Source organism: Bactrocera oleae, chromosome 4, assembly GCF_042242935.1.
Source record: "Bactrocera oleae isolate idBacOlea1 chromosome 4, idBacOlea1, whole genome shotgun sequence".
NCBI classification, from domain to species: Eukaryota; Metazoa; Arthropoda; class Insecta; order Diptera; family Tephritidae; genus Bactrocera; species Bactrocera oleae.
This window is the reverse complement of record NC_091538.1, coordinates 38,975,106-39,119,284: the sequence shown is the minus strand read 5'-3', so window position 1 is coordinate 39,119,284 and position 144,179 is coordinate 38,975,106. Positions and strand designations below refer to the sequence as shown.

Here is a 144,179-nt window from a genome sequence, read left to right as displayed (position 1 = left end):
ATTCCTTGAAAATTATGTGGTTTACCACTGAATATGACAGGAATTGGTCTATGCCTTGGTCTAAACTTCATATCCCTATTACAAAAGAGTTTCGATTCTCTGATTGACGTTTTCCACATCAATTCCATATAATAAATTTAGCCTCTCCGGTTAAGTTTATATCACATAGTATTTCTCATTTAAGGATGATTTTAATACAATTTTCATTGACGCGATTAAAATATATTCATAAAAATAAGTGAGTAATGATCTTCAACATAAATCAATAAATGTTTAAATCAGTAAAAACTACTCCACAACATAACACATTACACCTGTACAACACCCCACTTAACAAAGGAACAAAAGGAAAGGATTAAACAGGATCGCTATTATATATTTCGCTTAAACACACTCGATTACTCAACATTCAACACCACACCGATTCCGTGCGTTGCGGACATACGATTACTGAAATCGAAATCACTCCGCAACCTTATTCGATTCAGTAGCGCGACACGGTTCACAAACGTAATTTTTCGATCCTCACGTCACCTCGCATGATCTAGACACTGACTCGTCCGTTCGGCGTTGAACTCACACATAGCGAGTTCTTCTTCATTTTCCTCTCATACTTATTTTGTTGTAAAATAAGAAAAATAACCTGAACATCTGAAGGTATTTCCCCGGCATTGATCCTTGCAAGTTCCAAGAGTATGAAATGTTCGGTTACACCCGAACGTACTCCTTCCTTACTTGTTATAACTGTTCAATAAAAACAAATCAATTTCGAAATAGAAGTGATTTTATCATTACATAAAGTGAATTTTTGCAAAGTATCGAAATTTGTAATCGATTTCTTCACTTATAAAATCTTGTATCAATTTATAGAATATTATTTTTTTGTTCTAATACAAACTAATTTCACTTAATCAAAACTATAATGTCTTAGAGTTGCACTTATATTTTACCCACTATTTTTGCTGCGATAAATATACATATAAATGTAAGTACTATGTGAAGACTGTTGACAGACAACCTTTTGGAATAGCTGTTTTGCAAACTTCTGCTTGAACACAAAGAATATAAATTTTATTAATGCTCTCAATGTGAAATTGTTGTCAAACATTAATTTTGCGGGCACAAGGAGTTATCGAGGAATCTACATATAATGCCAGTGGTGTCCTCACTCGCTCAATTCAACTCTGTATAATGGTCAGGCAGACAAACGAGTTCGAACATAAACGTTTACGCCGACAATTAACTTGCTTGCTCATCAATTCAGGCAGCAATAATTATACCAGCAGAGTCCTGTTGGCAGGATTGAATTGAACACAATATACTCACATCCTTCTTAGCAGGAGTGGCGGCGGTGGTGCGATTCGATAATAATCCTTCTTTTGTCATCATTTTATTACATACTTTCAGGCGCACAAACACTCCATACTCATATCTAATTTATGCACACATACATAAACACCGCTTCGCTTATACCCACCAATACAGGTACGTGAGATTTTATTGCGAAATCTGAAAAAGGCAAATAAGAGATTTGACACTTGAATTACTTAAGCACTTTGCCAGCTACCCAGCCAACGGAGAACACTCGAAAACAAAAACAGAACAATGAAGCAAACAATGAACATCATACGTATTTGAAGTTGGTCGACAAGAAAAAAATAATATACCATAAATACATTAAGAAAAGGAATGAAAACACGATGGTACTTCTCGCAGCCAGTATATTCGGTAACAACGGTGAATTGCGAAAATAACAACAACATGAACTACATAGTACCATACAAGCAAAAATTTATGGGCGGAAAGTTAAGCAATACCCTCAATAAGGGTGGTGTCAACACGCCAAAGAGCGAAATCAATTCAATACAAACAGTTCGAGTATCCTTATATCGGCCGTTTTCTATTTTTGTATCATTTGTTCCTGCGTCTCACTGAGCATGCTTGTTCATATGCACATATTTATAAATACCGCACTTAGTTTTTTTCTGTTGATTCTGTGATGTACTTTAGTAGGGTGAACCAACAACAAAGGATTTGTACCAGAACTACGCTGAAACTTTGGTTAATCCGAAAATTAAGCCTACAATTATTTTTGGTTATGCATTGTAATTTCCCTATATTTCTTTCTCTTCTTCCGTCCAGACGCACTATACCAGACGTTTTTTGTAACTCGACAGATGGAGCCGAATCCCTTTAGACTTTAGTTTCTTTTATGTTTTAAGTTCAGTCAATTGTGGACTCAACGGTAAGAGTGAATTTACTTTATCTCTCAAGGTTAAAATTAATTTCCGTGTTGATTCTGGTTCGGAGATAGACAAAATTGCATACAATTTGGATGTTATAACCTTGGATCCAAATTGTAATTTCCTTCATCTCTCAATGTTAATTTATTTCGGAATGCTATCATTCTACCATATTTTATATTTAAATGGGAGTATTTCACCTTGCTCATTTCTTATTCACATAGCTCCAGATAGATACAAATTTATTCTAGTAATTCTTCTGACAATCGACGTATTGTGATATAAATTTTCATATCATAATGAATATATTAAAATAACTACTTCATGGAAATCGGTTCTTTTAGTACTCTCTAATTTGCGATTTCGTTAGTAGGTGACGTAATACATCATCATTTATTTAAACTACCCTTATATGCGGATGTACACGTACATACATATGTGTTCTTATAAGAGTACCCCACAATAAAATAAACTAGTTATATAGAAAATTACTTTCCTACTAGTATAAACCACAAGTTCAACTATTGAGTCGACCTCTTACCTCCTTTTATACCCTGAACAGCGTATATTAAGTTTGCACAAATGTAACACTCAGAGGGAACGTCCGAGACCCTATATAAAATATATACATTATCAGCAGGATGAGCTGAGTCGATTTTGTCACGTTTGCCGGTCTGTCCGTCAGTCTGTATACACGCGAACTTATCCCTCAATTTTTAAGACATCGGTCTGAAATTTTGCACACATCTGGTTCATTTTTGAACCAAAACCAAAAATCGAAGTATTTGTTACTGGTAGACCTGGTTTTTCTCAGAAATTCTTATTTTGAACTAGTATATTTCTAACTAGTTTGTTTTCGAGCGTAGTTGTAGTATTCTTCTTAGGAAATAAATAGCGTGTATGCGTGCGTGGAAAGTGGTATTCCTACATCAATATACTACATATGAAATATATGAATTGTATTTTATTTGAGTTTCGTGATAGAGTACGTAAATAAAAATAAATGACTGCTCTCTTTCTCTTAATAAGGCAAATAAGTACTTGTAATATTGGCCACTTGTTAAGCTGTTGTACTCAATCAGAACCGTAAAATATTCGCTAGCATTTTATTCATATATACGTATTTATAAAAAAAAGGATTTTAATTATGGTAATACATGAGCAATAGACAAAACGTAGATAGTGTTTTAAAGTAAAATTTCATGTGAAGACATTCCTAGGTACATACATACATATTGCATATTAATTATAAGAATGTCACAACTCAAAAGTTTTCAAAATCGATTTTTTTCCATATATCAATTCGTAATACACTTAATTCCTACCCAAGAAGTTTCATTGTCATCACTATCTTACTTAACTGGAAAATCACCGTTAGGTATACTTTTGTGTTAATTGTGTTGTTGATAAAAATCCGGGTCCGTACCGGTTACGTAGACCCGCCTGTCGTGGGAGCCTGGTGTTAATTTCTTCATCAACTAAAGAGTACTATTAGAGTAGTAATAAATTGTAAATTTTCTGCTGTTTTCTGCGAAGTTGTGTCTCTCAAAGAAGTGGCATTCATCATCTGTATCATTTCAAATGTTTCATTTTCGATAAAATTATTGTCATTATCACACAGCCATTCTATGTCTTAATTCAAAAATTCTCTGTTAAACTAGAAATCAATAATATTTAAGCAAGACGCTTTTTATACTATTGCAACATGTTGCTACAGAGTACCAACCTAACGGTTGTTTGTATCACCCATAACTAATTGATTGATTGCATTAATTTTTGACATTGGTCAGGTATACATACTTGAGAACTTATTTTCAAGCAATTTTATAAATATACTAGTTGACCCGGCAAACGTTGTTTTGACATATGAAAATGTTTTTTAAAGAAATATTTTTTTAGGATTTTTTTTTTTTTAAGAATTAAGAGTTTGGGGAATGTAATTATAATTGATAGCTATCTATACATCGAAAATAGTTAATTTTTCTACAACTAATTATAACAAATAAAAATAAACAAAGGTTAATCTCTCAACACAATGGAATGTCCAATATTTTTTGTTTGTACGTCTTTAGCGAATACAAACAAATTGGATGGTTTGCCCACTCGAGAACGTTGTCCGTGTCCGTGGGAAAAGTATGGTGTACTCAAATCTAAGCCACAAACAGATAACGTTTGGCCATGTGACTTATTGATTGTCATTACGAATGCCAATATATTTGAAAATTTAGATCATTTGAATTCAATTGGCATTAAGATATTACCATTAAAAATTTTGGCTACGATGACTAATCTTTGAATGACTAATCTCGTGCAATCGCAAAGCCGTAGTGGGTTGAAATTATGAATCAGAATAAACGGAGATTCAACCCATTCCCAACATATCCAATGAATTCAAATTCAATTGGATAATTCACACATTATCGACAACAACTGTTGCATCATTGAATTTAATCCATTGGCGTCCATGTTTTTTCCTGCCAGAATCGCTCTTTGTGCCAGCCATTCAAGATTTTTTTTTGTCTGTACACTGGGAAATATATTGTCGATGAGTATTTTCATATAGAACAACTTTTCTTTAGGCATATATCTAACATTTGTTGGGAGAAAGTTCCGACAGATGGAACTGAAGCATATGAACGCGAATGGTCACTGTCAGTTGTACTTTTCCAACATTACGCCACATTCGCGTTGATTTTAAGCAGGCGTTGATATTATCACCATACATTGAAAGTGTTTGAAAAGAGTAACAGAGTACCAGCAAATAAGTTGTCGGGGTTTTAATATCTTTGAATGATCCTATCCAATGCTCCAAGCGAATGTTTGTTTGTCATAGTGCCATTTTGGAGTAAATATAAATGATAATTTTATACTGTTTCACACTTCAAAGAATATTTTTTCAGTTCCACCTTGTGCGTCCGAAACTGCCAGCATTATGCGGTCGCTTTTAGTAAATGAAAATGCCAATGATTAGGTGGCTTTAACCGAAAACCGTCGCAGATAAAATCACTCAGTCTGCCTTGGATTGACTGTATGTATATACATGACCCAATTATTATAGCACAATCTGGTTCGTGAAAAAGACGCATTGGCCGTTTTCGAGATAAACAACTAAATGGATAACTGCTGGATCCTGTTTATGAATTTGGAAACGATATTGAAAGATACGCCAGGCATTTGATCGTGTAAGTGTGAAAATTTAGAATTGCATGTATTTTTCAAAAAAATAGATGTTGGCCGATTCCTACACCTACGAGATAAACACATATAATTTAATCAAAATCTCTCCAGCCGTTTCGGAGGAGTTTGGCAACAAACACCGTGATCCGAAAATTTTATATATTAGATAAATATAAACATACCATATACCATGTATGGAGTAAAGTCAGCTGGACGTTTCAAAATCGTGAATATCAGTTATATATGGGGGCCAAGGCAAATTTTCGCCAGATTTTATCCATTTAAGGCACAGAGATACACTGTTATTTAAAAAACACGCTTTGTTAATTTCATTAAAATAACTAGCACATTGGCCGATATATGTGGTATAAAGTCAACTGAAAGTTCGAAAATCTTTATATTAGATGCAATATATGGGGGCTATGGAAAGTATCGATCCGATTCAATCCATTTTTGACACAATATAGATATGTAATTTCACCTAAATGTGGGCGGCGCCATTGTCAAATTTTGACACCTGCAACTATGAAGCCCTTTTGTGTCATCTTGGATGTAAATGATCAGGATGACAAGACGAGTTGAAATCCGAGTGACTGTATGTCCGTCTGTCTATACAAGCTGTAAGTTGGGTAAAAATTGAGATACCCATATGAACCATGGTACATGTACTCCAAAGTGAGATTTATAGGAGCCACTTTCAAAAATGGATGGATAAGACAATATATTCGGATAAAACTTTACACAAATAGTGCTTTTGAAGTATACCTCAAACCCCCTGGGTTTAAGACTCGTCAAAATCGGACCATTACTGCTCAAGCTACCACATACCGAATATGTCGACACAATGCGTATGGCTGACTTTAATCGAAAATGTTGGTCAATCTATGAGATATATTTCTGGAATGGGTTGGAACGGTTCAATACTTCTCTTAGCCCCCATATACCTAATATAAAGATTTTCGAACTTCCAGTTAACTTTATAACACATATAATATATAGGGCAATGTGGAAGTTACATTAATAAAGTTGGGAGTGTATTTTTCTAGTATCAGTGTATTGTTGTGCCTAAAATGGATAAAATCAGGAGAACAAACTTGCCTTAGCTAACATATAACTGATATTCATTTTATTTTAATCTTGCCAATACCTGAAGGTATTTCCCGGGTTTTGATCTTTGCAAGTTTTAGGAATATAAAATGTTTGTTTATACCCGATTAGCCATTCCCTACTTGTTATGAATAAGTTCGTAATCTGGATACTTGAAAACACCAAAATTTGCTAAGATATCCGGAGCAACAGAAAAAAAAGTTTTTTTTTGTAGTGTTGTGTAATCTATACCAAATATCGTTAAGATACAGTGTCAAATGAAAAGTATTCCATACACGGACTTCAGTTCAATCGATCAGCTTGTAGTGATAACAGCTATATTCTATAGTGATTCGATCTCAACAATTTCTTCAGAGATTGCACCGTTGCTTTGAATAATAGATCATGCTAAGAGATTTCCATTGAAATATCGACCTGAAATTTTGTGCACGTTTATTTCTTACCAAGAAGCTGCTCATTTGTCGGAACCGCTACTATCGGACGACTATAGCATATAGCTGCCATCCCAACTGAATGATCCAAATCAAGCTCTTGTTTTTTAAGTGCTATGGTATACCTTAATATTACTGTGTATGCAAAATACATACAAGTATATATAAACATTTCAGCAGTTTATCGTCGCAGATCATTCGTGGATTTTAAACATCCGCTTACAGATATTTTGTTATAATAGAGTAAATATTTTTATATTGTATATATGTATGTATGTATGTATATTGAATAGTATGAGCATGTTATTGAGATACACATATAGGATGTTGGGCGTATGTATGCACCATATATACGCGTGGATTATTAAGACGCTTGTTGGTTCATTGAGGGTAAAATTTGTAATATTTAACGCTCGATTTGTGCGCATCAGGACTTCGATGAAACAGCAAGTGGCTCATCTTCTACACACCTCCCTGCTTGACTCCAATAGTACAGTGGCTTTGGTTTTCAGCTTCATTTACTCTCTTGTTTCTCCGTGACTTGATATCGCTAGGTCTCAACGTTCTTCGGTCGTTTGTTCACTTAAGCCTTTTGTTTGGCAGCAATAAAAATCGAACCAGAAGGAATTATACTTACACCACACTAAGCCTACCCATAATGTCAATCTCAATTTACAATTCACAATTCAGAATTCACAACAGCCCCTTGAATGTGTCAGCACAAGTGTGGAAATTAAAGCAACAAAGCGCTGAAGGGAAGTGCCCATTTGTGGCGATAGAAGTGAGCGAGAGGTTTATGATATGTTGTGATGCTGTTTTTGTGTTGTTGTATTGTTGTGATGTTGATGTTTAATGTTGGTGGTGGGGATTTTTAGCATCTAAAGTGGGTATAAACGCCCTCGGTACTTTTATTATTGTTTATTTGTTTGCGCTAGATGTATAAATTTCACCTAAACCACATTCAGGCCACAAATAAGCCGAGGGATTTCGTATTTGAAGACGAAATCGGCAGAATGCAGTCATACAAGTGCCGTTTTAGCATGATTTATTATGTAGCGTGGAATTCAATTAAGTACGATGATTGTCACTTGGCCGTATGGTTAAAAATTATTTTACGTTTTTAATCGCTTATGATTAAACATGTGGGGTTTTCATGCGCATACTTATACATTTATGCATATAGTTGTTCCATATAAGTATGCAACGATTTGTTCGGTTTTCAAATTCATGAGTATCGATTTTTACATGAACCAGTACCATATATACACATTCACATATTTTACGGTGATTGCTATTCTGAAGTTGACTATGAAATATCTAATCTTTATAAGAGCACATGCATAATATATTGGTATCAAACCCGTCCCAAAAATAATTATTATACTTAATTATGCCCTAAGTTCTGTTACAAGTTCAGGTTGTTATACAAATTAAACTATAATGTATTTTTTTTTTATAAAGTTAACTTTATTTAATAATGCATATGTTAAATAAGCGATGTACAAAATTTCATTCGAAATGGTCATCTTTTGCCTTCACATATTACACGATACGGCAATTGATCAACAGCAGCGCACACAGTTTCTATTGGTATTGACGACGCTGTTCTAACCGGTTTTTGCGTGGGGTATTTGATAGGGAATGTTCTCCAACTTTGACCACAAGCTGTAGCCCAATGCTTTATTACGACTTCTAAAACATCCCGCCGGTACATTTTTGTCCTAGTTTTAACCCCTTTTTCACAGAAGTGAGGAGTTGCTTACTTACTTACTTAAAGCGCATTGTTAGAAGATGACTTGTTGAACGACGCTATGCTTTCATGTGGAGATCATCTTTAATAAAACTTGACACTGATCTGATCTATATATCCCTTTCCCTTGACATCATTTTCTTTTTTCTAAGGGGATTTCTACGAATGCGGTCGCAAACTATTTTAATGACTGAATAGGCTCGAATTACATTAACAGTAGAGGTTGGAAAAACGGTCAATAGTGCGGAAAAGAAACATTCTTGAAATATTAAGTTTGACTTACACTTTTTCCACACCTATGTAAAGCAACCACCGCAACACGATTTTCTTAAGCTCCCCACTTCATTTTTGAGCGCAAACACACTGAGCTGATTATTATAATATATATGAGTTTACACTACATACAAAACAAGAAAAAACGTTTACTTCGGCTGCACCGAAGCTATAATACCTTTCACAAACAATAAAGTTTTCATACAAAACTTAATATTGATCAGTCATTTTGTAACAGTTATATGCTATAACAATCGGATCCGAACAATTTCTTCGGAGATTGTACCGTTGCCTTGGGTGGATGGCTTATTGCAAAATTTCTTGAAGATATCTCGTCGAATAAAAGCGTTTTCCACACAAAGGCTTGATTTTAATCAATCAGTTTTTATGGCTTATATCGACGATTCCCACAAATGTACAGCTTCTTTGGGAAAAAAGAACGTGTGTAAAGTTTCAGATCGATATCTCAAAAACTAGTTCGCATATATACAGACAGACGGACAGGTTCGACGTTTCCCTCTGGGTGTTACAAACTTCGTGGCAAACTTAATATACTCTGTTCAGTGTATAATAACGACAGCATTTTTATAACACTTTGAATAATCATTTAAATGTGGATACACACTTAAATCTTTGAAGTACAGAGTTTCTTAGTTTTGATCACGTAACGTAGACATATTACTCATTCTATTCATGGAACAAAAATATGCGAAATAAATTACCAATCATGCCCGCTTTCAATCTAATGCCATTTTGAATGCTGACTTTACTGGTTTGAACTAACTACAGAAAAGGTATCAAATAAATCCTACAGTTACAAGGGTACCTACAGACTTTTAACTAAATTAGTTGTGAATTACAATTAATTTAGTGCGACTAGTTACCAAAAGTAGTTAACTCGGCATCATATTCTCTTCTAACACCCAATAGCCAATGAAATGTTTTCCATTGCTCTCTTTGACTTTCCTCAGCTCAATTCTATATTGAAACAAAGTAAAACAGATAAGAAGGGTTAAGTGCGTAACCGAACATTTTTTATACTCTCAAAATTTGCAAACCTCAAAGTCGGAGAATAAATAATGCTTGCACTACAAACATATTTTTCCAGAATTTCAATACTAAACCTCAAGGATTGACCATAGGTTCGGTAAATAATTATGCACTGGAGTCCACATATTTGGTGTCTGGATACTTGAAAAGTTATAGTCCGATTTCGACAATTTTGGGCGTAAGATAAAATAATGAAAGTTTTATTCTGATAACTTTATTGATGTTTGATTTGGCAGGGAACATACAGGTTGGTTGAAAAGTTGCTTGGTCTCACCAAGAAATAGCACTACTAGCTCCAAATTTGCTTTTTCAAGTTGGTACATCTGTCATGGGAACACCACAAAGTTACAAGTCATTCTGTTAATTATTTCTATGTTTCAAAAATTTAATTTCGCGCAGTAATAAGATTCTTTGTTTTGAAAGGTTTAAAAGCAAAGGAAACTCATGAACAATTGTAAGAAGTGTATAAGGAGTCCTCACCTTCAAAACGCACCGTTGCATTTTGGGCTGCTGAATTTAAGCGTGGTCGTACTAAGCTTGAAGACGATCCACGCGAAGGACGACCAAAAACCGCAACCCCACCGGAAATCATTGGGCAAGTTCATAATATTGTTAGTGAAGATCCAAGTTTTACTAAGCGTGAAATTGCGAATGCTAAATTAGTTTATAATGCACTTAACCGATATTAATAAAATTAAAATGCACTTATTAATTTATAATGTATATAAATTTTATATGTATTATAAATTAATTGGCGCCCGAGCAAGGACATCTGGACATCAAGGACCTACCACTGGAGAAAATATAAATTTTTAATTTTAAGTTAATTCATTTAAATTTTTATTTTAATATATTGTAAAGTGACAAATTTTAATAAAATAGCAAACAAAAGACTTTAAAATAGAATTAGAGCAATTGAAGCTGCAATTGAGAAATTGACAAGTATACATAATGTTATGGAATTCGAAAAACAAACAATCAATGAAACAATTCAATGTAGTGAGAGTTTAAATATTATAAAATCCTTACCGGAATTTAGTGGAAAGAGTAATGTTACCTGGAGGGAAGCATTCATTATACATTAAAGGAAGTAGGAAATATTTCAGTGCACTAACTATTCTTCGGAATAAAATTACACAAGAAGCCAATGATATCCTAACCAGTCATGGCACGGTTTTAAATTTTGACGCAATTATTAGTCGTCTGGACTTTGCTTATGCAGACAAGCGTTCTCTGCATATATTGGACCAGGAATTAAATATAATTAAACAAAATAATCTCAACTTAGTAGAATACTATAAAAAAGTAAACTCACAGTTAACTCTTATAATTAATAAAACTATAATGACCTATGGAAATAGTTCAGAAATGACTAAGGAATATGACAAAAGACATTGTGCAGATGCACTTAGGATTTTTGTAACAGGATTGAATTATCCTTTAAATGATATTTTAATGGCTATGGGACCAAAAGATTTATCCAACGCCTTGGCTAAAGACAAAGAAATAGAATCTAATCAAATCAGACTCCAATTCTCTAGTGAAATCAGTCAAACAAGAAATCAAGTGAGTAGGTATATAAATGCTTACAATGACATTAGGAATATTTCTAAACAAAATAACTATAATCAACACTCGAATAGGCTACGCTTTGACCACCGTTCGTCCAAGAGAACAGCAGTTATAGAAACTTTGGATGGCAAGCCCAACCTGAACCAGAACCAATGCAGGTAGATATTTCAGGCCAATATAGGCCACAAACCAACGTTCAAACGAGGCAAACTACTTACATACCTAACTTCCAAAATAGGTATAATACACTTGAACGAAATCCGGAAAGAACTTTTGGTTCAGGCAATAGCAAGAAATAGAAAAATTGTTAAAACAAAATATTATAAGGGAAAGCAAGAGTCTTTATAATTCCCATATATGGGTGGTTCCAAAGAAATGAACCAAAGAAAACGGTACTCTCAAAATGAGAATGGTAATCGATTACAAGAAGTTAAATGAAAAAACGATAGCGGACAAATATCCCATACCAGATTGTAATGTTATACTGTCAAACTTGTGGAAAGCAAAAGTTTTCTCCACAATCGACTTGGAGTCTGGATTCCATTTAAGATTGATGAAACCAGAAGATATTGAAAAGACAGCGTTTTCCGTAAACAATGGCAAATACGAATATATTCGGATGCCTTTTCGTTTCTTTCACGCTCCTTCGATATTTCTACGAGCTATAGATAATATCCTTCGCCAATACGTTGAAAATTTTGTCACGTCTATATAGACGATATCATAGTTTACCCTAGCAACGCTGAAGAGCACTATGACCATCTAATTAAAATAATAATACATTACAGCAAGCCCATATGAAAATATCATTTGAGACATCAAAATTTTTCAAGTCAAATGTAGAATTTTCGGGATACAAAATAGCTTATGTTATTAAAACGGATGAAAAGAAAATCGAGACAATAAAAAATTATCTTGTACCAAGGACACGAAGGCAACCAAGAAGATTTTTAGGAATGACAGGTTATTATAGGAAGTTTGTTTACAAGTATGCACACATAACAAAGCCATTAACAAAGTACTTAGCAGGAGAAAACGGAAGGGTTTCTCAAAATCAGTCGAAAAAAGTTGTAATCAAATTACATGAAGAAGCAATAAACGCCGTAAGCAAACTTTTCATAAGAATGAATTAATTCAACAAGTGGAATTGTCCCAACCAGATTTTAATAAGAAATTTATACTAACGACAGACGCGTCAAATGAGCCGATCGGAGCCGTCCTTTCGCAGAATAATAAACCAATTACGTTTATTTCAAAAACTCTTAATGCTACTGAACGCAATTAAGCGACCAATGAAAAGGACTTATACGCAATGGTTTGGGCCTTAAAGTGTCTACGAACTTACTTGTACGGAGTAGCTGACTTAGAAATGCATACGGACCATCAGCCTCTAACTTTCGCGATATCGGCGAGAAATCCGAACTCCAAAACGAAAAGGTTGATAGAGGAATATGCACCCAAGAATATATATAAACCAGGAAACACCAATCATGTAGCAGACGCCCTCTCTAGACAATTTTTGAACAATAATAACTTAGAACAAGTAAGGAGGGCTAGGTTCGGATGTAACTGAACATTTTATACTCTCGCAAAGTCAAATGGTATACTCGTTTTAGATTTCTTTGTGGATCTTGCCGCCTTGTTCTATGTTGACCGATATTTTCGGTAACAAGTCAACTATAGGCACTGGTGTCCATATATTCAGTACCTAGGGGTTTGAACAGTTTTGGTTTAAATTAGATAATTTTTGGTCACAAAGTGGCATACTTTAAACGTATTATTCACGCAAAGTTTTACGCCGATATAATCATTCTTGCTTGATTTGCATACTGGAAATTGAAAAAAATCAGATGGAATTTAAAATTATGTTATATGGGAAATAGGCTTGGTTGTAATCCGATTTTGCCCATTTTCGCACTATAAAATAGAAATATGACAAGAATATTATGCACCAAATTTGGTTGAAATCAGTTAAGCAGATCCAAAGATATGGGCTTTCACCTAAAAGTGGGCGGTGCCACGCCCACTATCTAATTTTGAACGTGGTTCCTATAAAATCAGCTTATACCATCCCAGAGATAAAATTTAATGTATCTGGCTTGTTTAGTGCTTGATTTATCGCTCTTTTAGTAGTTTTAACAGTACCGTTATATGGGGAGTGGGCAGGGTTGTCACCCGATTTCACCCATTTTCACAACGTCAATAGAGGTGCTAAAAACATTTGCTTCCAATGAATTTTGTTAATATAGAATTAGCGGCTTAGGAGATATGCACATTAAACTTATTAGGGGCGGGACCACGCCCACTTAAAAAAAAATTTTAACTGCAGATGCCCCTCCCTGATGTGATCCTTTGTACCAAATAACAGTCTTGTGTCTTGTTGCGGAGCTTAGTTATGGCAATTTATTTGTTTTTTATTAATTGCGTTTTGTGCGCGTGGCAGTGGTCCGATTACGTCCATCTGCAATACCAACCGTTTCACGGTACCAAGAAACATGTCTACCAAGTTTCATAAAGATATCTCAATTTTTACTCAAGTTAGAGCTTGCACGGACGGACGGACGGACAGACAGTCACCCAGATTTCAACTCGTCTCGTCATCCCAATCATTTATATATATACAAGTAACCCTATATCTATCCCGATTTTACAAACAACCGTTAGTTGAACAAAACTATTATACTCTGTAGCAAGATGTTGCAAGAGTATGAAAATTAATGTTTGCCTGTATGTCGTTTATAGAATCGTAGGCTATGCATTTGATCATGTGATGATCTTTAGCACAGTTGTATAAGCCAAAGAAGGTTTTTTAGTTGGTTCCCTCTGGGTGTTACAAACTTCGTGGCAAACTTAATATACTCTGTTCAGTGTATAATAACGACAGCATTTTTATAACACTTTGAATAATCATTTAAATGTGGATACACACTTAAATCTTTGAAGTACAGAGTTTCTTAGTTTTGATCACGTAACGTAGACATATTACTCATTCTATTCATGGAACAAAAATATGCGAAATAAATTACCAATCATGCCCGCTTTCAATCTAATGCCATTTTGAATGCTGACTTTACTGGTTTGAACTAACTACAGAAAAGGTATCAAATAAATCCTACAGTTACAAGGGTACCTACAGACTTTTAACTAAATTAGTTGTGAATTACAATTAATTTAGTGCGACTAGTTACCAAAAGTAGTTAACTCGGCATCATATTCTCTTCTAACACCCAATAGCCAATGAAATGTTTTCCATTGCTCTCTTTGACTTTCCTCAGCTCAATTCTATATTGAAACAAAGTAAAACAGATAAGAAGGGTTAAGTGCGTAACCGAACATTTTTTATACTCTCAAAATTTGCAAACCTCAAAGTCGGAGAATAAATAATGCTTGCACTACAAACATATTTTTCCAGAATTTCAATACTAAACCTCAAGGATTGACCATAGGTTCGGTAAATAATTATGCACTGGAGTCCACATATTTGGTGTCTGGATACTTGAAAAGTTATAGTCCGATTTCGACAATTTTGGGCGTAAGATAAAATAATGAAAGTTTTATTCTGATAACTTTATTGATGTTTGATTTGGCAGGGAACATACAGGTTGGTTGAAAAGTTGCTTGGTCTCACCAAGAAATAGCACTACTAGCTCCAAATTTGCTTTTTCAAGTTGGTACATCTGTCATGGGAACACCACAAAGTTACAAGTCATTCTGTTAATTATTTCTATGTTTCAAAAATTTAATTTCGCGCAGTAATAAGATTCTTTGTTTTGAAAGGTTTAAAAGCAAAGGAAACTCATGAACAATTGTAAGAAGTGTATAAGGAGTCCTCACCTTCAAAACGCACCGTTGCATTTTGGGCTGCTGAATTTAAGCGTGGTCGTACTAAGCTTGAAGACGATCCACGCGAAGGACGACCAAAAACCGCAACCCCACCGGAAATCATTGGGCAAGTTCATAATATTGTTAGTGAAGATCCAAGTTTTACTAAGCGTGAAATTGCGAATGCTAAATTAGTTTATAATGCACTTAACCGATATTAATAAAATTAAAATGCACTTATTAATTTATAATGTATATAAATTTTATATGTATTATAAATTAATTGGCGCCCGAGCAAGGACATCTGGACATCAAGGACCTACCACTGGAGAAAATATAAATTTTTAATTTTAAGTTAATTCATTTAAATTTTTATTTTAATATATTGTAAAGTGACAAATTTTAATAAAATAGCAAACAAAAGACTTTAAAATAGAATTAGAGCAATTGAAGCTGCAATTGAGAAATTGACAAGTATACATAATGTTATGGAATTCGAAAAACAAACAATCAATGAAACAATTCAATGTAGTGAGAGTTTAAATATTATAAAATCCTTACCGGAATTTAGTGGAAAGAGTAATGTTACCTGGAGGGAAGCATTCATTATACATTAAAGGAAGTAGGAAATATTTCAGTGCACTAACTATTCTTCGGAATAAAATTACACAAGAAGCCAATGATATCCTAACCAGTCATGGCACGGTTTTAAATTTTGACGCAATTATTAGTCGTCTGGACTTTGCTTATGCAGACAAGCGTTCTCTGCATATATTGGACCATTAATTAAATATAATTAAACAAAATAATCTCAACTTAGTAGAATACTATAAAAAAGTAAACTCACAGTTAACTCTTATAATTAATAAAACTATAATGACCTATGGAAATAGTTCAGAAATGACTAAGGAATATGACAAAAGACATTGTGCAGATGCACTTAGGATTTTTGTAACAGGATTGAATTATCCTTTAAATGATATTTTAATGGCTATGGGACCAAAAGATTTATCCAACGCCTTGGCTAAAGACCAAGAAATAGAATCTAATCAAATCAGACTCCAATTCTCTAGTGAAATCAGTCAAACAAGAAATCAAGTGAGTAGGTATATAAATGCTTACAATGACATTAGGAATATTTCTAAACAAAATAACTATAATCAACACTCGAATAGGCTACGCTTTGACCACCGTTCGTCCAAGAGAACAGCAGTTATAGAAACTTTGGATGGCAAGCCCAACCTGAACCAGAACCAATGCAGGTAGATATTTCAGGCCAATATAGGCCACAAACCAACGTTCAAACGAGGCAAACTACTTACATACCTAACTTCCAAAATAGGTATAATACACTTGAACGAAATCCGGAAAGAACTTTTGGTTCAGGCAATAGCAAGAAATAGAAAAATTGTTAAAACAAAATATTATAAGGGAAAGCAAGAGTCTTTATAATTCCCATATATGGGTGGTTCCAAAGAAATGAACCAAAGAAAACGGTACTCTCAAAATGAGAATGGTAATCGATTACAAGAAGTTAAATGAAAAAACGATAGCGGACAAATATCCCATACCAGATTGTAATGTTATACTGTCAAACTTGTGGAAAGCAAAAGTTTTCTCCACAATCGACTTGGAGTCTGGATTCCATTTAAGATTGATGAAACCAGAAGATATTGAAAAGACAGCGTTTTCCGTAAACAATGGCAAATACGAATATATTCGGATGCCTTTTCGTTTCTTTCACGCTCCTTCGATATTTCTACGAGCTATAGATAATATCCTTCGCCAATACGTTGAAAATTTTGTCACGTCTATATAGACGATATCATAGTTTACCCTAGCAACGCTGAAGAGCACTATGACCATCTAATTAAAATAATAATACATTACAGCAAGCCCATATGAAAATATCATTTGAGACATCAAAATTTTTCAAGTCAAATGTAGAATTTTCGGGATACAAAATAGCTTATGTTATTAAAACGGATGAAAAGAAAATCGAGACAATAAAAAATTATCTTGTACCAAGGACACGAAGGCAACCAAGAAGATTTTTAGGAATGACAGGTTATTATAGGAAGTTTGTTTACAAGTATGCACACATAACAAAGCCATTAACAAAGTACTTAGCAGGAGAAAACGGAAGGGTTTCTCAAAATCAGTCGAAAAAAGTTGTAATCAAATTACATGAAGAAGCAATAAACGCCGTAAGCAAACTTTTCATAAGAATGAATTAATTCAACAAGTGGAATTGTCCCAACCAGATTTTAATAAGAAATTTATACTAACGACAGACGCGTCAAATGAGCCGATCGGAGCCGTCCTTTCGCAGAATAATAAACCAATTACGTTTATTTCAAAAACTCTTAATGCTACTGAACGCAATTAAGCGACCAATGAAAAGGACTTATACGCAATGGTTTGGGCCTTAAAGTGTCTACGAACTTACTTGTACGGAGTAGCTGACTTAGAAATGCATACGGACCATCAGCCTCTAACTTTCGCGATATCGGCGAGAAATCCGAACTCCAAAACGAAAAGGTTGATAGAGGAATATGCACCCAAGAATATATATAAACCAGGAAACACCAATCATGTAGCAGACGCCCTCTCTAGACAATTTTTGAACAATAATAACTTAGAACAAGTAAGGAGGGCTAGGTTCGGATGTAACTGAACATTTTATACTCTCGCAAAGTCAAATGGTATACTCGTTTTAGATTTCTTTGTGGATCTTGCCGCCTTGTTCTATGTTGACCGATATTTTCGGTAACAAGTCAACTATAGGCACTGGTGTCCATATATTCAGTACCTAGGGGTTTGAACAGTTTTGGTTTAAATTAGATAATTTTTGGTCACAAAGTGGCATACTTTAAACGTATTATTCACGCAAAGTTTTACGCCGATATAATCATTCTTGCTTGATTTGCATACTGGAAATTGAAAAAAATCAGATGGAATTTAAAATTATGTTATATGGGAAATAGGCTTGGTTGTAATCCGATTTTGCCCATTTTCGCACTATAAAATAGAAATATGACAAGAATATTATGCACCAAATTTGGTTGAAATCAGTTAAGCAGATCCAAAGATATGGGCTTTCACCTAAAAGTGGGCGGTGCCACGCCCACTATCTAATTTTGAACGTGGTTCCTATAAAATCAGCTTATACCATCCCAGAGATAAAATTTAATGTATCTGGCTTGTTTAGTGCTTGATTTATCGCTCTTTTAGTAGTTTTAACAGTACCGTTATATGGGGAGTGGGCAGGGTTGTCACCCGATTTCACCCATTTTCACAACGTCAATAGAGGTGCTAAAAACATTTGCTTCCAATGAATTTTGTTAATATAGAATTAGCGGCTTAGGAGATATGCACATTAAACTTATTAGGGGCGGGACCACGCCCACTTAAAAAAAAATTTTAACTGCAGATGCCCCTCCCTGATGTGATCCTTTGTACCAAATAACAGTCTTGTGTCTTGTTGCGGAGCTTAGTTATGGCAATTTATTTGTTTTTTATTAATTGCGTTTTGTGCGCGTGGCAGTGGTCCGATTACGTCCATCTGCAATACCAACCGTTTCACGGTACCAAGAAACATGTCTACCAAGTTTCATAAAGATATCTCAATTTTTACTCAAGTTAGAGCTTGCACGGACGGACGGACGGACAGACAGTCACCCAGATTTCAACTCGTCTCGTCATCCCAATCATTTATATATATACAAGTAACCCTATATCTATCCCGATTTTACAAACAACCGTTAGTTGAACAAAACTATTATACTCTGTAGCAAGATGTTGCAAGAGTATGAAAATTAATGTTTGCCTGTATGTCGTTTATAGAATCGTAGGCTATGCATTTGATCATGTGATGATCTTTAGCACAGTTGTATAAGCCAAAGAAGGTTTTTTAGTTGGTACGACCAATTTTCGACAGGTGAATGATTCAAAATGAATTGAATATTTGTGTAATGTCTTCAAATTTATTTTAGTTGGTGGGCGCACAGAGTACTGTTAGTTATGATATATTGTATAAATATCATTTGACGTTGATTTTAATATATATATCGCTTACATGAAATAAAATATGCCAATAAAACTAAGTGAGTATTTGATCTATGAGACCAAATGTTATTGTAATCTATTCCCGGATGTGTAGAATAATTCAATATTCACTTACGAAATATGTTTAGTATAAAACTTTGCCAACACCTGAAGTCTCCAGCTTTGATCTTTCAAATTGCGAAAGTATAAAACTTAGCCCTTCTTTACTTGTGTGGATTGGGTTCTATGCCGCTTGGAGTCATGATATGACTAAAGAATTTACGTTCGAAAATTGAATTAAAGGAATTCACATGTTTCTACAATGAGGTTGAAAATATTATTATACCATATAAATAAACCTGACACATTTAGTTGATATAGTCACCTAAAATATTATTCATTAGTGTGTGGAATGTCTCAGGGATTGTCTTCGAACCAAACGGCATTCGCAGAAATTCATTATATCCACCTTCTACTCAAAAGTTATAAATGTTTAATGTCGTACACACTCTTGGACGATCCGAATCGGAGCGGAATTGGGAGAATGGGTTGTTAATATAATGTTCTTCTGTAACATTTACTGTATTTGCCGCTACATCTCTTTTAAAATGTATCTTCTTAATAGTTCATGCTTCTATTCAATGTTTTAATTTGATATTTGATAGTATTTTTAAAAGTCCTCTTTTATAAAAAATGTTTCCAAATACTATATATATCCACTGATATCATTCAAAGATGTAGGGAACCTTTCTCTCTTTAAAATTGATGTAGTTGGATAATAAGACGCCTCATACAACAGTTATTTCTAACAAGTAAGGAAGGGCTAAGTTCGGATGAAACCGAACATTTTATACTCTCGCAAAGTCAAATGGTATATTCGTTTGAGATTTATTTGTGGATTGATTGATATTTTCGGTAGAAGGTCAACTATAGGCACTGGGGTCCACATATTTAGTACTTAGGGGCTTGAACAGTTTTGGTTCAATTTAGACAATTTTTGATCACAAGGTGGCATACCTTAAATGTATTATTCACGCAAAGTTTTACCCTGATATAATTATTGTTGCTTGATATGCATAGTGGAAAGTGAAAGAATCAGATGGAATTGAAAATGGTGTTATATGGGAAATAGGCGTGGTTGTAGTCCGATTTCGCCCATTTTCGCACTATGACATAGAAATATGAAAAGATTTGTTATGCACCGAATTTGATTGAAATCGGTTAAGCAGATCCCAAGATATGGGTTTTCAACTAAAAGTGGGCGGTGCCACGCCCACTGACTAATTTTGAACGCGGTTCCTATAAAATCAGCTTATACCATCCCAGAGATAAAATTTAATGTCTCTGGCTTGTTTAGTGCTTGATTTATCGCTCTTTTAGTAGTTTTTAACAGTACCGTTATATGGGGAGTGGGCAGGGTTGTCACCCGATTTCACCCATTTTCACACCGTCAATAGAGGTGCTAAAAACATTTGCTTCTAATGAATTTTGTTATTATAGAATTAGCGGTTTAGGAGATATGCACATTAAACTTACTAGGGGCGGGACCACGCCCACTTAAAAAAATTTAACTGCAGATGCCCCTCTTTAATGTGATCCTTTGTACCAAATAACAGTCTTGTATCTTATTGCAGAGCTTAGTTATGGCAATTTATTTGTTTTTGATTAATGGCGGTTTGTGGGCGTAGCAGTGGTCCAATTGCAATACCAACCGTCTTACGGTACCAAGAAACATGTCTACCAAGTTTCATGAAGATATCTCAATTTTTACTCAAGTTACAGCTTGCACGGCCGGACGGACAGACAGTCACCCGGATTTCAACTCGTTTCTTCATCCTGATCATTTATATATATTATATATAACCCTATATCTAACTCGATTAGTTTTAGGTGATACAAACAACCGTTAGGTGAACAAAACTATTATACTCTGTAGCAACAAGTTGCGAGAGTATAAAAATACTAAAAGTGATTTCTGGGGGCCGGCCAAGTAATGATTTTTGTTATTTTTCTGGTGAATTGTATACATATGTGATATTTTTTGAAATTGAGGGGGAAAGCGGACTATTACAACGCCCACAAAATGCCATTAATCGAAAACATTGTAATTGCTATTAATAAAATTAAAATACAGATTTCTATAGTACGGAGGATCGCGGGATGGGAATATGATGTTTACAAAACATGAAAAGTGGGTGTGAATCTACCACCTAATGGGTTTTATGTACATATCTTACAAACTACTAAAGCTATACCAATCAACCTCGTTGAGAATAAGTTTTTCAAGCACCTATTTATGCAGTGTGAAAATGGATGAAATGAGATGATAATCATGCCAAACCCTCATATAACGATTTTTTGAAAACTTCTTAAAACACCTTAACAGACTTGGACCATAATTTTTCAAGCCTCCAGATAACGAATGTGTGTACCATGTGTGTATATTGCTGCCTTTTTACTGAACACATTGGTCAATAATGATATATATTATATTATTAAAATACAAAGACAAGACCTTTTTCTGACAATAATATGTCCTTGTGTCAAATCAGTTGTTTAACCTGGTCAATACTTCCCATGCACCCGCCCTTTTTTCACAAAGAAGCTGCTCATTTGTCGGAACGGCCGATATCGGACCACTATATGATATAGCTGCCATACAAACTGAAAGATCGGAATCAAGTGCTGGTTGAAAAAGTTTTTCATTTGACAAGGTTTCTTCACGATATTTTGGATAGATTGTTGTCTAAGACAATGATGCCGTTACAGTAATTTTCGACTTGTTGGTTGACTTTATACCGTTTGTAAAGGTCAATTAAGTGATCAATGATCATGCTTCTTAACCAAATGTAATTAGTCTGGCTCCTACTCCATGCTTTGCCCGTAACGGAAAATTTGTATATCCCAGTCTTTGAACCTCGAAAGTGGCTTAGACCACAACTTAACCCTTCCATATCTGTTTATAACAATAGTTCGACTACACCCATTTACGAAAACAGTTTTTCTTTTAGTGATTTTAAAATGTGTACAATCACCGTGCTTCATCAAAATACCACCGTATAGATAGACGGACGGAGTTAACCTATTCTATTTGTATCTTCAGATAGTGTTCTTTAATATTCCACGGGAACATACATACATATGTACAATACATAATCAATACATGAAAGATTTTAAAAAATTCATGAGAGTGATCCTACTGAACATGAAATCAAGCGAAATGTGGTAGATTGAGCTGTTGGCAGTTGAAAATGTAAAAACGCAATCCAATTGAGTCGTGACTTTTGAAAATGGGGTAAATAAAAGTTATGTTCCAGGTATTTATAAGCATTGTAAACTCAAGTAATGTGTAAATAGTTAATAGAAATAGTTCTTAACTATGTAGGACAATATGGCGCCGTCATCTACCCTGAATAAATATTCTGTTAACACAGGCATGTCTTTTAGAAGATTCCGTAAGCAAACGGATTTAAGATATGCTGTATATAATTCGCCTCCCAAAAGGATTCTCACAAAGCCTTCCTAGATTACTTTTACTTCCATTTCTTATCCTAAGAGATTATCTAGCGAATTATCTAAAAAAATTGGGTATTTGAAAGATTAGTTGAAACCACAGATACAATAGATAGTACCGTAGTTAGTTGATCTGTTTTACTCGGCATGAGAGAGACGCTGGAACACCTCCTAGCCTTCTCTCTAGAATTCGTCTAAGAGATCTAGGAGTTTCGCAGTTCAAGGGACTAGATAAAGTTCACAAAAAGCTCAGACGTCCTGTATGACAAGTATAACCTAACCTAACCTGATCTGTTTCACATACATATATACTTATTATTTATTTTTCATCTAATGCAATATTTTCTATAAAATTTTTGTATGATGTTTGCCATACTCGAATTGCAAGATTAATTCACTATGTTGCCACGTCGAAATAAATAATTTATCACCGTTTTCCAATTATTAATACCCGAAAGTTTGAGGTGTCATAATACACATCACACGCGCTTACACTCAAAGCAGATACGTAGATATATGTACTTGTATATCTTTGTACGTTTATAAATGCGAGGTATATTTTATTTAGTATATAATTGACATAGACTACTATACTCCTTATGTATGTATACATACATACATATTTATATATAACGGCATGTACGTACTTGATGTGTTCGACATAATGAAAAATTATTAAGTGAAAAACACGTCAATCTTCAAAGGTATTCGCGTACTGTACACCAATTTTGTTTATTGTGTTTGCTTACTTATACCGTTATATGTATGTATGTATATAGATGCATAGCCAGGCTGAGTGTCTATAAAATCATCATGCCAACGAGCCAAACAACAAAACTAATCTCTCTTCCCATTTGGCGAATCTCATCAGATCACCCCAATATTGTAACAACATACAATGAAGAAACATAACAAATTTCTCATTCTCATAGTCGTACAAATACCAATGCGGATATCTACTTTTGGTGTGCCACCATTTTCTAATGTTTAGCTATTGTTGCACACAAGCATACGTGAAGAACAATGTACATACGAGTACACACAAAGCCATTTGCTTCGTTTAGCTCTATGTAGCTCGTCATTGCCCTTTTCCTTGTTTGCGGCGTTTATTCTCCACTGAGCTTATACTACCAAGCACAGCTTCAAAATATTTGTTTACATCCCAATCTCAGCCTTCATCCCTTCTGCCATTCAGTTCTTGCGGCGCATATGCATGGTTGTGTATGTAAACCATATCGTGTAAATGATAACGAACGCCACATCCTATTCGAGTGATCTCTTTATTCACCCCGTCGCCCCGACACATAGAAACTGTCGCTTACGACTTGTCTGACGTGCACGCGCATACGTCCTGCACATCTCTTTGCTCTTTCATTCGCACACGATGACCATTAGCGCTCCTTCTCTACGGTACTCGTAACAATGGTAACGGCATAGGCGATGGTTCAGGGGAAGGTATGGCTAGTTGAGGATGGAGCATGGCAGACGCAGCAGTCGAAACGGAATCAGAATTATTCGAGCTGCATAAACATCGGAACGCTGTCAAAAGCTGATGGAAGCAGCAGTGGTTTTGTGATAAATAAATGTTTGGTTATGTAAAGCGTAAAGAAAAACAGCATGAAAAGCCAGAAAAAAGAGTCGAGCGAAAAAGTTTCGTTTTCGTTGTAATTCAGCCAACATTTGCTAAACGGATTCGCATAAAATCAGACAAGCGGCGGATACATTTACTTTTAATGCTAGTTAAAACACATTTTGCGGCGGAAATTGTTAACGGTTTGTCGAGACGACAATATCGAAGAAACAGTCGAACTGAATTGAACGGAAATCAAACGAATACGTCCCTCGTTGACTAACAAACTAATTTCAAATAAACATTTAATGGTCAAATAAATATAAAATATAATTAAGTGCGGGAGACATTTTAATAAATACAATATACAAGTATAAAACATTATATCATATGAAATTAGTTCCTACGAAAAACTGTAATTTAAAAGGTTCGAAAGTGAGTGATTTGCTTTTTGAGGTGTATGTATGCAAAAGCAGAAATATACGATTTTTGACGAAAAGTATAAAGCAACATACAAGTATACATACAAGTATAAAGTTAAAAATATGAATGAATAAAGAATAATGAATATAAAGAAAGTCAAAGAAAAGTGTGTAAGAAATATGAATAATAAAAACCAAATCACTTTATTTAAATCACATAAAAGACGCAACGGTTATTGATTCATCTAAAAAATAAATTGTTAATTTTAAATTTGAATTTAATTTTTCAATTTCCGTCTGAGTTCCTTGTCGTAGAAACATAGTACAGGGTATGCATACCTCAGTGGATTCTGCAATTGGTTGCAGCAACGCCCATCACCACAGTCGACCGCAACTGTCTCCGCCCCGTCAAAAGTTAAGACCTGCCTCCGGTACACACCGCTCAAATTCACCTCCGTTACCGATGACATCTGCAGCTAATTTGACGGAAGAAAAATGCGGCTCTAACAGTGGTTGCAGTAGTAGTAGCACCAACGACAATTCCACATGTGCACCGCTGGTCAAACCGCCCTATTCATACATTGCCCTCATCACTATGGCCATCCTCCAATCGCCGCATAAAAAGCTCACACTAAGTGGCATCTGTGATTTTATAATGTCAAGGTAAGAAACCACACTACTCAAATTAAATTGATTGAGACGATTACAAAGTAAATTTTCAATTAAATGTCAAATTCTATTTATGGCAACGATAATATGTAAAATACTTCAAGAACTCTTTCTGTTAACTTGTGAACCATTTGTGAACTGATAACTTTTGAATCATGCTTGAGATTCAATACTATAAGCCTATATAATTAAAGAAATTCTAACCATTATTTAAGGTCTTATGCATATAATATATATTTGTATAGTAATAGGATGTTTCTCTTCATAAAAAAATAAAACAGTATTGTTTGAAAATCGACTGGCGATACTTACTTCGCTCATAACATATACAGTATTGGCCAAAATTTTATTAATCACTTTGTGATGATTTTTGTTTATATTGGTGTACCCAATTTGTTGGGGTACCTTATATATTATATAACAATTTTGTTTCAATCACGTCCAGTTTTTTTATTTTTTTATGACAGCTACATATTAATTTCTGACACCACATACATTTCTTTTTGTAAATAACTTCTTTTATACGACTGTATACTAAGCATTCGAATAACTTACATCATATATTATTCGCTTGTTACATCGTAAACATGTCACAAATGTGTTCTAACGACCCTAAAAGTTTTTATTATGTGTGTGGAGTAACCAAGATAAATCCTGGGTTCCAAATAAATGTTGCCATTTGCCATTTGCTATACCAATCATTTGGACCGAACCAAAGGATCATGTAAGTGATTGTTATTTTTGTTTGACTCAAACAAAAGGCATTAAAACCAATCCAAACATACTACCCAAAACTTATTTTCGGCCAACAAAGCCATCTTATGTAGTGCCGAACAACCTGTGCCAAAGCCTCAAAATCGATCTCAAAATTTGGATTTTACTCCGAAAGTAGGGAGGGAATATTTGTAGGTCCACAAATACGGCAACTGATAAAGGATAAGAGCTTTGAAGAAAAACTGAATGATTAGGAAAAACTCGCCTGGAAATGTTTTGTGAACGTTGTCCAAAATTTTTTTTTAATTTTCTAATGTCTTTAAAAATACATATGTTGAACTCTCATCTGAATTTCTTTTCGACAAATTTGGGTGCTGTGAGTGACGAACAAGGCGAGAGGTTCCATCAGGATATTTTCTTAATGGAGAAGCCCTATCAAGGGAAATGGAACGCAGAAATGCCAGCAAAATCAGAAGTATTTTTTCTATAGTAAGCAATAATTTCTCTAAATGTAGCTCCTGTTTGTACTTCTTAAGAAAATATATATCTCACAAGAAAACGTGCCAATTTTGTTTATTCACATATTATTGTTCTGTTATATTTGTTAAAATTTATAAAAGCTTTGACTCTTTTCCATTGCACAAATTTGATTAAATTTGTCTACATATGTTTATCTCCCTAAATCCTCAACTATAATGAATTTTATTATAACAATTTAGTTTTCGGCAAATCAAAATACAATATTTAACATCTGTCAATAAAAAATGTATTAACAAGTTTCGGGTATAAACTCAGGTAATGCACTCCTTTTAGGCCACTTTGAAATAACTCACACCGTATCAATTAAAGTGAAAAGTTGCAAAGGATAGTGTGTGAATTTTGCAGTACAGCGAACACGGTAGTGGATATCCAATATTGATACGAATCCAAGCTCGCAGCTTGACATCCAAGTTGGTGGCATTTAAATATACAAGTATCAAGAGCATAGAAGAGATCCATAAGACTCAAGTTAAAATTTGGACAATGCGCGTGAGCCCGCCAACTTATTGGTGAAATTTTATTTCTCAGAAAATATGAGACCAGCTTGGCCCTTTCTTACTTGTTTTTATTATATATTTACCTGGAGATCAAATTTGACTCGGACAGGTCTACAGTGCAGGTTCAACAGCGAACATTTGTAAAATTTCAACGGGGAATTCACCCTGTAATACAATATATTAAATAAAATTTAAGTTTCATGAGTTGCAGAATTCGAACGTAAATGCTCGTATTGAGCCTAACTTCTTAAAGCGTACAACCTGAGCCACCGCAAAAGAGAAATCGTGGTCGCTTAGTCAATGTTTGATTGTTACCCTTTGCATATTAGATATTGTTTATGCAACGCACAAAAATGTGTTGAACAATTTATCTAACTATTAATTACCTACTTTATTGTAAATTCTGGGGTTTTAACCTATAAACCTCTTATATAATTCGAAGGATTATTTTAAATTACAACAAGTAAGGAAGTTCTAAGTTCGGGTGAAACCGAACATTTTGTACTCTCGCAACTTGCAATAATCAAAGCCCTGGAAATTACTTCAGGTGTTGTCAAAATTTTATATTAAAGTCAGTATTGATACGGTTCAACCAATTTATGACACAAAGACATACTATTATCGAGTGTTTCATTTATTTATTTTATTATATGAATTTCAATTATATATCTTGACCGATATTTTCGGTAAACCTAGTACCTAGGTGCTTGAATAGTTTTGATTCGATTTAGTCAATTTCAGAAGGTGGCATACTTTAAACGCATTATTCACCCATAGTTTTACTCCGATACAATCATTGTTGCTTGATTTGCATAGTGGAGAGTGAAAGAATCAAATGGAATTTAAAATGGTGTTATATGGGAAATAGGCGTGGTTTTGATCCGATTTCGAAGAATGTTATGTACCAAATTTGGGTGAAATCGGTTATGCAGATCCCAAGATATGGGTTTTTACTAAAAGTGGGCGGCGCCACGCCTACTGTCTAGTTTTGAACGCGTACCGTTATATGTGGAGTAAGCAGGGTTGTCATTCGATTTCACCCATTTCATATTGTCGATATAAGTGCTAAAAACATTTGTTCTCAGTGAATTTCCTTGTTACGGCTTTAGCAGTTTAGGAGATATGCACATTAAAAAATTTTTTAACTGCAGATTCCCCTCCCTAATGTGATCCTGCATACCACATAACAGTCTTGTATCTTATTGTGGAACTTAGTTATGGCAATTTATTAGGTTTTGATTAATAAATACCAACCGGATGGACAGACTGTCACTCGTCTCATCATCCTGATCATTTATATATATATAACCCTATATCTAACTCGATTAGTTTTAGGTGATACAAAGAACCGTTAGGTGAACAAAATTATTATACTCTGTAGCAACAGGTTGCAAGAGTATAAAAATTATGATTTTTTGGAATTATTCAAATGTAAATCAGCATGCGTATAATTCATGTAAGAACATTCTTTGTGTCTATTTATAGCCGGTCATTGCGTAGTATATTTCTAAAGCTTCGAAGTTGCATTTTTCGATGTTCCCTATTGTGAAAATCTCAAATTAGTACTTTTTTACATTTGTGCTTTCTCTTTTTATTAACATTCTCTGCTCGTTCCTTAAGAATCAATTTGTTGTCGTTGTAAAATAAAATACCTAGAAATATGTCGCAAGTTTGCTTGAATATTATTGGTCGATGATGGTACGTCTGCGCTTTTTCTGCCGCTTGCGCCAACGTTTGTTCATTCGAAACCAAATTGTTCATTCGAAACAAGTCAAAAATTAAAGCTGTTTGAGTTCAGCCATTAGACAATATTTTGCCTAAGTTCAAATCCTATCATAGATATTTTTAATCTCTTTTTTATTTTTATAAAACTTTTTGATTAAACGAAACTTTAATTCCATTTTTATTATTTATATCTTCTTGTCATAAGTCAATTCCTATTCTTTTTGTTATTTTAATTTTCGTTGATACGCATGTGAAAGAGCATCTCCACATAAGTATGTATGTATGTAAATTTTGCATGCTGTGAGCTTGACAAGCAACCTATCTTTAACAATAGCAACCTTCCTAAAGTACAAATATGTGTTTCAAGTTTAATCAAGATATTTCAACTAAAGTTATGGTTTGTACTGAAGGACAGACAGACTAATCTTTGAAAATAAATTATTCTCGTCAACTAGATGATTTTTATGTACATATCTACATATACTTATATCCATACTGATGTGCTTCAAATGTCTGCGCAACGTTTTGCTATGGTATAAAAATAAATAGTATATATTTTACAACAAATCATGTAATACGAAAGATTTACTGTTCAGTAATCAATTTGAACAGGAAAAATTGAAAACAAGAAAAAGTGTTTACTTCGGTTGCACTGAAGCTATGATACCCTTTACATATACAAAGGCTCTTTACAAGTACTTGATTCCGATTTTTCAGTTTGTAAGGCAGCTATACGATATAGCCGTTCGGACAAATGAGCAGCTTCTTAGTGAGAAAAGGACAGGTACAAAATTTCGGATCGATAGCTTACAAACTGAGGGACTAGTTCGTATATATACAGATAGAAGGACATGGCTAAATCAACTCAGCTCATCATTCTGATCATTTATGTATATATTTTATAGGGTCTTCGACGTTTCCTTTTACAAGCTTCGTGGCAAACTTATTGTACTCTGTTCAGGGTAAAATAGTATTCGTAAATAAAACAAGTAAGAAAAGGCTAAGAAGTGTGGGTTAAACCGAATATTTAACCGCTAAAGCAATAATAACAAAATTCACGGAAAACAAATGCACCTTTCCCGACAGTGTAAAAATAAATGAAATCGGGTGACAGCCCCGCCCACTCCCCATATAACGGTACTTTTAAAAGCTACTAAAAGCGCGATAAATCAAACACTAAACACGCCAAAAACATTAAATTGTATCTCTGGGATGGTATGAGATGACTTTATAAGAACCGTGTTTAAAATTAGACAGTGGACGTGGCACTGCCCACTTTTAGTTGAAAACCCATATCTTGGGATCTGCTTAACCGATTTCAACCAAATTTGGTACATAACATTCCTATCATATTTATATGTTAAAGTGCATAATCGGTACATGTGTACCAAGTTTCATAAAGATATCTAAACATTTACTCAAGTTACTGCTGACACAGACGGACGGGCGGACGGACGGACAGACAGTCACCCGGATTTCAACCCATCTCTTCATCCTGATCATTTATGTATACATAACCCTATATCTAACTCGATTAGTTTTTGGTGATACAAACAACCGTTAAGGTGAACAAAACTATAATACAAATAGGTAAGAGTATAAAAATGTTGAGAAAGAATTCAGCAATAGTTATTCGACAAAATCGTGAATAGATTACAATCGAATACAAATTATATTATACATTACATTGTATGTCTTAGACTCGCTTAGTTTTTATTAAAATCATCAATAATTTTATTAAAGAAACGCACATTTTGTCAGGTGGAAAGTCGGAAATTAATATACAGGCTATATTGGGGACAGAGAAAGGGATGGACTGATTGAGTTAATTTTGACATTGCTGATGTATACTTGAGAGCATAATTTCAAGAAATTTTATAAATACATGTATAGCTCACACATTGAACTATATGTTCGGCATAAGGTTAGATTATATCTAAATACATACAAGTATATTCAATATTATACGTCCAGTTAACTTTGCTAAGATTCTTACATATTAACTGATATATATGATGTAAGGGCCAACCGGAAGTTTGAAAATCATATATTAGGTATATGAGAGATAGGGGTCGAATTAAACCAATTTTATTTACTTTTGGCATTACTAAATATTATTAACAGAACAAAATTATCCCTGAGTTTCATTAAGGTACCTCCCACACCATCACCAACATACATGGAGTAAAATCAACCGGATGTTTGAAAATTCGGTGATTAGTTATATGCGGGCTAGGGCAAGTTTTCACCCGATTTTACTCATTTTAACTAAACAAATGGACCATTATAAGAAAATTACATCCATTTAATTTTATTAAGATAGCTCACATATTGGTATCGATAAGGTATATGGCGGCTAGGGTAAGTATTGACCCGATTCAATACATTTTTGACATACAGGCATACTAAATATTATCAGAAAGAGACTCTCTACGAATCGCAATACATATCTCACAGATTGGCCTTTATTTCCGTTAAGTTAGCACCCGGCTCTGGTGTCCCTATATTCAGTAACTGGGGAACATTGAGAAGGATTGTTGCGATTTTGACAATTTTTAGACTTCAATAATAATAGCCCAACGATTACCCTCCTCCCGTCAAACCGACGCGAAGGGCGCAATCCGCATACGTGCGGAATTAGCCGAGTCAGAAAAGGCAAGAAAGTTTTTTAAGTGTTAAGATCTATAACTGCTCAGCTCCAGAAAAAAAAAATTTCAATAGCTAAGATTTATAGTTACAATATGATAAATTGTTACATTTTTTATTTATTAAGAGAAAGCAATAAACTCTATTTAATTTTGAAAACAGAGTCAGATAAGTCAAAAGTGCTGGAAAGAGAATTAAAATCATGACATATACGGATGAATGGTTCCTTTAGTTCGAAATTTGATCTACAGGATTTTAATAGTAAAGGTCGAAACTGCCTCGAAAAGCGAACCGGGATATTAAATTTAATTTCAGACAGGAGAAAAGAACTGCAAACTATTCATTTCAAGATTTTCACTAAGAATATTATGCCAAGCATTTCCCTATGACTAGAAAGTGTAGGTAAATTTATAAGTTTTAAACGACTAGTGTAAGAAGGTAGACTTACCCTAGAATCCCATCGGAAATGCCCTAAGGCGAAAAATAAAAAATTGTTTTTCAACGGACTCTAACTTGTTAGAATGGATTTCGTAGCTAGGGTTCCATACAACAGAGCCATATTCCAATATAGGTCTAACCAAAGTTGTAAAAAGTATTTTAGTAATATACGGATCTCTAAATTTTTTAGACCAACGTTTAATAAAACTGAGGACAGCTTTTGCTTTCAAGACCATGGTATCAATATGAAGACTGAAATTAAGCTTAGGGTCCATATTAACTCTCAAATTAAAATAGTTAAAAACTTGCTTCAGAATATGGTGTTTTATTACATAAGAAGAGGGGTCCACAGATCTACGGGAAAAGCACATCGTCTTACATTTATTCAGATTCAATGGCAAATCATTTCTACTTGTATCACACCATGCAACCAAATTGTTTAAGTATGTTTGCAACAGACACCTATCCTCAGTTGAAGTGTATGATTAAAAAAGCTTTTGAGAATTCTATTACAGAAGAGATATTGTTAATAAGCAACAAGAACAGAATCGGGCTAAGATGACTACCTTGCGGAACACCTGAAGAGACAGTAATTGTATCTGAAAAATTATCCTCAAATATCACTCGTTGTGTTCTATTATAAAGATAAGAAGCTTCCCATTGAAGAAATCTTGGCTGAAAGCCCAGAAGATCAAGTTTATGTATGAGAATCAAGAGATTCACTTTATCGAAAGCTTTGCTAAATTCTGTGTATATAACATGTGTTTAAGAGAGGTATTAAACATTCTTGTCAAAGGCAAGTAAATGTTTAAAGACTCGAGTTTTTCTGTGTCTAACACTTTCGAAAACCACGGACTTATACTTTTACTTTTATTAGTAATTACTATTGGAACATACTTTTCAAATAATTTCGTAATATATTATTAAAATGCGAGACACTCAATTGAAATTCACCATTATAATTAGGCCATGTTATTGTAGAAAGTTCTCTATTTAACTTTTTAAAATTAGCTTTTGCAGGGTCAAACCGAGTACAGAAGTTAGAAGTTTGTTTATTACTATCCCGTACATTGACTATGATTTCGACAGATGTTTCCAAAGTAGGATAATACGAGTCCTCTGGTAGAACAAGATAATTATTCTGAATACTCTGATGGTTTGCCTCAAAGGCACTATTTGTGCAACGTTTTGTCCCCATATATTCTCTGGTGCTTGATTTATATACTGGCAAGTGTAAGAATCATACGGAATTTAAAATTGTGTTTCATGGGAAGTAGGCGGGGTTGAAGTCCGATATTGGCCACTGTAGTATGGAAATGTCAATATATTTCTGGGTACCAAATTTGGTTGAAATTGGTTTAGTAGTTCCGGAGATATGTGATTGCACCTGAATGTGGCTATGCCACGCTCATCGTCTAAGTTTGACATCGGCACGTATAAAACCTTCTGCCATCCTGGATGCAAAATTTAATGTTACCGACGCATTTAGGCATTGGTTTATCGCAATTTTAGCAGTATTTAACAGAACCGTTATATGGGAGTGGGCGGGGTTATCATCCGATTTCATCCATTTTCACACTGTCGTATATTCAAAAAGATTTATTCTGCGCAAATTTGGAAATATATAAAAAATAAATATATAAGAAATATATATATATTAAACTTATTAAGGGGCGGGGCCTCTGTGGCAACATATTGCAAGAGTATAAAAAATAAGGAAGCGCTAAGTTCGAGCACAACCGAACCAATTCGCAAGGATTTAAGCCGGAGAATACTTTCAGGTGTTGTTATCTTATTAACACATACGATTGGACATAGCCTCACTTAGTCTCATTACTACATTTTATTTGTCCGAAATATTTATATTAAAATGAACTTAATTACCCCAAATGGAATATAAAAGGTCTACCAACAAGCACAACGGGATGAAAATTAAATAAAACGCTCAAATTTGGTCAAACAGGGCTATGTTTAAAATGTATAACACATCGTGTTATAACGTTCGCTACTGATGGTAAATTGCATTTCCTGCCTCATTTCGAAGGAAATAAGACCCGATGATGCCAAACGGTCAATTTTTGGGGATGCAATTGCATTTCCTGAACCACACGAGGACTCACCCCAATAGCGACAATTTTGTTTGTCGACGAAACCATTAAACCAGAAAAGGGCCTCATCTGAAGAGATCGTGTTTTGCGCAAAGAGCTCTAGCAGTAATCACCGGGGAACGTGAATTTGTGTAATAATCTTGCACAATTTCCAAGCGTTGCACCAAAGTGATACGTGGCATGATGAAACGACAAACCCTACTGAACACACTGACAAAATTTGACACAAATCCGTAAACAAATATGGCACCTCATCACTATTGATATGCGCTGTACATATGAGGTGTAAAATCAACCAAAAATTCTAAATTTAATACATTAGATACATGAGTAAAAGTCAACGAAATAATTGGATGTCATCATATGAGGGATACGAGGTTTAGGCTAAGGTCAAGATCAATTCAACTCGAATTCAACTCTAAAGCATATTTCTTTTTAAAAAATCTAATTAATTTCATTAAAATATCACACACGCTTCAATCAGAAGTTTTAAAGTCGCATATACATGTATATGTACTTAATAAGGGGCCTAAGGTTATTACTGGCCCGATTTTATCCAAATAAAGCACAAGGACACAATGATATTAGATTTAGTTCCTTACTTAATTTCTATACGATATCTTTTTATTAGGTATATGGGGACTAGCCAAAGTATTGAATCGATGTTACTCATTTTTATATCACGGCTTATAACTTATAGATAAAATGTTGTCTGACTTTCATTAAGTACCTCACAGATTGACCGATATTTTCGGTAAAAAGGCAGGCATTAGCACTGAGGTCCACATATTTGGGGACTTGAAAAGACACGGTCCGATCTTTAGCGTGAGATCGTATATCTTAACAACGCATTTTGCGGGCATAGTTTTGGTTCGTTAACGTCATTGGCTATCGATTTGTATACTGTAACGAGAAAGAATACTACGGAATTTAAAAATTTTGATATATGCGAAATAGAAGTGGTTGTGGCCATTTTCGCAACGAAGCATGAAAAGGTCAAAATAATGTAATGCACAAAATTTAATGGTTGAAATTTAATAAGTAAATCTTGAAATGGAGGATTTTACTCCAAGGTGGGCGGTGCCACGCCCATTGTCGATTTTTACACTGGCTCCATGAATGTTTTCAGTACCATTTTGGGTGTAAAATTTATTGCCTCTGACACATTTGCTCTTTGAGTTATCATACTTTTAGTAGTATTGAACATAATCTTTATATGGGGAGTAGGCGTGGTCATCATCTGATTTAACCAATTTTGACAGTATTTAAAGAAGTTTTAGAATGACTTATTTTCAGCCAATTTGGTTGAAGTATCTTTACTGGTTTGTGAATTTAAATGACAGAGTATGAACTTCGATGACCTGTACTAAATTTCACTTTATAGGTTTTCAATTACCGACATTTGGGTGCGTGACAATAGTCCAATACTGCCTATTGCAGTACCAACCACGCTTGGGCACCAAAGAATATATTTATGTACCAAGTTTCATCAAGATGTCTCAATTTTTTCTCACGTTTTCACTTGCCCGAACAGACGGACGAGCAAAAAGTGACTCAGAATTCAAGTCATCTTGTCATACTGATCATTTATATACATATGTATGTTTGTATCTATAACTATATCTATCTCGATTCGTAATACATTAGTAATAAGTGGTACAAACAATCCTTAGGTGAACAAAACTATTATACTCTGTAGCAACATGTTGCGATAGTGTAATAAAAAAAACATATTACTTTTGAAATCAGTCCTTTTAACAATATAACTATTAGAGCTATAAAGAAGTATGAAATTTGTGGAATATGTAATATAGTATATATTTAGCTTTAACAGGGCACAGCAAAACTCATACCGAAAGCACGTCCAATTATCAATCGATACCTTTTTTATTGTGAAATACAATCAAAATAGTCCCAAATATCAACGATTAGCTCTTTATTGTCGCTAATTTTTTCCAGCGAGTATTCTCTTCAGTTCATGTAATTTTGGAATCTTGACATCGATTTCAGACACGATATCGATTGGGAACTCGGCAAATAAACTACAATATATATGTATGTCTGATACTTACTGTGAATTAGTCTTAAAAATATCAAAGAAAGATAACTTTACGAATTGGAGACGACGTACGTTATACACCCAAGAACTTCTGTTGCATAGTAATCGGTCCATACTTGAAGCAAATTTAATATCAAGATAAACAAATATTTATCTTTAAATAATTAACCTTTTACATGTCTTTTGATGGCACATTTTCTTTTTCAGGTTTGCATACTATAAGGAGAAGTTTCCTGCCTGGCAGAACTCCATTCGTCACAATCTGAGTTTAAATGATTGTTTTATTAAAGTTCCACGCGAACCTGGAAACCCAGGTAAAGGCAATTTCTGGACATTGGATCCACTAGCCGAAGATATGTTCGACAATGGGAGTTTTCTAAGAAGGCGAAAGCGATACAAACGACCGCCCGCTATGCAGAGATTCCCGTTTCCAGCTGTTTTCGGGTCGATTTCACCATTTTGGATAAGAAAACCGGTGCCGTTAGTACCAGTTCATTTTAACGTTGCAAATTTTGCCAATAATCGTGATTGCTTTGATATGTTGCATGCACCAACGGATGTTTTCGATGCAGCCCGAAGAGAAGAGAAAAAATTCAACTTTTTCGCTGGTGCGGATGCCCTCGGCTATCAGAACAATGAAAAATTCGACACGATTTGTCAAAATGTTTCATTTATGAGAAAAAATGCAAACGTCCTTAGTGTAATGGACGATATGCAAAAGCAAAACAATTTTCAGGATAAGTACACTAGATTACACACAGTCGTCGGATCGGCCGCAAGCTTTATCGACGAGCAAAATAATGATTGCAGTAATCTACTTCAATACAAAGAGTCCAATATGTTCAATGAAAGCGATGATTTGTCCTGTGATAGAATCGATGTCGAAAGTTCCAACGAACATGACTCCCACATATCAGACTCAATTGATAGCGTATGTACAAATAATAGACTAGATCCGCAGTTAGAAGGCGAAGAAGTCGGAAAAGGCAGTGCTGCCAATTTAAAAAGATCTTCTCCGTACATTTTACTATTTGAAAATTCGGAAATTTCAAATAGCTCAACAGCTGGCGCGACCTACGCAGATCAGCATAAAAGCAATAATAGTTTTGCGGGCCTTAAGGAAGCACCGGCCATTAAATATAGCGAGGAGGAATCTTACAAGCCAACTATAATACCTTTCGACTATGATAATGTTAGGTCCACAAAGCACAACAATGCGAAAGATTTTCGCATCGAAACGTTAATTGGTAATGTTGATGAAGTCAATGGTTAGAAATGTGTACGAGTATCTTGTAAATTACACAAACAATACTATTTTAGCGCAACCAATGTAAATTTTTCTAACCTACAAATGTACGAAAAGTTTGCTTCGACAAACTCCAACCTCAAATATGATTATGTATGCAGTAAATTTTAAAATAGATGTATATTTCTTGAAATTGGTATTATGTAAAAGTGAATGTCGCAAAACAGATTAATGTGTTATGTAAATTGTGCGGTAGTTTATCAGTATGAAATCAATGAAATTTACAAATAAACGAACTATCCAGTTTTAAAATTAATATTTCATTCCCAAAAAAAAACAGTTATCTTGTTGAGATTACATAACTGCTTATTATATGGCATAAGTGAAGTTCTTTTATTCAACTTTATGTCAACACCTTGCTCATTATAAAGAGTGGTTTAGAGGAACTTAATATCGGTGTCGATAATGAGTTATACAGGCACTTTCAGAAAGGAGGGTTCCGCCTGAAACTCATGTTCTGCGCGTACTTCGTAAGTCGTAGAAGCCAAGGCTTACCTCCTGTGGCAGGGGTGGAAAATGAACCTACATACCTAACTACCCCTCGGCGAAAATATTTTTGACTGGATGCCTTTTTTTATCAAACAAGACATTCGAAACAATCCCGTAATTTTTTCCACTAAATAAACCAATATTTTTTTTTATTATCTAGCTCGTTTTCCTGATCTTATTTGACTTTTGTTTTTTTTAATGTTACAGAACTTTTATGACATTACTAATATTTTATTATTTTATTATTAGAAAAACTTTAAAATTAGAACGAAGCTGTAAAGTAAGCATCATCGACAAATTGCAATATATTATATTATATTACAAATGTAAATTTTTTAGCATTTAACACCTTATAGCAGTTATCTAAAACTAGCAAAAAATTCTACTGAGTTAAATTAAGATTGATACACATATTGACCAATATTATTTATTATTATTTATTTAATATATTATATTTCTTGACATTGACTTCCCCCCATCGCATATTATGTTGCAGCCTATCCGAGTGTTGCGACAACTCGACTTTTTATACTCTTGCAACATGTTGCTACAGAGTATAATAGTTTTTTTTACCCAACGGTTGTTTGTATCCCCCAAAACTAATCGAGATAAATATAGGGTTATATATATATATATATAACTGATCAGGATGAAGAGACGAGTTGAAATCCGGGTGACTGTCTGTCCGTTGAAAATGGGTGAAATCGGGTAATAAGCCGCCCTTACTCCCCACATAACGCTTTTGATTAAAGCTACTAAAAATGCGATAACGCATTAAATAAACAAGTCAGAGACGTTGAGTTTTACACATACGGTGGTACAATTAGACTTTATAGGAGCCAAAACAAAAATTGGACAATAGGCGACACAAAAATGTATATATAGGGATAAAACTTTGATTGAATAACGCGCTTAAAGTATACCACCTTATGACCAAAAGTTGTGCAAATCGAACTATAACTGTTCGAGACCTTAATACCGTATATGTGGACCCTAGTACAAGGATCATTTCCTTATAATAGTATATCTGTATGTCAAAAATGGGTTGAATCGGGTCAATACTTCCCCTGGCCCCCATATATCTAATATAAAGATTTTTGAACTTTGACGATGACTTTACACCGCATATATCGGCCAATATGTAAGTTATCTCAATGAAAATTAGAGACCGTGTTGTAATCTTTAATCCAGTATATCTTTGCGTCTTAAATAGATAAAATTGGGTGAAAACCTTACCTAGCCCCCATATAACTAATATCAGGACTTTCGAACATCCGGTTGACTTTACTCCATATGATTGATGATAGTATGTGAGTATATATTAAATTGCTACAAAATATGTTATGTTTTCGAATATACCTGAGCAATGTCAAAATTAATGCATTCCGTTCCTTTCTTTTACGCCAATATACCCCATAAATAATATCCGTCTTTCACCTGTATTTTAACCGTTTAGGTTGGTCAAAATGTCTGATATTTTAGTGAAATTAAGTAGACATGCTTTCTTAAAAACTATGTGGTTTAGCGCTGAGTTACAATGCAATTGATTGTTCTAAACCTCTTATCCCAATATAATGAATTCCGATCCTCTGGTTGACGTTAACTCAATATATTAAATTTAGCCGCTTTGGCCAAGTTAATATCACATACTTGTACATACAAATATCTGATTTGAAGGTGTTTTCAATAGTGTTTTTTAGATGACGCGAAGTAAAATATAGTAATAAAATTAAGTCTAAGTTTATGGCCTTCAATATAAGTCAAGGAGGTACTAAATTGGATTGTAATTTATTGACGATTTCATCGAATAATGGATGTTTCACTCTTTCGCAGAATTTTTTAATATAAAGATTTGCTGGCACCTGAAGGAATTTCCCAGGCTTTAATTCTTGCCAGTTGCAAGAGTATAAAATTTTCGATTACACCCGTACTTAGTCCTTCCTTACTTGTTTTGTATTGCTCACAATCTTTTACTTCGTAATATCTTTCAAATAGAATGTGCGAAGGGAATAATTCAAAAATCTATATAAAGATATTGAATCAGTATTGAATATTAAGTAATTATTATTATTTTTTTTAATAAAAGAACACTTATTGTGACGTAACTATTTAAGACAGACATATGCTTTATTATACTCTTGCAACATGTATCATCTAAAACTAATCGAGATAGATTTGAAGTTATTTACACATAAACAAGGAAAAACGTTAACTTCGGTTGCACCAAAGCTTCTTACCAGAACTTGATTCCGACAGTTCAATTTGTGTGGCAGCTGGCGGCTATATTTGTTTACGGATTTGTGTAAAATTTTGTCAGTGTGTTCAGTAAGGTTTGTCGTTTTATCATGTCACGTATCACTTTGGTGCAACGCTTGGAAATTGTGCAAGATTATTACACAAATTCACGTTCTCCGGTGACTACTGTTAGAGCTCTTTACGCAAAACACTGTATTCTCATATAAGGCCCATTTCTGGTTTAATAGAGGCAGGAAAATCCATTACCATCAGTAGCGAGCGTTATAACACGATGTTGACCCACTTTTTTACCGGCGCGGACGATCTCTATTTCCTACAATGACGGTGCGTTGCCTCATGTTTCACGTCTAAACATGAACACATTGCGCGTACACATTTTTTCGGCTTGTTAATTTCGAGAAATGGTCCAGTCAAAAAGCCACCAAGATCATGAGATTTAAAGCTCCTGGGGTATGTTAGATCAAAGGATTACGCCAATTAACCAGCAAAGCTCGAGGAAGTGGAAGGGAATATTCAGCGTGCCATAGCCGAAATACCAGCCCAAATGCTGCACCAGGTCATCGAAAATTGGCGTAAACGGGTGGAGATATGCAAACGGAGCCGTGATTTTAAAAAAAATTCTAGAGTTTTCATTCTATTCTATGTTAAAGGAAACAAGTCCATTAATTTCCTTAAAATATCAGATATATTGACCTATTTAAACGGTTTAAATTGAGATGGAAAGTCGGAAATCACTATATCCTACCTTACATTTTCCTTAGCTTAAGTTTGACCGATATGTACGCTAGAAAGCCTAACCGGCTGTTTGAAATTCCTATTTTAGGTATATTGGGACTAGTATTGACCTGATTTTACCCATTTTTGACATAAAAGAACATTCTTATCGCGAATTTCAGTAAAATATCTCACTAATTGACCGATATTTTCGGTTAAATGTCAGTGGGACGCACTTAGGTCCAGTCATTCGGTATTTAGGAAGAAAAAATTTCGACAATTTTTAGACGTGAGATGACATATCTTAAGGACACTATTTAAACCGAACATGCTAATCGGTAATTCTTTAGTTGGCACTTCGTTAAAAAACTTTACTGTGAACATAGCTTTTGCTTTATTTTAGTAGTGTGGTAAATTTTGTTTCAAAACAGTTGTTTCAATTTTATAAATTTTTTTATTTTTGGAAAATTTGTCTAAAATTATTTTATAGCGAGCAGCAAATGTATACTTTCGCAATGAATCAAATGAACTTTTTGGTCTACGGCGCAAAACAAACAACTGATTTGATGTTACCAAGGAACGAAAAAATTATCAATCTTGTCACACTGGTACTTCGTTACTCAGTAGAACGATAATCTGTTAATTTTACAAAAACAAAATGCACGTAAGAAACTACCGAATAACAACTAACGAATTAACAAAGCTGGTGTGAATATCCCTATTACTTGTTTTATTTCGAGTTATCGGGACTTTTATTGGATTTCGAAAAAAATATGGGAGTTTTTAGGCCATATGAGGAGGTGCTAGCAAAAATTTTCTCAGAATGTGTGGTTGTTAATGCTAGAATGGTTTGTGAAATATACTAGCAAGTCATAAGCTTACGCTCCTTTGCAAAATATACATAAGTATATATGTATGTACACACACTTTAGCCAATAAAGTCTGCGTTCCCCCGACACTATTTTTTAAGTAAGGTAAAAACACAATGTAAATAGGTAATTAAGTTCAAATTTTCTACTTGTATTTCTTCTTTATATTTTTAAGTTCAAAATGCAAAAACAAAAATGTATATTCCTATTTTCATTTTTGTGATAACGGGATTTTAGTGTAAGGAGAAGTAAACATAGGCACTATTAAGTCTGCGTTCAGCTTTAAAATAAGTTAAAAAAGTATTAAAAATGTTAAAGAAAAATTAAATTCAATATTTTGTTGGATAGCCGCGTTGTTTTACAACCTCGCTCAATCGATTTGGCATTGATCTTACCAACATACATATCTGTTTCCTCAGCTATAATCTGGGACCATTCCTCTTTCATAACACTTCGCAAAGTCTCTTTACTTGTTATTGTACATATAGGTATATGTATGTATGTTTACTTATTTAAATCTTAGGAGTAATTGCTTAAATATCTGAAATTTTTTATATATGCTATTTTTCGAAGTATGCTAAGATGCTAACGGTACTAAACATGCTACATAGACAGGCGACGCCATAAATAACGGGTTTTTGTTGCTGTACCAATGACGCCGACGAATTTAGATAGAAACTCATTTGTATAATAAAAGCAATCTTAATAAAGCCTTAATTTAGGGCTTCAAAGGTAAAATATTTTATATATTATTAAATTGCATAAAAAATATCTAAATGAACCCCTAAATAGTATAGACCATTGGTAGAAATTGCATAAATGTTATATTGTTACTTATAATTTTAAACTGGTTTTTTTGAAAAAGTGTTTTCAAAGTCGGTTGTCAAGATTTCTTGGGAACCGCTCAACCGATCTTAATGAAATTTTATAAAGGTCTTCGAGATATAATTTACAAAGTCGTGAATGAAGGATTTTTTTCGTGCATTTACAACTTAAAAATAAATAAAAACCTCGAGAAATTTTCACCTAACTTTGATTACTTTTGCAAAAACTTCTGGCAAAAATACAACTTTCACTTCTTTTTTCCTTCTTCGTCCAATACCTAGTTTATTGTCTTAACTAAATCACGTATTTTTTCATTTTACTTTTGATGATCTTGTTGAAGTGAAAGTGAAAGAAGAAAAGTTGTGATGTAACCTTTTTTCCAAGGGACTGCCGGAATTAACGTAAAAGCCGAGCTTTGAATATTTTTCTTTGAAAATTTCACAAAATCTTTGTAAAATAGGTAAATAATAAAGTTTGAAAAAATATTTCATTTTTTATATGCAAACAAAATTTTTGAAAAAAGACCGATTTTTGCTCGACGAAACCCATGTAACCCCTTAACCCTACGGTAAATACCTTGAGTCTGTAAGACCCATATTGCAGAATAGCCCTTGCCACAGAGAAAAGTTTATACTTTTTTTCTATAATAAATAAGTTACAATAAATCAACATTAAGAAGTTATTTATTTACAAAAACCATTAACATTCTTTTTTACAGTTATATTAAAATACAAAAACGAAAAATTTTTTTGAATATTCAGGTTGGCTAAAAATTTTCTGCGTTCGAAATAAAAAATACTGTTTGGTACGAAATAAATTTTATTCAATATAATCTCTCCTTACTTCAATACACTTATTCCAATGATCCTCCAATAATTTTATGCCATCCCTATAATGACTTTTCAGAAGCTCTGCAAAATACCCGTCTACGGCTGTGATGACGCTTTCCACGAAGGAATTGTTTCAGGTTTCTGAAGAGGTAACAGTCGTTGGGAGCCAAATCTGGTGAATACGGTGGATGCTCAAGCTATTCGTACTTTAATTCATTGCATTTTGTCATTGTTAAAACACCTTTGTGAGCAGGTGCATTGTCTTGATGAAAAATTACTTTTTTGTGCTGCAAACCAGGTTTTCTCACGACTTTTTTCATCCAGCTGATACAAAAGACTGCAATAATATTTACAGTTTATTGTTTTACGTTTCTGCAGATAATCAATCAACAAAATGCCTTTTGCATTCAAAAAATCTGATGTAACCTTCTTTGCTGATCGTTGTGACTTCACTTGCTTTGGAGCTGAACAACCAGCTTCAGCCCACTGTAAACGTTCTTGTTTCAATTTAATCCCATTCATGCATAGTTATGAAACGACGCAAGAAATCGGTTTTATTCTGATTAAAACGCTCCAAATTATGATAAGAAATTTGTTTACCATCTAATTTCCCAATTTGGTTGAATTGTTAACGCGGCATTAACTTCCAAACAGCTTTTTCATATGTAATGTAAAATATGAAGTACTCGTTCGTCAAACTTGGATCTTCACTAACTTTATTATGAACTTGTTCAATGATTTCTGTTGTGATTGCGGATTTTGGTCGTCTTTCGCGTGGATCATTTTCAAGTCTAGTACGACCACGTTTAAATTCGTGCGCGATATTAAATTTTTTCCATATTAAAAAAATACTCGACACGTAGAATTAAAATTTCATTTTCAAAGCACAGCAAAAATGCATTTATTACAAATATATTTAGAGTGTTCGAGGCAATAATAAGATTTACATTTTTGGCAAATACATTTGGTTTTTCTGTCTTTGCAAAATTTTCAACGTCCTCTTTTGTTAGCTTCAGGCTCTAGCCTTTTCAACTAGTGGCAAACCCCAAAATTTCCTTGCATCTTCTCGAGTTTTTTGAGGCAGAAATGTATTTTCCATCGACTTGCTAACTGTTTCCATATCAGCTCAAGCCCAATTTTTTTCAAAAATTTCTTTCCTTTCATAGTATCAGCTTCTTAATTGTTAGTAAGGTGGATATCGAATGCATTGATACATTAAAAAGAGAGGTTATATTTTCAAAAAATATATGTAAATAATAAAAAAATACAGAACATACACGCAGTATTTAGTACACCATACAGAAAAACCATCGGCCACCGACGAGTATTTCTGGCTACATTACATTTGCCACATAATTGACTTGCACTATCAACTCCTCCTTTGGTAACATTATAAAATGTAATAATCTCTTTGTTTTTCACAGGACTCCTGATCCAAATTGTTATCATGGTGAAGTGTTGATAACATTAAAACAAATTGTTCTCTTTTTGGAACATATGATCCCAAAGTAACGTCTTCTGTAAATCCGAACATAGTGCTTAATAATACTTTGTTTTATGCTTGAACAATTCAGTTCAACACCAACCATTCTCCTCTACACTCGTAAGACAATTGTCCATGGTTATGATACGACTGGTTCTATGTAATAGTTCTGTCATGCGTACCATTAGATCTTTGGTACAGTTGCTAATTGCATAAAGTGTTTCTTCCTGTGTAATACGTTCTGGAATCTGTAAGTGCAAATATTTTAAGCCCATACTTGCCACGAAATGCCCACCGCATTTCATCCAGTATGGCAAATTCGCCGATTACATTACTAGCTTTGCAATTGCTCACAAAAGTATCGAAAAAAAACTCTTCCTTCTGCTAATTTGTCTTTCTTCTCCTTCTGCTAATTTGCGTTCTTCTCTTATATGAATATTTTCTAATCTAATCGAAGCTAGCAAAAAACGAAAACGGTTTATCCCTAAGTAACCAGAAATTATCTTCTATTTTATAAGTAGGTATTTCATTTCGTCGCATTTTGGCTTTGTCAGTGTTTGTCATTTTCTAAACAATCCCAACATTCTTGCGGAATTTTGACAAGCTCGCATTGTCTTTCTTCGACTATTAAGTAAATGGGTAATAATGTTGCAACTTTTGGTACACATATTTTTGGGAGGGCATGTACTTTTCCATTTCATACCATGTTTTCCTTTATAAATAATAATATTGTCCTCTAGCTCTTACTCACTATTGCTATCATGTTCACTCAACTCTTCATACTCGGAACCAGCGTCTGAATCATGTTCGTCATCTATTATGCACTCATCTGTATCATTTCTTCATACATTTTTATATGAGCATATGATATTCTTACGAAACTCGCGATGAAAATTAAATTACACTCACAATCAACTCGATTTTCGGTGTGAAACTAAACGTTGACAAGTAAGAAAGGGCTAAGTTCGGATGTAACCGAACATTTTATACTCTCGCAAAGTCAAACGGTATACTCATTTGAAATTTCTTTATATATTTTGCTTGATTTGCATAGTGGAAAGTGAAAGAATCAGAGAGACTTTAAAATGGTGGTGGTGAATTTGGTTGGAATCGGTTAAGCAGATCCCAAGATATGGGTTTTCACCTAAAAGTGGGCGGTGCCACGCCCACTGTCCAATATTGAAGTCGGTTACTATAAATTCAGCTCATACCATCACAAAGATAAAATTTAATGTCTCTGGCGTGTTTAGTGCTTGCTTTTTTAGTAGTTTTTAACAGTACCGTTATATGCGGAGTTGTCATCCATTTGCACCCTGTCGATAGAGGTGCTAAAATCGTTATTATAGCTTTAGCGGTTTAGGAGATATGCACATTAAACCTATTAGGGGCCGGGACCACGCCTACTTAAAAAAAAAATTAACTGCAGATACCCCTCCTTAATCTGGTCCTGTATACCAAATAACTGTCTTTTATCTTATTGTGGAGCTTATTTATGGCAATTTATTTGTTTTTTATCAATGCCGTTTTGTGGGCGTGGCAGTGATCCGATTACGGCCATCTGCAATACCAACCGTCTTACGGTACCAAGAAACATGTGTACCAAGTTTCATAAAGATGTCTCAATTTTTACTCAAGTTACAGCTTGCACAGACGGACGGACAGACAGTCACCCGGATTTCAACTCGTATCGTCATCCTGATTATTTATATATATATAACCTTATATTTAACTCGATTAGTTTTAAGTGATACAAACAACCGTTAGGTGAACAAAACTATTATACTCTGTAGCCACAAGGGAGAGTATAAAAATGCGGCAGCGAAACTTGTAATAATTAATGCCATGGGTCTGACAGGCTCACAGCCATTTTTCAACAGCTCTATACAAGTAATTGCTTAATTGATTCCAGGAATCTGTAATATCACTTTTGCTAAGAAGGTACATGTAACATCACTTAGGTAGGATAACTGCGTTATAAGAAATTTACGTTGTAAAGTTGATGTGAGTCTGAAAGACCCAAGGCATTTAGCGCAGGGTTAAAAGCAATATTCCTGGTTTCATAACTGAAGATGATTGGACGTCTGGAAGTCCAGATTTGCATCCATTGGACTACAGTTTGTGGACCGAATTGGAGAACATGACCTCTCGAATACCCCACAGAAATTTGGAAAGTCTCAAAAATAATTGTTTCGAGCAGCGTAGTCAATACCTATTGAAACTATCCGTCCTGCTATTGATCAACGGCCAAAACTTTTTGTATATAGCTGCTTATTTGTCGAAACCGCCGATATCAGACCTCTCTCTATTTACAATATAATTTTTGTATGCAGCTCTCTCCAACTGGCTTTTTTTTAATCTGCTTCTGCGTTTCGGATTGATTGGCAAGGAGCTTCATCCTTTCCGTCTCCACGGATGGGGTGTCACTACCGACATACATATTATACAAGAGCAAGGCTTCAAGCAAATGAGCAGTCTCCAGTGGTATATTTTCCACTTAAAGGCTTGGCCACTTGCCACAACTTGCTCTCTTCTGATTTGGATGAGCTACAACATGCTTTCCTTCAAGAGAATTAATGATTGTTATTGGGACGGTCCACAACCAGTCGCAAGATAGTTTCTGCGACTTTTTGGCAAGTTTTATTTTCCAGTTTGCCATGTAATGTTTTTTTTTATAGTAGGGGGAAGCATCGAAAGCCGAAGTGCGGAACTTTAATCCGCTAAACCTAACCTACTCCCAACCCAAATCTCTCCCACGGAACCACTGGACAAAGTATTACTTCATGGGAGAGAAGAAGACATTTAAGTCTCCTCTACGGTACAGACTGACTGACTCCTAATCTGTTATAAGTGTATCAATCTTCTCATTATCAAAGCTGACGCTTTGCTGACTGCTTTCCATTTAATAGAGGACTCACGCATAAGTGCTGTCAAATTTTCCACCGAGAAACTACCACCAAGTGTGGTTTTCAGATTTTCTCTTATACTTGAGAACCGAGGGCAATGGTAAAAAACATGTACAGAGTATTCTATACACTCTGTACACGTCGGACAGTACGGACTGTAGTTATGACGAAATTTGTAAAGGTAGCTTCTAAAGCACCCATGTCCACTTAGCATTAGGGTCAGTTGGAAATCCAGGTCCCCATGCTGTCTATCTATCCACGGTCTGATGTCTGGTATCAGTCTGTGAGTTCACCGTCCTTTGGATAAGGCTTGCCACCGTTGCTGCCACAGCGTAATGCTCTTGGTTCTTTCCTCTCTTTTTGTTGCTGTAGAGGGCTCCGCTAGCTAGTATAAGCGCGCGAATTCATTTCCTTGGATGTCAAGGGGCATCATACTGGCTAATATCTCCGCAGCGTCGCTTGCTACGGTTCGGAAAGCACTTATCACGCGTATTGCAGTGTCTAGCGCCTAGATCCATATTGGAGCCGTATACAGTATAACGGATTTCATTGCCTTAGCTATTAAAAATCGTCTACTGGAACGCACACAGCCTCTATTTGCCATCATTCTAGATAAAGAATTATAGATTTTATTTGCTTTACCCGTCGTGTTTTCCAAGTGCTCTTTAAATTTTAGCCTTGAGTCCAATATTACACCAAGATACTTTAGCTGTGGCTGTGAAGTTATCTGACATTCTCCTATGTTGAGCGATAATTTTTCTTCAATTTTCCTGGAGCTAATGAGCAAGACCTCTGTTTTCTGCTCAGCCAACTCTAGACTCATGGTTGCGAACCACCGCCGTATACCATTTATGCAATCATTGCATTTGACCCGGAGGGCATCTAGATGTTTCGCTACTGCTACCACTATGAGGTCATTGCCATGTAATGTATCCAAACCTATATGCCTATTACGATTTGCAATCCACTCACAAGAATTGAACTTACAGTAATTCAAATTTAGACAAAACAAACTCTTTTTTGGTATTACGAACTACAACTAATTTCAGTCGAAAATGTATGCCATTGATTTGACAGATAATTACACAGCTAATTTTTAAAACGAAAAATTAGAACAATTCAATTCAGTTATAGCTCGTGAATAACACTGGTAAAGACTGTTTTTATCCCACTAAGTTTGTGATGATTTTTGTTTATGTTGGTATATCCTCATTACCAATATATGTATGGTAATAATTTTGTTTCAATCAAGTGCAGTTTTTTCTGAAAACTACATATTTATTTCTGACCTCATATATGTACATGTCTTTTTTTAAATAACTTTATTTATACCACTGTAATCTATTGCATTCGACTAACTTACATCTTATATATGTTTATTACATCGTAATCATGCCACGAAGGTGTTTGAACGATGACAGTAGTTTTTGTTCGGTGTGTGAAGAATTAACTTTTAAATTTCAGCGTCTTAATTTCACGTTATTAATTGAACAGTGCTATTTAGATTTTGGATTTCCTGTAAGGAATCAAAATACATTCTGCGTTCCACATAAATGTTGTGTAACGTGTGCGAGATGGCTATTAGGTTGCGCTGAACAAGATCCCAGACATATGCCATTTACAAACACTTACATAACATACAAAGACTTAACTTGAAAACTTACAATGTCATATAAAGCTTTGGGGTGTAATATGTTCTTAAAAAAAAAAAACATATGCTGAACTCTCATCTGTATGTCTTCTCGGAAAATTTGGGTGCTATGAGGGTCGAACAAGGCGAGAGGTTCCATCAGCACATTTCCTTAATGGAGAAGCCATATCAAGAAAAATGGAGCACAAGAATGCTAGCTGATTATTGTTGGAGATGTAAAAATTACCTTCCAGAAGCCAAATATTCATGAAAATCATATATATGTAAGTATTTTTTTTATATTAATATTATATGCTATTTTCGATTTACCAACTTATTTATCAGATCGCAATTTTATTGAAATTATATGGCAAAAATATTTATGTCGGAATACGAGAATATAACTCCATTAATGCTCGGAAATCTTCCATAATTAAAGAATAAGGAAACTTGGAATAAATTTCCTTTCAAACTAATAAATTCAATAACAAATTTTATTAAATGTGTTATAGTAATTTAAAACTGTTGCATGATGTCGAAATTTCCCTTCAATTAGATATTTCAATTAATTATCAAGTTTTATCGTTCAACTCGCTTTAATAATTGCCTTGCAATAAGCCAGTCCTACTCCAATGATAGTTTTTCATAATTATAAATAACAAAAATATATTGTCCCGGAAAGGGAAGATGTGGAGGAAATCGCAATCAGATACTTATGAACAACCAAATGCAGCGCTGTTTTTTGGAAAACAATATAAAAAGCTTTATCCTACGCTAAATATATGGAACTTGTTGCGAGTATGCGCAGAACGGTGGAGTAATCTATCCGTCAAAAGCTTTTGGAAAGAAGACAACTGCAAGCAAATACAAGCAAAAAGAAAGCAACACTATTGTGTACCCACAAGTATAACAATTCCATACCCACTTACCTGCTCAAAGTTAAAAAGTCGATTTTTCACACGAAAATTTATACGAACGTGGAGTGAATGGATGGCGAAAGTGAAAATAACAGTAGAAAAAGCCAAAGGACTAGGCACAAATAAACACAAACTATATTAACGGATAGTTTGTGCAGAAGTAACAATTTATATAAAACATAAGTCGGATCCGTTGCACGAAAACAGATACTCATTTGAAAAACTCAAACTTACATACATACTCGAAAGTTAAGACGACCAACATCGATACTCGAACAATTCGAAAGCCTAATTATGTGGTGAAGAGCAACTTTAAACTTTAGGTATACGCGTATATTAGGTTAATCTTATAAGTATTTAAGTAAATCCAGTAAGCTAAACACCGCTAACACACGCGCATTGCATATATACCATACATACATAATTACATATGTACCAAGGTGTATATTTGCTAATGTGAACGATTGTCTTTATCCAGTTAGTGAATTTAAAAGCATGAAAGTTGCGAAGTAAGCAGCTCGCTTGGTCGCTCCCCCATTCCAAACGGTGCAACGAACGCGCTGCATTAGTGCACTGAATTGTACGTGGGCGACAATAATCCCTTAAATGCTGGTGCTGATGGCGAACAAATGGTCCTTGTGCATTTCCACACTTACATGGCTGACATTGCTCTCAGGTAAGTAGTGTTAAAGTTCCCTATATATAATAATATGAACTGGCATTGATAACATCGAAAATTCCTTAAGTTACCAATTCGGTTCGGATAACAAATCTAAAAGTCCCTCACACGTACACTTTGGATCGAAATACCGAGCCTGATCCCCTGGTGCTGGATTGCGAGTACGAGGTAGAGCCGCGCGAAAAAGGATTCGTGTTAAAGTGGTTATTCAACAATCACTCCATTTACCAATGGATACCATCAGTGAAAGGTTTTGCCATGGTAAGAATTTGTTAGTTGATTTACCTTGGTATTAACTTAAAGTTACACAAAATGTTACCAGAGAATATTATGTTATATATACATATGTATATAAAATAGACAAAATAGTTGTTGCTTGTAGTTTAATCTGTAGCGATATGAAATCAGACATTTCAAATTCAATCCCAAATACTTCAAGGGCATAATGAAGTCCAAAATAGACACCAAAATATTCACCATGGAAGGCAGTCCTGGTGTTATTACTATAAAGAAACCGGATTGGAATATGACTGGGGAGTACACATGCACCGTACAAACGTTCGAGTCCACAGATAAGAAAAGTGCCCGTCTTCAAATTATTGGTATGTAATTGTTTGGAAGTCATATTTTTCAGTTATATTCACAAGCTTTTTCAACAGTTCCTGAGTCCGATTTCGTGCTAGAAACGAAAATGGATGGAGAACAAAGTGGCGTAGATATAATGTGCGCGGTGCAAAATGTATTTCCCCAACCCAAACTTTCTGTAATGTAGGTGAACTCTGCACGATTACTATATCTCAGTTACTTAATTCTTCTTTTACTGTTCTGGTTTTTCGTAGGTTTGATACAAAGATAATAGACTCAATTCTGACACATACTGATCAGAACTCAAGCGGTCTGTATAGTACGACAGTCAGAACGAGAATTCCACGGGATAAATTGGAATCGCCTACACCGATCACTTGTGCATTTTTCCTACTTGGTACCAATTATACTAAGAGGAGAGAAACAATTTTCTATGGTAAGTAGAGGTAAGATTTTTTTATAACATTCAAGGATTTTTATAAAGACATATTGAAAAAAATTGTTCCCTAACCATCTCAAAACATACATATATATTTATGGTTTGAAATTCTTATATATACATATAAAGAAGTAAACTATATAACTTCCATGAATGAGACACACCATACGTCTATATTTCCTTAACAAAAATTGTGTTACATTGCATATGCATCCTGAGCTATACATGCAGAGCTAGTAAATTTATTTACGATTAATAATTTAAACAATTATTTGGTTGGATAATCCTAATAAGTCAAAGTCCATATTACAATATTTAGTATTAACAAAAATATTCGGTAGTAATCAAGAATATAATTTCAATATTTGTAGATTACTCCTAATTACTTTAATTTATATATTATATAATTTAATGAAATTTATGCAGTTGTTAGCATAGTTTATAACACTTATTTACTTTTTTTCATAGTTTTTTATGTTGTTATTGAAACAAAAAGTTTGCTTGCCTTCAAAAAAAAAAAAAAAATTAGAATACTGTGAACTACTTTTGATTTCTTCTCCTGTTGGGGAAAATTATGTACATTTTGATTACATTCGCTAGGCTTTGGTTGGTGATGATTAAGAAGTAGAAACAACGATATCAGGTGTAGTAAAAAGAAATCCATTCTTTTTCCCATAGATGGCGTTATTTATCTGTATCTCGCGTTATATAAGCCCGATCGGGCTCGGCTAAATGGCGTTAAAAAGATGACATTTTGTACTAAAAAAACTTTCCTGTCAGTTTTGTGATGTTTTGTTTGAGCCCGCATCAAAGATGGACACTAGCAAAGAGAAAATATCTATGTTTTACATTTTTTCTAAGATAAGGGCAAAAGCGCAAGCCAGGCGGCTGAAAATTTATGGTCCTGATAGTGTAACAGCTAATCATGTGCACACCACGATCTGAAAGACCAATTATCGAAAAAATCGATCAAATAATGGAAATCGTCGAGTCCAAACATCGATTACGATTGTCCAGGACCTAAACATTGCACATAAGAACGTTTGGAACCATTTTAATAAGGCTGGATACGAAAAGTAATAACTAAAGCATTCAATTTCATGCGAAATTAATGGATTTATTTTTACCGTATTATGACCGTAGATAGAATCTTAAAAGAAAATTATTCAATTATAATTAGTAAAGGTATCAAAAGGAAATCTAAATTGCTTTAGTGTTCATTATGTACTTGTTTCAAAATTAAACACGCCCTTTCCTTTTTGTTTTATAGTTTATATTACAAATACCGCAAAAAGTTAATAAAAATTAAGTTTCTCTAGTATTATTATGTTAGATATTAGACCTTTATTATATAAAATTTTCTAAGACTGCTGAATTTACTATCCTTTGACTTCTCATCACTCATTTTTGTAGTATTATTATGTTAGATATTAGACCTTTATTATATAAAATTTTCTAAGACTATTGAACTTTATATCCTTTGACTTCTCATCACTCATTTTTGTATCCTGAACAGTAAATGTACCACGAAGTTTGTTACACCCAGAGGGAAACGTCTAAAACCCTATAAAGCATATACATATATAAATTATCAGCATGACGAGCTGAGTCAATTTAGTCACATATGTCTACGTATACGAGGCAACGCTCAGTTGCTCGATAAACGAAAATGGCACAAGCCATCCCACGCTTTTCTCATTATAATACAATAATTCAGTCTTTGTTTGAAGTGCTTTAAAAGCGTTGTTTTTTTAGTTCTTCAAACTATATTTATTTATCACTTCTTAATTTAATGTGTATTTATTATTTAGCCACACGTGGTGTTTTCACTTTCTTTAAGGATGCGTTTGAGTAAATTTGATATGAATGATGGCATAGAAGTTGATACTTTTAGCTGCATAGTTTTTTGGGCACTTTTGCAGGATAGATAGTTGAAGCATTTGCTGCATAGTTTCAGGCTATTATTTTTGTGGTTGTAATTTTGCAGTGTCTATCAAACTGTTAATACTTTTTTCAATGCCATCAAAGAAAGTAAATTTAAAGATAAGGCAGAGAACGTAAATGAACGAGAAGGTGCAGGCAGAGAATGTTAATAATTATATAATAATAATTTATACCAGAGAGAATGAATATTCATTAACATTCTTGTGAAAATCTCGAATAAGTAATTTTTAACATTTGCGCCTTTTCTATTTATTAACATTCTCTGGTACGTGCTCGACAGCGAACATTTGTAAAATTTCAACCGGGGAATTCACCTCACAAGCAAGGAATTTAACTAACATATCTCGCGTTCTTAACAGCGGGGAATCTGAAAAACAAAAATTCTTCTAAGCTCTCTGCTTTGGTATTATCCAGTTCTAATGCATTTAAACATATAAACGACATTCTTTCAATTATCTCATATATGATATGTATGTATGTATATATGCATATGTGATCGTTTTCTTTTATGAAACAAATAATACAATCCCAATAAGTAGTTGATACACCATTTAGCTACGTTTACAAAAACCAAAAGATTAATTAAAAAATATTTTTTATATGTATATTGATAAAATATAATATGTTTTACATATATAGTCGTTTTCTTTTGCAGATAAAGCGACAAATATACAACGCAAGTGGACTACAGTTGCCGTAGTAATATCGATTGCATCTTTAACACTGAGCAGTTAGTTTGATAGAACATTTTTGTTCACTTAGAATATTTTTGTTTAGATTTTAATGAAAACTGAATTTCGCGGTATTTTTAAAAGTGCTTATTTTGTAAATGCATGTAAATGTCATAACAAGAAAAATTAAAAATCATATTCATATTTTTATGTATAAGTACGGACGTGTACTGAACATTAATAAATACGAAAACAAAACACATAGTTTAGATCGAAATGGACGGGTTTTTATTTATTAAATAGTATCACTTATAAACATTTACATTTGTAAACTTAATAAATTAAATTCTACGATTTTTTTTTACTTTTAATAACACACGAAAATCATGTCAATCACTTCTTATATTTGAACTCTGAATAGAGTATACAGTGGTGCACTTAAAATTAGAAACGACATGCTAAAAAAAATCAAATAACTGTATACTTAGGTAAGACGCGTACTGTATATTATGAGTACAGTTATTCATAGTGTCGGCGATGAACGGTGTTGCTAAACAAACACGTCTCTTTTGCCGACTGGTTATTATAAAAATTAAAATTATTTCCCAGTTTGAGCTTCTTAGCTGGCCACGCAATTAGAAACTTGTTAGTAGCTGGGAGAAACTTAATACGTTTTAATCATTAGATTGGGCAAAACAGAGTCATGAATTCCAAGAATGAGGGAGTTAATTGTGAGATGCTTTCAAAAAGAAAAATTGTCAATGTCAGCTATCGCACAAAGGTTCGCTAGCTCCAAAAATATGATATTTAGAGCTATTCATTTGTATAAAAAACAGAGAAGTTTGAAACCCCTACCAGGAAGCCCAAGCCTCGAAAAACCAGTCCTGCAGAAGACAGGATAATTTGTAGGATGAGCAAAAACAACCCGTTCATGACTTCGCGTGAAATAAAGGCTGAAATTGGACATCAAATTAATCAAAAAATCTGAGCAAGTACAATAAGAAGGCGCTTATAGGAGTCGGGCCTTCGGGGGTGCATTGCCAAAAAAAAAACACTCGTGTCAAAACAAAAATATTAAGAAGCGGTTACGATTTGCAAAGGAAATGCTAAAGAAAAATCCTCAATACTCTATAGAGTACTCTGAAGTGACGAATCTAAGTTCCAATCCGATGCAAAATCGTATGTAAGGCGTCCTCCAAACATAACCCTAAACCACAGGTAAACTGTGAAAAGAGTAAAACACGGTGGCGGACCTATTATGATTGGGGAGCCTTTTAATATCCTTGTGTTGACTTAATTGTGCGTATTCAAGGGATAAGGTATCAACATCAATATCCTGGAAAATGTATGGAACCATATTCGTTTGAGAATATGCCAGTCCGACAAGGACCCAAAAAATATCATAATCAATCAAAATTATCCACATCTTTGAGTTTATCTACTAAAATAAACTGAAAATAAAATAATTTTTAAATATATAATAGGGTATAGATTGCTTTAAATATAAATAACTCGTCATTCATTAGTATACAATATGGTTAAGTTCTTAAATTTGAATAACACATATAAGAATAACACTTACATATACATATCAGATGTGTGATATCAATATATATATATATATATATCCGAATTGTGAACCAAAAACTCGTATTTTTTATTTCTTGAGTCAAAACAATAATTTTAAAGATATGATTATCAGTAATATAATTTTTATTTATACCTAGCAATATTCTGATATCTCCTTATTTTTTGCTTAATATTATATTTAAAAAATCTATCTTTGGAACATATACTTGTTCTTTCCTTTGTATTAATCTTTCCATATATAAATATTTTTTTTTTGTAAATATTACCTAACTTTAATTCTTATGTATTTATGTTCAACTGAAAAATCTCACATAGCACTTTATCAACCTTATCTTCACAGACAATTCTTAAATCTTGCGAAAAGTTGAGAAATTAAGATGTTCTATAATTAAACAATTCTAATTGACAAGGACCACTAATTGTTCTAAGCCTTAGATCAAAAGTTAAATAAAAAATAATAAAATATTATCATCAAACAAAAATTGGATATAATTATTTACGAAGCAAAATAAATTCATACACATTCATACATTGACCGAACCTAACCTTAATACATATTCCTAATTGTATATGAAGAATGTGGCAACTCTATTATCTACTCCATTCATTTAATTCAGTTGAGGAATTTTAGATGTCATGCGACATGAGCAACAATCGAGGTGTTTTGCACTTCCAGCAGTCTCTATGGAAGTTAGTTCTTTCTGCCTAAAAGTATGTAAGTAGACAGTTTTCTTAGCTTCCAACGGATGGCAATTTTGTAGTAAATGCGTTAACTAAAATTTTATAAATTCAAAGTGGTTTTCTATTTGTTAAAAAAAGTACAATTATCATTTGTACTAACACAGTTATTGATCTAAAAAAAAGGCAGATTACTTGGTAGGAGTTATAGGCAAAACTTAAGGGTTTAGCAAAGTTTACAAGGCCAAGAGATGAAATGAACGTCTCCTCGTACCTGTTCAGTTTGTGCCTGGTGAAAGTAACACAACCAACGACATCGGTCAAATGGCTTCTGGAGATGCTATCAACTCCTTTGATCAGGATCTATCAACCACGTCCAATACTAAAACGGCGGAGAATTCAAATTTTATTAAAGATGGTAATTTTTTCATTCCAGCATTATGAGTTTTACACATGCACCCTAGGGGCGCTTACGAAATACTTTTCAATGTACTTATGTATGCATTTTTATGTTTGGGTGCTACATACGGGCGTATTAATAGGAATTCGGTGATTTTACGCACAAATATCTAAAATTGCAAAGCGGATATATTCATTAAGAGAATTTATTATCATATATTATATATAAAAATTTGCGACAGTCTAATCGTAAGCGAATATGTACGACTGACAAATTTTATTTCTTGGAATGGTCTAAAAAATCAATGCGGGTTTTTGGTACCTTGAAACAAATTAATACGATAAACAAGAAATTAAATAAATCGGAAAGTAGTCAAACCCATTGGTATTTGGGGAAAATTTTCCTTATCAAGGTAAAAGTTATTGTTGCAAATACAAACTTTATTGAAACTTTTTAGACAATATACGAGTACAAACATTAATATGCATATATACATATGTGCATAGAGTTCACAACATTAAATATTTTGATAAAGAATTTGATATTATTTAGAAAACTATTTTATATTCACAGATCAAAATAATCCATCTTCGAGTTCAGATGTAAGTAAATATCTTTATCTAAATAAAGTAAACACAGTTTTGAAGTATTGTTGCTCTAGATTAATCAGCATCGCCAATCTCGTTATGGAAACAAAGGGGATAAGGAGCGCAAGATTGGTCATCGGCGCGTTGGAGAAGGTGGGGAGATTACCTATAAAAAAATTCAAACTAGCCAGATAATGGGCTCTATCCAGTTGGGCATTCAACATACGGTAAGTATTGCTTTATATGGCGAGAATATTTAGCTCCAAATATTTATTGAAACGTAGTTAAATGAAATATTTTTTTCAGGTCGGAAGCCTGGCATCTAAGCCGAAACGTGATCTTTTAATGATGGACTTTTTCGAAATTGAAAGTATTACTTTCCCCCCAGAAGGATCAAGCCTTACGCCAGCCCACCACTATAGTGAATTCAGATATAAAATTTATGCGCCTATTGCATTTCGGTATTTTAGGGATTTATTCGGAATACAACCAGATGATTTTATGGTGAGAAGATATTTATTAATTTAGTTTTATGATGAAATTAAGTATGTATATTTAACTCCTATGATCCAAAATAATAAGTCGAACTTTATAGTCACGCCCTAAGGCATAATGTTATTATTAATAATATGTTAAATATCCTTCCAAAAATTTAGATGTCCATGTGCTCAGCACCGCTGAGAGAGTTATCCAATCCGGGTGCATCTGGTTCTATCTTTTATTTGACGGCTGATGATGAATTCATAATTAAAACTGTTCAACACAAAGAAGGAGAGTTTTTGCAAAAGCTTTTGCCTGGGTATGTCCAATATTTTATAAGCAAAAGTCTTTATACAAAGTCTTACCCTATTTATCTTACTATATATGCGGTAGATACTACATGAATTTGAATCAAAATCCGCGTACATTATTGCCAAAATTTTTTGGTCTTTACTGCCTACAGACGAGTACTAGTAAAAACATTCGATTGGTTGTTATGAACAATCTCTTGCCCTCATCAGTTAAAATGCATTTGAAATATGATTTAAAGGGATCGACGTTCAAGAGAAAAGCTTCAAAAGGGGAACGTTCAAAAAAATCACCAACTTATAAAGATCTTGACTTTATGGAACATCATCCAAATGGTTTGTTTCTAGAAGCCGAAACATATAGCGCACTTATCAAAACAATTCAACGCGACTGTACGGTTTTGGAATCATTCAAGATTATGGATTATTCGCTTTTAGTTGGAGTTCATAATTTGGATCAGGCAAGCAAAGAAAAGAAAAGTGAAAGTAAAAAATCAAAAGTTCCCATTGCTGAGGATTCCGATCTTGAGGACAATCCAGATGGGGATGGAGAAGCCACTGGTGGATCGGAAGGTCGGGAAAGAGAATCATCGGTGGGCATAAATCGTAATAAGTAAGTTCACCCAATAAACTTTATGTACGTAGGCATAAGCATTACATTGATTGAGATAGACTCATATGTATGTAGTTAGGAACGTTATATGCATTTCAAATTTTGTTGAATACGGAATACTTTATACTAGAAAAACATTTTGGGGCTTAACATTATTTGTCGAGGTCATATTGAAAACAAACAACTTTTTCTAAAATTGTTGATATCTTCTTTAATACCATTTCAATCCGCGAGTCTAACGTGCTAGCAGAATATCTAATCTTAAATAATCTAATTTTTTGGAAAAAAAATTAAATCATATAAATACATTCATATATATAAATGATGGCAGTAAAGAACAATGTTGAATGTAAGATCAAATGTAACGTTCAAACCAATTTTTTGTTGTATGAATTATTTCAGACCAAAATCGAACCTTGTTTGCTCATAAAATAAGACTTGGTTTGAGATATCATTCTGAAATTTAGCACATGTCATTTTCTTCATAAAATATGTATAAAAGTCGTTTAGATCAAACAACGTGGCTTGAAAAAAAATGGTTTCGGTTGGTCGATGAATGGTATTATATTATACCTTCGGTGCAGTTCCAGTTAACGTTTTTTGTAGTTTTTGATTATTTTCCTTTATAATGGTATAACAATTTATTTTCTTAAAATATTTAAAATTGTTAAGAGAAATTTGGAGATAATAACATCAATCAAAAAACTAAAAAATTTAATAAAAAATGATAGAAAAAGAACCTAACGCCAGCAACAGCTGTTGAAAATGTCTGATTATTGGTATTGAAACAAACGGAATTAAGGAAGAAAAATATATTTTTAAATTTTAAAAGAATAAACTTAAACAGGTAGACACAAAAAAATAAACAATTTATTAAATAATATATGATACTGTAAGCATACATATAGTTATTTTTATAACGATTCCACACCGAATTTCGTTTTGTTTTTTAGATCAGCAAATCGACAACGTCTAGTGGCGCATTCTACAGCAATGGAAAGCATTCAAGCCGAGAGCGAGCCTATAGACGACGAAGATGATGTTCCGTTAGTATAATTGCTTCTATTTTAATGCGCTGGCTATATTATTATTTTTCTTATTTATTAGACCTGGTGGAATTCCTGCCCGAAGTGAAAAAGGCGAACGTCTCCTTCTCTACATCGGTATAATTGATATATTACAGTCTTACAGATTGAAGAAGAAACTTGAGCATACTTTCAAGAGTATCATACATGATGGGGTAAGAATTTAACATAACAAATCACAGATCTAATCGGTAGAGTGGGTCATAAAAGCTTTCTTCGCATTTGTAAAATTAGTCATAGTGATATGGTACTGCCATTATATCAGGACTGTAATTTTACATGATTTACTTAACGACATCTTATTTTATCTGAAATAGACACGTACACCCAGTTTGGATGAGAATTGTTACTATTACTAATGATTATAATTTTTCTTACTTGTTTCTCAAGCTTTGAATTCAGGTTCGAAGCTGTTCAGTTTTCTCCTGTCCGTTCATATATCGTCCATAGAGAATATTTATAGAACAACTTGGTACTCGTTATCATAAGGGGGATAACTGGATCACAGCAACAATAACTTAAGCATATAATTGTTATTATATACTGAACACTGAAAGTTTGGACACGTTCTTTTCACCCTAATCAGCTGCTTATTTGTCGGAAGCGCCGATATCGGACCACTATAGCATATAGCTGTCATACAAGATGAACAATCAAAAATCTAGTTCTTGGAAGGACAACTTTTTTATTTGACAAAGTATTTTCACGAAATTCGCAATAGATTATTGCCCAAGGCAACGGTACAATCACCGAGGAAATTGTTCAGATCGGACCATTATAGCATATATCTATCATATCTACTGACCGATCAAAATCAACACCAAGATATTCATAAAAGCTATTTTATCCTTAGTAAGGAACCTTAATTCGACTTGTTTACTTATATATCAATCGTTTGATGTAAATCGTTGACCGATTACGTTTTTAGGTTTAGTTGTACATACAAGTATAGTTGGTATAAGAAATGTACATTTGAAGGATATTCGGCATCGGCGAAGTCGAAGTTACCGTTTTTTCTTCTTTTTCCTTATTTTTAAACTTTGAGTTGGATTATTGACGGATGGACGGAGATAACGATGATAATACCTGTTACATTATTTTAAGTACTCAAATATTCAATTCGCTTGATGAAACAAATCCAATTCTAAAGAGCAATAGCAAATAAATTATAGCAAAACTGACTTTAGAAGATACAAAGCGTTTCCATAATTTACTGTACTTACTTTTATTTTCAGGACACTGTATCAGTGTGCCGGCCATCATTTTATGCTCAAAGATTCCAAAACTTTATGGCCAAAACCGTATTTCGAAAAATACCTTCGTGTAAGTTATTTTTAAAAATTCCTTGAATAATAATGCACATATAAAAAAAAATTACAAATATTTTCTTGCGATCAAAGTGGATTTACCGGAAATTAAAGGAAATCATAGAAAGTTTCGTACTTTGGTAACCAGTTATATTGGTAAGAATCATTTGAATCATTATACTCAAAAATGCCACACATATATGGGTTCATGTTTTAAAAATTTCAGCACTCAAGCACTCTCCTTCAAAAAGGAAAAGTTTGTCGAAAGCAATACAGCGTTCTATTGAAAATGAGAGTGAAAATCGCTGTAAGTAAATATATACCATATATATATTCATATGTATGTATATGTTCGTGACAATTAACATTTGCAAACTTTTTCACATAGCGGAATGTGCCGTCGAACATCGTCCTACGTATCCACCGAACACTTCCGGCACTAAGACGCACACACAATCTAGTAAGCCGTCAGTTGGACTGAAGTCTTCTGGTGTTGATGTACCCACATCGTCTACATCGCTCGCTTCCACAACCCCCGCTGTTCCGATGGTTGGCCCTCGATTATCTATTCAATATGCGGGCAGTGGTGCATCAAAGTCTAAGGTCCCCCCACCTGTGCCACCTAGAGGTTCACCTCGGCGAAAGAAAAGTGATGGTCATAACGAAGTCGGGCGCGGTGTTTCCAATACAGGTAGATATTCCATCGGCAGCAACAATAAAGAGACTAGCATACAAACAGACATAGTGAACCATTCCGTCAAGAGCTCCTCACCAACAATAGCATCAACATTTAAAACCGTAAAAACCCCAGAACAAAAACTACCTCAAGCAAAAAACACCTTGCAAGTTATGGAGAAACCACTGCCCCGATTCGGTGAGTGTCGTTCACCGAGTAATGTACAAGATTGGTTGGAGTTACACGATTTGTTTGACATTGATTTGCCACCGCCTCTGCCTCCTCCGCCCAAAATACAAACATTAGCTACATCTCGCAAGCCATCGCGGCCCCTCAGTCCTGACTCGGTGAATTCCCCGACGAAAAACCGTACAATATGTCGCTCAATCGCACCTAGCGATTCAATAAAATCAACATACTCCACTGCTCGATCGGAGGTTCGTTCGCATAGGTCATATCGGTATAATTTACTTCATCGCGTCGACGTGCTTCAACGCCAAAACAGTGTTATGTCACGATCTGGACGACCATCGATTGGCTCGATTGTTTACAATTTTCCGCCTATTGACGCAGATCCACCTGAAATTCCATTCCCGCGTTCCTCGGAAAACCTGAAAAGTTATCGTCGATCTCAACAAAAAAGTAACAAGCATAGAAAAATATTTCAATACGCTGATATGGCTCTTCGTGATGAACGGTTCGAGGTTGAACAGGACGAAAATCTACTGCAGTCTGTTACTGCATTTGTAGAAGTTAGGAATGAAATAGAATCAAAGTTTAAGTCGCGTAAATCTCACCCACCTCCTGCAATTCCATCCAATATGCAAAATCAAAACGAAAAACAAGAAACAAAAAAGAACGACCCTTGTTAAAAACAACAATGCATGGAAGGTCGTTAGAGGCTTTCACACATAAATTCAAACATATATATATATATGAACAAATATTAAAACCGTGTGTTTACATTACTTGCTTCTTCATCCCTCTTTTCCAGTCCCAATATATGCAAATCGCCTCATTGCCTTGTACCCTTTTATTTATTCCTATCTCCTAACCCAGTTTAATTTTCATTGATTAATGCATTGTTTTCATGTATCGCTAGGCTCAGCACCTTCTTGCAGTTCAACGCCTCCACCCGCGTTTGATGATATTTCTGAAGACAGTTCGAATAGAAATAGTTCGTCTTTTGGTAGAAAATCGCAATACTCTCACGAGCGTAAAATGAATGTCGGTCCAGCGTATCGAGGCTCTCAAAAGGACGATATTGTCAGGTAATCTTAACAAAATTCATAGTTATTCTTGCACTAGTTTAATTTGGCATGCAACATTTTTATTATTTTCAGTATGATTACATTTACATAATTACCGACCCATGCCATACTACGAGTTATATTATAATATAATTTTTCGCAAATGTAAATTTAGTTAAATTCTTTGAGATCCTTGGACGGGAACTATTGAGTGCTTTGTGGAAATTATCATTGGCAAAATAAAAACCAATCATACCCGCCGTAGCGTATGAACAAAAAGATAGGGTTAGTGTGGTAATTATAATTGTATTCTTTTTTTTTTATCAACAAAATATACATTGTTAGCATATTTCCGTAAAGTTCAGTTTTACATTTGTATAACAAGCAGTTAATTTTCATAAGATTTATTATTTTAATTAGATATGGAACGTGCAAGGTATTTTACAAAAGAGGAAATTATTGAAAAATTGCGAAATGAAAAAAAGAGTCGACGTATGGTCTCTGAACTACTTTTCAACTTATTCGCGTAAAACGACAGAAATATATGTTGACCCTATAAAAATAACATCAACGCCTGCTCCTTTTAAAGGATATGCAGCAATAGTATCTGAGCTAAATTTGCAATTGTTTTCTCTTACTATTACACGCAAATTAGTTGAACAAATTTATATTGCAGATCATGGCAATAGGTCGTAATGCGGACTTATCGACATAGAAGCCAGCACTTAGTGTTCGCAATTTTATAATCCGCGATATACCACTAAAGTGTGTAAGCATGCAGATAAATGCATTATGGTGTAGGCGTTGTTGTTGTTGTTGTAGCGGCAGAATTCTGCCGAGATTGACAGTCCTTGGCCGGAATAAATCCGGGTCCGTTCCGGTTACATAGACCCGACTGTCGTGGGAACGGATGGTGTGGGCGTGTTTTTTCTCTCCTGGCGTTGGCCAATATTTTTTATTAAGGAAATTTTGGACAAACACTTTCACGTCTAAATACTTGAAGAAATTATGCTAAGTGGGAAATACCTTTAAAATGGGTATATCAGCAAGATAATGTCCCCAAAACCCTTGCGGTTTAACAAAAAATTGTTCTTCAGACAATGGAATTAAAATTATTGATTAGTCTGCGCAATCACCAGAATTAATCGCACTTAGTCAAGGAGCCCACGACAGTCGGGTCTAAGTAACCGGAACGGGCCCGGATTTTTATCCGACCAAGGACTGTCAACTCGGTACCATTCCTCGAAACTACTTCAGGAATGTTTTCTGCCGCTACAACAACAAAAAGAAGAGTATACCTATATCCAATGAAAACTAAAACATAAATTCTTAGTTTAAAAATCATTTTGATTTTGATCTTATTTTTGTGTACAATGAAATTCTAATGAGGTGGAATATATTAATTTTTAATAAGCTAATTTGGACGTCCCTACTATTTTGTCTATCACTGTATGTGCATATTACAAGCGCTACATCTTTGGCTTAACCGAGGAGTCGTCACAAACAAAAATCTGTAACTTTACCTTAGATTACTAACCTTAACTAGAATACTTTCGAAAGTTCATTATTTTATCCTCAAGTAATTGATCTCAAAGTGACTCTACCTCTGCTATTTTTGTTACAAGTGAATAAAATCAACTTCAGGTTTTGATAAAACATTATTCATAATTGAAAAAACAACGTTGATGCAAAGTAATGGCTTTAAAAGTGTTACTCCAAATTCCTGCATATTATATTGTAACTGTACGAGAACAATTATGCACCTCGTTCAGGAGGGTCAGAAGAGCCAGTAACACTAGAAAGCATTGCGAAAATTCATTAAATTTTGTTGGGTGACCGAAAACATCATTGATACCTCAAATGAATACGGCTTTGGTCTTATTACAAAAAGACAAATGTGATGGGGTCGAAAGAATTACGCTATGAACTAGTCTAGCCGTATTTACCAGACTTTTAAAAAAAACATTTTCAGATAGTAATGTGCATTATATTATTTCGCACTTCATTTGTTTGCTTAGTTTTAGAAAGCTCATACGAAAGCGCACCTTTACAACATCATTTATTTTATGTACAATTTTAGCATTTCTGAAATACACTTAGACACATATTTGGCTGTAGATACTTCATCCAGTAGTCAATATGGATCCCGTGGAGGATTGGCGTGGACACCACCAGCTTCTGGAGAGGGGTCAACACCGACTTGGACAGAAGGAACGCCAAGCTTTACAGATTCCAGCTCCAGTGGTGATATTGGTAAGCTACATACAGTAAGTTAGATGAATATTTCTGTTGAGATTAGTTTTCATTATCTTTACAGAGAACTTTTCCCCAATTAACACATCAAAAATTGACCGACATAAAGCAACTGTGGAAGACACACTCAACTCCCTTTCATCGGAAATGGTTCGATGTTAGTTTACACATATTCTCATTTTAATCATATTTTATATAATTTACTACACCTTTTCCATCTATTACCTTCAGATTAACTAAATAAGTAAATCTGGACTGAAGGAAGAGTTAAATTTGTGACAAAGAACCACAAGCAGATATGTGCAATACTCGTGCGTGGGATTGAGTACCAACAGAAGTACTATTGTACTTTAAGAGGGCAAACCTATTCTTTAAAGAACATACGCATTGAATATTTGAAGTCTTATTCAGGTTTATTAACCTTACACTTCAGAGATGCCAGTGATTACAAAATAGGTTCATAGCAGTACTAGACACAAGCAAACATACATTAATATATATGCTGAAATCCTGAATAAAAAATATAATACTGACGCAGATAGGGTTAAAGTGTTTAAAACGCATGTACACACAAATAATAAGAACACAAATACATATTACTCGTTCTTAATACATATGTGCTATCTTTTGCTTAGCTCCCTTAATCTTCCACACTTATTTTTTTTTTGTCAATTTGTCTACTCTGCCCCTTCCTCTTAAAAAGTACAGAACACCCTCTAATGTATAGATAAATGGAAATGCAATAACATCAAACTGATTTTGTATTAAAGCAATTCGTTTGTGTGCACTTACATACATATCGCAGCAAGAACACAAGAGTTTCGGTTAGATTTGTCAATTTGGCCTTAAGAAACTCATAAAAAATTTAACGGAAATCTCTAGTAGAACCCTTGGGTAATTAACCAGTAGTTTAATCGGTAGTTGGCTTGCTGTGAAATGCATCCACAAATGTAATACTCATATACAAAATTGTTTAAACAAATATGTATATACATAAATACATCCGAATCTACACACATAGTTCATATATACTATATGTAAATGTATATATATATCATAATTATAGTCATAATATCTAAGAAAACAATTTGCTACATACATACAAAACTAAATTCAGTTAAAAGCTTAAACATTCTATGTAAGCTTGATCATACATATGTATATCCTGTTTAAACATTTTATATATATAGGTATATATATATATATATATAATGTATATATATATGTATATATATATATATAATGTATATATATATGTATATATATATATATATATATACATTTATAAATACTCTATTATGGACTCTCTAAAGGTAACAAAAACTACATATGAATAAAGCATACATTTAACGAGCAATACATACATACAAACAAACTTAATACCCATAAAAGTTGAAAGTTAAATTAAAATATTATGATCAATAACTTAAAGTTCATTATGCAAGCATTGTAAAAGTATTGTATTTCCTTTAATTGACTAATCAATGTGTATACAAAAATTGTCGAATTCTTTATTGTGTTTAAATATCCTACGTAATACTTAATACATTAGCTATTATTACAAATATATAAGTATTTACAAAGATGTATGTACATATATACCTAAATTATAAATATTTATTATAAAGAGTTTGAAAATGTTTAATAATCTTATTAAAGTAAATTGAATCCAAACTAAAATTCCAACAATTAGAATTACTCAAAATGGATTCGCCCATAAATATGTTGTTGTATTTGCAGCGGCAAAAAACATTCTAACAATTTCGAGGAATAGTGCGGAGTTGATAGTCCTTAGCCGGATCCGTTCCGGTTACTTAGACCCGACTGTCGTAGAGACGGGACATAACCGTATGGGTTAACAGAGCGCATTATTCCAGTTCTAGCAATTTACTAACTTAACATGTAAACCCCTGAAAGTGACAACTCCAGAACTCCAGTAACATTTAATATATCAAATAGAGCCAACTCTTCTACAAATACTTAGTCTTGCCACAAATTCAGTTAAAAAGAAAAAAGTGCCGTTATTCTTTATTATAATTTATTATATTATAAAATCGTATTGCATAATGACAAAATCTACGCAAAGACTTCCAAAGACGCAAAAAATGTTATTCCAATTCAATTATGTAATTCTCCTTTCAATGGAGAGGATCTTCCAGCCAGCCAACAATGACTTAAAAGCAATATTCCTCGTTTCATAACTCCAGATGATTGGCCGTCTGGAAGTCCAGATTTGAATCCATTGGACTATAGTTTGTGGTCAGCATTGGAGAACATGGCTAGTCGAATACTCCACAGCTATTTGGAGAATCCCAAAAAATCTTTGGTTCGAGCAGCGTCGTCAATACCAATAGAAATTGTACGTGCTGCTATTGATCAATGGTCGAATTGTTTGAGAGCTTATGTGAAAGCAAAAAGTGACCATATATTATATAATATATTTTATACATCATTTAATATATGCATTATTCAATAAAATTGACTTTATTAATAAATGTATTACAGTATAATTTTTATAACGGCCTGAACTGTATCCACTGTAATTTAAATAATAGTCTGCTTACACACTGCGAACGATAAAATTGCATTCGAGACACTAGTGCCGTAAATTCCTACTAATGTGTGTCCGTAGATCAACCAGTGGTTCGTAATTTAAGACCTTTCGATTGCTTCTTGCGTATCTTTGTCTTTACCCCAATTGATCCTAATAGCGATTTGATTCAATTATCGTTTATTTCATCGTTCGGTTACTATAATGAGTCGCCGTAGATTTCTAAAGGTATAGGATTAAGGATCTTTAAGTCAAGAAAACGGGAAAGAGGGGTGTGAGAACTAAATGTCCAGATGAAATTTAGCCCACACAACACATGAAGACGCACCCTGTTAAATAAAATCATCGCAACGAGTATTGGGCCGCAACGGGAAAATCACGCCGCTTTTAGCAACACACGCCATCCTAAAGCAACATGTTGCGACACAACAGTTAAATCACGCCACGCAAGCAACACAACGAGTATTGGCCTGCAACGGGAAAATCACGCCACTTCTAGCAACACACGCCATCCTAAGCATCATGTTGCGAACGGGCGAGCAAGCAACACACGGCTTGGCGGAAAGCAAGCAGGCCGATCAGCAGTCATTCAGGACAGGACAATGACAGCGAGCACAACGCTGGACGGGTGATCGGAGAATATCTTCTACGGTAGGACGCGAGCAGCGGTGGAATCGGGGTAAGCCTACGCGAGCGCTTGCAGAAACGTCCGGGCGTCGTCGCGGTAGCACCCACGAGCGTCAATTCACGCAGCGGTGGAGTCGCTGTCGAGGTCATCATCGGAGCAGGACACGGAACGTAAGTCATCCCGGGACGCGTAGCACACCCAGAGCGCGACAGGGTAGTATACGCGATAGTATACTAACTATTCAACGGGAGCGCGGAAAGGCAGACGACGTTTTCCGGCGGTAAGGAGTGAATGTCTCGCAGTGAGTCGATCCTCTGGCAGGCATTTCACTACTTAACGTGCGAAGGCCGGAAGTCACGCGTGAAGTGGGTAGTGAGTCGATCCTCTGACCTGCTCCGCGCTTGGCATCGCGGCCGCTGTCACTGCCCTCCGTAATTCCGCGTGATAGTGACGCGCTAACGGGTTACGTGAACCACTAGCCTGTCGAAACGCTACCATCGGGTGACGCTCCTACAACGCGGATCTAGAGATTGTGTAATTGAAATTGGAATGAACGCCAGCATCGGGTGACGCTCCTACAACGTGGATCTAGAGATTGTGTAATTGAAAGTGGAATGAACGCCAGCATCGGGTGACGCTCCTACAACGTGGATCTAGAGATTGTGTAATTGAAAGTGGAATGAACGCCAGCATCGGGTGACGCTCCTACAACGCGGATCTAGATATTGTGTAATTGAAAGTGGAATGAACGCCAGCATCGGGTGACGCTCCTACAACGTGGATCTAGAGATTGTGTAATTGAAAGTGGAATGAACGCCAGCATCGGGTGACGCTCCTACAACGACGATCTAAATATTGAGCGATTGAAAGTGGATCTACATATTGTGTAATTGGAAGACAAATAAAGTACGATTTGTAAAGAGCCCCACAGTTTACAAATTTATTGTAACGAACCCTGGACACGGCGAGTATACCTCAGCAAACCATAAGAAGCAGGGGGCAGCAAAAAGCTTCGTTACAATTGGCGCCCGAGCAGGGACCCGGCAAATCGTATAACATCAGGAGAAGATTTAAAACGGAAAATGACAGATCTTATGTGGTTGGACAACGTATCTAAGGAGCAACTAATCTCCTTCGCTGAGAATTTGAGCGTTGACCACATAGGCACCACGCGGAAAATTCGGAAGCGCATAACTGCACTGGCAGCCAAAGCGCACGAGGACTCCGAAATACAGGAGAAATTTTTAAAAATGGAAGCTGCATACAAAAGAAATGATTTCGCTTCACGAGACGAAGGCGATCAGAAGACACCACTTCCACCAGATCAAGGCAGAGGAACCGTGGACATTTTCCCGGAATCATCACGACGACTGCCGGCACCAATAAGCATGCCGAATAACGGCACGTCAATGCAACAGAACCAGATGTTTACATTCGCACCTATCATCGACCAGGTGAGGAAGTGGTCCGTAAAGTACGACGGCGGGAGAGACCCATTAGCGTTCATCGAACGATTGGAAGAGCTCTCCGAAGTATACGTAATAGACACAGACCTTCTTCCAAGAACCATGCCCGAGTTACTGTGCGGTATCGCTCTCCAATGGTATCGCAACAACAACGAACATTGGAGGAGTTGGAGTACCTTCAAAAGGGATTTTTTACGATTCTTCTTACCAGCACGTTACTTCGAACGCCTCGAAGATGACATACGGCAACGAAGACAACACGCGCGGGAAAAGTACAAAGACTACGTCCTCGCTATGCAGAACCTAATGAGACACGCTGGATATAATCAGGAGCAGCGATTGGAAAGGATCTTCCGAAATAGCCACACCGATTATCTGATTATACATTCGGCGTCAAGATTGACCCTAGCCGAACTTATCACGCTGGCAGAAGAGTACGAGGGCATTCATGAAGGACATCGGAGAACTGTAGAGACGGCACGCCGCGAGATGACGAGACACATCATAGGTGACCACGAGGTAAGAAGTACATCACGGCCAGACCATCCACCCGTCCAGTCCGCATCAGCACGTTCACAACAGCGTCATACGGTTTCTCAACACGATACAACGGTAAACGCGCATCACCAACAACCATCCACGAACCAAACCTTTATGCCTGGAAACACATGCAGGAGATGTGGCCAGGAAGGACACTACGCTAGGAGGTGCCGTAATCCCAGAAAGATATTTTGCTGGGAGTTTGGTCGAGCGGGTGTGCTAACCAAAGAATGTTGCGGCCAACGACAGGGAAACGGCCGAGGGTTCCGCCAGGGGAAAGGCGCGGCCGGTTGTACGCCTTAATCAAGCTTGGCGGAGAACCGGCGGAAGCCGTCACCAACATCCAACTCGGACAGTCATCGCTCCAAGGAGTGTTACATGTTATGCCCGGTGCGGTTGATGACGTCATACTCGGGTTAGATACACTGGGGAGCATGGAAGCTAAGATATCCTGCGGAGGTCATCAGGTAGTGCTGACAACGCCAGATGCTCAGCATTCAGCGGCCTCCTACACCATGCCACCAGAAAAGGTAGGCAACGCAACGCCAACTACACCAAATAGCCGACTACAAAAATTTGGTAGAACGAAGTGCAACAAAAGACGTAAACTAAAGTGCAGGAGGATTAATAGAGTCGAGCCTAGATCGACCATCAACGAGAGTAACGAAGCGGCCCGCATACGCGACTTCTTAGCAGAGGAGCTTCAAAAATTTGGAACCATGAGTGGAGTGACGACAGTGGCGGAGCAAAAAATCACGATAAGCAGCGATATTTCCCACGAAATCCAGCGATACAAGCGGTTATCAAGAATGAAATCGATGAGCTGCTATCGAAGGGATGCATCGAGCCGTCTCACAGCCCACACAGCGCGCCGATTGTGGTAAGTGGCGTCTATGCGTGGATTATCGGCAACTCAACGCCCGATCAGTACCCGACGCATACCCCTTACCTAGGATACAACACATCTTGGACAAGTTACGACGAGCAAGGTATATTAGTAGTCTGGACCTCAAGAACGGCTACTGGCAGATACCTTTGGAGCAAGGCAGCCGCACTTACACAGCCTTCACCGTACCTGGGCGTGGCCTATTCCAATGGCGCGTCATGCCATTCGGCTTACACTCGGCACCTGCGACGTTCCAGAGGGTACTCGACCAGGTCATAAGCCCAGAGATGGAACCACACGCCTTCGCCTACCTCGACGACATCATCGTGATAGGCTCTACATTCAAGGAACATATACAGAATCTACGAAAGGTACTGCAGAGACTACAGCAGGCCAACCTTCGTATCAATCCTGAGAAATGCGAGTTTTTTAAGAAGGAACTTCGGTATTTAGGTCACGTGATCAGTGACAAAGGCATCCACACCGACCCCGAGAAAGTAGCAGCAATACAGGAGCTGAAGCCGCCAACTAACGTAAAAGAAGTACGCCAATATCTTGGGATAGCCTCCTGGTATCGCCGCTTTGTACCCGACTTCGCGACGATGAGCCAGCCGCTCACCGCTTTATTAAAGAAAGGAAGACACTGGAAATGGGGAGCTGAACAACAAGAAGCGTTTGAAAGCATCAAGTGTAAGCTTACAGAGGCTCCGGTCCTCGCATGTCCGGATTTCAGCCAGACATTTACCTTGCAGACGGACGCTAGCAACATCGGCCTTGGTGCAGTGCTAACACAGAAACTAGAAGGAGGTGAACGCGTAATAGCTTACGCTAGCCGCAAACTGAGTAAGGCGGAGACCAACTATTCGGCAACCGAAAAGGAGTGCCTCGCCATAGTCTGGGGTATCCGGAAAATGAGACCCTACCTAGAGGGATATAAATTCAAGGTGATAACGGATCACATGTCGCTGAAGTGGCTGAATTCAATAGAGAGCCCTTCCGGTCGTATAGCACGATGGGCTTTAGAATTACAGCAACATACTTTCGACATCGAATATCGCAAAGGGAAACTCAACCTAGTAGCGGACGCACTGTCCCGTCAGCCGCTAGAGACCATACGACAAGCGACGACGGTGACGCCACAATGCAACTGGTGGCGAGAACGAGCAGAGGAAGTACGCGCGAACCCCGAGAAGTACGCGGACTACATGGAAAAGGATGGCCAACTCTATCACCATATTCCGTGTCGATCCCAGGATGAAGAGGCTGTACCCTGGAAGCTATGTGTGCCTAAACCCCTCCGCCTAAGAGTCCTGCAAGAGAACCACGATATAACTAGCGCCGGACATATGGGTATACGCCGGACAGTAGCCCGGGTGGCTAACCGATATTACTGGCCAGGGATGTTCCATAAAAGTACCCATTAACGACGCACTCGGAACAGGACTCAAGGCCTTCCCACAAATCGCCGAAAGAGTCAGGAGGAGCCTCATAGACCTCACGACCGGCACAGGAAAGCACCGGCTGAAATTTAGTACCACCTGATATCAAGTGGCTATGTATCGGTGGGGCGTACACATTCGGAGGAAGCCAACATCAATGAAAACAGCCGCAAAACCCGACTAAAGAAAAAACAAAACCAGGAAAATTACAAATTTATAACGTGAATTAATTGAATTTTTTATATTATTATATCAAAAAAAATAAAATTTTAGTCTATACTTAAAGTAAGAAGAAAAAAAAAACTAGTTCATAAGTCTATGAAATTGGAGAAAGATAATTGTATTAGAACGTGAAGATTATACAAGAATTAATAGAAGAAAAAAAAAAAGGTATATATAACCAAGAATATTTGTAATATAATTTAAGACTTGAATTTAAGAAATATTGTAACTTAGATTAAATTTTGCATCTAATCTGATGCAAAACTCACCGAAGTGGGGGGGAAGTGTGAGAACTAAATGTCCAGATGGAATTTAGCCCACACAACACATGAAGACGCACCCTGTTAAACAAAATCAACGCAACGAGTATTAGGCCGCAACGGGAAAATCACGCCACTTTTAGCAACACACGCCATCCTAAAGCAACATGCTGCGACACAACAGCTACATCACGCCACTTCTAGCAACACACGCCATCCTAAAGCATCATGTTGCGATACAACAGTTAAATCACGCCACGCAAGCAACACAACGAGTATTGGGCTGCAACGGGAAAATCACGCCACTTCTAGCAACACACGCCGTCCTAAGCATCATGTTGCGAACGGGCGAGCAAGCAACACACGGCTTGGCGGAAAGCAAGCAGGCCGATCAGCAGTCATTCAGGACAGGACTGTGACAGCGAGCACAACGATGGACGGGTGATCGGAGAATATCTTCTACGGTAGGACGCGAGCAGCGGTGGAATCGGGGTAAGCCTACGCGAGCGCTTGCAGAAACGTCCGGGCGTCGTCGCGGTAGCACCCACGAGCGTCAATTCACGCAGCGGTGGAGTCGCTGTCGAGGTCATCATCGGATCAGGACACGGAACGTAAGTCATCCCGGGACGCGTAGCACACCCAGAGCGCGACAGGGTAATATACGCGATAGTATACTAACTATTCAACGGGAGCGCGGAAAGGCAGACGACGTTTTCCGGCGGTAAGGAGTGAATGTCTCACAGTGAGTCGATCCTCTGGCAGGCATTTCACTCCTTAACGTGCGAAGGCCGGAAGTCACGCGTGATGTGGGTAGTGAGTCGATCCTCTGACCTGCTCCACGCTTGGCATCGCGGCCGCTGTCACTGCCATCCGTAATTCCGCGTGATAGTGACGCGCTAACGGCTTACGTGAACCACTACCCTGTCGAAACGCCAGCATCGGGTGACGCTCCTACAACGCGGATCTAGAGATTGTGTAATTGAAAGTGGAATGAACGCCAGCATCGGGTGACGCTCCTACAACGTGGATCTAGAGATTATGTAATTGAAAGTGGAATGAACGCCAGCATCGGGTGACGCTCCTACAACGTGGATCTAGAGATTGTGTAATTGAAAGTGGAATGAACTCCAGCATCGGGTGATGCTCCTACAACGAGGATCTAAATATTGAGCGATTGAAAGTGGATTAACATATTGTGTAATTGGAAGACAAATAAAGTACGATTTGTAAAGAGCCCCACAGTTTACAAATTTATTGTAACGAACCCTGGACACGGCGAGTATACCTCAGCAAACCATAAGAAGCAGGGGGCAGCAAAAAGCTTCGTTACAGGGGACTTTTGAACAAATGCTATAAATTTCAGCTTATGACACTGTTACTTACCACCGTAGGAGGTGAGTGAAATTTCCTCTGGTGGTTTACTTTCGAAATACTCATATAAAAAGTAAACCGACTTTTAATTTTCCGATCTATTGAATATTGATTTCGAAGTACCAGTCTTACCGTCGGTCACAAAGGTAATTTGTGGCCCCATCTTCAATCATGGGATTATAGAATCTTGATGTGCATTTCAAAAATTCAAAGGCTAAAAAGAATTATAACACTAAGCGACCTTGTTTCTGGGTGGGAGAAAACAATTTTTTTTAGAGATCTATGTATTCTATGTTTTTTGAAGTGAGTCGCCATAGAAAAACAATCCGACATTTTTAAGATAGAACTAACATAGCCGGAATGCTTAGGGGGTAGACCTAAATACATATATCTTATTCACTAAAGGTCTAGGAATAGTTAATGGATTGTTTAACATTTTATTTTGAAGCAAAACAGCCATTTAGTGAACCTGGAATCTCTATTGAAATTATTCATGGCAAATTTATATATACTTCACAAATACAAAAGATTCCATACAGTAATTTGATTTTGATCGGTCAGTTAATATGCCAGCAATATGCTATAGTGGCCCGATCTGTTTCGTAAAGATACCGCGATAAATGAAAAATTTATCCACCTTCTATAGTGGTCCGATATCGGCGGTTCCGACAAATGAGCAGCTTCTTGAGGGCATGGTTAAATCGACTCACCTTGTCACGCTGATCTTTTATATATATACTTTATAAAGCCTTCGACGTTTACTTTTGGGTTTTACAAACATTGTGGCAATGTTGTATAAAAAGTACCATAAGCTGCTAATTTTTCAATAATCTCACTTAAAAATGATACATTGCGAAATAATATTCATAATAAATAAACCATAGCTGAATACTAATACTAAAAAATACAAGGGGACAGAAAATTAATCGGCTCTCCAATTTATCCAAATTAAGTATAGCATATTTAATGTTATGAATCTAGTTTCGGCGAGTTTACATATAAAACTGCCTAAAATTAAGTTAGTGAATTTAAAAATATTACAGTTCTTATATATAAATGTGAAGCCAGGCTTAGAAGCTTAAGTCTTTATTTACCATTTTTTGTTAAAAGTTTTACCAAATATCTTTAATATTTAATACACCGCGGCTAATGCGAATCATTCATTATAGCTTTTATATCTTCCGCGTCAAGAGTTTCGTACTTTAGTAACGCCTCGGCTAACGCCTTATGCTCTTTCGTATGTTTCCTTAATATTGCCTTTGCGCGTTCGTAACTTTCATTTAAAATTCGCTTTATCTCGGCATCAACTATTTCTACCGTATTGGGGCCCAATGATTCCGCTGCAACAAGTCCTTTTGCATTGTCAAATGTGCGAAGCCCCACCTTCTCCGACATACCCCAGTCTTTGACCATATGCGTTGCTATGGAAGTAGCTTGCTTCAAGTCGCTGCTCGCACCGGAGGTGATTTTCTCAACACCAAAAACTAACTCTTCCGCTGCTCGTCCGCCCATCATTGTATCCATCATGGCTAGAAGTTGAGCTTTAGTCACATGGTAACGCTCCTTTTCAGGAATGTATGCGGTGTGACCAAGTGAAGGACCTCTTGGCATTATTGTAACCTTATGCAATGGATGTGATTCCTATTTAGATAAAATAAAGTGCTAATTTGTATTTCGAAAATCGATATTAACTTAATCACCTTAGTATAATAAGCAACAATAGCGTGACCACCTTCATGGTACGCTGTAATAAGGTTTGCCTCTTCATCAGGTAACCGGGCTTTTCTTTCGGGACCCATTAAAACTTTGTCTCGAGCACTTTCCAAATGTTTCATTGTAACGGTTTCAGCCCCATCTATAGCGGCTCTATTAGATCACAGTTATAAATTTTAAGATCTTGAAACAAAATAGTTAACTTACCTTAAAGCTGCTTGGTTTATCATGTTCTCTAAATCTGCACCTGTAAAACCAGATGTACCTCGAGCCAACATATCCAAATCAATTTCGTCATGAAGAATTTTTGCTAAATAAAGTGAAAGGATTTCCTTTCGACCAGTAAAGTCTGGGGTGGATACCACAACCTAAAACGAAGATGACGTATTCCAAAATTTTACAAGATTGCTGTAATATCATTTAAGGAATTTCTACAACATTACTTCAACATCAAATCGTCCTGGTCGCAATAAGGCTTGGTCAAGATCATCCCGCCTATTTGTGGCGCCTAGTACGATCACACCTGCATTCTGGTGAAAACCATCCATTTCTGCCAACAATTGATTAATGGTTTGATTGGCATATGGATGTAAAACTGAATTCGTTCGTTTTGCTCCAACAGAATCGATTTCATCGATAAAGATCACACAAGGGGCACGCTGCTTTGCCGCTTCTGAAATGTTTGTAAAATATTTGCTGATATTAAATGTATATATATTTAAATATAAAAATATACATACTGAATAGATCGCGTACTCGTCTTGCACCCTGGCCAACTAGTACTTCATCGAATTCAGGACCAGCAGCATGGAAGAATGGAACGTTTGCCTCGCCAGCAACAGCACGTGCAAGTAGCGTTTTTCCAGTACCAGGGGGTCCAACTAATAGAACACCTTTTGGCAATTTACCCCCTAGATTGGAAAACTTTTCAGGATTTTTAAGAAATTCCACGACTTCTTTTAACTCTTGTTTAGCTTCCTCACATCCCTTAACGTCATCAAATGTCACATGGATTTCTTCTGGATCTACTTCTACTTGGTTACCCAGTTGTATTCTACTTTCATATTATAAATAGAGATGCAGATTAAATCAGATTAATTGATGAGAGCATTTATTTTGCATTACAAAAACGTATATAAATTTAAAAAAAAAACATACCTAAACATTGAACCATTTGAGGACGAAAACAAACTTAGAAATATCCCAATGAAGACAACTATTACTAACAGTTGTTGGAAAACCTTTGAAAAATATTTTAAAATTTTAATTAAATTTTCTACATGAATCAATCCTAAAGCACTTACTTTAAGGTATTTCATAGTTTTCCCCGACTTAGGTGACTCATCGGAATTAGTAGCAGCCAAATATCCTTCGGCAAAGGCTATTTTGATATTATCCACCTGAAGATGTATTTAATTAAAAAGTAAATAGGCAAAAAACACTATTTCATACTTCATTTTTCTTTTGTCCTTGTTCACTACTTTTTTGAAGCAACTTTTTTAATGTTTCCGCTTGTACTTGAGACAATTCCGCATCAATTTTTTGTGGATTTCCTCCGAAAGCTGTCTTTAACCTAGAAAAAATTGTAGGATTCCTTTTCATCTCTGCGTCAATAGAGCGATCCGTTTTGAAGTGGCGAGCAAAACCGCTAAAATTACAAAATTTTTTTAACGTTTTTTTCCTGAATATGCAGTAAATTCTTCATACATTTGTTGGCCAACTAACGGGACAAGTAACTTTGAATTCATCTGTCTAGATGCACTAAAAGTGATATCAATCAAGTGTTTGGCACGCTTTCGCATAGGTAAGCTGACATCCACACTTACACAAATACCCTTTGAGGTAATAGTGGTTTTCGTTCTGGATAGTACATCGTTTATCCGCTGTGGGTTAAAGAATGCTCGGGAGCAGGCGTTGTGTTCTATTATTCGTCTTATATTACGGGGAGACTTGTTTACAAGCTGTGATAAATCTCTCATCAAATCAAATTGGTAAGGTCTATAATAAAATATATTCATTGTTATGGTAAAATATTTCTTTACATTTGATATAGTGTTAACATAAACGCCTATAAACAAATTAAAATTCGCAGTAATGGGTTATTTCACAGACATGCTTTTTTATCTTACGGTAAAATAGTTGTGCTTTTTAATCATGTTTCTAAATATTATTTACGTTATAAACACTTTCAATTCGCGTAAACTATGTAACTATATAAAAAATATTGAGCTGTCGTGTAGGTTACCTTGCTTCAACCGTTTTTCTTTCACCAGCCGCTCTTGTCCTTGCAATGTAGCGATTATGTGTGGGCTTTCGCCCCAGGCTTCCCAAATGTGTATATGCACAAAACATTATTAACTTCCTGTAAATATATTATTTTCTTTTACCAAAAGGCAAACGGAACAAGGCAGATTTTACGCGATGACAATCAAAATGTCATAATCGAAATTGACCACACTAAATCGCGGGCTGATGGCTGCAAACATCTCTGTCTTAATCAAAAATATGGTATGAAACGCGTTCTTATTTATTAAGGCGTGTAATTATTTGATTATTGTCTCAATTTGTTGATGCTTGATAAGCAACAACGTACTAAAAATTTGGAATTTTTGCATGTGTTTCTTTTAAAAATGAAAAACATTCTAAACATTAATGACACACAAATTGTCATATTTTAATATAAATGTAATAAATTAACTTAGAAAGTAAAATTAATTTAGAAAGTGAAAGTAAAATTTTGACATATTACGTGGTGAATCCGAACTTCAGAATTTTAGCCAACTCAAAAGCCAGATACAATATTGACATCTTATAAATATGTATACAGATATATAAAATATAATGTTATTAATTAGTAAAATTTCATTTAAAAGTATTATTATTATATATGTATTCTATTTAAAGGGAATCATGTAGAAAGAAATTTTTATATAATATAATAAAAATGCAATAGTTGGCTATAATTATATTCCAAAAACATTTCCATAATCAAGATTTCAATATGCTACAAGTCTGCTTATAATTGGAATTTTTTTAAATTATTTACAGAAAAGATACGGGACTGGGTTTATTCCTTTTATACAATTAACAGTAAAATCTCAATTAGTATAGTAAATATCATTAAAGAAGCTTGTAATGAATATATAGAATGTCATCCTTAAAGTAAAAAGAACAATTAAAGTTTGAATTTTGTAGAAAATATGAACTTAACACAATTTATTTTAAATGGACTGGAAGAGATTCTTATGATATCCTTAAATGAAATTATTGGACATAGACAAAAATATCCTCAAAAGGTTCGTTCAAATCTTCATATGGAAAATATAACTATGTACATATTCGTATGTATATACATACATATGTACTTGTATCAAATGCAAGTTTCATAGAAAAACGCTAGCACGTTGTCTAAATTTCTGAATCAGTAATAAACCCATATTTGAATGCAATTTTCTAGTTATTTAATTAATAATGTTATTAAAACAGCAAAGCATTTTTGTAAATTCCGATTTATGATATATAAAATGAATGAAATTAGAAGCAGAAAGTTTTCTTTGCTTATTACAATATTGATAAAACTATAAAAAATTCATTAATTTGAAGATTTGTTATTAATTCAGAATTTTAGGCAACGTGCTAGGCCACTTGCATGTAAGAATATACATCCATATGTACACATATAATTATATTTTTATACATACGAGTACATATATTATATTGTATCTTCATAAATACATCTACATTAAGATCTTTTAATCAATTACAAAAATATTACTTGAGTTTCAAAATTAAAAGGAATTGCGTACAAAGCGAGTCATCCGAGCACGAGCAACAGGGTCCTTATGTCTTTCCTCGTCGTCCTCTTCCCATTAAAAACCGGTTTGGGCGACAAAAGCCTTCATGTGTGAACCGGCATTTAGTCAGTTTATTGTAGTTATTTTTCAAATTTGCTAGTTTAAGAATTTGAAAAGACTTAAACAACAGTTAAAAAAACTAAAAATTATATTAAGGGCTGTTTTGTAAAGTTATGGTTAAGCACTTATTCAGAACTTTATCAGCAACATGTTGAGAAATGGTTTCATGTATGCTTTGAAACCGAACGCTTTGCAAACATGAGAGGAATTTAAAAATGAAAAGGAATGCCGAACTGCGTAGCAGCAAGCTGTTACGGAAAAGAAAACCCGAACATGGTCTCTTTGTCTCTTTTCGTCGTCCCTTCACCTACGAAAACAGATTTGGGCGTCAAAAAGAGTTCTCGTCTGAACATGCACATACATGGCAGATGACGTTTACACAGCTTTGTGTGTTCACAATGCAAGTTTTGTGAGCTGTTTTCGCCACACATTCACAATAATCAAACTATCTGTGGGTAAGTTAACCACAAATGGATGAAAATGGTTCTGTCAGTTAAAGCTAGCGTCTAGTTAAGCTATCCCTACAAGAAACTGCTGATGGGTTGACCAATACACTCACATTTATTATGTCAGTACTGACGGACAGTTTACTTGTCAACTGACCGTCACTGTTATTGTTAAAGAGAGAGATCTTCGAATCATATTGCTTACATGTGTGACGCTTCTTTTGGGTTTGGTGTCAAAAATATACATTTTTCATTTACAAAATATATATACATACATTCGTAAGTTAAATAAGTTTAAAAAAAAACTATATATTTAGTTAATTTTCGTACGACTGCCAACTCTGAGGTTATAACCCCCCATCAGCAACCTGGCATGGCGCATGGCTTAGAGATGTTGCCTATGTCTCTCCCTGCCTGCTCTTTCCTCTTTACGGAGCAGCTCTTTAATGGTATGTGGAACAACCGCTACGCACGGTTCTGGTCCTACCATGTTTGTAGAGGCTGCAGAGCGGGCCAACTCGTCAGCAAGTTCATTTCCTGCTATACCCCTGTGACCAGGCACCCAGATGAGATGCACTCTATTGAGACTTGATAGGCTGTTCAGCCGTTCTATACACTCCTGCACTAGTAGCGATTTGACCTCAAAAGCCGAGATCGCTTTAAGTGCTGCCTGACTATCGCTGAGTATGGCGATGCTCTTATTGCGATAGTCGCGTTGGAGGTTTATCTCTACACACCGACTTATAGCATATACTTCCGCCTGGAATATGCTAGGAAAACTTCCCAAGGGAATGTAGAGCCTGGTGCGTGATCCTGCGACCCCTGCACCAATCCCCTCCGCCGTTTTCGAGCCGTCGGTGTACCACTTGATAGTGCTGTGCCTTAGCAGTAGGTCCAGCGTGGAATCGTTCTATTCAGCCTTACTGCCTTGGAAGAAGGGTCAGTGGCATTGCGTTACTAAGGGCCTTCATCTGCTGGGACGAGATTACCTTCCCTTTGCCAAACCCTTCTGCTGACATTTAAAGCAGGGTCTGTTTGGCCGTCTGCTCGATCACTATATGTAACGGTGTTAGCTCCAGCATTACTTTCAGTGCTGCAATCGGACACGTACGCATCGCGCCCGACGCGCAGATACAGGCAAGTCGTTGCAGTCTCGATAGTCGAAGTCCTACCGAGGTCTGCAATGCTTTGGAACCCCAGGCCACCGCTCCATATGTTATGATCGGTCTTACAATCATGGTGTACAACCATCTGATAATCCTCAATCCAACCATACCCATTTTAACCCTTAAATCGTGGTATACTAAATCGGACGCGAAATAAAAATTACATTATCTACCGCGCAAAAGAATTTTTCACTTGTGATATATTTACAGTCATGACTGACAAATTGCAGCTATAATAGCGTTTCAGTCATCACTGACAATCAGCTATGATGGATTTATGGTCAGCAATGACTCAGAAAAAGACATGAGAGTGGGCAGTATAGATATATAGTGAATCAATTCCGAATACCCATGTGTTAAAGAGAGATGCAAACTCACACAGCTGACCGTCACTGTTTTTGTAGGGGTGTTATGGCACAAATAACACAGATGGCGCTACATGCTGTATAATCAGCCCACGTGCGTCAGTACACTTGTTATTTACTGTCAAATGTTTTGTTTTTATCAGCAGTTGTTAAAATAATTCGAAGTAAATATTCGCTATATTTCTAATGAGTTATGGAGTTAACTAATTCATTTCAAAATGAGAACAGTTCCGCCGATAAAGAAGAAACAAATAGAAAACGTCGAAATCCATTCAATACACAAATACGTAAAGAAGATAAGGAACGCCGACAGAAGAAGAAAGCTCGAGTCATTGCAAGAAATATAAGTTATAAAGTAAAAGAAGATGCCTTGTTTAAATATTTTAGTCAGTGGGGTAATGTTGAGGAACTTAATCTTCTAAAGCGCTCGGATGGGAAGTTAGTAGGTTGTGCATTTGTACAGTACAGTGGCGTAAACCAAGCTTCCAAAGCTATTTTAAAAGGCAATAATACGAAATTCCTTGGACGACCCCTGTATATCGATTGGGCTTTGGGTAAAAATGAATATACTAATAAAAAGAATGTTCAAAATTTTGGAGATCCAGAAGAAAAGAAACCTAAAATAGAACGAAAGGAAGAAAATGAAGAAAAATCACTAGTCTCTTCTAATGAGGTATTTTTATGTCGTATTAGAATTTTATGTATAAATGTATTCGGCTGATGTTTTATTGCATGTATATTCAAAATAAGTCCGAAAATGCTGAAGAAAACAAGCTGGTTGATGACGTACAGGAAAGTGACAACGAGGATGATGAGCACAGAACAGCAGACGATAATTCGGATTCGGATGGAAAGTCAAAATCAAAATTGAAAATTAAACAGGTGGACAAAGAAAAGCACATATCGAATGATGTGCAAAATGGTTGTACGATATTCGTAAAAAATGTTGACTTCGATGCAGAGGATTCTGAAGTACGTAAAGTATTTCGCAAATTCGGTCCTCTTTATTATGCAATTATTAACCGAGAAACGATATCGGGTCACTCAAAGGGTACAGCCTTTGTTAAGTTTAAGAATAAAGAATCCGCTGATCTTTGTTTACAATCCGGTGGTGAACTCTATCTGATGCACCAACTCCTTGAAATATATCCAGCGTTAAGCAAGAATGAAATTCAAAACCAAGAAAAATCTAAATCAAATAAAGAAGTCGCAAAGGACTCGCGTAACTTATATTTAGCCAGAGAAGGACTAATTATGGCTAATAGCAAGTCTGCTGAAGGAGTATCTGCATCCGACATGACTAAGCGACACAAACTGGAGCAAATAAAAACTCAAGTGTTAAAAAATCTTAACCGGTAAGCGTAAACAGTCCTAAAAGCATATTGAAATCTACATTAAATTTTTTTACAGATTTGTTTCAAGAAATCGCCTTTCTATTCACAATTTGCCTCTTAATTTTGATAACGAAAAACTCAAGAAAATGATTATGACTTGTACGGGATTCAGACCGCATGAATGCAGAGTAATGCGAGAAAATAAAATTACACCGGAACATGCAAAAGGGAAATCAAAGGGCTTTGGATTTATGTCTTTCAGCACTCATCAAGAAGCATTAGCAGCATTGAGAAAGCTTAACAACAATCCATCAATATTTGGAACTCAACATGTGAGTATTACACCTTCATTTTTTTTTTTGCATAAAATCATTTAAATTTGAAATTTCGTTTATATATTCTTTTATAGCGCCCGATTGTAGCTTTCAGTATTGAAGATAGAACAGTAGAAAAAATAAAGGAGAAACGCAAAGAAAAATCCAAACTTAACAATCCAACTTTCAAAGAAAAATTAGAAAAACAAAAAGAAATGCGAAACCTGAAAAGACAAGGAAAAATAAATCAAAATATCAAAGAACCTCAGACTGACGATAAGGCGAAACTAAAGAAACATATAAAAAAACTAGAAGACTCGCGTTCTACACCTCAAATTAATGTGAAAGATAATGAAATAGATGCGTTCAACGATTTCGTTGGTACAGCAGCAAAGCCTGGTTCTAACATTCGTTTACGATCAATTAAAAAAATTGCTGAACAGGCACAGGATCATCGAAAAAATCTAATAACAAATAAACGTAAAGAGAAAGCAAAAAAAATTCGCCAAATTCATTTGGCTGAGCGAAACGAGGTTCAAAAACCAAAACAAGGAAAAAAAGAAGAGCACGACGATTTAGAATATCTGGTGAAAAAATATAAACGAATGATAGACAGTCAAGCTAATGTGGGAAGTATCAGAGAATATCAAGAGAAAACTCAACAAGACGTACCAAAAAGGACGAAATGGTATTCAGAATAGTATGTAGGCGTTGAGCGGTGTAATATGTATGTATGTTTATATATGTACAAAAATATATCCTTACTTTGTTAAATAAAATTTAATTTTTTATAACACTTGTTTTTCGACCTTGAAACTTTAGGAGCACGACTATAAAAGGGTCATATTTTAAGACAGGTATGCACGTAAGTATAACTACCTGCTTCTTTTATTTAAAAGCTACAGTTCACAGAGATTTAGAGCCATTCTCACAAGCACATTATAGACCGACAATCTTAAAAATTCTTTGCTCAACATTTAATATTGCAAAAAATGGCACCTAGAGTATACTATAAATTTGTTGTACTCCGTATGTCATATGAATCTCATATATAAGTCAATCAAAGGTAATTCAACACATAATAGTTAAAATTATATCATTTCATTACCAGTACAGTCACCCGAATCAACCACGTATCAGTTACACAAATAAAAAGCATTCACCTAGTGCCTCGCTAATAGGAGCACGAGATTGGGTATGTAAAGTAGCAAAGGACAAATTCTCTATGAACTAATAATTTACTTATAGTTTGATCTTATGATGGCTCGAGAAAGGTTGAAATTACCACAAGGTTCAAAACTTCGATATACAGAGTGGCGGATTTTTACAGGTGATCCAAAATTGTTTTACGTTGATGGATTCCGCTACGATAAAATACTTGCGTTCATGGGAGAGGAGTCAAACTATTGGATGTTCTATGAAAATGTACAACGTACTCGACGCATTGAAGGCAGTGGCCGACTGCCATTGACATATTGTTCATGCTGTTTATTTAGCCAATATATGGCGGTGTTAGATACAATAAAGAATTGTTTATCTAGAAAACGATAAAATATAATTAAAGTAGTTATAGAGTAATAAAAGGAATTGTGACTGTTAATTAATTATTGATTTCTATTTTTCCCATATATGTCATATTCGCATGAATTTTGATTAACAATCAAATATGCATTAAACTGAGAATTCACTATTTACACACTGTAATTTTATTAAGGACTGACGCAGTGATTATAGTTTATTCGAGCCAATGGAAACGTGATCCATATTTGGCCGGAGGCTTTGGGTAATCATCTGGCAGACCAGGTGTAGCATCAGGATATTCCTTCTTTATAGGTTTAGCAGGAGCTTCACGTTCAGTGGTGTGAATCTTAAAATATAACAGATCGGTATTAATACCTTTTATTTTATGCAAATAAACGGCTTACCTTTGCTCGGGTAAAGTAACCATACTCAGGACGATCAATACCTAAATTATCGGATACGCATTTATCAAAAACACCTTGTGTTTTTCGGCAACTGCAACAAAAACGTAAAATATAAAAACCATAACAATAAATAATATCAATTAGAATCATAACACTTACTGTCCAAAAGCCATATTACCGCTGCTTTTGTCTAAACAAGTTGCATATTGAAGAAACTCTTCATGACAAGTCTTTTTTACTTTCCGGAAAAAGTCCAAAGCGCAGCTAGTTACTGCTTTTCCTTCATTGATACATGCCCGGGGGTCGTCTAACTCTTGTCGACATAGCATAAATTCCTGTAATAAATTTTGTTTGTTATCATCTGGATACAAAACATGTTCCGATACAACACGTTGAGGTTAGAGCTCTTCGTATAAATTATATAACTAAATGGTAGTGAACTATAATTCAAAAACTTATTAATTTAAACAACAATCAGATAAAGCTTACCATTAATTTATAATTAATTACTTTGACACTTACATTATTCTTATTTTCACAATGTTTGCCTAAATGAAATGCACCAGCTCGAAGGGCTGAAGTAGATAAATTTAACTCTTGCACAGTTAACTCTTCATCAGTGGGCAAAGTGATATCATTAGTAATTACCATATTGCCTGTAAAATATTATATTACTTTCGCTGAGCAAAATGCCACTAGATTATTATTATTTTGCTATATCGACAATTCAGAAAGTTTTCAAACAATTTCCAATGTGTCAGATATATATGCATATGTCATTTTTCGATAACGTATTGATGTTGTGGCTTATAAGCTGGTTACGGTGTATATTCTGCTATTTATGGGTTGTTAACAACATAGCGTATTAAAAATTATAAGACACTACAAGTACAAGTGTATCTAATTATACTATATTTCTATTACATGTTTACCATAAAAGGCCGAATCATATGCGAACATCACATGTGTATATATCTTCGTTACAACAACATCATTCTAAATAACGGTACTACCGCAAGTAGAATAATCAACAATCTGTCAACTTAGTCCTTGCTGGCTCTGATATAGACGAACTTAAGATTATGAATAAATTTACAATTTGTTAGGTGTCATCGAGATCACTTAAAGGTAAGCCCAGTAAACGAGCGTTTCGACGGGTTCGGACCATAGGGAGAGGGTCGAAAGTGAGAAGAACGAGATGGTGCAAATTGAATTTTATTTGATGGTCGATTGGACGGATAATTGAGTTGAAAAATTGAGATCAGGCCGTTCACCATTTTCTGTAGTATTTGCTGTTATTTAACAGAAATGAGAATTTATAACAATGTTCTCTGCAAAATGCGTATCTCCCAACATAAAGAGAAAAATGAAATGAAATGAATGAGAAAACAAAAAATACAAATGCCACTTCACATATGCATGATTATTTTTGTCATATAACCAATTTTTATGATAAAAATTGATAAAATATGATTATATTTGCACAAATGAGGCATGATTCAAAATACAAATGCCACTTCACATATGCATGATTATTTTTTATCATATAAACGATTTTTATAATAAAAATTGATAAAATAGGATTTTTTCTGCACAAATAAGGCTTGATAAAGATTATGCAAAAAAAAATGTGGGATGAGCCACAATATAATATTATATACGACAATATAACATGGCAACACCATGTCAGCAAGTCAGCTGATCCTGGCTTACAAGGAACGCTGAAACGAATACGACACAAAACGGAACAGCGAATACATAGTCAACAGTTAGGCTCGAGGACGCCTGCTGTTATTATAAAAGACTATACAACACGGTTAACGGCCTCTTCTCCTGCTGGCAGCCACCGCGTGCGCATCGTTCCTGCACATCAATCACCACAACTGGTGACCCCGACGTGATTTAATAGTTTTTCCGCGATTTTGTAAATATAATTTTAAAATTCGCTAACTAATTCGTCTACAGTGCATTTCGTTTACAAGTTTCAACACTTGTGCATAAATTTGCGATTATAGTGCACCTTGTGTATTGGTTTTTGTGCATAATCGCGCACGAGGCTGCCAACGTATACGACCGATTGGAGGACAGCTGGAGTTTTCGCGCATTCCTAATCTTCACAGCTTTGAGCGCAGCGCATAAAACGTTCCAATCATTTCATTTTCTTCAGCAAAAATCGCTATGCCAGATAGCCTGGACGTGCAAGTGGCCGACAGTATAACGCTGCTCCAAGGCGTTTCTATACGGTGTCCGTTATTCAATTCCGAACGACCAGCCTTGTGGTTCGCCCAACTTGAGGGACAATTTCATCTCGCCGGAATTTCCGATGAAATTACGCAATACCACTATGCTTCTTCACATCTTGACGCCAGGGCCGCCGCAGAAGTGGAAGATCTTCTTTTGAATGTTTCCACAGAAACGCCTTACAGTCGCTTAAAAGGGACGCTGGTCGAACGCCTTACGCTCTCTCGAGAAGCACGACTACAGCAGCTTCTCGATCGAGAGACTTTGGGTGATAGAAAACCATCGCAATTTCTCCGACATCTCAGAAGCCTTGACAACACTGTTCCTGACAATATTCTACGAACTAAGTGGCTCAGCAGACTTTCGATGACAACTCAATCTATACTTGCGTCCCAAGCAGGCATGAATATCGATAAACTCGCATCTCTTGCAGACAAAATACACGATATCGCATTACCAGCAGCACAAATCAATTCGGTTCAAGAACCAGCAGCAACATCAGCAGTCGAATCACGCATTTCTCGTCTCGAAGCTTCAATTAATGAGCTAGCTTCCAGTTTTAAGAGACAAGTCATATCTCGTTCCCGTTCTCGTCATCGCTTTCGTTCGCGCACATCTTCTCCAGCACCGAACAACGACACGTGCTGGTATCATCAAAATTTCGGCAATAAAGCGAAACGTTGCCGGTCGCCTTGCACATTTCAGGGAAACCTACCGTCGGACCGTTAGTGGCGGTTAACGGCTCCTCACTCGAATCAAACCGCCTCTTCGTAACAGATCGTGCCACCAAAATCCAATTTCTAGTGGATACTGGCGCTGATCTCTGTACGTTTCCCAAGTCTCTCGCACCTTGGTCGCCGGAACAAATCAACTATAATCTCACAGCAGCAAATGGGTCTACGATAAACACGTACGGTTTCATAACTCTATCACTAAACCTTGGTCTCAGACGAAATTTTACATGGCGCTTCGTAGTGGGGGACATAACGAAACTTATTATTGGCGCAGATTTTTTAGCACGTTTCGGCATCTTACCCGACCTGAAGAACAACTGCCTTATCGACTCGATCACTGGACTAAAAGTCGCATGTAAATTATCAGCATCCAACATCATTTCGGAAATTAAAGTACTGCCCGTCGACCCTATATGGGCAGATGCTCTAGTGGAGTTCCCTAACCTGACAAAGCCGGAAGGAATCTGTCAGCCAACGAAACATACGACGCAGCACCACATATCTACTACGCCGAGACCTCCTGTTTCCTGTAAGGCCCGAAGACTTGTTCCCGACAAACTCAAAATTGCTAAGACAGAGTTCGAAAAAATGTTACAATTAGGAATAAGAAGAGCTCCTGGTCATCTCCGCTCCACCTGGTTCCAAAGAAGTCTGATAAATGGCGACCTTGTGGAGATTATCGACGACTTAACGCCCGTACATTGCCAGACCGATATCCTGTTCGTGTTCTTGAAGACTTTACTGCCAATCTAACCGGCAAAACAATATTTTCAACCATTGATCTCGTGCGCGCTTTTAATCAAATACCTGTCACCAAAGAAGATGTCGACAAAACTGCAATTATAACACCGTTTGGTCTTTTCGGATTTCCGTTCATGACGTTCGGACTTCGGAATGCTGCGCAAACATTCCAACGATTTATCGACGAAGTAACACGGGAACTAGATGACTTTGTATTCCCATACATAGACGACATCCTAATCGCTTCTAAGGATGTTACGGAACACCGCAGTCACCTTCGCTCGCTTTTCCAACGGCTCACTAAGTATGGTGTCGTAATTAACATCGCTAAGTGCCGTTTTGGTCTGTCTGAAGTGAATTTTTTGGGACACCGCATCAGTAATCTTACCTCTTAGGTAAAGTAGACGCAATCGTTAACTTTCCTCGTCCAACAACGATCCGAAAACTGCGTGAGTTCCTCGGCATGATAAAATTCTATCGTAAATTTCTTAAACACGCTGCCAAGTTTCAGGCACCCCTCCACGAGTACACTCAATGGGTTTCAATAAAAGGTTCTCATCCGGTCCCCTGAACACCAGAAGGAGAAGCAGCGTTCGTCCGAATGAGAAGAGCTACGCAAAGCAACGATATTAGCATACCCAGACACAACGCTACCTTGGGCAATATTTACTGATGCCTCCGAGTATGCTATCGGCGCCATTCTTCAACAAAGACGTGGACAACACTGGGCACTGTCCATACGACCGTGAGCTTCACGCTATCTACGCAGCTTTACGAAAATTTCGCTATATTTTCGAAGCACGACATGTCACAATATTCACGGATCACAAACCTTTGCTACATGCTTTTGCTCAGGACCCTGATCGAGCGACACCTTGGCAATTCCATCGCTTGGATTTCATCAGCCAGTTTACAACCGATATCCAGTATATAGCCGGCAAAGACAACATCGTCGCATGGTCTTTCCCGCATCGAAGAAATATCAACGGCAGTATCCTCAAACGAACTTTCTCAAGCACAAGCTGAAGACGAGGAACTTCAGCAACGTATACGAAGGGAACAGCACGATTCACTGAACTTACGACTAGTCAACATTCCAGGCTGCAATAAACCAATTTATTGCGACGTTTCTAGTGACCTTATTCGTCCCTACGTTCCTGCAGCGCTTAGGAAGAGAATATTCGACGCTCTCCATAGCATTAGTCATCCCGGAGCACGAGCCTCCGCCAAATTGTTAACGCAACGATACGTTGGGCCAGCATTAACCGCGATTGCCGTTTGTGGGCCCGAACGTGCCTAGCTTGCCAACGAAATAAGGTATTACGCCACGTTTTATCACCAATCCAAAACTTTCCATGCCGCACAAGACGTTTCGAACATATTCACGTGGACATCATTGGACCATACGGACCATCAAAAGGATATCGTAACTGTTTGACAATCATTGACCGTTTCACCAGGTTTCCAGAGGCATTTCCTATTGATAATATCGGGGCCGAATGTGTCGCACGCACACTCTTCGCCGGATGGATATGCCGCTACGGAGTACCGTTACGAATCACGACCGACCAGGGTACACAGTTTGAGAGTCAACTTTTTAACGCTCTCGCTCGTCTCCTCGGCAGTAAACACATACACACCACCACTTTCCATCCACAGTCGAATGGAATGGTGGAACGTCTTCGCCGTCATTTGAAGGATGCGAAGGAAGATCTTGGCGCAACTCCTGCCGATCTTGTTTATGGAGAGCCAGTTCGTCTACCATGTGAATTCCTCGCTCCTTCGCCACGATCTGGTTTGCCACCATCCAATATGGCAGAACGCTTGAGAAACTACTTCGCAGACCTCGCACCTCAACCTACCGTCCGACATGGTCAGAGGAAAACATTCATTTTTAAAGAACTATCGACATGTTCACACGTTTTTGTTCGTCGCGACGCTCCACACCTCCTTCCCGACGATAAGCTCAACGACAGTGAGCAGAACAACGACGATGACAATAACACAACGCTTATTACATTAACTTCACCGGAGTCTTCCGAATCTGGGGCATCTCGATTTTCGTCGTCATCATACCGCCCATCAGAATCCGATTTCAGCTCACCTACACCGTTACCCAAGAGACGCGTCAGATTCCGCTGAACTACTGATCACCTTCTTAAATTATCAATGATTTCGATAACGTACTCCGATAAGGGGAGTACTTGTGGGATTAGCCACAATATAATATTATATACGACAATCAGATGTCAGTAAGTCAGCTGATCCTGGCTTACAAGGAACGCTGAAACGAATACGACACAAAACGGAACAGCGAATACATAGTCAACAGTTAGGCTCGAGGACGCCTGCTGTTAGTATAAAAGACTATACAACACGGTTAACGGCCTCTTCTCCTGCTGACAGCAACCGCGTGCGCATCGTTCCTGCACATCAATCACCACAAAAAATATATCTTACTTTTTTAATAATTTTCTAATTTCACACATTGAGAAATAGAATATTTGATATTATAACTTATCAATAAATACATGTGCGCGCACTGCTCTATATGTAAGTATGTATGTAAAAATATGCCTATGACATTGCAAAAGTAATGCACACATAAATCTATATACATATAAGCGTACAAATGTATATATGTCAGCCAGTAGGAAAAATACAAACATTGTTATACAAAAACAACAATTGTCTCAAATCATGACAAATTGACAAATCTTAAATTTTTAGTAAATCACACAACAACACCATTTTCATTCATGAAGCCCAGAGCATACGTTTGCCTCATGGATAAAATGATCCGAAACTCTTTGATTTGAGAGAGCACTGTCAAAGTCCACATTTTTTATAACATTTGACACTAGTGAAAAAAAATACGTTTTGAGATTTTTTAATGTATTTCTTGGGTATTTTTCGGTTTCCATTTTACAGAAAAATATACATACTTAAAATTAGTTTAACAAGCTAGATATCCTATATGAATAAATTTTTAACAAAAGTTCGCTACTAGAACATTCTGGCAACTACGAATTCGCTGTCTAGTTGCTTCTGGCAGTTTATCGTCGATTCTGATTTGTTCTGGTATTCGTGTTCGCTACACTGCCCTCTTCCTAAGTCTGATCGTCCCGATTAGACACATTTGCGGTACCAAACGCTGTAAGTCGTTCCATATGAACCACCTTCATTTTATTCCTTTGTTTTCCAATGGTCTGTATGCGATACACTACATCATTGAGTCGTTTAATAACCTGGTATGGTTCTTCCCAATTACACTGATAATAACCCTGTCTTTCGTTGTCGGTTATATAACAATACCCAATCGCCTTCAATAAAACCCTCAGAGTTTATTGCCTTGTAGTATTTTGCTTTCATCTTATCGCTCATAATTTTGGTGCGCTGTCTCACCATAGCATGTATATCCCTCATCTCGTCTTCTAGAACGCTATTGAATTCCTTAGTATTCCTTCCTCCGTTGGTGTTAATTCCAAATTTTAAATCAGTCATATCTCGATACCCAATTGTTGATGAATACATCCGCTACTGTTCCTGCATCTTAGTTAGGAATTGCGTATACCTCTGGAAATTTGCTGAAATAGTCCATGACTACCAAAACATATCTGTTTCCTAATTTACTGATAGGAAATGGACCAGCTAAGTCCATGGCTACTCGCTCAAACGGCGCACCTGAATTGTACTGCTTCATCTGACCATGACTCCTGGACCGCGGCCCTTTAGCAGCAATGCACTCGACACAATTGGCGATCCACTCCGTAACTGATTGACGACAACCAACCCAATAAAATCTTTGCTTTAATTTCTACAAGGTTTTATTGATACCCATGTGTCCTCCACTTGGACCGTTGGAAAGCCACTTCCTGTTCTTTATTCCATTCAAAAACTCTGTTCTTTTTCGTGAGTTCATGGAGGCTTCTATCTACGCTGGCAAAATTTGGAACGAATCGTCGATAATAAGTACACAGTCCAAGGAAACTCCGCAATTCATGTAAATTTTTAGGAGTAGGCCAATCTCTTACTGCCTCGATCTTTTCATTAGCTGTGCAAATGCCCTTCGTTGTCACTTTGTGTCCTAAGTAGCTTACTTCCTTTTTGAAAAGGGAACACTTCTTTGGACTCAGCTTCAGACCAGCGCTAGCTATCCGTTGGAAAACCTCTTCCAAGTTCTTAAGATGTTCATCGAAACTTTCACCCAACACGGTGATATCGTCGAGGTATACCAAACAGGTCTTCAAGTGTAATCCTTTTAATACCTGGTCCATAAGTTTCTCAAAAGTAGCAGGAGCGTTACATAATCCAAAGGGCATTACGGTAAATTGCCATAGACCATCTCCAACGCTGAAAGCCGTCTTTTCTTTGTCTTCTTCGTTTACCTCCACTTGCCAATAACCACTTTTAAAATCAAGCGTAGAGAACCAGTTTGTGCCTGATAACGAGTCCAGTGTATCATCGATTCTAGGTAGTGGATAACTGTCGTTCTTCGTTACATCATTCAACCTTCTATAGTCCACACAAAATCTCATGTTGCCATCTTTCTTCTTCACAAGTACTACAGGTGAGCTCCACGAACTGTCTGATGGTTCGAATCCGCCGCTTTCGCTCATTTCACGTATGGTCTGGCTTACAACTTCACGTTTTGCTAAACGAACGCTTCGAGGAGCCTGGCGGATTGGTCTTGCATCACCTGTGTTAATGAAATGTTTCACAACTTTGGTTCTTCCTGGTTTGGCATCGTCTTTATCAAATATGGATGAGTATCTGAGAAGAAGTTGTTTAGCCATAGATTGATAGTTTGCCTTTAGTTCCTCAGTCCATGCGTTAATTTCACTCGATATATCGTTTTCGTCCATGGAATCTTTCTCAAGACGTATTTCACAATTTATCACGGCCTCAATCTCTAGACACTGACCTAATATAGCTCCTTTGGAGAGTTTGATTGGTAACTTGCACTCATTAAGTACTCTTACTGGAGCACGTTTATCTTGTCTTGTCATAGCCAGGATTTTGCCTATAAGTAAGTTTAGTGTAGATTCTTTTGTGGGCTCAACAATGCACCACTTGTTTGGCCCATAGTCTCTATCTATTTCTGCCCAAATAACTGCTTCTGATGTTGGTGGAATCTGCTGGCTCTCTGTTGTTATCACTCGTCTAACGTTGTACTTATTATCGTAACCGAACATAAGTGGCACTTCCATATTTCTATAGGACATAATCCTGTTTTCCATGTCAATTTTGATTCCTTGATTCGCTAGAAAGTCTACTCCAATTATGACTTCGTCAACGATATCTGTCACTATAAAATTGTGTAACACGGCTGCCTTTCCAATTACGATCTCGCACGTTACCTTTCCGAGAACTAGGGTATCTTCTCCAGTTGTAGTACGTAACTTTGCCCCAGCTAATGGTCTCACTTCTTTCTCAACCAGCTCAGATCGAATTATGGAATGTTTCCCGTATCCACAGTCAATATGCGCTTTTTACCGTCTACACATCCACTAACGGTAACGTTACTCGTATATATGTGAAATATGTGAACTCGTGCTTATATGTGAAATGGAGATTACAGGGCATTTGCTTGAGGGAGCCAGCCTGTGCCCTTTTCGGCTGGCTCGCTTTAGTTTAACGATTGCTTTGATTTGACATTTGCTTGATCTTCCTCAGCTTTGCGTTTACGTTACTGGATTATTAGACTGGTTACAGTTGCGTGCAATATGGCCCCTTTTTCCGCAGTTGAAGCATTTAAGCACACCATCATTTTTCCTATGCGCTTCCGTAGATTTTTCCAGTGCTTTCTGCATGTTGTCAATTTTTTCTAGTAATTGGTTCACCCAAGTGTGTTCCTCTATTTCTACTTTGTGAGCTTTAAATGTTTGATTGCAAAGCAGAGATGCAGTTTCCTGTGTCAGAGCATACGAAACGGTTTCTGCAAACGTCGATTTTGGACATGCTAATGCAACGAAGCGTGTAGTGTTATCTTGTATTCCATGGACGAAAGTCTGAATTTTCGTGTTCTCGATGTATTCCATGGATTTATGTGCATAAGCTAAGCTCTCCTGCAGATACTCATTGGCTTTCTGGCGGCGATTTCGCAACTCGATTTGAAAGATCTGCTTCCTGTGCACAGTACCATACCGCGTTTCTAATGCACCCATCAACGTTTCATAACTACTCGACTAACTATTTGAAGATGCCGTCTTTTTGAATTGAAGCTTAAAAACGTGGAACGGAACAGTGCCATCAAAGGATGGAGGCTTTACCTTGGCAGAAGCTGTTGACACAATTGGCCGATTTAATTGTAGCTCACGGAGACGATCTCTCAATTCATCCACTTCAAAATTAAAATCCCGCTCTTCCGAGATCTGTGAGGACACTTCTGCTATTTGTGAGGTCATCTACGATATCCGTGCATCCTGCTCTTTCAACTGTGAGGACACCTGTGCTGATATACGTGCATCCTGCGCTGCGAACTGCTTTTCTAACTGTAGGTACACCTGTGCTGATATACGTGCATCTTGCGCTACGAACTGCTCCTCCAAATACGTTGACAATCGCGTTTCTAACTGCGACATTTGTAGGGACATAGGTGCTCTTTAATTTGTGTCGATATTTGCGTTGACACCTCTGTTGATATCTGCGTTGACATCTGAGACATACGTGCATTCTGCTCTTTCCCCATCTGCGATATTGCAGCAAAAATCATGTTTATGTCCACTATTTTTGACGAGCATTGAGCCTCTTCCTTATCTTCTATCTTTGTTGTCTGTCGGCAACACTCTAATTAGAACTGTCCCTGCTGCACAGTCCGGCAGCCCTTATATAATAAATTTTTAACAAAAGTTCGCTACTAGAACATTCTGGCAACTACGAATTCGCTGTCTAGTTGCTTCTGGCAGTTTATCGTCGATTCTGATTTGTTATGGTATTCGTGTTCGCCACAATATTTCACAATTCTAAAATATTTTTCCGTGACTCGCAAAAATCTGCGTCAATATGTATGCAGATTCATATTTAAACATATGTACATATTTACAATGATTTGTAGGCAAAGCTGTTAGAGCGGCATAGGAAGAGGTGACAATCAGCGAGCGTTCGTTTATTTTTCGGCACATCTCGGATTTTCTACCAACAACACAATGTTGTGACGCCTTGTCGTCGCGTCAGTCCTTCGACAGATTGACTCTTGATATAAAAGCAAAAAACGTTAGCTTCGATCATTGGTTGACCGTGTCAACGGAGATTTCACATGAAGCAATGAGTGTACATACATATGTTGTTTGTAGACAAATTTATATATATTTTTCTTTCATATTTCTTTACATGTACACATGATATGAAAATGCCGATGGCAAAACACAAATCTGTACTTTTATGACTCCATAATAGTGTTAAGTACATGAATTATTTTAAGAAATATATCAAAATACTTTTAAAGTATAATAAAGTAAAAATTAATTAAAATAAATTAATTTAAAAAATAATAAATAATAGTTCAATAAAAGGGAATATATTTCAAATGGCATATCAATATTTCCAGTTTGGCATACATATTATATTCTCTTCAATATTCGCCGTTTGGTTATGTTAAAAGAGTATGTGTACGGATTCACCGCTGTTATAAAAGCGAGAAATGTTATTTTTTTCCCTGCGTGTGAGGTGAACACCTCGATAAAATTTTAAAAATGTTCGCTGTCGAACCTGCACCTTCTCATTCTTCTAAGTTCCCTGGTTAAGGGAGAGAAGGTTCATGGTGTGCCGATTGTCAAAATGTTCCTCTTGACGGAGGGTTACTCGCCAACTTAAGAGGATCTCACCTTAAACAAATTATAAGGGGATTTCACCAGCATTTTACCCCTGCGGAGCGCAAAATAACAGAATTGATCATTTTGAGTGTTAAATGAGAAAAATAATGCTAATAAAAGAAAAATATATATGAGAGACAGCCAATGAAGGGAAAAGCTAATATATATATATGTATTACCATATATGCAAGTGCTTTTTTCTAACTTTTTCTAATATATGTTTTAATGGGGAAATCCCGCCAAAACGAACCACATAAGTTAATACATGTGTATTGACAATATATGGAGGTGGTTTTTGATTGGAAAAGTACTTGTATATTATATATGTTTTAGTGGAGAAATTGCGCCAAAGCGCAAGTAGTTAGATTTTTTTCTAATTGTAGTTAATACAAAAAACTTAAAACAATGAGAAGGTGCAAATTGAATTTTGTATGATGCTCGATTGGTTGGCTGAAAATTTGAGATCAAGGAGTTCACCACTTTCTGTATAGTTTTGCTGTTATTTAACAGAAATGAGAATTTTTAACAACGTTCTCTGACAAAATCTACCAATATAAAGAGAAAAATGAAATGAAATGAATGAGAAAACAAGAAATACAAATGCCACTTCACATATGCATGATTATTTTTTGCCATATTAACGATTTTTATGATGAAAAATTGATAAATTATTACTTTTTTGCACAAATGCTACATTGATAAAATGTGAAAGATTATGCAAAAAATGATATTTTACTATTTTCATAATTTTCTAATTTCAATTTTTACAGAATTAATAATTTATGTATGTACATCAATATGTTATATTATATAATATAATAATATATTATCAATTATCAATAAATACATGTAAGCGCACTGCTCTATATGTAAGTATGTATGTACAAATATGCATATGACCGCGCAAAATAAGTAATGAATACACAAATCTACATACATTTAAGGGTACAAATGTAAGTACGTCAGCCAATAGGAAAAATACAAACATTGTTGTACAAAAACAACAATTGTCTCAAATAGCATCAGCACCAGAAATCAATATGGCAGCCAAATTGACAAATCCTAAATTTGTAGTAAATCACACACCAACAACATTTTCATTCATGAACGCTGGCGCACAAGCAATAAGCTAAGTCGTTTCATTCATAAAAGCAAACGCCTTACACATCTCCCCGAGCATGCGTTTGCCTACAAGCGTCTTTTCGCGACGATGGCAAAAGCTAAAAATCATAAATTGAACAAATTTCTGATATTCCCTCTAGAAGGGAAAAGTGGCAACCCCTCAAATATGAGTATTAAAATATTTTAGAATAAAAGTGACAACATAGTAAATTTGTCGATTTACAATTCAAGAAACTTTTTAAAGAAAATATTCAATATTCCTCTGATTTATGTATACAGTAAACCCCGGTTAAGTATCACTCCTCCAATAACTCTTATCTGCCGGTGTCCTGGTGCATCTCACTTTTTTTTCTTAATTTTTTAAAGAAAACGGTAATTTTTTTTAAATACATAGAAATAATTTTTTTTGGTACCACTCGCTTAAGTACCACAATCGCTTATGTACTACAAAGCACAAAAAATCTGCATCTTTGGTTTTGGCACTTAACCGGGATTGACTGTATTTGTCAAAGAATTTACCTAAGTACGTTCGAATTTTTTGTACACACATTGACTTTGCACTTGCCCATATGCGATGTATGATTGTAAGAGTGTGTATGGCACATCTCGGATTTTCTACCAACAATACAATGTTGTGACGCTTTGTCGTCGCGTCAGTTCTTCGACAGATTGACTCTTTGACATAAAAGCAAAAAATGTGTCAACGGAGATTTCACATGAAGTAATGAGTGTACATATCTACATAAAAATACATACAAATGTGTAAACGACATAATATATGTATGTCCTGTTACATATGTTTACACATGCATTTGAAAAGAAAAATTGAAGCATGAATGTGAAATACCGACGGCAAAACACAATTCTGTACTTTTATGACTCCATAATGGTGTCAAGTACAATTAATGAATTATTTTAAGAAATATATCAAAATACTTTATTAGTAATAATTTAAAAGTATTTTGATATATTTCTCATAATAAAGTAAAAATGGCATATCAATATGCCCAGTTTTGCTCACATATTATATTCTCTTCAATATTCGTCGGTTGGTTATGTTAAGAGAGCGTATGTGTACAGATTCACCGCTGTTATAAAAGCGAAAAATGTTATTTGTTTCTCGTGCATCTGTGGTGAACTCCTTGATAAATTCCTACAAATTGTTCGCTGTCGAACCTGCACCTTCTCATTGTTTTAAGTTCTCTGCTGTGCGCACCCTCAACCTTGGTAAGTTTTTCTTCTTTCAATAATATAAAATTATATAGAGTAGTTTATATAAATATATATTTGAGAACTTTATTAGGATTAGGAAAACTTTAAAACTTTATTTTAATTAGAAACAGGGTATAATTTATAATATATTATTAGTATGGTAGCAATATAATATATTACATCCATACAGTTATATGTGTATGTAGGCATGTATGTATATTGAGAGTATAATTTTGGTAGCAAATATACTAATGTTTATATACATACATACATATATTAACATGTGTACATATATAAACATTAGTATATTTGCTGATACTTCTAATATAAGTGTATACAGTGATGTGCGATGATGGTAAAACAATAATATTTATTATTGGTGTTACAATAATATTTAGTGAAGTATCCATGGTTTTTTAAAACTGCTGTGCAAAGTCTAACGATTGTTTGTATCACATAAAAATAATTGAGTAAGATATAGGAAGATATATATACATAAATGATCAGGATGAAGAGACGAGTTGAAATCCGGGTGACTGTCTGTCCGTCCGCTTTTAGCATCTTTATCGACGGTGTGAAAATAGGTGAAATCTAAAACGAGTATGGTATTTTTTGCGAGAGTATAAAATGTTCGGTTACAGCCGAACTTAACTCTTCCTTACTTGTTAGTTTTACTGATATATTTTAGTTCGAGTCAGCTAAAATTATATAAAATAAATACAATAATAATATGTTATAATATTTATATTTTAATGTAATTATATACGTTTATACATAGGTGCAACATGAACAGGTGTTGAATATAATTTTTTTATATAATTAGGTTACGACGAAGCACCTAGGCATTTGTGAACGGGTCCACTGCCCCGAAGAAGATGCTGCATTAGCAGCTGCGTTTCAAGGCAGGCGACGCTGTTTGAGTTCCCTAAAAAGGACGATGTTCGTCAAAGTTGGGCAGAGGCTTGCAACATAGTCGTGTCGCCTTCCCCTATTTAATTGTCGTAACCATTTTGACCCAGAGTACGTCTCTAGATTCAAACTTTTGCCTGCGGCTATTCCATGTTTCAGATTAGAGTCAGAACTAAATCGTAGCTCTTCTAGTAATGACTCTGATTGGGTGTGCCCGCCCGTCACTAACACTTATGAACGTCCTAAGGTAGCTGTAGGAGATAGGGAGGACGATATAACCTTGAGGGAATTCGAAAATATTCCATTTTAGAAGAAGAAAGATTAGGATTAGGGACACAAAATAACGACGTAGGCTCTGCATTAGACAGCCGCGAACGATTTGCTCGATCCGCACGGTTTTATCAAAGTAATGCGCTCAAACTTAATAAAAAGATCGAAGAGTTAGAGGGGGTTATAAAACAGTTAGAAACAGAGTATAAAGAACGTCACAAAACGCACTTTCTTTAGTGACATTGAAAAGACATTGGCACAAAATATTAACTATATGTCCACCAAATCTTACAGTTTCATGCGTGACGATTTAGGTTTCGCTTTACCAAGCAAGAGCTCTCTTTTGAGATGGCGCCCCATTAGGTATGTTGTCCCTGGCGTCGATGCCAATGTCTTGGGAAATTTAGGCAAAATTGCCAAAAATATGTCCGTTCTAGAACGTAATTGCGTTCTCTTATTTGATGAAATGATCATAAAGTCCGATCTAACTTATAATCGAGTTAGAGTTATCATTGATGGGTTTGTAGATTACGGGGAAGGCCATCGCGAAATAAAAATAGGTAGTAAATGTGGTTTTTTTTATGGTAAAAGGGTTGAGTTCAAGTTGGAAATATGTGTTTTCTTACTATATTTCCAAAGGTGGACTTCTAAGTCAAAATATATTTGAAATTTTGAATAAAGATATCGCAGCACTGAAGTCGATTGGCCTTAGTCTGCGATCAGCGGGGACCAAACTCTTCAATTTTCAATTTAATGCAAATTACTGAAGAAAAGCCCTTTTACATGCACGAAGGTTCTAAAGTGTATTGCTTATATGATTATTGCCACCTATTTAAGTCTGTCCGCAATACGTTAATGAAATATGATATTTCAAGTCCCGATGGAATAGTCAGTTTCAATATTATTAAAAAACTATACTCTATCGATCAGAGCAATACACATTTTAAGATTTGTCCAAAACTAACAGAGTCCCACATATATCCCAGCGCCTTTGAAAAAATGTCTGTAAAACGTGCAACTCAAGTTCTGACTAATTCGGTCGCGGCTGGCATAGAAATGGCCTATAGCCAAAATCTATTCGGCTCTGACGAATATTTAAAAAAATGTGTCAAGCCTACGCAGTTATTTGCGAAGAGAATGAACGATCTCTTCGATGATTTAGACTGCAAAAATTTTGCATCAAAAAATCCATTAAAATATCCGCTTTTAAGAAATGATTCCGGGAAGGTCCAACGCCTCTTAGATCATATACAGTTTTTAAAGTCAATGAAATTTCCTAATAGTAATCGCGTCAAATGTATTGACGGTTTTGTTAAAACTATTAGGGCTATGATAATGTTGTCCAATGAGCTATTTAGGGATCAAAAGGAATTAAAATATATATTCCTTGGGAAATTGAATCAGGATGCGTTGGAAAATTTTTTTTATAGAGTCCGAGCCAGTCTGGGTATGAATACCCATCCCACTGCCCATGAAATTCAATATATAGTAGGACGATTAATATCGATGAAAATTTTAAGGCAGAACTTCGAAAATAAGGGGGCTAATTGTGAGGATGATGACGATGTAAATTTAGATTAGAACCTAGGCCCCGAAGATCGTCATCTAGATGTGCAGGAAAGCGATCAGGAATATGAGCAACTCGGTTTGGAAAATTTTGTTATTCCAGACGAAAATTTCGTTGAAGAGGACGACGAAGCTGACGTCCAACTCAAGCGGTATTACACAGGCTATGGTATTTACCAGAAAATTTTGTGTAAAATTCATTGCGATAAATATACTGAGGCAATGACAAAGGCACAGAGCGATTTAACGCTCTATTCGGAGGCCCTAATCAGAGCAAAAAACTATAAGGATGACGGCGATTTAAGGCTAGTTAATCCAGAGAACTTAAAACAATGAGAAGGTGCGAATTGAATTTTGTATGATGCTCGATTGGTTGGCTGAAAATTTGAGATCAAGGAGTTCACCACTTTCTGTATAGTTTTGCTGTTATTTAACAGAAATGAGAATTTTTAACAACGTTCTCTGACAAAATCTACCAATATAAAGAGAAAAATGAAATGAAATGAATGAGAAAACAAGAAATACAAATGCCACTTCACATATGCATGATTATTTTTTGCCATATAAACGATTTTTATGATAAAAAATTGATAAATTATTATTTTTTTGCACAAATGCTACATTGATAAAATGTGAAAGATTATGCAAAAAATTATATTTTACTATTTTCATAATTTTCTAATTTCAATTTTTACAGAATTAATAATTTATGTATGTACATCAATATGTTATATTATATAATATAATAATATATTATCAATTATCAATAAATACATGTAAGCGCACTGCTCTATATGTAAGTATGTATGTACAAATATGCATATGACCGCGCAAAATAAGTAATGAATACACAAATCTACATACATTTAAGGGTACAAATGTAAGTACGTCAGCCAATAGGAAAAATACAAACATTGTTGTACAAAAACAACAATTGTCTCAAATAGCATCAGCACCAGAAATCAATATGGCAGCCAAATTGACAAATCCTAAATTTGTAGTAAATCACACACCAACAACATTTTCATTCATGAACGCTGGCGCACAAGCAATAAGCTAAGTCGTTTCATTCATAAAAGCAAACGCCTTACACATCTCCCCGAGCATGCGTTTGCCTACAAGCGTCTTTTCGCGACGATGGCAAAAGCTAAAAATCATAAATTGAACAAATTTCTGATATTCCCTCTAGAAGGGAAAAGTGACAACCCCTCAAATATGAGTATTAAAATATTTTAGAATAAAAGTGACAATATAGTAAATTTGTCGATTTACAATTCAAGAAACTTTTTAAAGAAAATATTCAATATTTCTCTGATTTATGTATACAGTAAACCCCGGTTAAGTATCACTCCTCCAATCCCTCTTATCTGCCGGTGTCCTGGTGCATCTCACGTTTTTTTTTCTTAATTTTTTAAAGAAAACGGTAATTTTTTTTAAATACATAGAAATAATTTTTTTTGGTACCACTCGCTTAAGTACCACAATCGCTTATGTACTACAAAGCACAAAAAATCTGCATCTTTGGTTTTGGCACTTAACCGGGATTGACTGTATTTGTCAAAGAATTTACCTAAGTACGTTCGAATTTTTTGTACACACATTGACTTTGCACTTGCCCATATGCGATGTATGATTGTAAGAGTGTGTATGGCACATCTCTGATTTTCTACCAACAACACAATGTTGTGACGCTTTGTCGTCGCGTCAGTTCTTCGACAGATTGACTCTTTGACATAAAAGCAAAAAATGTGTCAACGGAGATTTCACATGAAGTAATGAGTGTACATATCTACATAAAAATACATACAAATATGTAAACGACATAATATATGTATGTCCTGTTACATATGTTTACACCAGAGAACTTAAAACAATGAGAAGGTGCAGGTTCGACAGCGAACAATTTGTAGGAATTTATCAAGGAGTTCACCACAGATGCACGAGAAACAAATAACATTTTTCGCTTTTATAACAGCGGTGAATCTGTACACATACGCTCTCTTAACATAACCAACCGACGAATATTGAAGAGAATATAATATGTGAGCAAAACTGGGCATATTGATATGCCATTTTTACTTTATTATGAGAAATATATCAAAATACTTTTAAATTATTACTAATAAAGTATTTTGATATATTTCTTAAAATAATTCATTAATTGTACTTGACACCATTATGGAGTCATAAAAGTACAGAATTGTGTTTTGCCGTCGGTATTTCACATTCATGCTTCAATTTTTCTTTTCAAATGCATGTGTAAACATATGTAACAGGACATACATATATTATGTCGTTTACACATTTGTATGTATTTTTATGTAGATATGTACACTCATTACTTCATGTGAAATCTCCGTTGACACATTTTTTGCTTTTATGTCAAAGAGTCAATCTGTCGAAGAACTGACGCGACGACAAAGCGTCACAACATTGTATTGTTGGTAGAAAATCCGAGATGTGCCATACACACTCTTACAATCATACATCGCATATGGGCAAGTGCAAAGTCAATGTGTGTACAAAAAATTCGAACGTACTTAGGTAAATTCTTTGACAAATACAGTCAATCCCGGTTAAGTGCCAAAACCAAAGATGCAGATTTTTTGTGCTTTGTAGTACATAAGCGATTGTGGTACTTAAGCGAGTGGTACCAAAAAAAATTATTTCTATGTATTTAAAAAAAATTACCGTTTTCTTTAAAAAATTAAGAAAAAAAAACGTGAGATGCACCAGGACACCGGCAGATAAGAGGGATTGGAGGAGTGATACTTAACCGGGGTTTACTGTATACATAAATCAGAGAAATATTGAATATTTTCTTTAAAAAGTTTCTTGAATTGTAAATCGACAAATTTACTATATTGTCACTTTTATTCTAAAATATTTTAATACTCATATTTGAGGGGTTGTCACTTTTCCCTTCTAGAGGGAATATCAGAAATTTGTTCAATTTATGATTTTTAGCTTTTGCCATCGTCGCGAAAAGACGCTTGTAGGCAAACGCATGCTCGGGGAGATGTGTAAGGCGTTTGCTTTTATGAATGAAACGACTTAGCTTATTGCTTGTGCGCCAGCGTTCATGAATGAAAATGTTGTTGGTGTGTGATTTACTACAAATTTAGGATTTGTCAATTTGGCTGCCATATTGATTTCTGGTGCTGATGCTATTTGAGACAATTGTTGTTTTTGTACAACAATGTTTGTATTTTTCCTATTGGCTGACGTACTTACATTTGTACCCTTAAATGTATGTAGATTTGTGTATTCATTACTTATTTTGCGCGGTCATATGCATATTTGTACATACATACTTACATATAGAGCAGTGCGCTTACATGTATTTATTGATAATTGATAATATATTATTATATTATATAATATAACATATTGATGTACATACATAAATTATTAATTCTGTAAAAATTGAAATTAGAAAATTATGAAAATAGTAAAATATAATTTTTTGCATAATCTTTCACATTTTATCAATGTAGCATTTGTGCAAAAAAATAATAATTTATCAATTTTTTATCATAAAAATCGTTTATATGGCAAAAAATAATCATGCATATGTGAAGTGGCATTTGTATTTCTTGTTTTCTCATTCATTTCATTTCATTTTTCTCTTTATATTGGAGAGAACGTTGTTAAAAATTCTCATTTCTGTTAAATAACAGCAAAACTATACAGAAAGTGGTGAACTCCTTGATCTCAAATTTTCAGCCAACCAATCGAGCATCATACAAAATTCAATTTGCACCTTCTCATTGTTTTAAGTTCTCTGGTTTATGTATGAGAATCGAGAGGTTTACTTTATCGAAAGCTTTGCTAAAGTCTGTGTATATAACATCCGTATGCTTATGTTCCCTAAAACCCAATGATACATGGTTTACAAATTCAAGTAAGTTTGTTATAGTCGAATTCCCTTTACGAAATCCATGCTGAGATGAGGAAATTAACGGAGAAATTGAATAGGTTATATGGTCAGTGATGATAGCTTCAAAAAGTTTAGGTATAACTGATAGTTTTGCGATACCTCTATAGTTTTCAATGTTGGATCTAAATCCACTTTTATGCAAAGGAATTATAAATTACTGTTTCCATATTGAAGGAAATATACCGTGTTTAAAAGAGGAATTAAATATCCTTGTCGAAGGCAAGTAAATATACTTGGCACTATTTTTTAGGAAGCATGAGGGTATCATGTCTGGGCCGAAACTTAAAGATGGTTTTAACTTATTTAAATTAAGTAGGACGTCTTCTTCAGAAATCATTGAAGCGTTAGTTAAAGTATTCGAACACAGCACGTGCTGATAAGAAAAAGTTGTGAAAGAATTATTACAGTAGTTTGACTTGAAAAATTCTGCAAAAATATTGGATATAATAACATTGTCAGTTGAAATGATAGATTTGTATTTCATCGCGGACGGAAATTTGGAAATCCTGCGTTTGGAGTTGACGAAATCATAAAACGATTTTTTATTACTTACAACATTCTTTTTTACTTTATTTAAGTAATTATTATAACATTTTTTGTTTAGGTCAAAATATTGTCGACGCAATACAGAATATTTAGAATAGTCGAAAAGTGAACCGGCTTTTTTAAAATGTTTAAAGGCTCGAGTTTTTCTGTTTTTCAATTTATGTAGGTAGGTAGGTAAAGTGGCTGTCATTCGACACACTTAGGCAATTTATGTAACTGTTTCGAAAACCACGGACTTCTACTTTTACTTTTCAAATAATTTCGTAATAATGTTATTAAAATGAAAGACACTCAATTCAATATCACCATTATAATTAGGCCATGATATTGTAGAAAGTCACTTTAAAGAGGTATCAACGTATACTAAATCTAAGCATTTACCAAATTTATTCGGAATCAAATTAATTTGGTTCCGTCCCAACTCGGACATTTTTACGAAAAACTCATGAAAACATGACCGATTGCAAATCGGTACGATATAGTCATCGAAAGCTTTCCACGAAACACAGGGTAAATTGAAATCTCCTAATACGAATATTGAATCAGCATTATTTGCCATCGAAGTAGCACTATTTGTGGTATATAAGACAGCGTTAAATAATAATACAGGGTTAAATAAATAAAGCAACTATTAACATAGACTCTAATACATTTAAATTCAAATGAGTCGGTTCCTGGAACAAGAACATCTTCAGATGGAATAGAGGAATGTACGGCAAATAGAACAACTCCACCGATTCTGTTCAGTCGATCACATCTAAATATTTGAAATTCGCTGAATGAGCTATCTAAGATCTTTTTGAATGTTTCAAGAGATACGTCTATTTTATACGATGATATACTTCTATCATAATTGAAGTTAAATTTACGGATATTGATGTCATCAATTTTTAAAAGTGACGAAATGTAAGACTTAATGTTCTCCACCAAGGTACCTTTGGCAAGTCTAGAAATAAATATAGACTTTTTAGGTGGAATAACTACCAAATTTTTAATAGATGTTACTAAGTTATTAGGGGGAGCCTCTGGAATTGTGAGACACTTATTACTATTATATAGAGCTTTTGGGGAATTGAGGACTTTGGAAGTTGACGGCTTATCACGTTGAGGGCAAGGAGAAGAGAGATTTATTAGGTCATTGGGAGGAGACGTTCTTTTCTGTACAGAAGAACTGAGTGTTACTTCATCGGAAGGACCTTTACGCTTAGGAGCTGGTTTGGAGGATTCATGAGATCCATTCAGGCACTTAAAAGATTTGAACAATTTTTCGTAGTGATCAAATTTTTTAGTGAGGGTTACAAGATCTCGACCGATTTCGTTCTAGCCATTGCGTGTCTCCCTATAAACTTTAAATAGATCGATTTTAATAGATCTACAATTTAAACAGGACCAACGCAACCCCTTACAGTCGAGAATAGAATCTAAGATTCTACCTGTCAGTCCAGCTCATTTAATATGGGCAAGCCCATCACAAAGCCAGCATGAAACATAGCGATCTGACTCGCCTTTCATGTTACAATTGGGGAAGTTACAAGACATAACAAACAACAAGAATGAAGATCAAATAAAAGAGTAAGTAAAAGAAAATTTAATAGGTATATAATAAATTAGTGTGTTAATAAAATATTAATAATAAAAATATATTCAATTAAGAACAAACGCAAAAATAATAGCAATTTTTTTATCAAAGTTCAAAATCAAGACAGTTTGAAAAAGCAATATAGCGAGCAGTTTTAAATGTACTGGAACAAATAAAAAGCTACGCGCAACACAGCTGTGAATAAAGAAGTAAATGAGATAAATGAAGAGAGAAAATAGAATAAAATAAAACAAAATGAAAGTAAAAGCTGACTCGGCACCAAAAATTCCAAGATTTAAACTTTTTAATAATGCACAAAACTTAAGAACATTTAATACTTAGCTTGCAACTCAGAGCTAAATCACTAAATATGGTATTAAATCACTAAAAAATCAATTAAAGTTTAAGAATTTTTCAAAATAAAACACAAAAGTTCACAGCAAAAAAATTACAGCTTCACAGCTTGAAGTGTTGCCACGTCCGTTTAAAACAAGATATATAATTAATTCATGAATGTTTTGTAACAAATAGAAAATATTTTGTTTCGCCTTGATGTGAACGGACCCATCAAAAGCATGTATCGAACTTATATGCCAAGGCAAATGTCTAATAAAGGCCAAGCAAAGTGGCATGAATCTGAAATTAGAAATTAATTCATTTGAAGATTTATCATTAACTACCCAGCAAATTAAAATGTAAATTATAGAGAAGATTTAAAGTGCGGCCAATATTAAAATATTTAAATTTTCGCATGGGTACTAAAAAAGATGAGGGTGTTTCACCACAGAAAATCATTGGCGTATTTCGCCACAATTAAGATAAGGGGACTCAAAAATAGCAGAATTTAGCATTTTCACTGTTAAATGAGAAAAATAATGCTAATTTCAATGTTATGAAATGTACGCTTGCAGATTCGTTAATTTTTAATGCGCAAGCGACTCTGCATATATGTAATTTATAGAAAATATATTTGATATCACAGGAGATAAGTATATTTATTTATTTATTTATTCATTTCCCAATTAAATATACAGTTGAACTACATATTAAACCCTATAGAGACAAAAAACAATTGCCTGTTGATAGGGTAGGGAAAAGATAAGCCTAGGCCTATCGTACATGTATAATATTACTATAAGTATGTAAATATATGAATGTATAAATGTATAATGTCACTCCCTTTTGAGTGTTTTAAATAGTTTTTCATTTTTAGTTTCTAATAATTAAAACTTTATTTTAAATGACTCTGTGTATCCAATAACCACTGTTGCAATTTAAATTTATTCGGCTTATTTATAACATTGAGATTCTTATATTCAGTCGGCATTAGATTGTAATATTTCATAGCTACATAATACGAATTTTTACTATATATTGTTTTGTTGACTTTACACAGTTTTAAATTTTTATGCCTTGATCTTCCCTCATAGTTGATATACAATATTTTACATGCATTATAGAAGAACAATAAACTATTTATTACAAAGGTTTGTTTAATGTTTAAATATACATAAATACATATGTTCAAATTGACCTATTTCATGAATCATGATGAATTCCATAAAATCTTTCGAAATATAAATATGTATGGTGATGTTTAATAACGCACGCGGTTAGATGCGGAAGATTAAAATGGATTATTGCGGATTGAAATTAAACACGACCTATCTGTTCGAAATCCTTTATGGAAGCGAGTGAAAAAACGGAAGCTAGTTTGACAGCAAGCACATAAATGCTGCCCAGCAAGCTTTAAACATATGTTTATAAAGGTTATGCCAGATAGGGCGTGTTGCCTTCATGTATGATAACGATATCATCTTTCTGCAAATTCGTATTCTTCAAGAGCGTATCCATTTCGAACGGCGTTGAAGACTGACAAGATACTCATCTCCCCATCGATTCCAGAAGTGTTGTCTAATCGACACAATGCTTTGCCAACGTTGATATATGGTTCCCTTGAAGACTTCAACGTCAGGATCTGGAAATCTCGCCCATCATGAAGTGTCCTGGCGTAAGAACTTCGAAGTCGTTTACATTTGTAGGAATACAGCAAATAGGACGCGAATTCACACAGGCTTCAACTTCAGTTAGTATTGTTGCAAATTCTTCGTAAGTTAGAAGCGAAGTGTCTAAGGTGCGCTTAAGATGATATTTCGTTTTATGCCAGGCTCCCAGAAGGCACCCATGTGAAGGGCACTTGGAGGGTTGAAATGCCAAATTGTTTGGGCATCTGCGAAATATGACGACACTCTTTTCCATGCGTAAACTTTACGGAGTAAGGACCATCGTAATCGACTGCGCTTTGTAGAGGACAGCGGGTTGAAGTAACGCAGCTTGGAGGCAGCTCAGCCATGAGTTGCTGTAATAGTTGGCAACTCAGTCGTCTGCTACGAATGTTTATACACCACGAACGAGGTTACGAATGCCGGGTTCCCAATATCGTCGTTGAAGCGCGGCTTGCATTATCTGAGGTCCACCATGTAATGTTAAAAGATGTATTTCTATCGCGATTAATTTAGCAAGCGGTGATTTCTTCGGCACTACTATAGGATATTTAACATAGCCTACACGTTAGATACCCTTTGAGTCTGGAAACGGTTTTGCTTCGTATATTTATTGGTTTATTTACTCTGCAATTGGAAATTTCCCTTTTTAAAACCGATAGACTGAGTATACTTTACCAATGCTATTTCAGCGTTTTGATTTTCAGCGCAGGATAAACTGCCGGATTTTCGTATCCCGGCACTAGACTGTGCATTATTGATGAAGTGTAATAAATAATCGGTAATGCGTTTAAGTTTGTTGAATGAATGATAATTCGTCAACAAATTCCAATCGTCAGCGGTTTCCGTCAGTACTGTTGTTTTCATGTAGCCATTGGGGACCATGCCACCAAAGTTGATATGTGAGCAGTTACGACGGTAATATGCAACGTGAAGCGCAATCAGCGGGATTGTGATCTGAAGTGACGTGTCTTCAGTCTGTTCCTGGGAGAACATCTTGTACTTCAGGGACACGATTGGCCACGAATACTGACCAGCGGCTAGGGTTGCCTTGAAACCACGCCAGTGTAATCATTGAGTCCGTCCATGCGTATAATTTAACGAAGGCTCCCAAATGAGCTGCACAAAGCTCGAGTCGTGGTAACGAGATAGTTTTCAGAGGCGCTACTCATGTTTTCGGTGCTACTAGTACCACCCTAATCGTATCGTCCGGAGACTGCGTGCGACAGTAAAGTGCGGCTGCATATGCGACCTCTGATGCGTCGGTAAAAATGTAAAACTGAGAATCAGAAGTTTTACTAGTCCCCAACCAGCGGTTTAGTCTGAGCGTTGATAGTTGCGGTAATTCACGACGATGCGTCAACCAGTCCTTCGCAATTTCTGAAGGAGCTGGTTCATCCCAATCCACGTTCGAGCGCCAAAGTTTTTGTAACCAAATTTTAGAACGAATCGTACAAGGCGCAATTAAACCCAGTGAATCGAATACCTTGCTTGAATCGGAAAGAAACGTTCGCTTTGTAAGTTTGTTAGGCAAGTCGTCAAAATTCACTGCTATAGAAAGCCAATCATGGTTAGTGTGCCATATTGTACCAAGAGTTCGGATTTGGTATCCATCGGCTAAGATATGCGAAATTTGTTTAGATGCGTGCGGTATCAGATCTCTACGCCTTTGAGAACTTGCTTTGTTCGAACCCACTTTCAGAGAGTGCACGGGAAGCGTTTTTTTGAAGTAAAGCAAGGTATCAGCACCAGTTAGTAAGTCATCCATTTAAAAGTCTCACTTTATAACTTCTATAAAATTTTTGCTTCCGTTTGATGTGTTAAGTGCTACTCGATGCAGTGACCTTACGTGAAGATGCGATGCTGAAGCAACTCCATACGTGACCCTTAAAAGCCGATAATTACGTACGGGACCTGCTGGATGCGAACGCCAGACTATGCGTTGATAATCGGTATCCTCTTTGGCGACATAAACCTGGCGGTACATCTGTTCGATATCGGCATTTCAAAACGATGAGTGCGAAATCGAACCAAAATAGAAAATAGCGCCCATCCGATGCACGTTCGGCTGCATTGTCGTATAGTTTCTCACACATAGATTCTTCAGGTAAGAGGAATTTGCGGGCAGGTAACTCTTCGAGTTCCTAAAACTTGTGGATGAGTTCAGTTAAATGAATGTCGGAATGTAATGTTGAAATGTTCACCGGTGGACTTTGCAAATTGGCAGCGTTGCCAAACAATACCCATCCGAATACAGTGTTTTGTGCCATTGGTGTACCCCGTTCTCCCTTTCGGAGTCTGTGTATAAAAAATTTGTTCATTTCATCCATTCCAATTAAAATTTCTATTGACCCGGGCTTGAAATAATGCCAACCGGCTAGTGGCAAATCCGCACAATGTGGCCATGAAGACGTCGGTAAAACGGGGATTGGGAGATCGTTAGTAAATTTCGGTAAGATGAGTGTACTTAATGTAAATTTAGCATCAAGCGATCGAGTGATACCTCCTCTTTTGCACGACCTCCTTGTAGCGACCCAATCCCAGTGACATGAACTGATGAAGGCGTTCTGGGTAGGCGAAGGCGTTGGGCACACGCCTCGGTAACGAATGAGGCATGCGAACCGTTGTCAAGGAGTGGGCGAGCGGGTAGCCAATGACCGGTATAATCTTGTATCATAATTTCATCGGTTGCTAGTAAAATGATGCGATCAGTGTCGGCGTAATGTGCGGTTACATTAAAGCGTTGTACATTTGAAGGAGCATCGGACCTTGCGGGTTGATCGGTAAAGCTTGCATGAAGTAAAGTATGGTGACGTCGTTCGCATATGCGACACGAAGACGTGCTATGGCAACTAGTGAGGAAATGCCCCTTGCTTAGCCAATTTATATACGTGCCTAACTTTTTAATAGCGGTTAGTTTACCTTTGGAGTCGAGTTGGCTGAACTTTGAGCAAACGTAGATTTTATGCTCACCGTTGCAATAAGCACAGTTCGGTCCCTTGGTAGCGGTTGAAGTAGCGTTATGTACTTCTGGTTATGCAAATGCCGTATGAAAAACATTCTTTGTTATTGTCGTTGTCTTTGCGGTAGTGTTGAGTAGCGGTACCATCTCCAATGAGCGTTCGCGGTTTTCAAGAAATTCTCGAAGAGCAGAGAAAGATGGTAGTTCGTCCATGACAAGCGATAACTCCAATTGCTTACGGGTTTCGTATGTTAACTTTGAAACGGTTAGGTGAATGAGCCAGTCATCCCAGAATTTGACTGGTCGTTCGAGCGCACGTAGAGCACCAACGTGTGGAATTTAGAGCTTGCTTTATTCCCTTAGCCGTGTCCCTAACTGCGCTCCCAATCGACAAGAGTGCTTTGATGTGGCTGTCCACCATGATCCGCATGACCTTGTACCTTGCGGTCAATAAGTTCCAAGCTTCAGCGTAGTTGTCATCACATACCGCTAAGCTACTCACCAAATCGAATGCTTCTCCATTCAAACAGTTTCGTAAGTAATGCAATTTTTGTCCATCTGGCAAATTCACATTCGTATGAATAAGAGAACAGAAAGCGTCATGAAAAGGAAGCCATTGAGTGGGATCACCACTAAATGACGACCACTGCAGTTTTGGAAGTGCTACAGGAGCAGGTGAATCTGGAGCGGTAGTTTGCAATGTCTGCTGCTTTTGAGTTACGCACAGACGTTTCAGATTAGCTTTAGCGGTGTTGTACCACTCCTCACCTTGCATGCGTACCTACTCATCCATGGAAACGTTCTCGTTCCCACATGTCAGCTCCACCACTTGTTGGGCTACGCAAAAGCGAATCCATTGCTCCTCCAACAATTGAAGGTAAGTCGTTATAACCTCGGTTTCTACCGACAGAGCATCCACTTTTCTACATTGCAAATAGTATTTAATAGCATTTAGCGCGGAGTCCGGAATTTTAACAGAAGACATGTTTAATGTTGAAAATTCGAAAATATATTGAAAATAAAAGCGTGTTTACGGAATATCATTAAAATGCGATGATATCCGGCTCGAAGGACCAAAATATGTTGATGTTTAATAACGCATGCGGTTAGATGCGGAAGATTAAAGTGAATTATTGTGGATTGAAATTAAACACGACCTATGTGTTTGAAATCCGTTATTGAAGAGAGCGAAAAAACGGAAGCTAGTTTGACAGCAAGCGAAGGTGATAAAAGATAGCCGCGAACAATGTATGTATTTACATATATTAACGTAACGATTGAATTATTAAATAAATATATATATATAATATAATATATGCACATATTTATGTATATAAATATTTATTTGCTTTTGGTTTTGATAACATCATCCAAACGTATACATATATGTATAATTATGTGTTCTGTAACGAAGCTTTTTACTGCCCCCGATTTTTATAATTTGCTGAGGTATACTTGCCGTGTCCATGGTTCGTTACAATAAATTTGTAAACTATGGGGCTTTCTACAAATCGCATTTTATTTATTGTAGTATAACTTTACAAAATGGTGTCTTGGATGTCAATGTTTTCTGCCACAACGACGACGCCCGGATGTTTCTGCCGGCGTTCGTGTAGGATTCGACGACTATTCTGCCGCGTGCGTTGGCGCTCGTGGGTGCTACAATACTCGAGTGGGCTTCGACGACGATTCTGCCGCCGCTCGTGTATAAAAGTGAAAAAAATAATCCCGGACCACAGGAGACTATGTTGGCGACCGAAAGTTAAGGGTTGAGTCGGTCAGAGGATCAATTCACTACCGAGCTCACCCTTAACGAACGGTATTCATAAGTTAGGGCACTAAGTCTAGCCAGAGGATCGACTCACTGCTGAGTCTAGTGACGGACGTGAGTACGCTGCTACAATCCTGTGCTGACTGACGCATGATCGACCTGCTCTTTTTGTATACTTGCTATGTTGTATTTGTTTAACAGGGTGCCTGGGCTATGTCCGCACTCGTATAAGCTGCAACGACGACTATCTGCTGCGTAACTCGCGGTATACTGTGGCGTTACTGCTCGTACGTATTACTAAGATGACGGTGCTCTGTTGTGTATGTTCGACGACGACGCTAGGACGTATATGTCGGCGCTAATGACGATGTTCTACTGTGCGGCCGCGCGTATCGGCTGCGGTGGCTTTGTACTGTATAAGCGGCACAACATTGTGTTGTTGGTAGAAAATCCGAGCTCTGCAGGGAAAAATAAATGTTTATGTATGAGCATGCATACATATCTACTCAGATTTTTGCGAGCCACAGAAAAATATTTTAGAATTGACAAATATTTTAAATCGACAAGAGTTACATATGTTGCCACTTTGGCACTCTTTGTGTGTTTGCAGGGTTGTCACTTTTCCCTTCTAGAAGGAACATCAGCTTTTGCTATCGTCACGAACATACATTTGTTAGCAAAGACATGTTCGGGGAGATGTGATGGTATCTGTTTTTATGAATGAATCGAAGTTGCCTGTTAAAAGGGCGCTTGCGTTCATGACTGAAAATGATATTTATTATATGTTTTGCTTCCGCAATTCGGATGCCATATTGACTTCTGATGCTACTTATGCTGCTTATAGTTTTTGCGCGTGACATATTTACATGTGTACGCAAGTATTTAAGTTTGTGTATGCATTTTTTGTGGGGCAATGTCAGACGCACATACATATGTAAGTATGTACATATAGAGCAGTGCGTGAAATCTTTTTGTGTACTAATTTGTAATTCCAGATGAGAGAACATCGAAAAATATAACTTTGAAATAGAAAAATACAACACAAATACACCACAATGTGCGAAATGGAGAAAAGGCTATAAACAGACACAACGAATGTTCTTAAATGAATTATGCGCATGCTGCTTTAGATTTGTGTTTTCAATTTCGATGATATGACAAAATTTGTAATAACGAAAACAACTTTTGAATTAAAAAGGAGGATTACTGATAAAAGCCCAAAATAAAATCAACATTAAATAGATAAATTCTTCAACACATTTATGTATGTGCGTTGCGTGAGCAATTGCTTATTGAGCAAAGGATAATAACAAATCTGTGGCTAAAATAGCCGCGTTTCCACTTTTGTAGTGGCTTAGGTCATAAACGTGATGAAGTTAGGCTCAATCCGAATACGAGCATATAAGTTCAAATCCTAAAACTCATGCAACTTAAATTTGATTTAATATTTTTATTTTATTAATTGGAATCTTAACACATCTCAATTCAATTACTTTAATAGCATATTTTACGCCCTGAGATAATTAAAATATTTCAGGAATATATGTTCATATGTTAAGGATTATTGAATATTCCCATATTATGCGTATTAACACAAATGTGATAATCATACATATGTACATTCTTAAATACACGTACGATGATGCTTGCTTCTTCTTGCCCCGCACAAACAACGACTTTCGTCTATACTTTTTGTTTTTTACGAGAAGCAAGTTGAACAATCGCAGGCAAGCAGGGGCCAGGGGCGCACTGCCACAGAATTATTTAAGATATTTATTTTTTTATTAATCGAATTTATTTTAAAAACGAGTATGAACTTACCTATGTGTATTTATATTTTTACGTATATCATTATTATAATACGAAAATAAGTCATTAATCCATCAGTATTTTTCAATACAAATTAAGCAACAAAATAATTACTATGGGTTCTCAGTTGAAACGCCTCTGTGTATAGGTGCAAGCCAACGATATAACGGCGAGTTCGCGCGGACTTTGTGTTGTTGAAAAAAACCAAATGACGACTTTGTCGACAAACATACATATATATATCCATATATATACATACATACATATAAGCTCGCATACGCATCGTCGTGAGGAAGCAGCTTGTTGGCAACATGCAAATGCGAGGGGCTGGATGGTAGGATTTTCAGTGGTGGCTGTCAAATTGTAAAATTGATTTTTTTTCGTTTTACTGAAACTATTCAAATTTTAATTTCATTCATTAATTTTATAAACTTAATTTTCGCGTATGGAATTCCATGTGAAAACCAAATGTGGTTTACCAGGCGCACAGAAAAAATAGCGCAGCGCAGAGTTATAAACGAACGCACTTTGCTTTGTAGCAGACGCACGTTCCTTTTAAATGAATTTGTTGTCGTTGTAATATGAAATACTTAGAAGATATACGAGTTTGCTTGAATATTATTGGTCGATTATGGTGCGTCTACGTTTTTTTTGTCACTTGCGCGAATGTTTGATTTTTTTCAAAAGGCATATTGAGGAACATACATATTGTACATATATACATATGTGTACATACATGAAAATATATTTGGACATGCGAATGAAGGAAAGGCAATTTGGAGAATATTCACATACAATCTGTTCTTTTGAAAGAAAAAGACGACGATAGCTGCTTGAGTACACACATTAAACCCATTTCTTTTTCTGCTGCATGTATAAGATACATAAAAAAGAAAATAAGTTCACAAAGTGAATAATAGTGTTAAAATATCATTATGTGATTGTTAGCTTTGAATTTGCCAGCAAAGCCAGCGATCTAATCGTATTCACGCCACATTAGGTGTAATTTATGGAGTTAAGATTGCTGATGTTGCCGAGGTTTATTATTATATATGGGTTGACATAAAAATCTTAAAAGCTATATACTATGGATTTTTCGAAAGTATAATCAATTACGGAATAATTGCCTGGGCTGGAGCCTACAAAAATGCTCTGCAGCCTATAACAAATATGCAAAACCGTTTATTAAAGTTCTTTGAAAACAATTATGAAACTAATTTGCCACTTGACATCAAGAAAACTTTTATTGTTAAGGCTCTAATACAATACTATGAAAAGTGTAAATCAAAATATCTTACTAAACAAGTACAAACTAGAGCTAATACTCTAACATTACCAAAAATTAAAAAGTCAATAAGCATTAAAAATGCATATTATATAGCAATTAAGTACTTTAACATGCTTCCTAATAATTTGAAGATTCTAACATGTAATAAAAAATCTCTTAAGAAAAATCTAAAATCCTGGATAAATAACTTATCAATATAGTAAATTTTAGCTATCTATTAAGTGTTTCATTTTTGCTCTTACTTGGTATAATTTATAATTTATTTGTATAATTTTGTTACGCAATATTTGGTGTAATATACTATTATCTATGCTAGAATATTTATAATATTAGGAAATAAGCTGTTAAATATATTGTATTTGTAATGCCCTGGTTCTATGCACAGATGTTAAACATATCTATAGACATGTACCAGATGAAATAAATATTCTGATATGCTGAAGTATTAAAAGAATTTCGTGAACTTTATTATAAATGTTCAGTTCTACGTTTGTAAATTAACTAAAATGCTGTTAAGCTTGCATACTCGTAAGTGAATGTAACATAAATTCCCATATTAACTTAGATAAAGGGCGATAAATTTATAATTGATTCAACAAAAATCCAATAAAAATGTTTTCAATAAAATAAATTATAACATACAAGTTATTATTATCATAATAAATATTTATTTGGTGTTTTTGATAGTACTACCCGATACATACATTATGACCACCGAAAATGTCTGTAAAAGTATTGATATTTTCTGCAAATCTTAACAGGAAGTGAACCATCAGTGCTTTGACCAGTAACAGAAATAAATTAATACAAACGAACAAAGTGTTTTACAGCTTACATGTTTCGTATAATTCCTTTTGTATTTTGTGCGTGTACAACTTTTAAGCTATTGCATAGCTTCTATCGCGGGCTTTAAGCGCGGGGACTGAATCAAGAAATTCCGTAACGGAAATGAACCTAAGACGATCACAACGTATGCGCGAAATGTTTGCATACTTTTAGGTGTATTTTTGCATATCTCAAGCGGAGCAAATCAATTGAAGAGCAGGATAATTCAAAAATAATATACAATTACAATTTTTTTAATCGCAAATAAAATATGGAATTTAATAAAAATTTAATTAATAACAAATAAATTATCACTAACAAAAATTGGAAAACAATGAAAATGGAAGAAAACGTGAAATTAAAATGTATGTGATGAAGTCTTTTGTGATGCCATGCTTAGTAGTATTAATATTCAATTGAAAATTTCAAAAAACATTTATTAATTGAGAGTTAATACATTTATTATTATTATATATTATTGAGAGTTCAACAATAAATTTTTTTAATATATTAGAAAATCACAAAAGAGGGTTTAAATAGTTTCTGCATATGTTTAACGAATACATGTTTAATAATATTTAATCTTAATAAATGTTGGGTATTTTAATTTAAATTCCCAAAAATTATTATTTTGTCCTGGCTACAATGAAAAATGTTATGAAAAATATATTCCTGGTTTCAATGACAAACATTCCTGAATAACCTACATGTATTGTAAAATAATAATATTTTAAACAATATTAGCATCTCATATATTTAATAAAAGAAAAAATATGTTTACTTATCGGTAACCACGTTCCAAAAGTGTAACTTGAATTAATATCAAAGAAAAAACTTGAATGAACATCAAAGAAAAAAATACTGCATAAAAAATAAATAAGTAATTATAATTGCATAAGTTGATAAAAATGTTATGCAATAGCTTTACTGTGGCAGTCCCCGAGTGCCACACGTTCCCCCTTTAACAGAATATACCCGGAAGATCAAACAATCACAAAAAACTCAAACAAAGGAGCAACAACGACGGCAACAACAGCAACCACCAAAAACGACAACAACATTAGACTGCAATGGGCCCGTTGCAGGTAAGAGTGGTCCAGGAGCTAGGCGCAAGTCCAGCTTCCTGGACGCTCTTTCGCCAGAAGAATGCGCACTGTTCGAGGGGCATGCGCGTGATGATGACGAAGTGCTCTCTTGCAGCGGCACTCAAAAGGCGTCTACTGCGACGGGTGCAGGTAATGCGGTTGTGGACCCCACAGCAACCTCTTCAAGCAGGCCCAGCTGATCGGAGGCGGACGAACCCAAACACGATGGGTCAGAAGGTGTGCGCAAGAAGACGAAGAATCGGGGGGAGAGAATGCCCCCAGAACCAGCAGCGGGATGCCCGGGTGGCCCAGACGATCCACGCAGGAGAGGCATGAGCGGTGCCACTTTGAAATGGTACCTCAGTCACTTGCAGGATGGTAAATCGCCGGAGGAAGAATGGAGGCTCTCCTCAAGCAGGGCCAGAACGCCGCGCCGTCGCGGGAACCAAAGGTTCAGCCGATTTAAAGCAACCCTACCTGGGAAACGAGGAAGCGGAAGGACGAGATTACGCCTCAAGAACCCCCAAGTTCAAAGAGGCAAAAGTGGAACCAGCCACCTGCGATCGGAGGACAAAGTTCTGCTCCAAATCCCAACCCGGGTGTTGGCCTTAAAGGCATCCGGATGGCGGTGTTGCCTCGCAATTACCCGGCGGAGGTCTTGGGGTCGGAAGAACTGACAGCGCTGCAAGATAGCATCATGGATGAGGTATATAATGGGTGTGGGTACACCGACTCATTTCATTGTGTATACTTCAGATCAGGAAGGCTGTTAGTCGACTGTAAGGATGAAAGAACGGCCACCTGGCTTGCGAAGATCGCTCCGAAGCTGGAAGGATGGAGAAGTCCGGTCCTGTGCGCGAGGAGGGGTGAAAACATACCGCCTATGCACAGAATGTCTGTGTTTCTTTCCAGGAGCGCAGGAAAACCCTACGAGATACGCGATGGGCTCAGTACATCGGCTTGGAGGGTTGTTGACAGTAGTATCGAGGACGCCGGATAGAGGCTTAACATCACCATCGATGATGAGTCCTATAAATTCATCCGAATGGAGCGGTTTAGGCTGAACTTTAGGTTCTGAAAGTAGAGGTCAGGCATCTTTTGCCAGTCCGTATTCCCAGAAATACAAACTGGGATGTTTTCAGAGAGACCTTAGGGTTAAACATTAGCAGAGTGAGACAGGTAGGAAGCGATGCTACGCCGCTAGGACTAGAGAGCAGTGGCTGTGACTAACCAGTTCATAATAGACGCGGACCATTGTAGTTGCCCACTAAAGACAACCATTAAAAAACAAGGATGTTCTTGGTGGTCAAATAAACTCTCAGTGCTCAGAAAACCGGTTTACAGGCATTTCAACAAGGCCAAAAGAACTGGCAACTAGGAGTAATAGAGGAAGGACCTAACAACTTACAATACGGAAATTAGGTCTTTATAAACCAGTAGTTTCAGGAAATTCTGTGAAAATGTCTCCTCAATCCCACAGGCAGGCAGTCTGCACAAGGCTCTGGCCAGAGGTAAGACTGACCCAGCATTAGCTATAAAAAGATCTGATGGAACCTATACGACCAACGCAGATGAAAGGGCAATGGCACTCTTGCTTGCGCACTTAACGGAGACTATTCGGGACGACCAAATCCCACCAGTGGTCGCACATAAGCCAGATCGCTCAGATTGAACAGCTTCAAATAATCTATTCAAAGCAGACTCAATCAAGTGGGCACTGGCTTCTTTCTCAAATATAAGTCACCAGGGGCTGTCGGCATCTTCCCAGCACTTTTGCAGCAAGGAGGGCAAGCTCTATTGCCGTACCTTGTTGGGCTGAAGAGAGATAGTCTTGCGTTGTCGTACATCCCATCACCGTGGAGAATAGCAAGGGTAATCTTCATACCTAAGGTAGGAAGGAAGGACTATTCACTGGCCACGCAGGATTACAGAAACTACGGTGGGGAGAGCAAGATACGTCTTGGTACTACGAGATGCTGCCCTCAGGGCGGGTTATAATTATATATATTTGATATAATATTATTTTATAACTTAAGTATATTATTTGTTTTTTCTTTCAATAGGCGTAAATGTTGGCTCAGACGTTTAGGTGTTTCTGAAAGATTTAAAGAAGAAACACCTAAACACATTTTTGCTTGTGAACGGCATTTTTCAGAAAAAAGCTCCTTCCGTTTTTAGAAAGGAAAGATTGCGAAATAGTTTTAGAGCCTCTTCCACTTCTTGAGGAGGAACTATTAAATAGTAGTGATAAAGCCGCGCAAACAGGTAAGGGTCTGACAGCAGGAACAGCTAGAAAGAAGAAATTGAGGGAAGATAATATAATTTTAAAAGTAAAATTAGATGAAAAAGAACAGGAGAATAGAAATTTAAAGACTCAGTTGGTCCAAATGGCCACTGAAATAAAAAGATGTAGGGAATGTTAAGAAGTGGTTCATTTAGGGAAGAGTCAGATCCTCTTGAGATAGCTTGCAGCAAAGTTCCTCCTCAGTTAGGTGCTTGTATTCAGAGTAGTTTTATAAATAGTAATCGCCGTACCCACGGTCGGCGATATGACAATTTTTTTAAAACTATAGCTTTGGCTGTTTTTTTTTGTCGCCAGCTACTTATTGAGACTTAAAGTACCAATTAGATTTTCCCTCCGAAAGTACTTTGGAAACTTTTGTTACCGAATGGCCTCGTTTCCCAGGTTGCACCCAAAGCAGCATAAAATCGTTAGAGATTAGGAATAGGAGATTCTCTTTTGAACAAAAGTTCGTGTCGGTTTCATGTGATGAAATGTCACTGAAATGTCCTTTGCGGTATGATAGGAAATTCGATAATAGGTATTGAAGATTATGGCGATGAAAACCATAATAGTGCAAGGTATAGGTGGAGAGCCTTGGTCCCACCCACTTGCTTATTTTTTCGTTAAAGGAGCCTGCAAAGGGGATGTTCTCAAGAAATATATTCTTGAAGTCATTACTCAGCTCCAAAACACAGGACTAATTCCTTGCCATTTTGTATGCGACCAGGGATGGGCACCAATTTTCAGAATTTTGCTAATTTGTTAGGTGTTTCAGCGTCACGGCCTTTTTTTAATGTTAATGGCAAGTTAATATATATTTTTAAAAAGTAGTCGTGACTGTTTACAAAATTTTAAAAATACGGTTTTCTTTAAAAATTGTCGCGTAAGTTGGTCGGATATTATTCATTTTTATGAAATCGACTCTAAGTCGAGTTATCGGTGTGCGCATAAATTAACCGATGCTCATATTTATCCCAATACCTTCCAAAATATGAGGGTAAATTTGCATCTCAAGTATTGAGTAATACAATCGCTTTATAGCTCGGGAGCCTTAAGCTCGAATAGTGGAAGCTTTATTAATACCGCGAAATTCGTTTCTTTTTTTTAATATATTGTTTGACATTTTGAATAGCAGTTTCGTTGAGGCTATTGTACCCACTAAAAAGTGTTTGTAGGTTCCCCAGAACAGTTTTTAGACCGAAAAAGTTTTAAAAACTATTTGAGTCGTAGATGAGATAATTTTAGTTTTTTAAAGGGATGGTATTAAATATACACAGTTTAAGACGGTTGTGACGATTTTTGTCTCTCTCAGGATTTCCATACTTGAGGCCGAGACGACTATGTCAGGACAGTTAGGAACACTTTTTTAAATTAGAAACAGAGGAGGTACTAGACTACCGCCTTATACGTTCTCTAGTTTATTTAGGAAATCGTGAGCTTTACGTTATGTAAATATCGTAACAAAAGGAAACTGTGAGCTGCCTTTAGAACCTGATGCTACAGTAATTTGCAATGATTCACTTTTAAACGACCTTTCTTGGCAGAATTTTCTAGGCTTACCACGGCCTGAACACTCCCTCATTAGATCTATTACTTTAGATAGTACTTTAGAAATTAACTTTTTAAAAGAAAATGCTTTTAGTTATTTTTGCGGCTATCTTTTTTTAAAAATTTTCAAAATGCACTCATGCTCCATTACCTTATTTAGAAGATGAAATTCCTTCGGACGAATTCTTCTTCATTTATCAAAATGAAATAGACAAATGCAATTTAGTGAAGCCGCCTCAGGAGTTTGTTGCATTTGTAAAAGTTTTAGAAAGAAAATTTTTAGAAGAATTTGATAGTAATTGTCATAAGATAGGAGTAGGAGACATTCTTTTTAATGAAATGAAAGATGTTAGGCCCTTTTTGTGTTGTGAAAATTGTGACCCGAAAATAGTTATAGCCCCTTTCATTCGAATAAGAATTTATTTTGTAATTAAATCTTTAAATAAAGAACTTTCTGTCCCTAATTTTAAAAATAAAATTTTGTGTGTTTCACACCTATAGGTTTTTATCTTTATATATAAGAGGTTACAATAAGTGAACTTACCATACACATTTTATATATGTAAATATATATATTTTTATTGTATGTATGTATATTTTTATATTTGTAAATATTATATTTATTCTGTGATAAGAAGTGATATTGTTTTTGTTAATTTTATTTTTTATGTATTTATTTGTGAATTGTTATCTTTTGTTTTTTTATACAAATAAATTTATAATGGGTGGTATAGGCCTACTGGGGAATCTAGCACCCAAAAATAACTTCCGTAACACGCCATTTTTCATACCCTCTGGGTGGTGTGGAAACTGCAAATTGGGTATGTTAATTTAAATGCCCAAAAATTATTATTTTTTCCAATCGGCCTGGAGAAAATTATAAAAAACGCGAATTTTGAGGCGCTCTCACACTGGAAAGAGTTGGGCATTGTATTGTGACGAACATAGATGATAGAACAAAATCGAATGAACGATAAACTGCCAGAAGCAACTAGTTAGCGAATTCGTAGTTGCCAGAATGTTCTAAAAGCAATGTTTTGTTACAGATTTACTATATAAGGGCTGCCGGATTGTGCAGCAAACACAGTTCTAGTTAAATTGTTGTCGTGATAAGAGCAATTAAGCTATAAGTAAGAAGTTGTAAGCTCGAATAAAGCAATAAGTGTTAAGTTGTTGGAATTAGAAATAAAGATAAGTGTGTAGCCATTAAATTGGGACTTTTATTTAATAATCCAGTGATCGAACTCAAGAGTGAGTTACAGGTAGACGATTTATCGAGAAATCCGTTACAGTATAAATCTACAAGTACCCAATCCTAAGATTTTCACTAATACACACGCAAAAATGTCCCACTTGGTACGGGTTGTCTCGAAAATTCGACTACTAAATTCACACTTGGTACGGGTTGCCTACTTATATTCTACTACTAAAGTCATACTTAGTACGGGTTGCCAACCGATATTCTGCTACTGAAACGTCCAAATGACACAAATCTGCTATAGTGTGTTGCCGTGTTATGTTTTAAAATTTATAACTTTAAGAATGCTTTTATAACATATTCAAATATTTTTCGGTTGTTTTAATTCCTAAAGATTAAATTTACATAGTATTATTTAAATTATTATTTATTGTATTGAAATATTATTGAATGTTTCCAATTTTATCAAATATATTATTGTGTAACGGTGTTTATTACTTAGTACAATAGATTGTTTTGATTATTGTTATTGTTCCTGAATAGTACCTCATTTTTTATACATATTTTCGTTCTTGTTCAAATCAAGTTGAATATTTCAACTTATATTGTTAATTTTAAATTGTTAATGTAATTAATATTCATTAACCTGATTCATGTACCTGATTTTATGTACCTGATTTAATGTATATATCTTTTCGAGATATAATTGTTATGAAAAGTAGATTGTTTAAGAACTGTATATATTGGTCAAGAAAAAGGTTCGTTCGGTTTTTATCTAAGAGATGGCGTTATTGTCCATAGTACTAGTGTTACGTGTCATATTTTACTTCGCTGAAAACGTGTTTATTCGCGCTAAAAGTTTGTCTTTGACAGTTTTTCGATTGATTGACTCAGTACGTTGTGAGCGCTTGTCAAAGATGAAGACCAGCAAAGAGAAAATTCGCTATATTTTACAATTTTTCTTCGATCAAGGCGAAAAAGCAGCTAAAGCGGCAGATAAAATTAATTTAGTTTATGGGGCCGATACTGTAAATGAACGTGTAGCACAAAAGTGGTTTGCTAGGTTCCGTTCTGGTAATTGATGCGATGTCAAAGATGCACCACGCATCGGTGGCCTGTCGTCGAAAATTGCGATAAAATCATGGAAATACTGGAAACAGACCGTCACGTGAGCACTTATTTAATTGCTGGGGAACTAAAGATAAGCCAGAAAACCGTTTGGAACCATTTGCATAACCTTGGATTCAAAAAGAAGCTCGATGTTTGAGTGCCACACGAACTAACGCAAAAAAACATGATGGACCGAATTTCCATCTGCGAATCGCTGCTGAATCGCAACAAAATCGACCCGTTTCTGAAGCGGATTGTGAATGGCGATGAAAAATGGGTCACTTACGACAACATCGAGCGCAAACGGTAGTGGTCAAAGCTCGGGAAGCGGCCCAGACGGTGGCCAAGAACGGATTGACGGTCAGGAAGGTTTTGCTGTGTGTTTGGTGGGATTCATCAAGGAATCATCTACTACGAGCTGCTCCCCTATGGCCAATCGCTCAATTCGGCCCTCTACTGCCAACAACTGGACCGCTTGAAGGCAGCACTCATCCAGAAGAGCCATCTTTGATTAACAGAGGCCGAATTGTATTCCATCAGGACAACGCCACTCCACTCACGTCGCGCCAAAAGCTCCGGGAGCTCAGATGGGAGGTCCTAATGCACCCACCTTATAGTCCAGACCTAGCACCAAGTGATTAGCATCTTTTCCTGTCCATGGCGAACGCGCTTAATGGTGAGAAGTTGGCCTCAAGAGAGGCCTGTGAAAATTTGATCTCCGAGTTTTTTGCCAATAGGGACACAGCCTTCTACGAGAGGGGTATAATGAAGTTGGCATCTCGTTGGCAACAAGTTTACGAACTAAACGGCGTATATTTGACTCGGACAAATGTGCACAATGTACACAAAGTTATCATCTTTTGAAAAACCGAACGAACTTTTGAACGCATAATCGCGCACGTGGCTGCCTGCGCATACGACCGATTGGAGGACAGCGGGAGTTTTCACGCGTTCTTAATCATCATAGATTGGAACGCAGCGCAAAAAGTTTTCCAATCATTACATCTTCTGAAAAACCGCTATGCCAGATAGCGTGGGCGTGCAAGTGGCCGACAGTATAACGCCGCTCCAACGTGTTTCTATACGGTGTCCGTTATTCAATTCCGAACGACCAGCCTTGTGGTTCGCCCAACTTGAGGGACAATTTCATCTCGCCGGAATTTCCGATGAAAGATTTCCGCCGCAGAAGTGAAAGATCTTCTTTTGAATGTTCCCACAGAAATGCCCTACACTCGCTTAAAAGGGACACTTGTCGAACGCCTTACGCTCCCTCGAGAAGCACGACTACAGCAGCTTCTCGATCGAGAGACCGTGGGTGATTGAAAACCATCGCAATTTCTCCGACGTATCAGAAGCCTTGACAACACTGTTCCTGACAATATTCTACGAACTAAATAGCTCAGCAGACTTCCGATGACAACGCAATCTATACTTGCGTCCCAAGCAGACATGAATATCGATAAACTCGCATCTCTTGCAAACAAAATACACGGTATCGCATTACCAGCAGCACAAATCAATTCGGTCCAAGAACCAGCAGCAACATCAGCAGTCGAATCACTCATTTCTCGTCATGAAGCTTCAATTAATGAGGTCGCCTTGCATATTTCAGGGAAACCTACCGTCTGACCGTTAGTGGCGGTTAACGGCTCCTCACTCGAATCAAACCGCCTCTTCGTAACAGATCGTGCCACCAAAATCCAATTTCTGGTGGATACTGGCGCTGATCTCTCCACGTTTCCCAAGTCTCTCGCACCTTGGTCGTCGGAGCAAGTCAACTATCATATCACAGCAGCAAATGGGTCTACGATTAACACGTACGGTTGCATATGGCGCTTCGTAGTGGCGGACATAACGAAACCTATTATTGGCGCAGATTTTTTGGCACATTTCGGCATCTTACCCGACCTCAAGAACAACTGCCTTATCGACTCGATAACTGGACTAAAAGTCGCATGTAAGTTATCAGCATCCAACATAATTTCGGAAATTAAAGTACTGCCCGTCGACCCTATATGGGCAGATACTCTAGCGGAGTTCCCTAATCTGACAAAGCCGGAAGGAATCTGTCAGCCAACAAAACATACGACGCAGAACCACATATCTACAACACCAGGGCCTCCTATTTCGTGTAAGGCAAGAAGACTTGTTCCCGACAAACTCAAAATTGCTAAGACAGAGTTTGACAAAATGTTACAATTAGGAATCGCTCAACGTTCGAAGAGCTCCTGGTCATCTCCGCTCCACCTGGTTCCAAAGAAGTCTGATAAATGGCGACCTTGTGGAGATTATCGACGACTTAACGCCCGTAAATTACCAGACCGATATCCTGTTCGTGTTCTCGAAGACTTTACTGCCAATCTAACCGGCAAAACAATATTTTCAACCATTGATCTCGTGCACGCTTTTAATCAAATACCTGTCACCAAAGACATGACGTTCGGAGTAACACGGGGACTAGACGACTTTGTATTCCCATACATAGATGACATTCTAATCGTTTCCAAAGATGTTACGGAACACCGCAGTCACCTTCGCTCCCTTTTCCAACGGCTTACTAAGTATGGTGTCGTAATTAACACCTCTAAGTGCCGTTTTGGTCTGTCCGAAGTGGATTTTTTGGGATACCGCATCTCAGCAACAGTAATCTTACCTCTTCCAAGTAAAGTAGACGCGATCGTTAACTTTCCTCGTCCAACAACGATCCGCAAAGTGCGTGAGTTCCGAGTAAATTTCTATCATAAATTTCTTAAAAACGCTGCCAAGTTTCGGGCATCCCTGCACGAGTACACTCAAGGGGCTTCAATTAAAGGTTCTCATCCGGTACTCTGGACACCCGAAGGAGAAGAAGCGTTCGTCCAATGCAAAGAAGAGCTACGCAAAGCAACGATATTAGCATATCCAGACACAACGCTTCCTTAGGCAATATTTACCGATGCCTCCGAATATGCTATCGGCGCCGTTCTCCAACAAAGACGTGGACAACACTGGGAACCTTCGGATTTCTTCAGCCAGAAGCTTCAAACCGCTCTGAGGAAACACTGTCCATACGACCGTGAGCTTCACGCTATCTACGCAGCTTTACGAAAATTTCGCTATATTTTCGAAGCACGACATGTCACGATATTCACGGATCACAAACCTTTGCTACATGCTTTTGCTCAGGACCTTGATCGAGCGACACCTTGGCAATTCCACCGCTTGGATTTCATCAGCCAATTTACAACCGATATCTAATATATATCCGGCAAAGACAACGTCGTCGCAGATGTTCTTTCCCGTATCGAAGAAATATCAACGGCAGTATCCTCAAACGAACTTTCTCAAGCACAAGCTGAAGACGAGGAACTTCAGCAACGTATACGAAGGGAACACCACGATTCACTGAACTTACGACCAATCAACATTCCAGGCTGCAATAAACCAATTTATTGCGACGTTTCTAGCGACCTTATTCGTCCCTACGTTCCCGCAGCGCTTAGGAAGAGAATTTTCGACGCTCTCCATAGCATTAGTCGTCCCGGAGCAAGAGCCTCCGCCAAATTGTTAACACAACGATATGTTTGGCCCAGCATTAACCGCGATCTCCGTGTTAGATGAGTTGGGTTTGTTGGGCATGCAAAGAGGTGGTTAGTATCATGCGGGGCCTCATTGCATCCAGGACATGTGTTGGTATGTCGGGGTCTATTCTGGATAAGTAGGAGTTTAACCTGCTACAATATCCAGAACGAAGTTGCGCGAGGGACACTCTGGTTTCGCGGGGCAACTCGAGCTCTACGTCTGCTATAGGTGGTGGTTTGACTCCTAGTACGCCATTCACTGAGAGGGAGTCGACGAAGGTGTTAATGGCTCCACTGTAAATGGCGGTCAGTGCTTGTCTGTAGTTTGTTGGGTCCGAAGTCCGGTCGGCGTACTGTCTGATGTCGTCGACGTAATCAAGGCATGACCTCGTGATGTTCCTAGGAGGCGGTTCCGCTTCAAGCAAGCGACTGTAGGGGTGATTTCTGCGAAAACACCCCATCAGAAACTGCTTGGAGAGGAGATCATTATATTCCTTAACCGGAAGCATAAGGGCCTGACTATGTAGGTGTTCAATTGGGGACATCAAGAGGCACCCCGTGATAGTTCGGAGTGCAGTGTTTTGACAAGTCTGAAGCTTCCTCGTCTGCGTTGTAGTACATCCAGGCGACCAAATTGGAGATGCCTAGTTTAGGACCGGCCGGCCGATTGCCTTGTAAGTTGCCAACAACGTTTCTTTGTCTTTTCCCCAAGAGCTGCCGGCAAGCGACTTGAGGATTTTGTTGCGGCTCTGTACTTTGGCAGTTATCGCGGTCGTGTGAGGAGTGAAGGAGCACAGACTGTCCAACGTGACGCCTATAATTTTAGGGTTATTTACTGTCGGAAGTTTTGTGCCATCGACTGAAACGTTCAGGTCCAGTCTGTACTCCTTCGTCCAATTTGTGAAGATGGTCGCTGTGGATTTAGTGGGAGAGAGTGTTAGGCTCCTTGCAGAGAAGAAGCGAGAAAGATCGGAGAGATAGCTGTTTACTTTTGAGCACATGCCATCGATTCCATTTCCCGACGTCAATATCGTACAGTCATCAGCGTACGAGGTCACTGAAATTCCTGCTGGTGGCTGGGGGAGTGTCGAAATATAAAAATTAAACAGTAGTGGGGAGAGGACACCGCCCTGTGGAACCCCCTGTTTAATTTTCCTAAGTTTGGAGTTTTGACCTCGAAACAGTACGGATGAATGCCGACCGCTCAGGTAGTTCATAGTCCACCGCTTCAGCCCTGGAGGGAGCGTTGATTGTTCTAGGTCCTCAAGTAGCGTTGTGTGATTGACTGTGTCAAAAGCTTTTGACAAGTCCAACGCTACGAGGATCGTCCTATCGCAGGGTGGCTTCTGGTCCAGGCCATGAACTATCTGGGCGTTTATGACGCTAAGTGCTGTGGTGGTACTGTTCACTTTTCGGAAGCCATACTGATGGTCTGCTAGACTCAGGTGGTGAGTAAATGACGGGAGTAACAAGGCCTCAAGTGTCTTCCCTACTGGGGAAAGGAGAGTTATCGGGCGATAAGACTCCCCTTTGTTGGTGGGTTTCCCAGGTTTCAGTAGTGGGACAACTCTTCCGACTTTCCACACATCGGGTATTTGAAGAGTGGACATCGACAAGTTGAAGACCTTGGTGAGATAATTTACTCCCGTTGGGCCTAGGTGTTTTAGCATCAGCATGCTTATTCCGTCAGGGCCAATGGATTTAGACGATTTCGCCTTTTTGATGACACTCTGAACCTCCCCATCGGTGAAAGTAAGTGGTGCGCAGTCTTTTGGCATTTTGCGCAGCCGTCGGGTAACACATCGTTTGGCCTTGTCAGTAGAAGGGTGCAGTGTAAATTGTCGGCTGAAATAGCTCGCGCACTTCTTCGGGTCCGAGGAGGCATGGCCATCGAATTGAATTTCAACCCGGTCGTCATATCTCCTCGGATTAGACAAGGCCTTGACAGTATTCCAAAGCTTTCTCACACCGGTGGAGAGATTACAGGACTTCAGGTGCTCCACCCATTTTGTCCGTTTATGTTGGTTTACCATTTACCGAATCTCCAAATTGAGATCCCTTATTCGGGGATCACAGGGATCGGCATGGCGTAAGCTGTCGCGCTCGTTTGCTAATACAGCTGCTTCGGCTGGGAAATTTGGGTGGAGTTCCGCAATTTTACCAGCCGGTATGAAGCGAGCGGTAGCAGTAGCGATTACCTTGCGGAATTGACGCTCGCCAACGATGACGTCCATAGGAATGGGAAGTGCGTTGAAGGTACTCTCAGTAAATTCTGTGAAGCCGACCCAGTTAGCTTTGTTAACGTTAATGAAGGTGCGGTTGTCCACAGAAATAAAGACGGGAGGTTTCTCGATCGAGATAATTATGGGCAGATGGTCTGATGCGAGAGTTAGCATAGGTCGCCAGGCTATGCTATTTATCAGACCACCGCTAGCGATGGTAATATCGGGCGAGCTATTACAGGTGCCCATAATTCTGGTGGGGGCTTCGTCATTCATTGTGCAGAATGTCGAATCGTCAATCTGTTCCGCCAGTTCCATCCCCCTACGATCGTTTGACAGGCAGGACTGCCAAAGATAGTGCGCGTTAAAGTCGCCTAGCACCAAACGGTTTTCACCTCGAAGCAGCGCACCTATGTTCGGGTGATATCCTGTTGGGCAACATGTAACTGGGGGATGTATATGTTAAATATCTCGAGCTCGACATCGCCTGACCGGACAGCTATACCCTGACATTCAAGGGTAGTGTCCCTGCGGTCGATGTCACCATCGATTAAACGATATTGCACGGTGTTGTGCAATATGAAGGCTAGGCCTCCACCATTATTTCGCACGCGATCCTTACGAAAAATGTTGAAACGTGCACAACTCAGAAGATCTGAGCCGCTGTTTAGCTTGGTTTCTTGGAGCGCAGCTATCGATATACGTTCCCGGCTCATATATGCAACTATCTCCTCGATCTTGCTCAGAAGTCCGTTGCAGTTAAATTGTAGGATTCGGGTTTGTAGCGGGTGTCTAGTCGTGATCCTGGGGGTGAGGGAGGTACGTGTAGGTGGTGGTTGTTGCAGCTGTAATACCCGCATGGGCGGTTGTCGCACTGTGGTGTTTTTTGGCGACGCCACTTGATGGGATTGCGGGGGCAGACCACTACAGCATGGGGCAACATATGTCGCACTCCACTCACGTGTGGTGCGCAGTCCGGAACACGTCAGAAAGTGACACCAGCCAGTGCAAGAATTGCACTTGACTGATGTGACGTTCCGGCGTATTACGGACTGACACACGGGACAGACTGTGCGAGGAACCAGGAGTTCCTGACAGGCTCTCGTACGGGAATTGGAGCGGGATGAAGGTAGAGGGGGAGTTGGTCAGACTGGTAGTCATGCTGCCTAGAGCTCCTTAGGGCCGCAGAGGTCCTTTCTTGGCCACTAAACTAGAGTGGCAGCGCAGTGCGCGAACATGGCGCAGATTGCGCAGCCGTTAAGGCTGGTGTCGCAGTATTGCGTTGGCAGCATGGGGCCACGTAACTCGTGGTCCACTCCCTATGGGTCTTAAGGCCCGAGCAGGTCTTAAGATGGCTCCATCCACTGCATGGATTGCACCTAACCGAGGTGGAGTTTGGATGGAGCCTTTTAGCGCATACGCAGCAAAAGAATTCCTCGGGGCCCGGGTTGGACTCGATGCCAGCACGGGTCAAGAGGATACGGAGCAACCCTGCTGCTAGGTGTTGCTCCAGTGATGACAGATTTAGACTAACACTTACCCATCCAAACAGGGTTAGATCGCCAAAATAACAGCCTTTGGCCGGATGAAATCCGGCTCAATTCCGGTAACGTAGAACCGGCTGTTGTGGGAATTGGCGTGCGCATAGCTCCTGCATTATAGCACATTAATCACCACATTTTTTATCCGTTTTTTTTTTATTAGATGTCAAAAGAAAACTGAAGAAAAGATTTTAGGGTTTTGAAGAAATAAATTCAAACAAAGCAATACATCAATATTGTATGCTACATGTTCAATAAATATCGCGATGCTGAATCGCGATCATTATATATTGAATGAGAAAACTGATATCAAGACGGATATACAAGGGGTGGGCTTTAAAATACCGGATTTCGGGGATAAAATGGGTATGAGCAGATAGAGAAGGTCCTCAAGATCAAGAATACAGCCGCGGAAAACTTATATATTTCGAGATATTTGCGTTTAAAGTTGAAAATTTCAACTATTTTGCACTAATACTTCACTAAATCGCTTTTATACTTTTATTTTACATTATATAGTACATAAATAGCTTTAATTCAATATTTTACTTATTGTTCAATTCTATTAATTCACACAATAACAAAAGGATTGTAAAATGACAAATAACCAGTGTTACCTAATCGACAGCTTTTGTAAATGAATTGAGTGAAAAGTGTAAGTGTATTGCAACGTGAAAGCAATCGCTTGATCGTGTAACGTCCGGGTAAGATACCAACCAGGTCCTTAGCGAATACGGTTTATCGGTTCGTTTAATATCGATCACTTGTCATAAATTAATTTTAGTAATGAGTTTGATTGAAAACAATTGATGATGCAATGTAATCCATTTAGACAAAAGCCTGAATTTCGAAAGAAAGACGGCCAATTTGGAGCGTTCCAGAAGAAAATTGACACATGTGGTATATTCAACAAGAAAGAGAAAGAATGGGGAGTACAAAAGTTCACACCAGTTGTGAGAACTCAAACAGCAACTCCGTGGTCAACCTTCAAAACCGAAATAATTCAGAAACAGCAAGAGGAGACAAAGTTATTACAAAACCCAAACATTGAAAGTGAAGAAGCCAGGCAGTTTTTCAAAAAACGAGAGCAACATTTTCGACGTGTGCAGATAGATGAAGCCCGAAAAGAAGACATCAAATGGGAAGACTTTAGTGAAAATGCACATGGGAAGAGCAGCAAAAAAAGTAAATATAAAAAACAAACTACTAAAAGTCAAAGAAATAAAGATAGCCCACCGATATCGAATGATTCGCTTCCTGTAGTGGATCAAACAATATTAAACAACTTTGACAGCAAAAAACTTACTTTTCACCAGAATAATAGGATTCGCAAAATGATTACCAAAACTACATATTTAGCCCGAGGAGCACCAATTGAATCAGTAGTGAATGATTTGAAAAGGCGAGGACTCAAACCCAAGAAAAAACTTAAAAATCTTGCATGATGAATATTTAGTTTAGAAGTATTTACACCTGTTACATTTATAAACTCGCAACTTATGTTATTAAGAGAACAAGTATATGTTAAATTTAATATTTAGAACCACTCAGAAAATACTTATACCGGTTTATGAGTATCTGTCAACCGCGGTTCGGTTCGGTTCAAATGGTTAAATTTTTTATACTAATTAATAAGAAAAAACCCATACGTATATATGGTACATATATAAATATGTATATACGAAAATAAAAGGCTTCGTAATTGACATAAAATTCGTTAAAATATTTATTAAACATTTTCAGCGTTGGTTACAAAACTGAATACATTTACCATACCTAGTATGGAAGATACCAATAGTTATTATTATGCACTAACCATATACATATGTAGAATGACAAAATGTAGACTTCCAATGAAAGAAATTTTAATGAAGCGTGCTCTGGAATTTTTTCTTCAAAATTTCGCCAACGATCTCTGAAACGTCAGCTTTCTTTGTACTTGTTTCGCAAAATTTGATGTTTCCGGTTCCCATTTCGCATTTTAAAATAAAAGCGGTTTGATTTGTGGTTCGGTTCAAGGCCAATTGTTGTTGTTGTAACGGTTACCTACTCCCCGTTTGGGTGATAAGTTCCAGATTCGCTGTCGTCGAGGTCATCTAACTCGAGGCCCAGGAAACGAGCTGTTTCGACGGGGTCGGACCATAGGGAGAAGGGTGTTAGATGGGTGGGGTTTGTTGGGCATGCAAAGAGGTGGTTAGTGTCATGCGGAGACTCATTGCACGCAGGACATGTGTTTAGTATGTCGGGGTCTATTCTGGATAAGTAGGAGTTTAACCTGCTACAGTATCCGGAACGAAGTTGCGCGAGGGTCACTCTGGTTTCGCGAGGCAACTCGAGCTCTATGTCTGCTACGGGTGGTGGTTTGACTCCTATTACGTCATTCACTGAGAGGGAGTCTGTGAAGGTGTTGATGGCTCCACTGTGAATGGCGGTCAGTGGCTGTCTGAAGTTCGTTGCGTCCGAAGTCCGGCCGCCGTACTGTCTAATGTCGTCGACGTAGTCAAGGAAAGATCTCTTGATGTTCCTAGGAGGCGGCTCCGCTACAGTCAGGCGACTACAGGGGTGGTTTCTACGAAAACACCCCAGTAGAAACTGCTTGGAGAGGAGTTCGTTGTGTTCCTTAACCGGAAGCATACGGGCCTCACTATGTAGGTGTTCGATTGGAGACATCCAGAGGCACCCCGTGATAGTTCGGAGTGCAGTGTTCTGACAGGTCTGAAGCTTCTTCTTCTGCGTGTCACTGCATCCAGGCGACCATATTGGGGCTGCGTAATTTAGGACCGGCCGGCCGATTGGCTTGTATGTTGCCAACAACGTTTCTTTGTCTTTTCCCCAAGAGCTGCCGGCAAGCGACTTGAGGATTTTGTTGCGGCTCTGTACTTTGGCAGTTATCGCGGTCGTGTGAGGAGTGAAAGAGCACAGACTGTCCAAAGTGACGCCTAAAATTTTAGGATTATTTACTGTCGGAATTTTTGTGCCATCGACTGAGATATTCAGGTCCAGTCTGTACTCCTTCGTCCAATTTGTAAAGATGGTCGCTGTGGATTTAGTGGGAGAGAGTGTTAGGCTCCTTGCAGAGAAGAAGCGAGAAAGATCGGAGAGATAGCTGTTTACTTTTGAGCACATGCCATCGATTCCATTTCCCGACGTCAATATCGTACAGTCATCAGCGTACGAGGTCACTGAAATTCCCGCTGGTGGCTGGGGGAGTGTCGAAATATAAAAATTAAACAGTAGTGGGGAGAGGACACCGCCCTGTGGAACCCCCTGTTTAATTTTCCTAAGTTTGGAGTTTTGACCTCGAAACAGTACGGATGAATGCCGACCGCTCAGGTGTTTCATAGTCCACCGCTTCAGCCCTGGAGGGAGCGTTGATTATTCTAGGTCCTCAAGTAGCGTTGTGTGATTGACTGTGTCAAACGCTTTTGACAAGTCCAACGCTACGAGGATCGTCCTCTCGCAGGGTGGCTTCTTGTTCAGGCCATGAACTATCTGGGCGTTTATGACGCTAAGTGCTGTGGTGGTACTGTGCACTCTACGGAAGCCATGCTGATGATCTGCTAGGGTCAGGTGGTGAGTGAATGACGGGAGTAACAAGGCCTCAAGTGTCTTCCCTACTGGGGAAAGGAGAGTTATCGGGCGATAAGACTCCCCTTTGTTGGTGGGTTTTCCAGGTTTCAGTAGTGGGACAACTCTTCCGACTTTCCACACATCGGGTATTTGAAGAGTGGACATCGACAGGTTAAGGACCTTGGTGAGATAATTTACTCCCGTTGGGCCTAGGTGTTTTAGCATCAGCATGCTTATTCCGTCAGGGCCAATGGATTTAGACGATTTCGCCTTTTTGATGACACTCTGAACCTCCCCATCGGTGAAAGTAAGTGGTGCGCAGTCTTTTGGCATTTTGCGCAGCCGTCGGGTAACACATCGTTTGGCCTTGTCAGTCGAAGGGTGCAGTGTAAATTGTCGGCTGAAATAGCTCGCGCACTTCTTCGGGTCCGAGGAGGCGTGACCATCGAATTGAATTTCAACCCGATCGTCATGTCTTCTCGGATTTGACAGGGCCTTGACAGTAGTCCAAAGCTTACTCACACCGGTGTAAAAAGAGGTGGTGGTTCAAGACAGGTTTGCAGCCCTGGTTAAAGTAAAGTATTTATATTATATTTTAAAAATAAAAGCGTGCAAAAGGGTACACAACTTATAAAAATTTGAGGTCTACAATATTTAATATGGTAGTTAATATACAGTGAATCAATCAAGTTTAGGAACAAAGACATTTTCTCTAATAAACCTCTAATTTCTTTATTTAATAATTCAAGTAGCGAACATATTTACTTTAAAATCAGTAACTTTTTTTATAGACACAAAAAAATATAATAACAAAAACATCAAATCGATTCATTTCACGTCAAAAAAAGTTTTGGTACAAAAACGAAAGTGAGCTAAAAAATTATTGATACAGAAAACATATGATAATTTTAATAATTTGTTGGTTCGCCTTTAGCTTTAATTATTGGTTGCAAATGCCGATGCATGCTTCTTACTAGCACCTGAGTGTCAGACTTGGTAATTTTGGCCCATTCAATCTCTATAGCGGTTTTTAACGTGTCCTTAGGCGAAAGATTGTGTTTTCGAATTTTTTTTCTAACAAATCCCATATGTGCTCTATGGGATTAATGTCGGGTGATTGTGCTGGTTGTTGTTGTTGTAACGGTTACCTAATCCCCGTTTGGGTGATAAATTCTAGATTCGTTGTCGTCGAGGTCATCTAACGGAAGGCCCAGGAAACGAGCTGTTTCGACGGGGTCGGACCATAGGGAGAGGGGTGTTAGATGAGTGGGGTTTGTTGGGCATGCAAAGAGGTGGTTAGTGTCATGCGGAGACTCATTGCATGCAGGACATATGTTTGGTATGTCAGGGTCTATTCTGGATAGGTAGGAGTTTAACCTGCTACAGTATCCAGAACGAAGTTGCGCGAGGGTCACTCTAGATTCGCGAGGCAACTCGAGCTCTGTGTCTACTATGGGTGGTGGTTTGACTCGTATTACGCCATTCACTGAGAGGGAGTCGGTGAAGGTGTTAATGGCTCCACTGTGAATGGCGGTCAGTGCCTGTCTGAAGTTAGTTGCGTCCGAAGTCTGGTCGGCGTACTGTCTAATGTCGTCGACGTAGTCAAGGAAGGACCTCGTGATGTTCCTAGGAGGCGGCTCCGCTACAAGCAGGCGACTGCAGGGGTGGTTTCCACGAAAACATCCCAGCAGAAACTGCTTGGAGAGGAGCTCATTATGTTCCTCAACCGGAAGCATACGGGCCTCACTATGTAGGTGTTCGATTGGAGACATCAAGAGGCATCCCGTGATAGTCCGGAGCGCAGTGTTCTGACAGGTCTGAAGCTTCTTCTTCTGCGTGTCACTGCATCCAGGTGACCATATTGCGGCTGCATAATTAAGGACCGGCCGGCCGATTGCCTTGTATGTTGCCAACAACGTTTCTTTGTTGCGGCTCTGTACTTTGGCAGTTATCGCGGTCGTATGAGGAGTGAAAGAGCACAGACTGTCCAAAGTGACGCCTAAAATTTTAGGGTTATTTACTGTCGGAATTTTCGTGCCATCGACTGAGATATTCAGGTCCAGTCTGTACTCCTTCGTCCAATTTGTGAAGATGGTCGCTGTGGATTTGGTGGGGGAGAGTGTTAGGTTCCTTGCAGAGAAGAAGCGAGAAAGATCGGAGAGGTAGCCGTTTACTTTTGAACACATGCCATCGATTCCATTGCCCGACGTCAATATCGTACAGTCATCAGTGATTGTGCTGGTGTTTGGAGTTGCTTGCAGTTATATAAAAGCCATTCGCGGACTAGATACGACGTATGTTTTGGGTCGTTGAAAAAGAAATCGGCTGCTGTCGGAAGGCAGTTTTTGCACGCTTGGACGCAAATTTTCCTTCAGAATGTTCAGATATATATATTTGTCCAGTTTATCTGTAATAAACTTCAAATTACCCACGCCAGATGCAGCCATACACCCCCAAATCACGATGTTTCCCCCACCATGTTTGACTGTAGGAATCAATTGATTTTCTTGCATATCTGCATTGGCACGCCTCTACACTTTCATTACTCCGTCCGACCCAAAAATATTGAATTTTAATTCATCGGTGAGTACAACATTCTCCCAAAACGAATCTGGCTTATCAAGATACGCTTTAGCAAATTTTAACCGCTTTTTCTTATTTCCTTTTGATATGAATGGTTTTCGTCGCGCAGTTCGTCCGTAATAACCAGCTTTGTGCAGCACATTTCTCACAGTTTGAGGATTTACATTTTTTTTGAAATTCAACGTTTAGATTATTCGTAATCTTTACAGTTGAAATACGCGGATTTTGTTTAACTGTAACGATTTCATTGCGTTCTTCGTAGAGCGTCAAAGTTTTAGGTATGCCCGACCTGAGTTTTATATTTAGATCTCCGTTATTTGTATAAGATTTTATAATGTTATAAACACTTGAATGGCGCTTCCCTAATATGTTTTTTTATTTCAGCAACTAATTACACTAAGCTTTAACACTTTTACGCTTGATTATTTGTAGATCTCTGTCCGGCTTACTCAAAATATTAAAAGAAAACAAGTAAGGAAGGGCTAAGTTTGGATGTAACCGACCATTTTATACTCTCGCAAAGTCAAATGGTATACTCGTTTGAGATTTCTTTGTGGATTGACTGATATTTTCGGTAGAAGGTCAACTATAGGCAATGGGGTCCATATATTTAGTACTTAGGGGTTTGAACAGTTTTGGTTCGATTTAGACAATTTTTGGCCGCAAGGTGGCATACTTTAATTGCATTATTCACGCCAAGTTTTACCCCGATATAATCATTGTTACCTGATTTGCATAGTGGAAAGTGAAAGAATTAGATGGAATTGAAAATGGTGTTACATGGGAAGTAAGCGTGGTTGTAGTCCGATTTCGCCCATTTTGGCACTATGACATAGAAACATGAAAAGAACGTTATGCACCGAATTTGGTTGAAATCGGCTAAGCAGATCTCAAGATATGGGTTTCACCTAAAAGTGGGCTGTGCCACGCCCACTGTCTAATTTTGAACGCGGTTCCTATAAAGTCATCTTATACCATCTCAGAGATAAAATTTAATGTCTCTGGCGTGTTTAGTGCTTGATTTATCGCGCTTTTAGTAGTTTTTAACAGTACCGTTATATGGGGAGTAGGCGGAGTTGCCACCCGATTTCAACTATTTTCACACCGTCAATAGAAGTGCTAAAAACATTTGCTTCTAGTGAATTTTGTTATTATAGCATTAGCGGGTTAGGAGATATTAAACCTATTAGAGGCGGGACCACGTCCACTTTAAAAAAAAAGTTTTAACTGCTGATGCCCCTCCCTAATGTGATCCTATGTACCAAATAACAGTCTTGTATCTTATTGCGGAGCTTAGTTATGGCAAGTTATTTGTTTTTGATTAATGGCGTTTTGTGGGCGTGGCAGTTTTTCGATTACGCCCATCTGCAATACCAACCGTCTCACGGTACCAAGAAACATGTCTACCAAGTTTCATAAAGATATCTCAATTTTTACTCAAGTTAGAGCTTGCACGGACGGACGGACGGACAGACAGTCACCCGGATTTCAACTCGTCTCTTCATCCTGATCATTTATATATATATAACCCTATATCTAACTCGATTAGTTTTAGGTGATACAAACAACCGTTAGGTGAACAAAACTATTATACTCTGTAGCAACAGGTTGCGAGAGTATAATAATCAAACGCAACAAAATCGAAAACAGCATGACACGCTGAATGAGGTGTACCTAAACTTTTTTGAGTACTTTTTGGCTGCTTTTTTAATTCACAGCGTCTAAGTGGCGCCACAAGATAGATAACGGCACAACAATCACTCAGTAACGAAGAGCATAATGCTGTTCTAAAAATGTACATAACGGGTTTTTTTTTTAACTTTTGTTGAAATTAGTTGTTTGTGTACGAATTGTGTTTTTGGTACGAATTGTTACTGTACCTAAGATGATGCATGTATAGATATTATAGCTGGTTACCTTGGCTACAAGTTAGGAAAAGTCAAAAATTGTACTGTAATTTTAACATTGTTTAATTCCTGTAACAACGAAACAAAGAAATAACAAAAAAAGTAAAGAAACGAAAACCAGCAGAAACTAGCAAGAAAATATCAAAATGTCGTTTTTTACAATCACTTCTTAAAAACACTTGAAATAAGAATAGAAGCTTTATTTTCACAATTCAAAACAAATCATCAAAGGAAATGCCACAAATATCGCTTGTATACAGTAAGTATCACATTTTGCTTGGATTTCTGGCAACATTTGCAACAGGATCTCGTTCTACTATGACTTTTTGCGTACAATTTCTGTAAATAATCGGCAACACTAAATTTTTGTCTGCACATCAGCAGAGTATCGGCACATATGCAACACAGTTGCTGTAGTGCTAAAATTGTTACGTAGTTCGAACGCACTGCTTTGCCAGCAGAAACTTTGCTAACTAGCGATAATTAGCAGTTAAGATACAGACCTATTGCTTTGGTAATCAAACAATTGATTAACATGGGTTATCTACATATGTTAAGGTAACAAACAAGATTTTGGATTATATATGAAGAAATCTTTTAAATTCATTTTTGTGCTAAAATTAACCAAAAGAAAAGAAATTTCAAAAATTAAAGTTCAACATATGTATGTGTATATACAATGTTCGTTATCAAATATGGCTTCAATTATATATAACATCTAGATAGTTTACGTACAAGCCGTAGAACTTCAGCACATCATTCTTTTCTTTCTCAACCGATTTACGCACAGCCTCTATGCCCTACACTTCAAATATTTCAATTCGATACGCAGCAACCATGGCGAAATGTGTGTTAGATTGAAATCGGGCATCTACTAATAGACATTTACGATTTCTTGATCCTTACCTCATAGTAGACATTTACATAATCTTGATCTTCCGAGATGACAGTCTTCTGCGTATAAATAGCAGTGTTGGCCGTTACCTTCCGCAAGTTGGTATGCTAAAAACGTCACAGCACATTCTTAGTCTTCTCGCCGCCGCACACTCAATTTTGCATTATTTGACGACACCAGCAAAATAGAGTAAATGAATAAGTAGTTCATTTAAGCATTGCGCGGTCATGAGCACCAATTGTTTCTCCAGTGTTAGCTAATGCCTGCTGGAATTCGTTTTAATATCACCAATCAACCATTCGAACGCCTCGGCCGACAGACGGAACTCCTCCGCTACATACTTCGTGCAAAGCGTGAAGCGCTGCAAATAGCAATGCAATACAACCTAGAAGATTCAAGACAATGTAAGTAATTGGTGTTTTCAAACATTGGGAAAATATCACTCGATTTCCAGCTCGGGTAGCGAGTTTTTCTCCGTCCTCTGCAATTATATTTAATCAATTCTTAAAAAAAAAACATAAAATTCAAGAACTTACCTTCTTTATAAACGCTTTTGGAATCTATAAAACAAAATGAAATAATGTAATATGAATTTTAACACGCATATCAAAACACGCGCATACCTCAACATTTTTTTCACAAATAATGCCGGCCAGTGTTGATG

General features: G+C 36.7%; 7 protein-coding genes, 1 long non-coding RNA gene and 1 pseudogene across 16 annotated transcripts in view; 6 read left to right on the top strand and 3 right to left on the bottom strand.

Annotated features, from left to right (window-relative positions):
• The first annotated feature begins 24,470 nt into the window (after positions 1-24,470).
• On the top strand, positions 24,471-37,931 carry fd59A (forkhead domain 59A). The gene is made up of 2 exons (XM_014235270.3): positions 24,471-25,640; positions 36,581-37,931. The coding sequence occupies exons 1-2, from the start codon at positions 25,309-25,311 to the stop codon at positions 37,644-37,646; spliced, it is 1,398 nt and encodes a 465-aa protein (XP_014090745.1). The 5' UTR covers positions 24,471-25,308; the 3' UTR covers positions 37,647-37,931.
• Positions 37,932-50,551: 12,620 nt separating this feature from the next.
• Positions 50,552-55,268, top strand: LOC106617844 (uncharacterized). 3 transcript variants are annotated; one of them, XR_011395894.1, is made up of 8 exons: positions 50,552-50,918; positions 51,074-51,271; positions 51,342-51,535; positions 51,714-51,876; positions 51,934-52,042; positions 52,114-52,295; positions 52,977-53,374; positions 54,898-54,988. XR_011395894.1 is itself a non-coding variant. In XM_036357647.2 (7 exons), the coding sequence occupies exons 2-6, from the start codon at positions 51,202-51,204 to the stop codon at positions 52,301-52,303; spliced, it is 726 nt and encodes a 241-aa protein (XP_036213540.1). In that variant the 5' UTR covers positions 50,553-50,918; positions 51,074-51,201; the 3' UTR covers positions 52,304-52,305; positions 54,898-55,268. The 3 variants fall into 3 exon arrangements, 2 of the variants coding, with proteins under 2 accessions (XP_036213540.1, XP_014090742.1); XM_036357647.2 differs by lacking the exon at positions 52,977-53,374 and having other exon boundaries at positions 50,553-50,918; positions 52,114-52,305; positions 54,898-55,268; XM_014235267.3 differs by lacking the exon at positions 52,977-53,374 and having other exon boundaries at positions 50,554-50,918; positions 54,898-55,268.
• Positions 55,269-57,192: 1,924 nt separating this feature from the next.
• Positions 57,193-67,820, top strand: PIP5K59B (Phosphatidylinositol 4-phosphate 5-kinase 59B). Of its 3 annotated transcripts, none has more exons than XM_036357657.2 (16): positions 57,194-57,599; positions 58,155-58,183; positions 58,243-58,395; positions 58,475-58,672; positions 58,825-58,967; positions 59,042-59,569; positions 60,523-60,615; positions 60,677-60,809; positions 61,890-61,977; positions 62,055-62,117; positions 62,188-62,268; positions 62,350-62,835; positions 63,740-63,908; positions 65,968-66,140; positions 66,205-66,297; positions 66,372-67,820. In XM_036357657.2, exons 1-16 carry the CDS (start codon positions 57,506-57,508, stop codon positions 66,374-66,376), a joined length of 2,529 nt encoding a protein of 842 aa, XP_036213550.2. In that variant the 5' UTR covers positions 57,194-57,505; the 3' UTR covers positions 66,377-67,820. The 3 variants fall into 3 exon arrangements, with proteins under 3 accessions (XP_069964050.1, XP_036213550.2, XP_014090728.2); XM_014235253.3 differs by having other exon boundaries at positions 57,196-57,599; positions 62,350-62,652; XM_070107949.1 differs by lacking the exons at positions 66,205-66,297; positions 66,372-67,820 and having other exon boundaries at positions 57,193-57,599; positions 66,006-66,113.
• Positions 67,821-76,573: 8,753 nt separating this feature from the next.
• Positions 76,574-79,785, bottom strand: YME1L (ATP-dependent zinc metalloprotease YME1L). 2 transcript variants are annotated; one of them, XM_014245431.3, is made up of 10 exons: positions 79,462-79,785; positions 78,924-79,214; positions 78,669-78,864; positions 78,521-78,616; positions 78,375-78,457; positions 77,957-78,273; positions 77,660-77,889; positions 77,424-77,584; positions 77,204-77,369; positions 76,574-77,144 (listed from the first exon to the last, which is right to left on the bottom strand). In XM_014245431.3, the coding sequence occupies exons 1-10, from the start codon at positions 79,566-79,568 to the stop codon at positions 76,650-76,652; spliced, it is 2,142 nt and encodes a 713-aa protein (XP_014100906.2). In that variant the 5' UTR covers positions 79,569-79,785; the 3' UTR covers positions 76,574-76,649. The 2 variants fall into 2 exon arrangements, with proteins under 2 accessions (XP_014100906.2, XP_014100908.2); XM_014245433.3 differs by having other exon boundaries at positions 77,957-78,270; positions 79,462-79,782.
• A 3,419-nt stretch (positions 79,786-83,204) lies between these two features.
• Positions 83,205-85,924, top strand: LOC106625597 (RNA-binding protein 28). Of its 3 annotated transcripts, none has more exons than XR_011395873.1 (6): positions 83,205-83,780; positions 83,858-84,462; positions 84,518-84,773; positions 84,851-85,482; positions 85,578-85,612; positions 85,867-85,924. XR_011395873.1 is itself a non-coding variant. In XM_036357709.2 (4 exons), the coding sequence occupies exons 1-4, from the start codon at positions 83,301-83,303 to the stop codon at positions 85,454-85,456; spliced, it is 1,947 nt and encodes a 648-aa protein (XP_036213602.1). In that variant the 5' UTR covers positions 83,205-83,300; the 3' UTR covers positions 85,457-85,549. The 3 variants fall into 3 exon arrangements, 1 of the variants encoding a protein (XP_036213602.1); XR_011395872.1 differs by having other exon boundaries at positions 85,578-85,620; positions 85,867-85,915; XM_036357709.2 differs by lacking the exons at positions 85,578-85,612; positions 85,867-85,924 and having other exon boundaries at positions 84,851-85,549.
• LOC106625600 (uncharacterized) lies at positions 85,578-86,359 on the top strand. The gene is made up of 3 exons (XM_014245430.3): positions 85,578-85,620; positions 85,867-85,950; positions 86,004-86,359. Exons 1-3 carry the CDS (start codon positions 85,615-85,617, stop codon positions 86,304-86,306), a joined length of 393 nt encoding a protein of 130 aa, XP_014100905.2. The 5' UTR covers positions 85,578-85,614; the 3' UTR covers positions 86,307-86,359.
• Positions 86,343-87,398, bottom strand: ND-19 (NADH dehydrogenase [ubiquinone] 1 alpha subcomplex subunit 8). The gene is made up of 4 exons (XM_014245429.3): positions 87,203-87,398; positions 86,840-87,015; positions 86,681-86,771; positions 86,343-86,622 (listed from the first exon to the last, which is right to left on the bottom strand). The coding sequence occupies exons 1-4, from the start codon at positions 87,329-87,331 to the stop codon at positions 86,491-86,493; spliced, it is 528 nt and encodes a 175-aa protein (XP_014100904.1). The 5' UTR covers positions 87,332-87,398; the 3' UTR covers positions 86,343-86,490.
• A 27,734-nt stretch (positions 87,399-115,132) lies between these two features.
• On the top strand, positions 115,133-124,556 carry LOC138857052 (uncharacterized; annotated as a pseudogene).
• An 18,201-nt stretch (positions 124,557-142,757) lies between these two features.
• The window catches only part of LOC118680801 (uncharacterized), a 3,601-nt gene continuing 2,179 nt past the window's right edge, over positions 142,758-144,179 (bottom strand). The window contains exons 2-4 of one of the 2 annotated variants that reach the window (XR_004976390.2): positions 144,139-144,179; positions 144,052-144,075; positions 142,758-143,996 (exon numbers count right to left, since the gene is read on the bottom strand). The exon at positions 144,139-144,179 is cut by the window's right edge and continues 1,993 nt beyond it. This is a non-coding gene — a long non-coding RNA (uncharacterized lncRNA). Of the gene's footprint in view, positions 143,997-144,051 lie in introns of both variants that reach the window. The other variant, XR_011396219.1, reaches the window with a different exon arrangement.

Excerpts from the sequence above, each read along its gene's own strand:
- fd59A (XM_014235270.3), top strand. The coding sequence starts at position 25,309 with ATGCATACCTCAGTGGATTCTGCAATTGGTTGCAGCAACGCCCATCAC. Across the intron at positions 25,641-36,580 it reads TGTGATTTTATAATGTCAAG|GTTTGCATACTATAAGGAGA; the intron begins GTAAGAAACCAC and ends TTTCTTTTTCAG.
- LOC106617844 (XM_014235267.3), top strand. The coding sequence starts at position 51,202 with ATGCTGGTGCTGATGGCGAACAAATGGTCCTTGTGCATTTCCACACTT. Across the intron at positions 51,272-51,341 it reads ATGGCTGACATTGCTCTCAG|TTACCAATTCGGTTCGGATA; the intron begins GTAAGTAGTGTT and ends AAATTCCTTAAG. Across the intron at positions 51,536-51,713 it reads CAGTGAAAGGTTTTGCCATG|GGCATAATGAAGTCCAAAAT; the intron begins GTAAGAATTTGT and ends AAATACTTCAAG.
- PIP5K59B (XM_036357657.2), top strand. The coding sequence starts at position 57,506 with ATGGCTTCTGGAGATGCTATCAACTCCTTTGATCAGGATCTATCAACC. Across the intron at positions 58,184-58,242 it reads ATCCATCTTCGAGTTCAGAT|ATTAATCAGCATCGCCAATC; the intron begins GTAAGTAAATAT and ends TTGTTGCTCTAG. Across the intron at positions 58,673-58,824 it reads TACAACCAGATGATTTTATG|ATGTCCATGTGCTCAGCACC; the intron begins GTGAGAAGATAT and ends CCAAAAATTTAG.
- YME1L (XM_014245431.3), bottom strand. The coding sequence starts at position 79,568 with ATGTTTTGTGCATATACACATTTGGGAAGCCTGGGGCGAAAGCCCACA. Across the intron at positions 78,274-78,374 it reads TCAAATGGTTCAATGTTTAG|TAGAATACAACTGGGTAACC; the intron begins GTATGTTTTTTT and ends ATAATATGAAAG. Across the intron at positions 77,145-77,203 it reads TTGTTGCTTATTATACTAAG|GAATCACATCCATTGCATAA; the intron begins GTGATTAAGTTA and ends TTATCTAAATAG.
- LOC106625597 (XM_036357709.2), top strand. The coding sequence starts at position 83,301 with ATGGAGTTAACTAATTCATTTCAAAATGAGAACAGTTCCGCCGATAAA. Across the intron at positions 83,781-83,857 it reads CACTAGTCTCTTCTAATGAG|TCCGAAAATGCTGAAGAAAA; the intron begins GTATTTTTATGT and ends ATTCAAAATAAG. Across the intron at positions 84,774-84,850 it reads CAATATTTGGAACTCAACAT|CGCCCGATTGTAGCTTTCAG; the intron begins GTGAGTATTACA and ends ATTCTTTTATAG.
- LOC106625600 (XM_014245430.3), top strand. Across the intron at positions 85,951-86,003 it reads TAATAGGAGCACGAGATTGG|TTTGATCTTATGATGGCTCG; the intron begins GTATGTAAAGTA and ends ATTTACTTATAG.
- ND-19 (XM_014245429.3), bottom strand. The coding sequence starts at position 87,331 with ATGGTAATTACTAATGATATCACTTTGCCCACTGATGAAGAGTTAACT. Across the intron at positions 87,016-87,202 it reads ATTGTGAAAATAAGAATAAT|GAATTTATGCTATGTCGACA; the intron begins GTAAGTGTCAAA and ends AATTTATTACAG. Across the intron at positions 86,772-86,839 it reads GGTAATATGGCTTTTGGACA|TTGCCGAAAAACACAAGGTG; the intron begins GTAAGTGTTATG and ends TTTTTGTTGCAG.